General features: G+C 41.0%; 2 protein-coding genes across 6 annotated transcripts; one reads left to right on the forward strand and one right to left on the reverse strand.

Annotated features, from left to right (window-relative positions):
* The first annotated feature begins 2,752 nt into the window (after nt 1–2,752).
* Nucleotides 2,753–74,462, forward strand: PICALM (phosphatidylinositol binding clathrin assembly protein). Of its 5 annotated transcripts, XM_075077310.1 has the most exons (24): nt 2,753–3,073; nt 33,230–33,372; nt 35,637–35,712; nt 36,975–37,077; nt 38,797–38,890; nt 39,399–39,510; nt 40,848–40,954; nt 42,154–42,195; nt 42,893–42,978; nt 44,259–44,382; nt 44,732–44,868; nt 47,243–47,343; nt 52,326–52,475; nt 53,931–54,014; nt 54,351–54,431; nt 57,049–57,156; nt 58,083–58,214; nt 58,304–58,334; nt 59,162–59,261; nt 60,758–60,781; nt 63,417–63,476; nt 65,601–65,705; nt 71,951–72,053; nt 73,024–74,356. In XM_075077310.1, the coding sequence occupies exons 1-23, from the start codon at nt 2,944–2,946 to the stop codon at nt 72,041–72,043; spliced, it is 2,223 nt and encodes a 740-aa protein (XP_074933411.1). In that variant the 5' UTR covers nt 2,753–2,943; the 3' UTR covers nt 72,044–72,053; nt 73,024–74,356. The 5 variants fall into 5 exon arrangements, with proteins under 5 accessions (XP_074933411.1, XP_074933087.1, XP_074933247.1 ...); XM_075076986.1 differs by lacking the exons at nt 52,326–52,475; nt 53,931–54,014; nt 54,351–54,431; XM_075077146.1 differs by lacking the exons at nt 52,326–52,475; nt 53,931–54,014; nt 54,351–54,431; nt 71,951–72,053 and having other exon boundaries at nt 73,024–74,462.
* A 288-nt stretch (nt 74,463–74,750) lies between these two features.
* CCDC83 (coiled-coil domain containing 83) lies at nt 74,751–100,112 on the reverse strand. Its single transcript, XM_075077415.1, has 12 exons — nt 99,999–100,112; nt 96,975–97,059; nt 94,833–95,001; nt 94,032–94,199; nt 89,629–89,720; nt 88,392–88,460; nt 85,805–85,926; nt 84,709–84,794; nt 82,325–82,509; nt 80,299–80,475; nt 79,220–79,335; nt 74,751–74,820 (listed from the first exon to the last, which is right to left on the reverse strand). The coding sequence occupies exons 1-11, from the start codon at nt 100,082–100,084 to the stop codon at nt 79,222–79,224; spliced, it is 1,353 nt and encodes a 450-aa protein (XP_074933516.1). The 5' UTR covers nt 100,085–100,112; the 3' UTR covers nt 74,751–74,820; nt 79,220–79,221.
* Nucleotides 100,113–111,721: the final 11,609 nt, after the last annotated feature.

Raw genomic sequence — 111,721 nt, forward strand, 5'->3', positions numbered from 1 at the left:
GTAGTGTGAAGCGTGGAGGAAGGGCAGGGATGCCAGCAGTACTGTGAACACCAAAGCACCCAGACGGGTTGCAGGCACCACATGGAGTAGAAATTACACTGCTTCAAGGAAGTGATATACATAATAAATTACAGAGGTCATGCTGAGGCAAGGTTTTCAGCACTATACAATACATATGGGGAGAAACAACCCCGTCAGCTTGTCTGTCCTTGCAGGATAGCTGGATGCCAGTGAAACCCCAATGCTTTTGGGAGCTTGTGAACAGCGTTTTCGCAGAAGCTGGATCCAGGCTCTGGAAGAACTTTTCACAAGAGAAAAGAATGTTGTTTAGGTTTGCTGCTTCGCTAAATATAGGACTCCTATCTTTGCATTAGTTTCTCTTCAGATATGTACTCCTTTCTCCTTCCATTCTCAAGCACACCCAGGCACACAAACAAAAACAAAGGAGTTATAAACTAATCAAACTTGTTTTCTTCAGGTTGGAAAAGAGATAATATTTTGATTTCAATTTCCAAATCTTTGGGAGGTGCTCAGATATTATCTGTCACAGTGCTTTAAGCTCCTCACTGTAATGGTATCAAGTGCTTCCCAAGCAATTAAAAAGCAACAATTACAAAAATATGTTTTCCCATCACTTCTCTCTCCCATTTCTGCTTATGAACAAAAATAACAAGCAGAATTTTTAACCAAGTGGGGTAAAACAGTGAGGTTTCTGTGCATATGAAGAGCTGTAAAAAGGCTAAATTTATTTTCGGTTTTGGACCTCTAAGACCAAGGTCACTTTTTGTCCCCTTAGGAATGAGATATTTTGGCCAAATCTGGTCTCAGTAACTCCTAGAGTCACAAGCTTCCTCTGTTTGGATAGTTTCACTGTTCCTGGAGAAAGCGACAGGCATAATCAGAGAAGAACCGATGGAGCCTGAAGTACTTGGGCCAATTCCATGGAACTTCTCCGAAGAGCAAGCAAGAGTTCTTGAAGCGGGGTGTTGAAATCCTGGTCCTACCTGAAGTTAGCATAAAAAATACCAGCAGTGTCAAAATTATTTATGTCCTTGATTTACAGTATAATTTGGAAACAATATAAAAAGATGATGTATCCACAGCGATATGCATTGCTGTATCATTAGGCTATAGCAGCCTCAGTGTTTTCATGGTGCAAAGCTGTATGCTAAAGCTGCCTTATCTCATGAGTCCGCTGCTGTATATGTCAGTGATTTATTTCTCTAGCATGGATATTTGGGACTCCAGAAGCAGTTCAGAAGGAGCCAAGAAATACAAACATGACAGTATCTTCAGAGTGCCTGGCATTATGAAGGAAGCAAGCTCTACATGTGGAAGCGCTCCTGTGGCATTATTTGGGTTCAGCTTTTGCCAGATGTGCTTCCTCCGACACTGACTTCCCTTACACATTATAAACAGATAATCCTACTTATATATCCTGACAAGCAGACAGAGCCGAGCATCATTTGTACGCTGCTTCTGTTTAAGCTGCCTAATAAATACTTCAGTGCCTTCATGGATGAGGGACAGTTCCAAGGCGACTCATCAGGAGGCACTTCTGGCAGAGGAAGAGCATTCGCTGGAATGCTGTGGTTTCGCTGTATTATTCGCTGCCGTGCGTTCAGGGAGGAGGAGAAGGGCCCTGTTGTAACAAGTAAAGCGGTCTGCAGACAGCTGAGAGGCTGTGACTCCTACCCACAGTAGGAGGTAACGATTCCAATGGCTGTGTCTTGCTGTCTACAGCTGTGTCTGGGTCATATAGGTACCAGGCTTAGGGAAGACACCTTAAGGAAGTTAGCTGACTGTTACGAACAGAAACATTGAGTAACTTTGTACAAAATCCCAACAAGCCAAGGACAGGGCCACCGGCTAAGTCCAAGAGCCCTGAGCAGCATTAGCCGAGTAGCAAAACAGTGGGAGGCTGACCATGAAAGACATGAAAACCACTGATTTTTTTACGCTGGCTGTGATGTACATTTGTGAAATTTTTGGCAAGCTTTCAAATAAAAATAACTCTGAGGAGAAGCACGTTCGCGGCAACTACACAGCTCCAAACTCCTCACGGCCTGCAAAGAGATTTGTCCCCTTTATGCTTTCATTGCCTCAGGTGACGCTGAAGGAGTTTCCACAAAACTTTCCAAGCTGAGAAATACAAAGACTTCCTTCAGGGCGGAGACACCCCACTTGCTCCGCCAGATTTTACACGGCGCTTTAAGCCGCCCTTGCTGAACCCGGGCAGGGGCCGAACCCGCGCTCCCGCCCAAGGGGGACGGGGTGCGGCCCCTCGGGCACGGCCCAGCTTTGGGGTGCCTGTGCCTGTCCCTCCCCTTCGCCCCCTCGGGGCTGTGGGGACGGAGCTGCCGCCACACCCCGCCACGCCCACCCCGCCCGCGCGCGGCGACACGTGACACACCCCCGCCTCCCCCACTACCACCTCCACCACCACCACCCTCCTTGTTGCACCCGGGAGCTTCGCGCGCCGGCAGGGAGGGGCGGCGCGTGTCACGCGGGCGGGGCGCCGAAGGGATCACGTGATGCAGGCGGCTCGGAAAGCCCGGAGGAGGAGGAGGAGGGGGAGGAGGAGGGAGGTCCGCCCGCCCGCCGCCGCCATTTTCCTGCGGTGCCCAGTGTGTGTCCCCTGTCCCCGGCCGAGCGGGAGGCGCGCAGGGGGAGGGGACGGCGGCTGGGGGAGGGGGCGGGAGGAGGAGGAGGAGGAGGCGGAGGAGGAGGGGGAGGGGGGAGGGGGGAGGGGGAGGGGGGAGGGGGAGGGGGAGGGGTCCCTGCTCGGGTGACAGGTCCGTCCCTGAGGGCGGAGCGGGGGCCGCCTGCGGCACGGCGGGGTGAGGAGTCGGCGCAGCTCCGTCCCCACGGCTAGTCCTCCCGTCCCGGCCCCTGAGGAGGGAGCGGAGCCGCTCTCCCTTCCAGCGCCGCCACCCACCCGCCATGTCCGGCCAAAGCCTCACCGACCGCATCACGGCGGCGCAGCACAGCGTGACCGGCTCGGCCGTCTCGAAAACCGTCTGCAAGGCCACGACCCACGAGGTCATGGGGCCCAAGAAGAAACACCTGGACTGTGAGTAACCGGGGAGGGATGGCGGCCGGGCTCTGTTCCCCCGCCGGGCTCCCCTCTGCTCTGTCGTCCTGCGGAGCCGGGTCCCCGCCGCGGGGCTGCCGCCTTCCCCGCCGGCCTCGCCGGGACGCGAAGCCTCGTCGGGCGGAGGAGCTCTGGGCATTCCCGTGAGGGGGTTGGATCGGGGACGTGGCGGTGGAGAGCTCGGGGGAGGCTGCTGGGTATGTCTGCTCTCCAGAAGAGGCCTTGTTAGCTCTGCCCTGTGCACAGGGCCCCGGACAATGCGAGCTGCTGAAGGGCAGGAGCTGCCCTGTACCCCTTCCATGGAGAGAGAGAAAGAACCACAGGGGCCAAGCGGAGGAATGGTCTGTAATTTCCTTACTAGTTGATCTTATTTGTGTTCTGCCAGGGCAGCACTCCCCCATTCTGTAGGGGAGGTGCAGGAGTTCCAAGAAGGAATAGCTGATCAGTTACCTTAATTCTTTCCCAGATAGTCTAGTAGGAAAAAAAACCCAAACCTCTATCATTCTTGTAACTCCTCCATGTATAAGATCATGAAATGAGTGCCTGAGGAGCTAATCTCTCTCAGTAAGGGTGTTCTTCTTAGTCTTATCCTTTCTAGTCTGTCTCCTTCACTTGGGAGGATGGGCCTAAGAGGACTTCTTTAGACCTTCAGTATCTGAGCTTAACAACCCGTACAGGGACTGGCCGTTTTTCAGCTTCTATTAAAAATAGATCCAAGGTGGGAAGGCTTAAAAGGTTTTTCTATCATCTCTGTTCCATTCAGGTGATTACAAAGAGAGTGATGAGCACCGAAGTTCATAGTAGTGTGTCTCCCACTACACTGTAAGGTCACAGGAGTGAGGATGTTCTTGGCCTGAATAGCTGATTATCTTGCATCTGTTTATTCCAGGCCTTTTTAAGGACCTTTCTCTACCCGTTTCACCCAATGTGTAATGAAAGATGTGTGGCTATGCCTTCTGTATGCGTGCTTTCTCCTTTCCTCCCACCCACGTCTGTGACAAGAAGGTTGGGTCTTCATGTGTCTTGAATTTGTGCCTCCTGAATCGCTCTGTATCCAAATGAGAAGGCCAGATGATGGCACTAGGATTAATTCTACTGTAGTTATTTCTTCTTTTCACCAAAAGATGTCTGACTTAAAAGTTTAAGAAATTCTTGTTCTACCAGTACCTGAGAGGGATGTGATCAGTTTTTATAGAGTAGCCCCAGAGCAGCTGCCTCAGTTTCTTTCTGGTATTCCCTCTTCCATTTCATGTCTTGCCTGAAAACTGAGTAGTAACTGAGTGGCTTTGTTATTTGTGGTCAGCCTAGGGTGACAGAAGGCTGAGGAAATGTTTGGGCTTTAAGTAACTTAGTCTCAGGTAGAGAAAACACCTTGTCATGTGGCTTATGTATGAAGTTGTGGTGTTACTGGATTTCACACGACAGAAGGGAGGCTTTCTGGAAAAAAAACTTGTCAGGTTTAGCTTGGAATAGTGCGAAAAGTGCAGTTTCAGTAATAGGGCATTTAGCAGCTGAATTATTTCATGGTATAAGCTTTGTGAAAAAGAACATCAAACTGATCAGACAACCGCTTTGCAGACTAGCGTGTGTATGCAAGGGTGGTGTTCTGAATGCAGTTGCTAGGGGACATCCTAACTGAGACCTGTCAGATGCTGCTGTAGAAGGGGGCTTGAACTTCCTTAGAAAGCTATCTGGTAGTTGCTGGATGAGAAGCCCACTTCTGTATTTCCCTTGTTTACGCTAGACTGTCAGAGGTCCCAGTTCCTGCCTCTTTCTCAGAGAATTATTTTGTCAGAGCAAAGCTAACTTGTTTGGTTTTTTTATTAGTTTTACTACTAGCCACTCTTATTAAGTGGTTAAAATAGATCATGGGTAGATAAGTTCTGTATGCTGCCTAATAGGTTTGTTGGGAGTTTCTGTTCCTGGCATCAGGAAATGACACACAGTGTTGTATTTTGAAAATTTTCTTTGTTCATACCGTTTATGGTTGTATGTTTAAAAATGAATGCTTTTTGTACAAGCCATGACTCAAGCCCCACCTCTGAATTATTTGCACATACCTTCCTTTTACAACAGTTTAACTACTAGATAAGTCCTAGGAACTGACATCTCACTGTGAGTGACAATTAATATACCAGTCTTCATAGGTGGCATGCTTCCTAAATATTTTTCTAATTAGTGTTTGTCGTGGTTTAACCCCATGCAGCACTATATCAGCTGCTAAGAGAAAAATTAACTCTATCTCAGCTGAAACCAGGACAGTGTTTATTGTGATAATGACAGTTAAAACTTACTTTGTTAAAGGTTGTGTCCTGGATGAGTTGATAAGCTGATTCTAATACTCTCCTGGAATGAAGTCTTAGTTTTGTAGCATTTTCTGTGACCATGACATACATTCTTGTTAATGGGGTATTTGTATTATTTGTACAGATCTTAAAATCTCTGACTGTCCTGCTTCTGAAATTCTTTCTTTATTAAGCTTGAACCGTCATGAACAGATTTAAGTAGCTCAGCTTCACATTAGCCCATACAAATGGGGGTAAATCGGACATGGGTACCGATGCACATGATTATTCCTGTCCTTATTTATCTTGCTCTTGGCTGTCTGTGGAGTTCCAAAACTGAAGTGCTCCCCATCCTAGGTTTGTATATTCCCTGTATATGTCCCTCAGTGACCGTTACCTTAATCATCAAAGAATGTAAAAGGCATACTTAGCCCATAATGATTAAAATATAATCTACTCCAAAGAATGTTCTTTCTCTCCCGCTACAAAGCTCAGTTGCTTGTTTGGTTTGAGAGAGAAAGAATTACAATTCTAATTTACAAGTGGACATGGCTTACAATAGGTAGCAACGATCATCTTATGGTCATATGCTTGCACTCTGGATATGCTTTTTCTCCTGTTATGGAGGCCCAGTCTTATAGCTGGGATAAGGATTCCCTGTTTTGTAATCTAGGTGCTGCTTCTGTAATGATGGATTACTTGTTTTATGGTAATCAGACAGGTTTAATAGCCTTGAAACCCTCAAAGCATAGTTCATGGAATTTCTTTTACAGAAAACCTAGTTTCACTAGGACTTCGTCCTAGTTTTCACACCTCTGAGCAGTGCTGGCTCAAAACTGGTTTGTGGGTTTGACTTGTACCTGTGATTTATGCAGCCCTTTCTTTTGCGTATTGCTTTTGTTGTTCAGTACTGTATAGTGATGCTAAGAGCAAGTGCTTTAGGTTGTTTGAATGTAAATGGTGCTGGAAAGCTTGTGGGCAGATTTCACTTTTTTGTTTTACATGATTCTCTTGGGGGGTGGTGGTGCTTCCATAGGTATATGTGATGGATAATTCATATTAGGAGAACCAAAAGATAAACAGTTAATGCCAAGTAGGAGGTTTCACTAGGTCAGTTCAGTGAAACCGCTGTAGCAGTGATGTCTCAGCAGCACGAAAGTGTTTGTGTACCTGTACATGTTGTGGACCACAGTTAAAACGGCTTTGGTGTGAACACACATTTAGGGATGGGCTCTTGAATGAGTATGGCATAGTAACCCTATCTGCTCATAGCTAGTGGAGTAGCGCTCTTTAAAGGAGAATGTGGATGGATGACTTGGAAGGAAGTGGCAATGCAGTAATTATCTGTTCTTAACAGGAAATATCTCTCTAGTTATGCAAATGCATAATTTCCTTGACTTCTTATTGCGAAGAAAAAAATCTGTATTTTTAAGGAAGAGGGTAAACCAGAACCCTGCCCTGTGTTGTGAGAAGCTGTGTAAGTGAAAGTAAACTTAATTGAGCTTGCTGGGAACTTATTTCCCAAGTCCCTAATGTCAGCTTTTTTGGTTTTGTCTAGAGGCTACTACTTGTACAAATAAGTCCAGCTAAAGACTTGCTTTATGTCTGTGCTGGGGACAGCTTCCGTTTCCAAATGAGATGGTAGGCAGAGGGTATCTTGCAGAACTGAGGGACAAGGATCATTGCTTTCCCCTATATCTCACAAGAGATTTGTAGTAAAGCTGGGAAAAAAGTCTTTTAAGTGCTTACCTGCCTTCACATACTGAAGTGTAACTGGGTTATTTCAGTGATGTAGTGAGTTAACTCCTGGTGTTTGTGGATACTGCTGTGTTCTCCAGTAGAAATAGATTATCCGCATTCCTTCTACAGTATTGCAGTACTTCACCAAATTCATATTTTCTTTCTGGTTTTGGCAGGATTACCTGAAGTTTCTCATGGCTTTGCTTCTCATTTTATAGTTGACTCAAACTTCTGGAGGCAGTCCATTGTTATTTTTGCTTAGAACTGTTCTGTGTAACTGTAATTATTTCAAATACAGATAATTGCTTTATTGCAGCTTTCTTTTGAAGTATTCATCTTCCTCTCTGAGTTCTTCCATGATTCCTTTATCATTCTTCCTTAGCCAGCTTTTCCTTACTCTTTACTAGAATTCCTTTGGAATATTTGTGTTTGCTTTTAGGAGGGTATGAGAACTATCATACTCCTCTAGACTGCCAGAGGGCCAATTTTCTACCACAGCTGCTCATTTGCAGAAAGAATAGCCATTTAGTTCTGCAGCTGTTGTTTTATTTTACTTAGCCCGAAGCAGTATTCTACTTTGGATGAAGTAAGAGGTAGGAACTATGGAGGAGAAGCTGCAGGACACCTGCAATCAGCTTACTGTGAATCTTTGTACTGTCATTGTTTCCCCATCAGCTGTGGTTATTCAGGTGTCATGTAACTTTGGGCTGTAGCTCTAGTGGTGATTTTCTGATTTTTTTTTTTTACGGTGCAGTCATCTCTTCTAAAAGTGATGCTTGGAAGAGGCATTCTTTTGCAGTTCAGCCTGTGACCTAATGATCTACTTCAGTCTTCAGTTCCTAATCTTAAGATGAGTTTTTGATCTGTAGATGTGAAAGTTTTAAGTTGTTCCTAGTGACTTGGCTCACAAAGTAACACTAGTTTGCATAATAATACAAAAGAGATGACTTATCCAACATGGAATTTAAAGCTTCTCTCTTTCTTGCATTGTGTACGTTGCCTTATGTGAAGTACATGATCCATACGCCACAGTAGCACGTGATGCTGGTAGACTGCTGGGAAAGTTCACTTGTAAAATGTTACTGACATCTTGCTCTCCCTGGAAATTGCAACACGTTTTCTGAAGCAGAGACACCTTTTGTATTTGAAAGCTTATTTTTTTAATAGCCTTCTTAAATTTAAGTTTCTCTATCTTTAAAATCTTTTCACTCATTAATTCTCAAACATTGATTACTTCTTTAAAAATAGCCCAGTTACTACTGGTCAGATATATGCCATCTTATTTTCTGTAAACCATGCAGAAGCTGTTCCTCAAGTACGCTAGAAGAATCAGGTAAGTATTATAAATGACTTGTTTATAAAATCTTGGAGTCCTGTAGTGGGACAGTTATTAAACATTTCCAAATAGTTCATAATACAAGTTTAAAGCAATAATCTCAAGTATGTGTTCTTACATCTGAGTATTTTAGCAAACTCTGCTGCAGCAGCAATGCAAACTTTGCTTTGTGTCTAAGAACTGTTTTCTGAGGCCATCAGTGTGTGAGTTCAACCATTTAGATTTCCTGCCAGGCTGAAGTCTTAAGCTACAAGTAGTTGTAATTTGGAGCTGAATGTTATCTTGCGAAGGCTTAGGTAGCAGAGAGATTTTTATTACTGATTATGCCTGCACCGGATTAGAAGTAAACAAGAAGTAACTGGCCAAAAAGCTGCAGCCAAGTGGAAAGGAAAGAAACTGATGTTGATAGAAAATTGTTTGGTATTTTTCTTGCTCTTCTAGCAGCTTTCTCCATTGTGAAATGGGACTGTGAGCAGGCAGGGTATGAACTGTTATTAACTATGTATCCTTCTAGACTCAAAGGAAGTAGAAATACTGTTGCACTTCGAATTTCATCTCTAGCTTTACGTCAGAGCTTTTTCAATTAGATGGTGGTTCCTAAACCTCAAAATATTGTTAGTAAAATCAGTGCTAACTTGTGGTGCTCTCAGCTCTGCTCAGGGCAAATCCAAGTTATGAGTAATATGTGACCAATCGGGTATTGAGACTTGAGAAATTAGGGAACTAAGCTGTATTTAGCTGTGTGATAATAACTTAATAAAGTTAAGCATTTCATAAAGATTTAACAAATACGCTGGATTTTCCGATTGTGACTAAACATCTCCTATGCTATTTTGCTAAAGGAGCTTTATTAGAGTAATGCTTATCTGGTTCACTTGCAATATTAAACATGAGTAAATTAGGCTTTTATAAGTTTTAGCTCAAAACAGAGGGTGTAAAATAACAAGATCTACACCAAAAGTTAACTTGGTAGTGTCAATTCTGAGTACGAAGCATAAGAAAATTTCCTGGAGTGAACAGCGTTGGCGTAAAGAGAAATCCTGTGGTTTTACCTTAATTCATGTCATGACACATACAGGGTCTACAAAATAAAAAGTACAAAGGTGGAGCTTATACTTGCTCTGAGCTCTCCTCTTTAATTTCCTTCAGACCTGTGTCAGTTTACTGAGAAAGAGCTCTCCACATCAACCCCTTCTTCCTTTTCTCCTGCAAAGACACTGCGGAAATCTTCATTTAATGTCCTTTATTGCTTCCTCCCAGGCAAGCGGTCCTTCAGTCACAACATCAGTACGCTCTCGCAGCGGTGCCGTTCTAGCAGCAGTGATTCTTTTGCTTATGTAGGCAGTGATAAGTTTGCACGGGTTGAAACTGCTCTGGTATTTCACATATTTACTCTAAATATGGTACCTGCAGTAGCATGTAGCTCAGCTCTTCCAGTTACCAAGCGTGTGCTAGGACATCAACAAAGTATCTCTATTGTTTGTAACCTTTACCGATTTTTGTTGAATTTTTGAATTTTTTAACTTAATACAACTTAAAGCACAAATTATGAATCCTTAATAGCATTGTTTCCTAGTCAAATATTTAGTGTATTAAAAAAAGTTTTTTCCACATTAATAGCCTGTAAAAACTGGGGGGTTTTATCCTGTTGAAAAAGGTGGTAATGAAATTAATGTAATTCCTCAATTAGTTTTGTTAAAAACCAAAACGAACCCACTGGTATTCTACTGCACAGCGTAAGTTCCTAGAGTTACAATAGCAAACTGGATTTCAAGACCCAGAATGGATAATGTACCAAGTTTTAAACTAAACTCAGGTTGCAAACAGAAGTAAACGTGTTTTGTTTGGTGTTTTGGGGGTTTTGTGTAGGTGGGTGTTTGAGTTTTGGGGTTTTTTTGTTGTTGTGTTCTTTTTTATTTTTCTTTTTTTTTTTTTTTTTGATGCCTTTAATCTGGCAGTAAATTCACTGAGAGCAGCTCTGGTTGTCTGTGATTTGTTGCTCCGTCTGCCAAAGCAGAAGGTTGAGTGTCTTGGCTATCAGATGGTAGAAGTAGGTTTCTTCGTGTTCTTAGCCATTTTAAAGGGCTGCTCATAACTCGCTTTGCTGTTGGTGATGTTTGGATTCTTCTGGGGTGGAGAATGAGCTGTAGTGTGGTATGGCAATGTTTCTGTACCTGCCTCTTTAGGTGTGTGCTTTTTGTTTTGGGGTTAGTTGTTCATGCGGTGTTGTGTCCTCTTTTTCCCCTTCTCCTCATATGTTCAGAAATCACACCAGCACTTAACTACATGCGTTTGCAGTCACACTTGGCTTGTTTGGCTGATGCCTCTGCTCTTGCTGACGAATGGGTCGATATTTCATGGGAAATTGAGTCACACTTGAATTTTACTTTGATTCATCCCCTTCCCCTCCCTGCTCACCCAGTGTTGGCATAATAGGTGCAGCCATCATTGCAACCTCTTTCAAACTTTATGAATTTTTCTGATCCACAACTCTATTCTTGACCTGACCTTATTTTTATGTGAAATGTTAAAAGTTGTTTAAGCTATTGTGATGCTAAGCCTCCATATTGAGCATGGTAGTGTAATTTGATTTTATTTAATTGTCCCTTTTTCTATTTGCTGGAAACTATTGGTGTTCATAATTCAGCAAATATACTGTTATGAAGAGATTAAAAATAACTTTCATTTTAAAATCAGTCTGTTAGCTGCTCTATGTAATCAAGTAAATATTCCTATGTACAGCTGCAGTTCACAAAGCAATTCTTCATTTCTGTACTGATGTACACCTAGCTTCATTGAGGCTAGCTTACTCGTGAAATACCTTCATCCTTTTCTTCTGTCATACAAGGGGTACTTCAGTTCAGTATTTACTGAATTGATTATGTTAGTTTGTAAGTTTTGGGGGTGAAATTCAAGTGTTTTATTTGCAGTTTCTTTTTAGTCATCATGAGATACAACTAGTACTGTTCAAATCATAATTGCAGCTGAACAGGAAAAAATACCTTTCTGAACAATATCCTTGTGTCCTTTTTTCCTCTTGACAAGCCAAGTTTACTATTTAGATATATGCTGGAATCCTTAGGTAGAATTTAATTTTGAACTAATTCTCAGGATCATGTCACTTTGCTTTCATTGATACAGACATGCTCTAATTCGCTGTGTTTTATTCAAATTACTGAGTTTGGATTTATCCTTTTAATAATTTTTTCTGTAAAATATTAATAACCTCCCTTAAATTCAACAGGAGTTCTTTCTCCCTGGAGTGCTTGCATTTCAGTCATGAGTGTCAGTACAGCATTGCAGAATAAAATTTAAAGTATCAAAAATATACGTGAAGTGGATTTTGATTATAGGAATAAAAGAAAAGTCAACGGATACCAAGTCTGAACACTTTTGCATTCCTGGGCTGTAGTTATTTATAATAAGGATATGAGATACCTAGTAAGCTGCTGCACTTGACTAGCTGTCTGATGGGAAAACTCAGGATGCACAGCTTCTAGCTGTAAAGTGTTTGAAACACAGGGACTAGGGCACCAGCTTGTGCTTTGGGGGAAAACGGTAGTCCAAATACAGACTTTCATCTTTAAGTTTTTGATAGTTAATAGGGAGCTAGCTCAAACTTTCTTCTAGATCTGTTCGGTTGGAATGCTTTGCCACAACAATAGCATCATTAAGCCTATCAAATGTAATTAAAGCTAAAACATAAATGAAGTAAATTTCCTAGCAGATTACTTTGCATTAAAAATACGGAATATGTGAAGTTTGTTTCAGGGCTGAGGTTGATGTGTGAATGATGGAAACCCTGAGAAGCCTTTTTGTTCTCAAACACCAGGGAATGGCATGGTTAGTTCAACCTCTGATGTTTGGAATTGCATTGTTACGAATTTGAAGCTCTTACATTTCCAAGGGCTGACTTTCTGTTTTGTTTTGCTGGTTTTTTGCTTTTTGTTTTACACAGTTACTTTTAGGAGGAGAGTTTCTTTAGATTTAATAATCTGTAAGTAAAATAGAATGCATTGGAAGAGATGTTTTTGTCCTTATTTTAAACTGTTAATGAGGAGCCTTTGTAGACAAGAATGTGGTCAGCCTCCTCGTATGTAGTAGGGCTGATGCAAGATGTTCTAACATCTAGTTTTACTATAGCTCCATATTCCTTTTAACTCTCTGCGATTTTAACCAGTGAACAAATCCTATTTCGAAGCAAATGGAATAACTGTATTTTGCATTGTTAGAGCTTATCTTTATGAAACAATTTCATTTTAGAGATAAAATCTGGCTGAATTCGTCTTTCTTTTACTGAGGACCAAAAGGTAGATGATACTTGCTTCTGCTCTTGGCTTTAGTTTATCTTAGAGGCTGTTTGTGATAGGGATGTGTCTTTGTGCATGGTAAACAGAGAAATTCCTGTCTGAAAGCTGTGGGATACAGAGTTCTTTCTGTGTACAACTTCCCTTACTGGTCCAGTTTCAAACTTAAGGATTTGAAGTTCGATGTTTGTTCTAAAACTTTGTGAAACTTGAAACTTTATAACCACATGGTCACTAATAAAGTGCTCACGAATGATCTCTAAAACTGGGCAATGAGGGGAAGAGCTGATCTGGATTTATGAAACTAGGGCATAACAGCACTGTAAGAGGGTGGGCTTCCCTTTGTAAGGTCACTTTCTTTGTCTACTGAAAATCAGTAAAGCTTAATGTATGGTGCTGGAAAAATACAACATTTTCACTTTCCATGTTCAGTGAAGACTGTTCCTGCTCCAACATGGGCTGTAAGGGATGGTTTTGATCCTTTAGCTCTTGTGCCCCTGTAAAAGGGTGGTATTCAAATGTGCATTGAAGCTGTACTTGGGATGAGCCAGGAGGAGTTTTGTTTGCTCAGAGAGCTCCAAATATCTCATGGGAGACGTTAGTCTAAATTGAAGAAGGAAGTAGAAGCTAAATTAGACAGAAATTTCCAACATTTCTATTAATAGCATGGAGGGTTTTAGCTGTTCCTTTACTTGACTGCCTCTGTGGGAGAGCTGCACATGTACAGTGCATGACTGTCAGCTGAAACAGTTTTGTGAAGATACCTGTGTTTTGATGGGGGGAGATGTGATTTTTTTTTTTTTCCTTTGAGCTCTGGTGCTCTGTTTTATCCAGTTTGCTAACACTTCATGTCAAAATCTGATCCTGTATTGGTCAAAATAAAAGGTATGAAAGTGGTTGTCAGTGACAAATCTCCTTTAAGGAGTTCACCAACTTTAAGTGCACAATGTGAAATAGATCGTATGGAATTGATGGAGCTTGAATTAAAATTGGCTGCAAGAAGTACTCTAGATCCAGGTATCCTGAATTCTAGTTGCTAAAAAAAATTGGTAATTTAGAAAGTAGTGAGACTTCTTTTAACCAAAATTACTAGAATGTTGCATGTCACCAAATATGTTAGCATAGAAGGAGCAGCTTCATGGTTTTTGTTATGCTTCTTTCTCCTGTTCCTGCTGGGCAATAGGAAGATTAGTCCCACTTAGGAGTAGACAGAAGTTATATAGAAATGGCTGGTATGTAGATGGCCTTTCACATGAAGAAATCACTTGTGGGATTCAGGGAACAGAGCAAGGAATAGGAGGAAACCAATACAATTTCACAAGTTCATGTCTGAAATTAATTTCAGACTTCACTATCATCTCGGTCCCCATGCTTTGTTACGAAGCCGACTATTTTTCTTTCAGTTTTTCACCATAGAGAAAGAAAAATCTCAGACACATTCTGCAAAACTTGTGTGTTCAAACTGTTTTGTATAACATCAGGGAGTAAAAACTTAGCCTGTTTGATCTCTGAGATGCTAGCCCAAGTACCCAACTGTGTAAACCTGCATCATCTTGTGTGACTTTCTGCCGGTCACTTTGTAGAAGGCTGGTGTTTGATTTTCATTAAAAGATAAATATTTGAAGTTTGAGGATTTGTTGCTTTGCACATTCAAATCATTTGGCAGGATTATTTTTTAATAAAACACATTGTATGATAAAAAAGGCAAATAATTTAAATTGCTTTCTTCCTTGGTGTATTAACTGAGGTTTGGTAAGGAAAGCTTTGCATCAAGCTTTAAGCAAGTGTTTTTATTGTCCCTGCATTGTCAATGGAGAGGGAACTCTTACGGTAAAATCTTGAGGGTTACTAGTTTGGAGTTGGCCAGCTTCTTCTATAGAAACTACAGCAAAAAAATTTGATTCCTCAGCAAAACTCTCCTGAAGTGTGTTTTCTTCTGTGTTGTTGCTTATTAGCAGTGTGGTATTTTTCTGACTTTGCCTTATTTTCCCCACTTTTCCTCTTTTTCTACTTTTGTTAGGCTACTTATGTCATAGTTCATAAGCTCTTAAATTAGAGCTAGTTTTCATTAAGACCTGTAAAGCTCTGTTTAGTCAGCTAATCCAGCAAGCAATCATCTGACAGGGCACTGTGGAGGCATGCTGTGGGTATTTCCCGAGAGATCAACAGAAAAGTAAGATATACAGATTTTTCCACCCAAAATAGGAAGCATTGTATGTCTGAATTGTAGTGTGATGTGTGTAAAGTTTCTTCACAGTGAGAATCTAGGCTGAAACCTGCTATCTGAGGAGTTTTGTTCCAACAGGTGGTCATCGTGCTATTTATAAGGAAAAGCATGTAGCACTGTCATGTAATAAATAGTACTAATTAAAAAAAATTCTAAGTAGTTTGGACTTGCTTCTGTTTCTTATATGCCAGAAAATACACTGCTTTCAGTAAGTTTAGGTACTGGGCTTTTGGTAATTCCTATATTAAAATGAACCCAAATTAAAGTCACTTTTGCACCTTTATGATGTTGGAAGAGCATGATTTAATAAAATACCATTTTAGGATACGGCTTAAACTTCTCTGGTGGTAGGTGCAAAAGTTTCCCAGATTTCTCCCTTTATCAGGTTAAACTCCCTACTTTGCTACTCTCTGAGAGTATATGAAGAGCGGTTAAATGTGGTGTTTTCTAGCCAGTATACTGCAGGGGCAAAAGGACCTACAAGAGATGCTGTTGGACCATCAGAATCTCTTGGCAATACAACTTATTTTGTACAGCAAACTAGTACGAGCTCTTGACAAAGAAAGGGGTATTTCCACAAAATTATATGCCTGGGTGTTTTTTCTCAGTAATTGACTGGACAGCTCTTTATCTAGGTGAAGCTGTAGAGGAGGGTATCTGTCAAGAAATATCCTACCATGCACTTCAATATTTTTACAATTACATTGGATTTATTGTCCTATATAATTTCTGGTTTGCTGAGGACACCAGTACACTTGGTGTCCTGCAGGCATTGTGCAGTCTGGGAGGCTGCATAGTAGAAGACATGTTTTGTCATGAGGGCTTTCCAGAAACTGGAAAGAGAGAGCCACAGTCTGACCAAAGAACTTTGCTGTGCAGCGTTGGGTGTACACATCTTCACCCGCAGTTTCAGCGCTGATGGAGGGTAGTCAAATACAGAGGTATAACTCCTTTAACTCAAGTACATGTTTCCTGACAGCTCCCAAAGGCATTCAGGAAAGGTGTGCTGCTATTGCTCTGGATTAGATTCTGTTTAGAAGAAAATCTGATTTCCAAAGTAATATTTTAAAATGGGAGAGAATGACACATATTCCAAACAACTTTGCTAGAATGAGTAAGATTTCTGAGCTAGTGAAAAGAAACAAGTATTGACGTAGGAGAACCTCAGATCAGATAGCTTTGTTATTTCTTATTTTTCGTTTTGTCCATTAAACTGTCTAATTAAAGATGTGGCACTGCCATTCAAGGGGGAAAAAATGTGAATTACATGTGTGTGATTAGTACTAAAATAACAAAGATCAGGAGAATTTTTTTGGCTTGAAAATCTGTTCAGTGAGGTGTGGTGGCAGGAGGTCATGCTGGCATTGATGCTCAATGGTGGTTTCAGTTTTGCTATGCTGTAGAGTGAGGGTCCACCACTACTACACAATTACTTTCTGATGCATCTTTTAGAATAATGCGATGTGGAAGTTAAACATGGAAGAAGTGCCTAAATTACACTTGTGTGAATACTTTGCGTGTTTAGAAAATACATATATTCAGATTTAGAAACTGTGCTAGAGGTGTTTACTGACAATGTGCATGGTCAGGCGTGTTTTCTCTTTGTTTTTCTGTAACGCAGGATTAAGGAAGTCACAGAGGTTGGAAGGTGGCATAGGTGCTTTGGCTGCCTTTTGGTATACTTTCTAACAGGTTTGATCTGCGTTCCATATGGACCAGGTGACCTCTGCATCTGGAAGCTTTGAAGAGACTACATTTAGCTTTATTACAAATGGTGACATCAAAAACTATGGGACTTCCTGCCACAAATTGAGATTGGGACTTTGCAGGATTGAGGAGGGTTAGATACTGAAATAAAACCTAGTTATGTTAAAGGCTCACCTTCTTGAAAACAATAAAAGCCATCTTGCTGCAAAACAACTCTAGGGTTGCGTTTATGGAGGTTTTTTGTTCTGTCTGCTGTTGACAAAATGGTTTCCCTGTTGCAGTAGGCTGGGCTACAGTAATGTTACTCTACCACCGCTAGCAAGCTGCCAGGTAAGAGCATATTGTTAGTACTTCGTGTGAGTCTAGGAAGTATTTGAGAGCAGTCTGCAAGGACTGGTTGCTTACTGATGGCAGTGCAACAGCAGCTTGTCCGTGTATTTCACAAGTCTTGTTTTTAACATGTCCGTTAGCACAACTTCTTATCATAAGGAGGCGTAGTATCTATGGAGTAGTTAGAGTAAGTTCCTTTGGAGCAGAAGGAAAGGGCTGTAAGTGCATACTGTAACCAAAAATTTATAGTAAGCAAAGGCAGATGGCTTGGGCACTCTTTTTGTCGAGGAGAGAGATAGAGAGCAGCGTGATAATATATTCAGTGTGTGGTGATGAAGAGACCTGAGGGTTAATGTCTTTGGTGTCACATACTGATCTCCCTCAGCTGTCTGTAAACCATGTGATGTGCCTTCTCTGTGCAACTTAAGGTAAAATCGTAGGATAAACTTGCATGTATGCAGACTGTTTGCTTGAAATAGCTTCATGTTTGGAGTAGGAGAGAAAAGTAGTGTTAAAGCTATACAATTTTCAAAGTAATTAATCTTCATGAAAATAGAAATGTTCCACCTAATGCAATTCGTTGTGCTTCCATCAGTCCACTGTGTATGACTACCCACACCATAAATATTACATTGGATACTTAAATATTTATAATATTTAATATAGTAATTTAATGTTATACTCTAATATATTAAAGTTAAATATTTATTTCAATATTGAATCAGGTGGCTGTCATTCAAAGTCAAAGCCTGCCCAGCCACCTGTCCTAAAGTATTCTCAAACAGCACTGCTCATAGAGAATCTTTAAGGTATGTGCCCACTTTCTAGCTTGTCAGAACGTAAAGTGGATGCATCCTCAAGTGTTTGCAGTTATGTCCTCTGAAAATACTGACTTCATGTTGAACAAGTAGCTATTCATATTTTAATTCCTGAAAGCATTGAAACTTGCATATGATGATATGAAGAAGAATATTTGTTTCTCCCTGACTTAAATAGGCCGAGAGCTTAAATACTCAGATTGAATGTACTGCTTATGCAGGAATCGTCATGTTAGTTGGCTGATACAGGCATTTTCATCTTGTGATCAAGAATCACCTTTAGAATATGATTCATAGGCTCATTATTAAGCAAGTTTGTAAAGATAGGATCAAGGCTCTAAGTTTACAGGTACTTTTCAGTGGCAGTAATGCACTAGTGTGTGTGTGAGAGCTAATACTTTAGGTGAGGTTTCATGATAAAGTGCTTTTAAAAGGTACTGTAGGAATTAAATGTGGAACAAAAGTGTTCAGTAGTTTAGCACGTCTCACGTATTTCTCAGCCTTAGGGTGCTGAAGCAGTAGTTCGAGGAAGAACTTAAGGTCTCTCTGTAAGAGTAGTGCAGCGTTGATAAAACTTGGAACTTTGCAAAGATAATGCTTTAGCAGAAGAAAAATACTTGGATGTCTGAAAAGCTGTCATAAACAGTGTTACCTGTGTAAGTAATCTTATACATCCATCTCTTCTTTATATGAAATACAGGCAATTAGCAGTCCACGAACCTTTTGAAAATTACAATGTGTACATGGTGTGCAGGAAGAAAAATTTGACAACAGTGTCTGGCAGAAAATTTTCTTTGCCCTGGGTCATTCATGCTGATAGGTCCCACCGTAGTTTAAATTTGTATCCGTGTTTCACTTAAATAATAGTGTTGCACTTGGGAGATTGTAGGAGAGCAACATTATCACTTCCAAGTATGAAAGGATTCAAAGTCAGGCTTTCACACCCTCAGCCAAGACAGTTCTAGGGAGCCATGGATTATCTGGTGTAGGTTGAGCTGACAGAAGCCTCCGCTGGTATGAGTTAGTTGGGAATCGGTCTTCACATTTTGTGCCCAGTATCGCTGCGGACTCCTTTTCTTCTGACTTTTCAGCTAATAGGCATTTGAGGATGACTTCACCATATATAAACAACTTCACTGTATATGCTTAAAAACTGTCTCTACGTGTTGGATTTGTGATAAAAACATGTATTTTTATACTGAAAACAGCTTATAACTCACTGTTTAAAATGGTATATGAAGAAAGCTGTGATGAAAAACCAGTATCAGCAAAAATCCCTAGTGGAGAAATAGCTTTTTCTGTCAGAACAGTTCTTTTGCAGAAAAGATGTGGAATCAGTGAAGGTTATTAATCTAAAGAAATTTTTGCCATTGTGCCACATCCACTCCAGAGATCCATAACTTTTATTTTCATAACTGCATCTAAAAATAATTAACTTGAAAACATGCCTGTGTAAAGTGATACTGAGGTGGCTGAAACATTAACAGGCCTTTTTTCTTTGAGCTTCACAGGAGAGATAATTGTCACCAGATATTTAATATAGTTATTCTTTACCAGAGGGAAGGAATGCCACGCTGCTTCCACCCCCTAGAAAGCTATGCAAAGGAATATTTACTTATGTTACTTGAATTCAAATTGGTGGGACCTGGTAAACATCATCTGAAATGAATTTTCTTTTCTAGCTTAAATAATCTTAAGGTATTTTTGGTGACTGTATCTAAGAAAATGTGAATACTGAAGAACAGCAGACAAAAAAAGGAATTGTAGGGAGAGGAGATACTTTTGTATTGATTCATATTTTAAGATTTTAACAAAGACAGTTCTCTCCTGTTACAACAACTGACCTTGATGGGTGTGGGTAACAAGGACATGTTTTGGTGTTTCCTCTGCATAACTCTGAGTGAGTAGTGCACGGGAGAACTGCTTCAGTACAGGCTGCTTACATCACTTTGCCATCAAATTCAGGGATACTTAAAGTGGAGACTATGTCTGTATCTAATTCTAATGATGCTTTTTATTAATAACTACTATGTTACAATACACTGTGTGTTAACAGAGAATAGCATTATGCTGGGAATGTTTGCAGCTGCTCTTCAGACTAAGATTAGAAGACAGTTATGCTGATAAATTGGAGTAGTGCTTGATGAATGCTGGCAAGTCCAAAGTTCTGAATGGGTAAGAAAGGTGTCAAAGTTGAGTATAAAAGGGGTCTGAAAGTGCAGGAGCACTACAAGTGGCTTTTGCTTATTTCTATTTCATTTTCATTATAAACTACCAATGTGAGGCTGCAGGAAAGATGGGCGTCCTTCCCTATGTCTATAGAAGAAGAAATTATGAGACAGAAAGTTGTTTCCATTAAATCTGGTGCTGGGGAGCTTCAGTATCCAGCTTGGAGCACTACATTTTGAAAAATAATAATATTAGTGAAACTGTAGAGAATTCAGAGATCAGCTGAATTAAGAAGACTGGGAAGTTAGGAAACATTGAAAGAAAAACATTTATTAAGAAAGTAGATAAGAGAATAGTGTTTTTCCATTGTGTTGATGGCTTTTATGCAGAGGGTGGATATTCTGTCTCTACTGAGGACAAGAGGAAGTTCCTTTTTTTTAATCTGTACCAGGAGATGGGGCTTTTGGGTTCTGAGATAGATCTAAGGCAACTTGGAATTATGGAAATGTAGAGTAACCCTGAAGGCCAAGGCAGACATCTTTGGAGAGCAGCAGATGGCTGTAGTTGGTCAGTTGAGTCATATAATCACTCATTGCTGCTGAAAGTTGGAGGACTTTCCTTTTCCCTCTTATTCTTCTTCCTTTTGCATGTCATCATCTCTTCTTCTGTAGTGACTTTTGCCAGTTTTGGTCTTTTGAGAGCCATTTTTCATCTTGTAGGACACTGGGAGAACTATGTGGGGTTGCTTCCCTTCATGTGTTGTCCCCCATTATCCCTGCCCCCACCCCCCCTCCCTTAAGTGGTGTTTTTTTTGAGTGGCTGGTTGGTTTTTTTTTCACTTGAGAAATTAATACGGTTTAGAGAGAAGTACATCAGTGCTGGCGTGGCATAAGCAAGGGAAGTGTGTGGCTGTTAGCAGGTAGACACAGGAGTGGGACCACCCTGTTTCTTGTCAGTGAGCTGTCATGAAAACATAACCTATGGTAATTATGTCTAAGATGAAGCAGGGGAATTACATGTTAACTGAGGTCCTTTCTGAACATGATTTCTTTGATTCGATAGCGATTGGGATATGATAGGCTGAGCCTAAGTTACGAGGGGCTTTGAAAATAAAGTAGCTGGTGTTCGAAATAATATAAAGGGTAATTAGTTGAGGGAGTCAGAAGGAAAGCATAATTTGAGGCTCACTTCCCTGTTGATGGTTCTCCTAGACTGTTTGTGTAACCATCTTGGCCTGTTATTATGAATTTGTATTGGTCTAAAAAATTAACTTACCTGATGTGTTAAACTTGCACCAAGACGTAGGTGAATTAAGCTATGGTTTATATCCAACTTGAAGATCAGAAATATTGGGGGAATGAACAAATGAGTTAGCTTGTAGCAGTAGCCACGTAAGCCAGATTCATTAGCTCCAAATCTGCTCAGTTGTGAGCCTGATAGCCTTTTCCTTATATAAAAAGGGAGAGTAAGAGTCATAAAACTAAACAAAAATAGTTGTCGTTTATACTGGTTCCACAACCAGATGTCTTTGAGAACTCATCCCTCAGAGGGATCCAGGCTCCAACAACCTCAAAGTTTAGTCAAGACTCTGCAGTAGCTGAGTGGAGCTTAGCAAACCTAGTTGGTCTAAATGGACCCGTTTCAGTAATGGGATTAGAGTAGATGACCTCCAGAGGTTCTGCTCAACATTAATTATTTTATATCAGTGATCCTAAATATGTATAACTTCATTCTGCTATGATGATCTGGCAATTCAGGTTATTTTCTTAATTTGAGCTTAACAGGATAACAGCAACTTCTCTTGCCTGAAAGTCTAACATGATGATGCTTGCAGGATGAATGGAACAGCTTAAAATTGCCATTTTTTTCCAAGGAGAAATGTATCGGATGAGATGAGCACATAAGAAGGATCTTGGTGTCGGTAGATTCGGTTTCTAAACTGCTCTAACTTGTTTATGTGCTGTTATGGTACACTTACGCTTGTGTAATTGTGCCTGTGACTATTTTTGGATTAATGAGGCAAATGTAGTTGGAATTATAATATTGTATTTACAAGATGTGGCTGGAGCTGTTGAGACAGAATTTAGCAGTATTGTAATGTTAGCCTTTAAGTGTGACGGGGGTACTCATCAAGTTTAAAGGTAAGAAATGATTTCGGAACCAATATTCTCCTATGTAAGGTAGCTTAGCCATCATCTTGGCCATGACGTCACCTTGACATTTCTACAATATCTGTAACTGTGGAGAACTCTGAATAATCGTTATGAGTTGTGGATCAAAATGGTAATTTGGCACCTACCTGTATGTGGGAATTAAGGTGAAAAATTAAAGAAAAAGTCTTGTCAGTGTGACTTATCTATTGCTTTTTGAGTTGTTTCCCTTATTTTTTAACTTCTTTTACTGTTTTATTTGTTAATGCTTTGTTTGCTGATGACATTTGGTAGACAATCCTCATGTTAGTCTTCGTTGAAGCAGTTGGCCAGCAGAACCTGTTTTTACTGTATTTTTCACAGAAAGTGTCTTAATCTTTTTTACTGTTCTCAAACATAAGAAGTAAAGGTTAGTCAAAGAGTTGCCGTAAGAGTAAATCTAGACAGTTAGAGATACCTGAGGCAATAATGCTGAGTTCACAGGGTTACTGGTAGAGGTTTAAAGTAGTTTCTAAGAATTGCAAGTAGAAATTGCAGTTTTAGGTAGGAGAGAGAACATGATGGTCTTATTTGAATTGGAAAAAAAAGACAAGATACAACATGATGAACTAAAAGTATAAATTGTTGGCCGTAGAACAAGTTATTCTACATTATATTAAACCTGCCTTCTGCCTTTTTTATCCTGCTTATCTAATATAAATAAGATTAAATCACATTCCTTTTTAAATATGGAAAGCCCTGAACACAGTGGGTCTTCTCAGATTTCTTTAACTCTTCCATAAACTATTTCCTGAGTCAGTGAATCTAGCTCTCAGAATAACATTATATGCAGAGGAAGAATTTTCTGTAATTTTTATTGTTAATTATAAGAAATGTGTGGCCCAGATTTCCTTGTCCCTGTCTTGAGGTGACTTGGGTGAAGCCACTGCAAAGTCTGCTGTAGAAAATTCTTCTAGTAAAGCAGTTTGATACAAATGGGTTTATTCAGAAGAGAAACAAAGCTAAATTTAGAACATAATCGTTTATGGCAGACTTTGTTTTAAAATGCAAATGTAGGTATTTTCTGATAATTGTGAAAACAGGTAAGTATCACTCAGTTTTCAAATACACGCTGGTTATATAATATTCTTCTGTCAGATTAGATGTCACTTACGCGCTCAGACTCAGGTTGAACATCGCTCTTTCTTTCTAGCTTGATCACTTAAGAATGCCGTTTGGGGTTTCTTTGTTTTGGCACAGGCTTTATATGCAGTTACCAAATGTACCTCTCTGAGGAAGAAATAAATTTTTAAATTGTCAGTTTTGTGTGCTTGAATTAATGTTCAAAACGACTTCGCTTATTGTTTGCTTCACTAATGAAAATCACTTATTTACATCCAGGAACTTTGTAATTCTATTTTCTGCATTTAAATAAGGACATCACCTATGGAAGAGTTGGGAAAGTATTTAGAAATTTACCAAAGGCGTACATTGTTATCTGGATTTTAAATGTCACTGGGAATGTGTAGAATCAGATTTGAATGTGTCCAGTTCACAGTCATCAGAACTGTTAATTTGTAGAAGTAGATTTTAATAATAGATTTTACAGCTAACCTCATTATTTTGTTCTTATTTTAGTACTTCTGGTTTCTTGTGGTTTTTGTAAGTGTCCAAAAATCCTTCCATGGCAAAGCTAAATCCTCTAGTGTTTAAATATTGAAGAAGAGTACTTATTAGACGTTCTGTAAATGTTTTCAAGGGGTTTTGCTAGAGTTCAGAAACTTTTCAAATAAAACTGGTATATATTTGTGTAATAACTTCAAGTTTGGTATTTTTTTGAAATTTTTTTTTTCAAAACTGGATAAAATTTGAGTAAGAAATATCTTAAGTGCTTATTAGCTTCATAATCAGCTTGTTAAGGTGAGTAGAAAAAATATCCATTGTAATCCAAAATACTTGTCATCAGCAGCCAGTTGAAAACTCTTCTCTGATACTTTATATTGGACATTTGAAAATAATCTTTCATGTTAAACTTCACACAAACCACCCAGGCTAAAAAGAAATTTTTAGTTTGGCAAATGACAGAATAAAAACTGACTGTGTGAAACTTTGCTGCTGCTGTAGCGTGTGCCTCAATTCAGTTTCTGCTTCATTTGACATTTGCTGTCAAATGTTCCATTAACATAACTCTTAACTGGAGTGTCTGTTTGTGTTTTTTCTCACTAACAGTTATTTTCCCTAGTGTGTAACGGTTTCCCATGTCCTCCTAGAAAGGAGGGGTGTGGCAGCTGTGTGCCTTGCCAGAACCTGTGACGGAAGTATTTAAAATTAGCATGGGTACATAGGTCACGTTAGCTGTTTTGGAGGGTGCAGGGAAGTGAATTCTGCAACCATAAAATTTCTTAGAAACTCCACCAGTAGTGCTTACTGTAACTGTATTCCTAGCAAAAAAATCAAAGGAGGGAATTTTTTGTCCAATGGCAAACTTATCTGCATAAACCCCATCTCTTCAGATTGTTAACCAATTTGGTGCAAATCTGCTGACTTCTGATCTTTAAAAATTTTCACTGTATTCTTAAAGATGGTTGACAGCGTTAGCTGGTGCTGCACTGTGTCTTCATGTGGGAAACAGTCGTGTGTCTGCTGACATTCTTATCTGCCCCTTGGGTAATGCCTTACCTGTGGAACCGTGTAACAAATGTTGATATTCAGCATTTGTGTTTCAGTTCAAGATTGCTTACCAAGTGAGCGAACACTTCATACTTGTTTCTCTGTTCCAGTGATCAAATATTTGGCTAGAGTGAGAAGTATGAACATAAGAAAATGAGATCCTAACATAATGGAAAGTGGTGTGACTTGGGAGTTAAAAGATATGAATTGAAATCTAGACAACTAGAGAAGGGAATTGAACTTGAGTCTTAGCAGAGCAGACACCTATAGGATTTTTAATTTTTTTGTTGTGTTTGTTTCAGCTGTTGGGTTAAGTAGAGACACAGAAACTTTCCCCATTGCATGTGATTTTCATAACTGCAATAAAATGAAAGTGTTTCAGCTTTGAATGTTCTGTCTTGTGGAGAAACTGTTCCCCTAGAGAAAAAAAAAAAAAACAAATCCTGTATCAATAGCTTTCTAAATTTCAAGTGCTTCACTAAAATCCTGTTGTATGGCCACAGGTAAAAGGGGAAAAGATTGATCATATGCAAATGCACAAGCTCGAGTAGAATTATTTTAAGTATAGACGCTGCCTCATATTCCACCATCAATGATTAGCCACAGTGTTCCCTCATGCAAGTGGAATGTCAGTCATTAGCATGTTATCTCTTCAGTTTGAAAGCTAATCTGTACTCTTAAGTGGATTGTATTCTATTGAACTCTTCTATGTGGACATAATTTCAATAAGAAAAATTACTCAGCTCATTCAAGAATTATTTTATATTCCTTTTATGATTAAAAAAGTAATGGCTTTGCTATGTGTGTTGGCTTCAGTTATAAATTTACCAATTAGGTAAACTTGATGTGATGCATACTTGGCTTACACTTTCGATCCATTAATATGTATTTAAATTCTAGCAATAACCTTTGGCTTTCATCCTATTAAGAAAAGATGAAGCATTAGAGCAAATAAGAGCTTCCTGACAGCTTCAGAGAGTTTGTTGGGTAATTTCACTTTTCCTGGCTTGGTGAACTTCTTGTATTTTGTATGTTAGAATATTTAGATTCTGACTATTCTGGAAGAGTAGGGCATTAAGAATTTTTCATCAAAGCTTTAACTTGTGTGTGATTATATACATATCCCTCTTATCATAGTATTTTTCTTGTCCGGGCATTGAGTTTATCTGTCATAAAGCAGTACGTGCTATCTGAAAAGCATGTAGTCTATTCAGAATGACCTTTAATCTTTGACAGTACCTTGTGGTAGGGCAGGGATACATAACATGCACATCTGCTCAAAGGTAATGGTACAACTATATTTGTTTAATTTAATAGGTTGGTAACTTTAATAATCTTAAAAAAAAAAATCAAAGAACTAGTCATATATATGACCTGTTATTGGGTATAGCTATGTAAACATGTGTTTGTGGAAGACTGCAGAATAAATAGGAGACTGCTGTTGGACTGGGGGCTAAATATGTGCATGTTCTGAATATGAGCTCAGGCTGTTAACATGTTGTTTACTGGATTAATCATCTGTAGTGTTTTTTGCATGTTGATTTTATGTTGGCTTGGGAGAAATCAAATATTTGTGAGGGTATACCTGCCTCATTAGTAGTGCTTTGTACTTAGTGTTTATTAGTTTCTGAATTTAAAATATACATTAAGGCAAATTTTGCCCCTTCTGTTGTTCAGATGGCCATTTCCACATTGAATCTTGCACTAAGCTGCAATGCTGCATTTGTGACACCGATTTCTGTGACCGTGGGTGGATGTCAAACACAGGCCTGGCTCCTGTAAGAAGCTCTTTTGGGGGTACTGAATTTTTATAACAGTATTACCTCTAGCAGGGACAAAAACATGCTGTCCAAGCAAAGCTGCTCACACACTGGACAGCTTCAGTGTGAAAGCTGGATCCTTTAAACAGGAGCAGTAGTAAACTGATTTGCTTGTCTTGTGGAGCTCTTTTTTTTGAGCTCTGTTTTTTAGCATCTTTTTAAAAACAAATAAATTGGAGTAATTCTTACAATACAAATTTCTTGAGTTTCTGGCAGGACCTGTGACTTATTTTATTTTCTAATTGTAGTTAATCTGAATATTGTATGAGCTGCTTCCCAGGATTGCAGTACTTGTTTCTTAATAATTTTCCAGTCGACTTCATAAAATTGCAATATCACAGAAAGGCAGGGTTTGGAAGGGACCTCTAGAAATGATCTTGTTCAACCCCCCTGCTTGAGCAGGCACACCCAGAGCAGGGGGCACAGGAACGCGACCAGGTGGGGTGTGAATGTCTCCAGGGAAGGGACCCCACAGCCTCCCTGGGCAGCCTGTGCCCCTGCTCTGGCACCCGCACAGGAAAGGAGTTTTTCCTCATATTGAGGTGGAACTTCCTGTGTTCCAGCTTGTGCTCATTGCCCCTTGTCTTGTCGTTGGGCACCATTGAAGACAGTCTGGTCCCATCTTCTTTAGATATTTACAGGTATTGATGAAATCCCCCCTCAGTCTTCTCTTTTCCAGGCTGAACAAACCCAGGTCTCTCAGCCTTTCCTCATAAGGGAGATGCTCCAGCCCCCTGATCATCTTGGTAGCTCTCCGCTGGACTTGCTCAAGCAGTTCTGTGTCCTTCTGAAACCTGGGGAGCCCAGAACTGGACACAGCACTCCAAATGTGGTCTCACTAGGGCAGAGTAGAGGGGGAGGATAATCTCAAACATATCTACAAACGTGTGAATGAAGAGCAAAGTGCTCCTATTCTGAAGATTTTTTTTTTTTAGTCCTGTGTTTAGACTAAATTTAGCCAGCTCTAAGACCTGTATATTACCATATTTTCACTTCATTTTTTTTCCTTCAACACTGGGGTAATGAGCTCCTTCATTGCAACTGCTGCTTGGGGATGGTGGTCAATAAATCACTTTTTCTGCTGTAGCTTCCCAAGTTACGAAGGCAATACATAGTCTAGAATAATTTCTATTCCCAAGTTATTTCCACATAAGTGTTTCTTGCAGCAAGGTTTCGTGGGCAAGCTCAGCTGCTCAATCTTGCACCAGAATCATCTCACGTTTCTAGTTGGTTTGGCAAACATGAATTGAGATTTAATTTGATGTAGAAAATGGACAGGTCACCTACTGGGCAAAGCAGTTGAGCATTTTCAAGCTCTTTGGTGTTTGGCCAAAAGTTATTACATGAGGGGTTGAGTTCATCTGAATTTTATCCGTATCTGGGGGAATATGTAAATAAAGAATTAACTAACTGGGATGTCATTTACCTTACTCTCCCTTTATGGTTTTGGTGGTGTGGTGTTTGTTTTTTTTTTTTAAATGAAGAATGTAATATATGTAACCCTTGGCACTCTGCATGCCATTTCAGTGCCTGCTTACTGGATTGGATTCTCTCTCTCGCATTGTTCAAAAAACCCAACCTATCGTCATGTTGGAGAATATAACCAATTATGTGCTCACTCTAGATAACATCTTTGGTGTAATAAATGAAAAAGCAATGGTTAGGAGGATGGGAATCTGCCATAGTTGACCTATTTTGGAGTGACTAGAGGTGTGGGGCACACTTTCTGGCCTGGAAGATCTAGTTCTTGTAAATATTTTCAAGTTGATACTTATGAATAGAAATGTTGTTCAAAGTGAGAGGTATAGCTAAATCATTGGAAACAATCAGTATGAGAAGTCTGTAATTCTGGTTTATGTTCAGTTTACTATTCAACTGACTGCAAATGATATGGTCTGAGTTAGCGAAGCCTATTTTCAAGCCAAATGTTTATAATCTTACTGTAAATTAATATTGGTAGGGTTTTGGAATGAAGTTCAGAAAACCATGTTCAGCTTACCTGATAGTTCTTTTTGTGGGGCAGTGAACTAGTTTTTCACAGCTTTGTCTTAGGCTACTGAGTGCAGAATGAGATTCTGCACAAGGAGTTAGGTCACAGGCCCATGTTGAAAGCACATGTCTTCTCTAGGATAACTTGTGGCAGATGGCTTTGTGTTACTCTCTAGCCTGACTGCCTCTTGTTTGCCACGGGTCAAGAATCATATGATCGCTTACCATGGGTTGGCTAATCCACATCTATGTGCCTAGCGTGGAGTAGATGTTGTACTTCAAATCCACATCTTAGACTTGTAGCAGCTTCTTTGTGTAGAGGAAGTCTTCTTGTTTCTTGGGTATGAATCTTCAGTCTTGCTGTACTTTTACTGTACTTCTCACCTTTTATTCTTCTCTCAGCTAATAACTATCAATTGTGTAAAGCAATGAATCATTTAGTTTTCTCCGGTAATGAAGGTCGAACAGTTGTAAAGATTGTAGATATCTTGGTTGGGAGCGCAAATACATTCTTTTTCTTACCCAGAGTATTATACAGTGTTGTACTGCATGTTTTGTACCAGTTAACTTCGGCAGGATTAGGCAATACAAGGCCTTTGATACAGGTGCAATTGCAAATCTTCAGTGTTACTGAAATGGCTGCAGACCAGACCTTTGCTATGATTCCTTGCAAAATCTTTGCTTTGCTGGGAAAAAAGCCATAAACCCAAACAGAACTGAATTACGTGAAAGCCATTTAGCTGCAAAACTGATCTGTTATAACAAAAATATGCATTAGTTTATTCTACTTAAAAACAAACTAGAACTGTTTTCTAGGGAAAATCTAGTTTTGCCACCTTTACTCAAGTTTGGTGTGTGATTTAGTATAGGTAGGTAGATGGAATTCTTCAAAACGTAAGTCATATCTGTCACTTACATAGGTGTAGGGTTTTGAAATCTTTAGAAATATACTCCTGTTGGGCTACTCTTTTGGACTTTAACTTTGTAAGTCACTTCTCTTTTTGCATGTCTCCATTTTCTCATTCTCTTTCCATAGACAGTGCATAAAACTGTAGATTACTTCAGGCTGGAAGGGAGCTCAGAAGGTCCTCTAACCAATCTCTTGCTTAAACCATGTCAAACTTTAAAAGATCTGGTTGCTTATGGGTTCCAGTGCCAGACCACTTTCAGTGTGAAGACTTTTGATTTCTTCATCTGATAAGAATTTCCCTTGTTGCAGCATGTCGTCTGCCTCTCATCCTTTTCCTGTGAACTTCTAAGAAACATCTGACCATGATGATCACATTTCTATTCCCCCTCCCTGCCTTCAGCCTTCTGTTCTGCAGATGGAATAAGCCCACCTGCTTCAACAGCTTGTGCATCGTGTGGTCTAAGCCCTGGCCATCCTGATGGCCTTTCTCTGGGCAGTCTCCAGCCTCATCTGTGGATATAACTCTGCATTCATTGCTATATGAGGGAAGCTTAGACGAGTCTCCCAGCCAGCTGCAAGCCTGACTTAAAATTCTTGATTCAAACTGCTGCCTTAATTGAAAAAAATGGCCAGTGTTTATTATTTAATATCTGTATGCTGTGTGTATTACAGTATGGAAGTTGTAGCAGCTTTTTGAGTCTGGAAGTTGCTTTGTACTTCCCAGGAGAGCTGCTTTTTCAGCTGTGAGGTGTTGCGGGCATTAATGCAGACGGTCAATACAGTGAGTGACTTTCTGTTCTGTATGTGGTATTGATGGGGATAAGTATTCAAGTCTTCCTCCTTCTCTCCTATGACAAGAAGTTCAACGATGAAACAGCCATCACACTTTCACCAAGGGTTATCCTTTTTTGTTTGCTTGGTATTTTTGTTTGTTTCTTTTTTGTTCTTTTCTAAGGTTAAAGCTATTCCCCTTAGTGCCTTGCCCTTTGGTTATATACCTGCCTGTTATGTTACTCATACCGTACCCAGTAACTAGCAGTCTTGAGATATGTTGCTTTGGGCTTTTAGGTTTCAAAATATGTAGCTAGTATTTTCATAGGTGGGTGTGAGGTGAGTTGTCTAAAGTGTAGGATGTGAAAATAACTATATATTTTTTTTCTCTCCCTTAATGAAGGGTGTCTGGGAATAGGATAAATAAGCAAGAACGCTATATGTGACAGTCTCCCTGAACAGGCATTGCAGCACTGTGGGATGCAGGGTACTGTCTTCTCTTCTCCTGTGTCTGTATTATGCTTCTTATGCTATGGTTAGCATAAAAATTGCTGATCTAATTTGGACTTAACTGTACAAATATTTCTTTGCCTAATTAGCATCACTCATGAATACTTTTAAAGAAAACTTTAGATAGATGTAACTCCTCTGAAATGTATATGACATAGGTGCTTTGGGGTATCAGGACGTACCAGATTATTAAGCATTTGTGTTGTTCAACCTGCGTTTTGTAGAAGAATCATCTTCATGTTTTGCTGAACTTAGTAACTGGTGTGGCAGTGCAAATGCAAACAAGGGAAAGAGTCAGATTTACTTCCATTCAAGGCTAGATTTGCATGTGTACTTCTGTTCTCACCTGTGTTGTCTCCCAGTTCGCCACTAGTTCTCCTTCCTAATGTCCCTGCCCTCTCTACCCCCACCGCCCAAGTTCATTCATATGCTTTTCACACAAGCACTCATCAGTTCTGTGAGGGATGATTTTTCTGCTGAGTTATAGAGCCTGTTTTCTTTTACACACTGCAACAGACACCAAAACATGATTTGAAAGTCCAGTGGTGTTTTAGAAAACATTTCTTCTGGAACAAAATGTCACCTAGAATGGACATTTTCTGTGCCCCCCACCCCCACCCCCCCCCCCCCCCCCCCCCCGTAATTTTAGTTAGTGGATTTTCAAGTGGCACCTCTTTCTTTGTTACTGTTGATTAGTTGGCAAATGTTCCATTTCGGAATAGAAGTTCTCACTTTCTAATATGCATTTGCACCTCTTAGGCCAGAATGTATGACTTGACATCCTGTGATGCGTATACCTTTGCAGGAACGCACATTAAATCCGAGACAGCCTTGCACAAAACTGCTTGTGTTGTTACTTAGGTGGGAAGACCTGAAGATCAAGAAGCTGCAGGGCTTGGTTTTAATGATCCAGTTCAGAGCATGTCTCTTGCTGAGTAATATCCTAGTATTGTCTTAACAGCCCTAAATCACCATCCAATAATAGATAACCGTGACTTCAAAATGAGGTCATGAGTGCCTGTAGTCATCACAGTTTTACTTGTAGATAAAGGAATGGCTAATCTCTCCATCTCATTACATTTTGAATGTGGAAATCATTTCCTGCTTGCTTCCTTTAGTCCTTAAACTTGTAAATAGCAGCCTTTTCAGTTGTGACTGTACTAGTTGTGAGTTTATGGTAGCCATGCTTACCTGCTTCTGTGGCTGACGGAGGGCCCTGTCTTTCAGGAATCCTTCCTGAGGAATGATTGTTCATACCACGATATAAAACTGTCTTCAAAGGTTCAGCGTTGACCGTCAGATGAAATGGATGTTTCCTGGTAGCCTTAGTAGCCCATAGACAGGCAGTCATAGGGCTTACTCAGATCTTGATCCTCATTGAGCTATGGCCTTTGGCAGGGCTGGCAGCTTGAGTGAAAATTACGGTTTTATTTTTGGGGTGGTAATGGTAGTAAAATGTCAGCACTACTACATTGAATTAAGTTTAAGCTTCATATTAAATATTAGCAAGCTGTGTTATATCACACATGGATGTTAATATAGTTGCTGCTGTTGTATTTGTCACTGTAGCGTCATGATCTTAAGTCATCACTTCATTGACGTTTGGAAATAACTTACTGGATTATTACATACTATTATATTGATTGTATTATAATTGTGGTTCCTTGTGGTTATATAGGTGTGACAGTAGAAAAATCTATATTTGAAGAATCACTAGACTTCATCTACTGGAAGTCCAGGTTAAGCAAAAACTATATAGCTTTGTTTTAGCTAGCCATCCTTGGGTTTTGCTGTCTCCTAACCATCTTTTCGGTTAACAACCCACTTTGTTGTAACTAAATTTATCTAACAGCTTCTGGCATTGTAGCTAGAGGCTCATTTTTTCACTTAATATTTCCTCTGCCCTTTTGAAGGTGTTGATTGCATTGTATCAAGACTAAGCAGTATTTGAATCTTTTATTACTCACATTGAACCAATGTCTAGAAGGGCTTACCGGTCCATTAAGAGACCAGAAATATGAGGTTTACAATTAATTCTAGTCATAATCTTCCAGTAAAACTTGATTAAATGGTAGCATGTAGGAATCATTTTGCTATTAATGCCTTAGATGTTTGAAGCTGGGGGCTGTTAATCAGAGCCAGTGTAAGTCATTCTAGTACTTCTGTTCCAGGACATTCGTAGGCAGCTGTAAAAGCGATTGAGGACCAGGGATATTGGCAGTGAGCAGAGTGGAGCTTGTATTACAAGGTTCTAGTAGACCAAGTGCTATGGTGCTTTTCAAGACATTATTTATTTTGCTGGAAAGCCCCTCGGTTTTCATAGAAAATATTACTGTATAAAATGAATGTACAGATTTTTTTGGTGTGTTATTGATCTTCCTTCACAGAACTCATAATAACAAACTTCTGTATTGCAGATTTAATCCAGTGCACAAATGAGATGAATGTGAACATCCCGCAACTGGCAGACAGTTTGTTTGAACGAACAACCAACAGTAGCTGGGTAGTGGTCTTCAAATCTCTCATCACAACCCACCATCTAATGGTGTATGGAAACGAGGTAATATAAAAAATGATGTGTCTGAGAACAGGTACAGCACTTCATTCCTGTAAATGTTGGCTAAATGCTTCCATTAATTATCTTTCTAAGGAAAAAAACCCAACCCTATATTTTTACCTTTTTGTATCAGCTCCATGTGAACACAGGTCTTATATGTTTGTCTACTTAGTTAGTTTCTACTTTAAAGCTTGTAATTCTAGAATCAAAAGTAAGTGCCCTGAATGCTGGGGGTACCTTTTTCTGTGGTGTTATGCTAACAATAAAAAAACCAACCAGACCAACCCAACAGATTACGTTGAATGGGATTCTAAAAGCTGAAAATGGAAGAGTATTTAGGTTCATGCTCTAGCTAATCCAGATGGTCTTTTCTCCTGCATAACTTGATTCTGAATGGATTTCCACCATTACCCCCTAACTTTTTGCAGTGAAGGCAAATGTGTCCCTGCGAGCTGGCTATCTAAATAATACCAAATAGTGTAGGACAATTGAACAAAACCCCAACTTAAACAGAAAGGAAAAAGCTTATTTTGTTCCACAACTTGAATTCCTATGGGGCCTCATTTTTTGAGATGCCAAGCCAAGCATAGCAGCAGCTTGAATTTTCTGCATTTAAAAAAACCTGAAGCTATACTTCAAAGGCATTCTTAGAAAGTGTTTGCAAACTTTCCTTTTTACTACAGACAGTCAGAGTATTATGTAAGTTATATGAACTTTGGAACTGAGAGGGATAGCTTTAGAAAATTACAAATAGGATTTTGTGGAGAAGGCCAAAATTTTTAATTTCAGTTTTCATTCAGAATTCTTACAGGTTGTGTAACTTCTTCCTCTGGCTGACTGACTGTGTTGTGAAGGGTTTTAAGTTGTTGGTTTCTCTGTTGTGTGGGTTGTTATTGGTTTTTTAATATCTACACACACACACACACACACACGCGCGCGCGCGCACACACACACACACACACACAGGCTTCTCTTGCAGGTCAGCTGCAGAGTATTTATGGTCTTGGTAAAAGTCTGTACTTTGAAGCTAAGTAAGCCACAAGAGGGCAAACTTCTCATGTTGACTTTAAGCATTATCACTGGGATAATGGAAACTTTCCAGCAGTCTATACACTTCTGCTGTGCTGCACTTTGAGTCATGTAAATTTTAAACTGATACTAATACACTCCATAGTAATGAAAGGTATTTCACAGGACCGCTGTCTGAACTATTTTCCATTTTAAGAATAAAATTGCCAAATTTTGCTTGCCAGATGTGTTACAGAAGCAATGAAGGTAAGATTGTTGCTCAGGATGAAACTTCTCACACTAGAGAGAGTATTTGAACAACGAACATGGAAATCGAGTGCTTATGAAAATGTCTAGAAGTTTATAGAGAAACTATAAATCCCTTTGTAAAAAACCTGAAAAGCATTTGGTCCTCCAGCTATTGCTTAATTCATTTATAGCTAAGTACTGAGTGGTTTTATCTGTCTCCAGTTCTTTTTCTATGTAACCTATGTAGTTATGCTAATGAAAATAATTCAGTAGTATCTCTTACACTAATCAGAACTACTTTTTTCTCTGTCAAAATGTTATTACAAGTGAATGATAGGTTTATTTTTGTAGCAGCTCTCTATACAGTAGTTCATAAGACAAATCTTTTCCTGCTAAATAAGATGTGGATCTGAAATGTGTCTTTACAAGATGAAAATGGCATCATTCATTTCTGTGAAACATTATTCAGAATTAGATGTAACTACTCAGATGTACTAAGTATGGTACTGTGTTAATGTTTCATATGGTTTCTTAGGTTTATTTAATGTTTAATTTGTAAGCAAACTAATCTTTATATCACCTTATTTTCACATTCAAGTACTATTAAAATCCCAAGCTGAGCAAAGATGCTGTGGCTAACTGGTAAAATGAAATCAACTTGTTATAAAATAAAGTTAGTGAAACAATTGTGAGCACGTAAAATGAGAATGTATTTGGGAGGACTTTTTCAGAAGTTTCTAGTTCTGTATTCCGGCTTAAAATAAAGTCTTTCAGTCAGAGGCCTTTGTGCAATATCTACGTAACTTTGATTTGTTCACAGATTTGTACATAAAAGTAACTAGCTGAATTTGAAAATTAACTGAGTTTTTTGGTAATAGTTTCCAGATATGAAGTCAGTCTTACAGCATAAAAGCTGAATTTCATAAGCTGGATAAAGAGTTTCTAGTACTGTTACCTTAGTTCCAGCTTGATAATATAGTAAAAGCATTCAAATTTTTCCTTTCATCTAGCGTTTTATCCAGTATCTGGCGTCCAGAAACACATTGTTTAATTTGAGCAATTTCCTAGACAAAAGTGGATTGCAAGGTAAGGCGTCTCTTTCACGAAAAGTTAGCAGTGTGCTGTGGGATGTTGAATACAATGTGGTAACTCTAATGGACTGTGTTATTTAAGAAGTAATTTTTCTGTCTGTTTTACCCCAGACTACATTTCTTAATTTAAAATGCTGTTGTGGCATGGCAGAAGCTGCCTGCTGGAGGAATTTGTTGCATCTTTTAGAAAAGTCTTACTTGTAAAGGTTTCTAACTTTCTTAGCTGAACAGATCTGGCTTAGTGCTCCTCCTGTTTCTGAAGAGACCTCTCCATTTGGAGAGGTATATTTTGATTTGTAAGTTAAATTTAAAGAAGTCTCACTGACATGCTCTATCTGATGTACATATGAAGCACAAGAACTGTCTATAAAAAAAAAAAGTAACTTTTTGCTTTTTGGGAGGTTGTTTGAAGTCTCTTCCATCCATCTTTAAGACTAATTCCATAGGCAAATAAGTTTCTAGTTCAGATTTTTCAACTGAAACACCCTTCCAAACTGTTACACTGCAGTTCAGTGCAGTTCTGATCATACGTGTAGCTGTCGTCTTTTTTTCCCTCAGGTGGCTGATTATTTCCAAATTGTTTTTTATAGCGGGTTCAAATTTTTGCCACAAGTGTACTAAAACAGGCACACAGAGTGGTTGCCTGGGGACAGAAACCTGATCAGTGACAACCAAGGGTCTACCAAATTGCCTCATTTTATTGAGTCTTAACTTCCATAGTCTTACTACAGATTATGAACAAATCTTTTTCTTGGTCTGTATCTTTAGACTGGCAATTATCAAAATGTTTCCTATCACTGCTGTCCTAACATAACAGAAATTTTTTATGTCTTAATGTTTCCTTCGATGCCTTTTTTTCTATTGTAAATGAGAGAGTGTTGTGGAGTTGACGCGAACATCTTAATGAATGCATCGTGTAACTTTTTTTGATGGTAGTTTCGATCATAGTGTGAAAGAACTTGCATAAAAGTACTTTGTTTTGCTTTTGGAAGTAATTTCCTTAGGAAGTGAAGTGTAAACTTCTACATAGTTCAGGTCTTCTATTTTCAGTATTGTCTGATGTACATGGTGACTACAATGCTGTTAGTATGAACTGACGACAGTATGAAGTACACAGTTCTTCATAACACAGATTAACTGTACAAAATTGGGCAAAAATATAGTGAAGCTCTCTTGCATTAATATCTTATTTAAAGTAAGTCACTTGATCTTTAATTGACTAGGTGAGTAATAAGCTTCTGAAACTTGTTTTTTTAGGTTATGACATGTCAACGTTTATCAGACGGTATAGTAGGTATCTGAATGAAAAGGCAGTTTCCTATAGACAAGTGGCTTTTGACTTCACAAAAGTAAAAAGAGGGTAAGGACTCTATTTTGGTTTGCTTATCTTCAAGTTTTGTCTTATATCCTGTAATTCGAGTGGGAAATACTAATCCTGGCTCCAGTTTAGTACAGAGGATAATGTCTGCTTTTCCCAGTTGGATATCTCCCATGGCACACAACGGCTGGACTACCCGGTTATGTATATTGCAAGATATTTTACTTCGTTACTTTACTTCTTTAAACAGTAACAGTTTAATATAAAGAAATTAAAATTGGTATCTATCAAAAAAGTAGAAGTTTGGACAAATATTCCACAATAGATCACAAAGTTACTCTGTCTTGCATGTAGTGTAGGGGACTATGCAATTTACTTGTGTTTCGAGCTTCAGAATGTTTAAATGACAGGTGTTTTCATGACACACCTTGCAGTCTTCCCTGGTGTTTCTCTGTTCTTGTCCCAAACTGGATGAAGTTTACTGCCTTTGGAAAGGTAGTGCAATTCATACTTTTAACAGAACATTGTAGTAGATGCTACGCAGAAGGGTGTGTCTGCAGGAATTAAATTTTCCCCCGGAATGCGAGCTCCTTTAAGAGAAATCAGTTGTTTGAGACTAGGTACCTGCTTACATACATGTAAAATAACACAGTGCAGAACACCAGTAGTTGTGTAAATTGCATGTGACAGTGAACGATGGCATTAATATGGAGATCTCCTTCACTGGGAAGGCTGGAGAGGATGTTCTGGTCACGGCTGAAAGTCTTCCCATATTTGTCCGTGATCTTTATATGCAGTGCTTTTTGAAAACATAATTTCAGTTTTACATTTGGGCATCCTTTATCATCCATACGCAGGATAATTTATCTTGATGCTTAAAAGTTAAGAATTGACTTACCCACAAAACTCTCAACCTAAATCTGTTAAATGTTTATTATAAAACTGTTTATTGCAGTTGCTGTTTGTTAGGAGGGAGTATATGGCACAAGTAGAAAGCTGGAAACAGTGTGCTCCCCACTGCCTTCCAGCCTGGAGAACAGCCACGGCCTTTTCTGTGCAGATGCGCTGTGAGATTTGCACTTGCAGGAAACAGTTGGTTTGCTGTGTGCATGCTGGTGCAACTGCAAGGCTCTCTGATTTGTCTTACAGAAAGCAGTTGTTTCCTGTCACTGAGGTGATGAAATGTTGTCCTCAGTGGTTGCTGTTCTTGGATATTTTTGGTATTACTCTATTCAGACTGGACAACTAAAAACCAAATATTCATAGTCATATTCATAAAAGGAAATGTCATGTAGTCTCTATAATCTTTCTGAAAAAGCTTGAAAAACATAGTCACGTTTGTTTATTCTTTCTTACTGCTATTAGTTGAAAAGAAAATCATCCACACTGACACAAAATAATAATCGGGTGGTTGGAAAAAGCATAGGTAAAAATTTCCTTCAGAAATAACTTTCAGAGCATTTTTTTTTGTTTCCTGATGTATCATAGCTCTGCTACATTTCTGAGCACTATCAGTTATGTTTCCTCTGAGCAAAAATTCATCTTGGATTTATATTTTGATCAAATAGAAGTTGTTGGTATTGTGCACTGCCGTTATTACAGTTATATTGGCTAGGCAGCATTCCTAAACCTCAAAATGCCTGTTTTAAAGGCCAATAATTTAAATGTTTTCTCTGACCTATTTTATTTTCTACGTTTGTTTCTCACTAACAAGTGCCTTCAAAATTCAGATGAAGAATTTTCTTTTGTTTTGCACAACAGGGCTGATGGAGTGATGAGAACAATGAGCACAGAAAAACTCTTAAAAACTGTACCAATTATACAAAATCAAATGGATGCACTTCTTGACTTCAATGTAAGTTTAACAGCATGTACATGTTTAACATCCTATTGACTTTGATGTACAAACCTGCACAAGCTTGTAAAATAGGTCAAGATTAAAGGAACTTGGAACTTGGTTCCATGCGATCTGCATGGCTTAAAAAGCACAAATCATTTAGTTCATTGATAAACCCCACCAAGAAACCAGAAAAATATATGATGCTCGCTGGAGAGAATGCTTTGTGCTAAGTTAGTGCTGTTTATTGTGTACATTGTTTAAGAATAGTTTGGTCATTTAAAAGGTGATTATTTCTGCCCTCTTTTAGTTATGTTAGTTAACATTAACACTAGTAAACAGAAATGCCTGCCAACATTATTTAATTCTGTGCTGAGTGATCCTGTGTTGATTTGCTAGGTTGCTACTTTCCATTAATAGCCAGTGAGAGGAAAGCATGCTTTGGGATAGAGTACTGGAGTTCAGCTAGAAGTTTTCCAATAAGGGATCAATTCACTTAAATTAATGTTTTCTCTGATCTTCCTAGGTCAATAGCAATGAACTTACAAACGGTGTAATTAATGCTGCCTTCATGCTCCTCTTCAAGGATGCCATTAGACTGTTCGCGGCATATAATGAAGGGATTATTAACCTCTTGGGTAAATATAAGTGCTTTCTGCAATGTTAAACTTTGGGGAGGGAGCTCAGTAAACAATCAAAAAGAGCTGCTCTTTTCTGAGAAGTTGAAATAGTCTTACTGTAAAACATCAAAATATTACTGTTACTTCCAAGTCAGATGTATTTCCAACGTTTTTCTGTGCAATTTCATTTCCACTGCATACACTGGATGGGTAAACTTCTGAAAGCAAAGCCAATTCAAGATTCTCCTCGCTTAATTTTTCCTTTGCCCTGCTTTGTTTTGGATTTTTGGGTTGTCTTTTGCCTCCTTGAATGGCGTGGCAAACATGAATCATGATATGTTTTGGTTTTTTTTTTTTCTTTAAGAAACAAGACTGTGTTTTGTTTCTTTTTAAATGAAATAAGTTATGGTCAGTTACAAATTTGAAGTCGCAGCATCTGTGATTGCTTGGGTATCAAAACTTTAACATTGGTTGGTTTTAATGATTGGTTGGCTTATAGTTCTAGAGCATATCTTATATTTTAAGGGGAATTACAAATTCAGGCTCCAGGCCCTTTCACTTGCACACACTGGAGATGCAGGGGAGCCTAAATTTGGAAAATAATTAAATTGAAAGTAATCTGTTGATTTGCTTGGTTTCGTTGTATTCTGTGATTGGATCGAGCTACCTGATTGCTGTTATTACCCAATGTTTGCAAAATGGAAAACAAAATTCAGAATTAGTCGGTAAAAGGCAGCCATGCTTCCAGTCTGAAACCCCTGTCTACTTCTTTTCCCTCAGTAAGAAGAATTAGCATGTGGTTGCTTTCACTCATGTTTTGAGCGAAGTGTAATACTGAACCAGGCTTTGAAAGCACTATTTCAAAAAGGACAGTGGGACCCTCTTGCTTTCAGCACCAGTGTTTTGTAATCAGTTGTGCCTCGTAGGCCACATGGTAGCAAGAGGTGTCAGTTTGGCAGAGAATATGTGTCTTGCCTGATACGTGGCCGCTGGAATAGAGTAGATGTTTGACTGCCAGACTGTAAAACTGCTTCCTCACCCCCTACCCCAAGAGGATGAATTTACATTTCTTCAGGTGACCTATTGTAAAACTTGACTGTCCTCTTCAGGGTGGTTATGCTTTTGAGAGATGTAGTACCTGCAAGGCAAGGTGTAATTACATACATGTGATCATTAGCTCATGTTCGGGGCTTTTGTCATTTGGTGCCAGTTAGGCATAGTGACTTCTGCAGTTAACGTAACAAAACAGATCTGCAGGTGTTTTCTGTTTGTCTTTTTTTATATGCTTTTACCTTGCATATCCTTTGCAGAATGCATGATTTCTTATTTAATGCAAGTATTCTTACTGTTCATAGAAAAATACTTTGATATGAAAAAGAACCAGTGCAAAGAAGGCCTTGATATATATAAGAAGTTCCTCACTAGAATGACACGGATCTCAGAGTTCCTTAAAGTTGCAGAGGTAAGCTTTAGTCAGCCAAACTTTGCCCTTTATTTGAAACAGTTTATAAAGTGCTTATTTTCTCAAACAGCAGATACTTCTTCCTTCTAGCCTAATTGCATTTTCATCAAGGGTAATCTCGCCAGTCTCTACACTGGTGATTAGTTCATTTGAAGGCTGTATTGAAAAACCTGACTATAAAATACTTACTGGTTTCTTTTACTTAAGGAACATGTATAAATATGCATAATAATTGTGAGCTTTCTCTGAAGAAGAGCTTTGCTTTAAACAGATAAAGTAACTTCATGGCGATCTGCTGCTTTCTGTAATTCTAGCTGTATTCTAGTTTGAAACCCAGAATTCTGTCATAAGTTCTAGATGAAATACCAGTTTCACAAATAAGAAATTAGGACAAGCAGATGAACATGTGATTATTTTTTTTAAAGATGTCTTGGCTGTAGGTGTGTTTAATGAGGAAAAAGCAGTTACCTTGCAAAGTGTTTTTTTTTTTTTTTTTTTAAAAATGTATTAAGTCTGCATTCTTGTTCCTGTAGCATTGCTGAATTGATGTCCTGGTATTATGGAACTCCTCAGCTGAGATGTGTTCTTGTTTTACTTTCCTTCATTATGCATGTATCTCTTAACAAAAAATTAAGCCATAAAGCTTGGCTTCCTGTCTGTCCTGACAGAATATGTCTATTGAAGATAATACCTTTCAGTTATCTTCAGCTGATAACACTGTCAGCTGAAGTGAAGAGTATTAATATTTCTATTACAACAATATATATCGTGCTGCAGAACATCTTAAGTTTGATCTGCATTTTTAGAAAACAGCTTCTTTACAAAACTTCGAAGGTGCTTTGTTTTAGCAAATATATGCTCTATATCAGTAGGTCTGAGAATTTACCACATAAATTGTGGGATAGGCAAACTTCTCTAGCTTTAAAATTCTGAAACACTTGATTCTTACTTTAACGTTCTTTTATTTCTAAGGCTGCATCTCTTAAAATATCTATGTAACACACCTACTTCAAATGTGTATACATTTAACAGAAGAATTTGTTATAGCCAACCATTATCGAGTTCAGATTATGGAGATTTAAAATGTGTATGGACAGGCTTGTGCTTTTTACATGACTTCATCTTAATGTTTGCTTTTTGACCATCTCTGCCTTTATCAAGAGCAAACGGGTTCTAAAGCTCATTTATTTTTTTTACAGCAAGTTGGAATTGACAGAGGAGACATACCAGATCTCTCACAGGTAGATAAACCTATTATGTGTTTGCCAGTACATGTCTGTTTTGGGGTTGCATAATCAGAAAAACTTGGCATTGTGGCATTCACTTATGCTTTCTTGCATACATTATCACTGAGTTTGTGATTAAATCCAACCTCTGTCAGAGCCTGGCTTTTATATGCAGTGATCCTATTGTAAAATACTATTTCTGTCGTACTCTAATTGAGTTTTAAGGCAACCGTATTTCTGTCATGCTTGAAGACACAATTTGTGAGCTCACATAATGAAATGTCTACACGATAATATGAAGCTGTGTTTTTTTAGCAAGCTTGCTTTTGGCTATATGCCCATTTAAATCATTGTGAAGGCTTGCAGACTGTGCATGTAGAATTGACTTCAGGTACAATTTCCTTCTTAGTGTCTCTCGAAATACTGACTTCTTCCGATTGTCTGCTTGCCGTTTCCTAGCTGTTAATTCTAATGTCGTTTGACATATTTCAGTACTTGCTGGTGAGTCATTACAACAGAGTAATGTAGTGAGGAGAGTACATCACCTGGTATTTTATGTAATTAAATTAAGCACAGGATGCCAAGATACGGTATGAGTGTTCTGAGCTGTTGTACCAGTTGCCCTACAGTTGCATTCTCTGAGTGTCTTTTAACTACTGATTTGCCTTACCTTAGATTTTTCAAATCTGTTCCTGAATGTTTCTTTCTGCAGGCACCAAGTAGCCTTCTTGATGCTTTGGAACAACATTTAGCTTCTCTAGAAGGGAAGAAAATCAAAGATTCCACTGCTGCAAGCAGGTGCTTATGCCCTTCTCCTTTTAAGTAGTTGTTGAATTGATGTTAAATTGAAGTTCAGTGCAGTTCTGATCATACGTGTAGCTGTCATATTTTTTTCCTCAGGTGGCTTCTTATTTCCAAATAATGATAGAACAGCAAGTTACCATATGTTTTGCCAAGTAGTTAAGACAGCTTCTTTCAGGTTGACAGAGTTAGAATCTAAGGAGCTGTAAGCACTTGCTGTGGAATCCCTTGTATAGCAGTTATACTTTTAACATTTAGTCTTGAAATTCTGAAGAGAAACTAAAGTTTTTCATTTACTAATTGCAACCGTTGATTTTATGTTAATAATTAGACTTCTGTAGGGTATATAACATTTATTTAATAATGTCCTTAGGCTCTTATATCTCTAATAGTCCTTTTTGTGTCAAAAGCAAGGCAATGCTTCCAGAAGTCCTTACATTAAGAATGGATTTTTAAAGTAATTGGGGATTAAAGCCATAATGTATATGGTAAAAGGCATTCACTGACTTTTTTTTTTTTTGAGTGCTTGCTAAAACACAAAGTGCAGTCTAGAGAAGACCTCTAGGCAACTAACTTCACTATTTAAATTTATTAAAAGTTAATGGGGGGGGGGAAGACTTTCAAAATTAAATAACATTTCTTTTGCATTTTCAAACAATAAGGCAGTAATATTTTTATATGTTCTTTTTTATGGTAGTGACAATATTAGGGCTTAGCACAGTTTCGTTAGCTACTTTTACAGAAGAAAGCCAATATTCTGAAGATTACTTTCAGTTTGTTTCAAAAGTTCAGTATTTGTTTTAAATCTTTTTGCACGCTCTTAAACATGATGATAAATCTCAAACTTTTCCTCTGGGATGTACTAGTTGCACTGATAGTTTCTTAACTAAACCTGTTAAATTAGCAACAATTTGAATCGGAGCCCAGATTATTGGAGAGTCCCATCTGTACAAATAATGCCATCTTGGGCAAACAGGAAAAGAGCAAAGGCTTCAAACGTGAATTCTGCGGTGCAGTTTGGAGGGGAAATGTTTAAGGGGGAAGAACAAAAATTCAGCGTTTAAGAGTAGATAGCATGATTTCTAGGCATTTTCATTTTGCAGTTCGTATGGTGTATCTTGTTTAAACTTATCAGGCTGTATGGTACAGTATAAGATATAACAAATGTTATAAAGAGTTCAGAAGGAGACTGGGTGGATACGAGCAAAGTGTTCTTTAGATGTTCTATCACGTGTCACCTATTAACAGCCAGCTTTTCTCCTGCCCAATTACTTTAGGGCTACCACCCTTTCCAATGCTGTCTCTTCCCTTGCAAGCACTGGCTTGTCCCTCACAAAAGTTGATGAAAGGGAAAAACAAGCTGCGTTAGAGGAAGAACAGGCTCGCTTAAAAGCTTTAAAGGTAGGCATACAGAATTTTTATTGGAAACACTTTTCCTATGTCCTTGTTGATAGCTTGTTAGGATTCTTAAAGGAGCAAGGGTAGAAAACAGACTTATTAATGCTTAACACGTACTCTTGGCAAAGCGTTGGAAGCAGAATCTTATGTACATATGCCATACAACTTGTGGAGCGTTTGTTAAAATAGTTTCTGAAGGATTTGTGGCACTGCTGACTCTTGTAATTATGAGCAGCTGACACTAGTGTGTGGAACATATAAAAGCATTCTTTAGTTCTGCTTTACTTACCTCCAAAGTCATATACACAAATGTTGTTTCTGGATTTCTTATGCCAGCTCACTTTCCCAACAGGAGCAACGTCTAAAAGAACTTGCAAAGAAACCTCATACCTCTTCAACAACTGCAGCTTCTCCTGTGTCCACTGCAGCGGGAAGCGTAATGACTACACCAGCCATTGATATTTTTTCTACCCCTAGCTCTTCAAACAGGTATGCGTAATGGCGTTGCTTCACTGTGAGATGCACTGGAGCTAGGGTTTCCTCTCGGTTTCTGCTGCAGAGTGTACGTTGCAGAAGGTTGGTTGGGTGTAGAGTACATTAGTGATGTGGTGAGAAATGGTGTTTTGGGGAAAGTTGATGGGAAAAATAACCTATTGTGTAAATAACATAAAACATATGTTTTTATCATCCATTTGCAGAATCATTTCTGATAAGAACTGATTGCTGCCAGCCGTTGTGGCTGTTCTTAGTCAGCGAGCCAGGCAGTTGGAACTGTAAAACACACATGCTTTGTCCGCAAAGAACCTCACAAGTTAATCTGGGAAAAGTCAAATGAAAATTCAGTTTGAGAGGTCATAAAGATAATGCTGAATTTAATGTTGCATTTCCAGATCTTTAAAAATAGAGTGGTAATAAATGTTCTTGGTAGACTTTCAGAAAAAGGAAAGCCTGAAATAGGGTTTGAAAGAAGAGAGGCAGGCTTTGCAGTCTTGAGTTGTATCTGGAACATCTCTGTCTGCAAGGACTTGTAAAGATAGTGCAAGTGTACTCGCTGCATGCTAATCCTGATCTTTGACTAGCAGGAACTGTTGGTATCAGTAAGTGTGTGCCCTTCATTCTGTAAAATACCTGTCAAATCAAGCAGTAGCAGAAGGTACAATGCTTTTGTCAGTATAGAAGGAAATAGCTCTCTGAAGGCATATTTTTGCTTTGGGTGTGATCCTAAACCTAGAGGATTGCTTAGTTGTTCTGTTGGAGCTCACATAAGAATCTACTTGTCTCCTTCAGCTTTTTTGCTGTTCTTTAAAAGTAGTCAGCGCTTTGACAGCCGCCTTTCCCCATTAGGTAGGTATTGTAGGAAATTACTTGACACCAAATGTGTGGAACATAACTGAATTACATACAAGAAGCTAGAGAATCTGTTAGTGTTAGTAACTGTAAGACTTATTTCAAAAAAGATTTTCTTTTAAATTGCTTTTTAGAGGCCAAAGTATTTGAAATGGTTGTATGCTTTGAACTAGTAACTTTGAGTATCTGATCTTGCTTAAGAGGTCTGAAACATAAAAAAACCCAAACACCTGATAAAGCTTCTTCAGACAGCCAGAAACGCTACACAGTGAAGAGAAGAGCATTTTCCTCTGAAAAACCAAATGCCTAGTTTGTCTTCATGTTTAAATTAATTTCCTGGCAGTAAGACTGCTTTGAGAAAAGAACAGATTTTACAACAGGAGCTGCCATGAAGGGGATATGTTGGGTCATAAGTTCAGTTGCTTGCTATTAGACTCAATGCGTCTGATTAATCCCTGTCATGAATTTGAACAAGCTTTACCTTGAAAATGATCTTGGTTCTGCTGCTCGCATTACAGGGCTGTGCCAGACCATGATGCTTTTCAACAGGAGCAGTAGTGGCAAAATATGATTTCACTCACTACTGAAATGAAATAGTAAAACTGAATGATACAAGTGATTGGGTCAGCAAGAGAATATGCAGGGGTTTAGGATGTGGCTACCAGCCTTTAAATTCTTGTGCCAGTCTCATTTCAAAAGATACTTGGATACCAGTGTGACTTAGCTTCTGTCCATAGTAGCAGCTGTACATGCAAATTTCGGTTCTTTTCATGTGCTAAAAAGTTCTGGGTGAACACCAGTACTCCCGTTTTGTTTTTTTTAGGACTAATTTAAAGTATGAAATTAAATCTCTGCAAGAGAATGAATTTTACTGTTCCTATTTGACTCTTGAAATTATTGCGGCAGTTGTATTTAAGAATTTGTTCTTCATTTCCATGTGATATTCTTAGCTCTCAATTTGGTTTTGAATAGTCTACAATGTGCATTTAAATGAGTTTTCATTCACACGACTGCTTGACAAAGTGTTTCAAGGCTTCTTACATTTTGCTTTCCCCAAAGTTCTTTAATAGCTCATAGGCATAAGCAAGTGGTTGATAGTGGAAAGATATGAGTTGTGGAATTTAGATCTAACGTTGGTGCAACCTACTGGAGTTCATTCTGCCGGTCTGCTTTTGTTATACTGTAGGACGTTCATGAGGTTATTTTAAAAGTTGCTGAAGCTGGCTGAATAAAATGCTCTAGCCCTGGTGTTGGACTGTGAGGAAGACAAGACGACTGGTTGTCTTGCTGTCTTAGATAGCTTTGACAAAAGTCATTTGGCATAACATAGAACTTAGCTTGCTAAATTAACACTTTTCTACAGGAGTGAAAATGTGAAGTTCACAGAGTTTCTGATTTTGGCTTAATAACAACGAATTTGTAACAAAGCCTCATTTGCTGTTGACAGTTGTGATTATTCGCCTTGTATTGAAAACTGTGATGTAGTTCAAACAGTTGTACTGATTTGTCTTTGTAGCACTTCAAAGCTGCCAAATGATCTGCTTGATTTGCAGCCAACTTTTCATCCGTCTGTGCATCCTATACCTGCTGCTCCACAAGTAGGAAGTACCTGGGGAGGTAAGAATTCTGAATCGGATTAAGGTTCTGATTGCTATGACACTGTTCCTGTGTTTCCCCTAGTCTGTGGGCTGTTTATTCCTTAAAGACCGAGATCTTGTAAAGACAAGCTACAAGTAGATGAAGGGAGTGGAAAAAGTCATATTTGGGTATGGATTAAAACAATGTAGCAGCATGTGGTGATTACAAAGAATTTTGATGTGAGAGTTCTTAGTAGCAAAATCACTTCAGTTGTTGACCAGCTCTGTCAGCTGCCTCGCTGCTGTCTTCAGCAGTCTCATAGCAAGCTCCAGAAACCTAGCTGTGAGGAGTCAGTTCTGTGACGATGTCTGCCAGATAGCGCGTTGCATACACAGCAACTTGCATACAGAGTTTTTTTTAATACATATTTTCAGTGTTGTCTGATGTTAAATCAAATTTGCAGGTGATGATAGAGCAGAACTTGGATGAGGCCTGAAAGGAGGCAGTTGTGACAGCTATGCGCAGAAGGCAAGAAAAGCCAGAGTTAGTTATTTTGAAAACATAAGGTGCCTCTTTACAAATTCTCTGCTGTATTTAATTTAACTACAAGGGCAAATTAGCAAAAAGCTGTGGTTGGATCTCTTGAAGTGAAGAGACAAAACATATACGGAACTCTTTCTTCTGAAATTTACATCAGAACACCCAAATTACCGTTCTGCTTAGTTGCTAGGATGGATGGTATGAGATGTTAGGTTCTTATTGATACAGGCGAGTCCTTTATCTAAGAAGACAAGCAAGAGCATTCTAGAAAGTCATGAATGTTACTTCAAGATTAGTTTGAGTGTTGGAGCATTTAATAACTTGCTTAAAGCTGTTTTTCTCTTTGCTGCTTTGCAGTGTTCCAGAATACTTGTGATATAGTTAACACATTGCCTGCTTGCACGGTTGGTTATACTGGTGGAGGATTAAAAATCTCTTATAAAGATGTTTTTTTACTTTTCTACATAAATGATACTTAATAAAATAGTAAGTTCCTGAACTATGTAGCTATTTCCAAATAATTTTTTGCTAAATCAGATGCTTACAAAAATGCTTTCATGATGTGAAAAATCGGGAGTTGCCGCTTCAGAAAGTTTTGTAGGCATCGGAATAATCCTGTTCTGAAATTTTACTTCATTATTTCTTTTTATGAGCTAAAGCTTTTCCTAAACATCTTTCCAGTTATCTAATATATCTTCATAACAAGCAGTGTATGTATTCTACTTTCCTGTTTACTTTTTGCTGTGTACTTTGCATTTTGTGGACATTCTCACATTTATTTGTAGGGAAATAACAGACAAATTTGAGTGACGGAGGCAATACTAATATGTGTGGTAGCTTCAAAAAAATAAATAGAGGTAGTTTACTTGTCCTTTAGTTTTGCTGAGCAGAGCATCTTTTGAGAAAGATGCAGTGAGGGGCATATCGAGTTACACATACCAATTTCAATGTTTAATAGGCTTAGAGTTTAGAAATGGAGAAAAATGTCTTGGCTCATCTTGTTTGCTTCCTGGAAAATATCTTCTGTTTCAGCTTGTCCTGTTTGTTTCATGGGTGAGAGGTAAAAGGGGGAATTACCTTCCCCTCGAAGGTCACATCACAATCCAGCATTTCTTTATTAACCTGAAAATCGAGCCTGAAAGTCTGTGTTTGTTCAATGTTGTGTTACTCCTGGTAAGAGTCTTCAGTAATAGTCATTGATATCTCTGCTTAGTGTTGACACATTTCTAAGTATTAAAGATTTAATTAACTGAAGATTTCGGATTGTCTGCTAAGATTTTAGGCTAAAATTCTGGGATCACCATTTTTTGTGTTACCTTTCATCAAAACCAAAACTGATCTCTTCGGCTTTACAGACATGAACACTCACTTCACACAGGTGAGGTAGATAAGAAGTGCTTTCCACATTTTACAGATGGGGAAATCTGAGCAATTAACTGACTTGTCTGAAGTCATACGGCAAGTCAGTGGCAGAGCCAAGAATGGAACCTGAGCTATTTCCAGTCCTGTGCTCTAACCACTGCACGGCATCCCTCCCTTAGGTAATTCTCTGACATGATGATGTTTGTATTTGGTGTATATGGTGACTTTGAGAGGAGTATCAAACCAGCTACAGGTTGCAATGGACTAAAACCAGTTATTGTTAAAAATTTTATGCGGCAGCTCTTTGGTGTGTAATAAAAGGATAAATTGTTACAAAGGCATTATATTTGGGTTGCTGCCTTTTGTCTTGTGCTTCCAAAAATGTTAATGCTAACGAGGTTAAAAACTCCCAGATAACAGGTTCTGTAATTGTATGGTTTTAGTTTACTTTCTCAAGCTCTAAGAAATGCTGCTGAAAAACCTATGTTGCTCTTCTCTCAGGTAAAATACTTCTAGTTGGATAACTTCAAGGTAGAAGGTTGCAAAATTCAAATTAATCTTCTAAATGCACCTGATCGTTCATGTGCCTAATGACAGCCTGAGGGTGCAGAGTGATTCCATTGACACAACCAGATGCCATGTGTATTCAGGGATGAAATTGGGCTTTAGGAACTTTGAGGTGTTGCTGTTGGGAAAGAAAGCAATTTTTAAAATCTGAATATGCAAAGATATAAATTGCCCAAACCCAATTAATTTTAAATTATCTTTGTCACTAGCACTGGCAAGTTTTAAGACTTGGACAAGACTGAACACACTGGCTAGAATTAAAAAGAGGCAGACAAGGAAAGAGTCTAAGAACATTTCTGAGAAAATCTTGATAATCTGAAGTTGTATTGCATTGTCTCACTCACTAAAACACATGAAGCTCCCAATACAACCCTGGGATTTGGGAACAGTATTTAATAATTTTCCTTTTGAGTGCATGTATAAAATAATACCAGTGGTCAATAGTTTCAAACAAATATGGTTTAAAAACTTTTTGGTTTTTTTTATTGTCTTTCATATTGTTTTATCTGAGCTGTTCATTGGGATTGTTTGGAAATCATTCCAGCGGTGTCTGGTGTATTTGCCAGCTATCAATTCGTACCTAAACTTCAGAAGCAAAACAAATGTATCAGTGTGGAAATAATCAGTTGGACTTATCTGCTTGGATTTTTTTCCCAGTTACAAGGAGAACCAATAGAATCAGAAGAATGTGAAGCAGCAACAGAAAAAGCAAGTGGGAGATGATTAAAGGATAATCTGACCTGTTTTATTGTCAGATCTGTTTGTTCTACAGCTTCTAGAATAGCATTCAAAGCAGACAACAGTGTTAAGCAGTACCTGAAAGCAAGGGCTTGGTTTCAGGTGACTGGCTGATTGGCATGTCCGCAATTGCATTAGGTGGTGATATTACTACCTAAAACATAAGACAACACTAAGTATTGTACTGCTGTTATATATTACAAATACTAAATGATCTTATTCTGCATACCCTTTATTCAGTGTTGAACACTGTCATTTTGCTGATGGACTGATTTAGAAAAACGTCTTGTAACATACTTTGCTCATTCTTGCAATGTTGCCGAGCAATTTGGGAGGGGAATCTTCCTCTTACAGAATAAGAGGTCTTGAGCTTGCAGGAAATCAAAGCCTGTGTTAAACCTGCAAAGAATAATGTGGTTATGGTTTTAAAATTTCATTTTTCTGTAGGGCTTGCATGTGACTCAAATCTACATGTTATCAAGCTATGTGGGATTTATAGCTAAGAATCAGGAGGTCAGATTCAGGGAGAGAAAACAACTTGCACTTTGAAGCTGCTGCACGCATCCCGGTAGTATTTACAGGAGTTGTGGATAAATCGGTAACCTAACCAGGATTTTTTTTTTTTTTTAAATGAAGACCAGACACTGAAGTACTTAAGAAATCTTTCCTATAATTATTATTTAGGCATTCCTCTGTAGTGGTTTTGCCTAGAAGAGTAAGTTGCAGTTCTAGCACAGATAAAACAAATAGGGCTAGATGCAACTCTTGCTCATCTCGCTAGTGAGTTCTTGAGTTTTTTATCAAGGATTCATGTGCTTTGAAGCCAAGGAACTGAACCACAGCTCCTTCTGTCAGCAAGTATTGTAGCTGCCTTTCCCATCCTGTTTATCTGTTGGATCCTGGAGTACAGGAGTATTTTAGCTTGGCAGTTGTATCTGTCCCCTGGAAACCTCACAACTCTGTGCCTCGGGAAGTGACTTGCATAGATTCATGTTTCCTTCATTACCCAGTATGGTCCGACAGTTTTTAATAAGGAATATTTTCCTCGTCACTGCTCGCTGGCTGTTGTCCCTCAAAGCAGAGCAGGTTTTTGCTTGCTTGCAGCTAATGGCATATCCACAACAAACCTGTTGCTCCTGATGCCCCAGGTAGTAAGGAAAGTGCTTCTGTCCTGTATGCTACCTTGGTGTATTCATAACTCTTGAAAATTTTATGATGCCCAGTTACAAAAAAAACCAACAACCAACCAACCAAAAAACCCCAAACCAACAACAACAACAACAAAAATCCATGAACACAGTTTGAAGAGGGAAAAATACAGCTCCATTATTTTTGGTTAGTTGGCTTGTTCGGTTTTTAAAGCTACCCTCAGGATGGTGTTGCATCAACTCCTCACTTAGCACCTGGGCTCTGCTATGCTAAGAGGCAGTCTTCCTCCTGAGAATTTGTTGCAGGTGTCAGGACATGACAAGTCAAAGTGAAGCAAAAAGTGATCGTGTTTAAAGAAGGATAACATACTAATTTTCAGTATCAAACACACTGTGGAAGAAGCATGCTTTATAAGACCAAGATGGTATTAATTTAAAAAAAATAAATGTGTGGCTAATATATGTAGTAGTATTCTTGAGCAGAGAATGGATAATTCTGGACAATATAAAAATTAAACAGGTAGCTAGGTCATCCAGAGTTTAGAGATGTCAGGAGAAAACTATACTTCCTGGACTACTCTTAATTCTTACTCTTTACCGAGGAAGCAGCATGTAACTAAATCCATCTCCCTTTTCTTCTTTCTCTTGCTCTCTGGAATTGAACAGATCCTTTTTCTGCTACTGTTGATAGTGTTGATGATGCCATTCCAAACCTAAATCCTTTCCTTACAAAAACTAACGATGCTGCTCATCTGTCTGTGTCTTCTGATGTATCTACTTTCACCAGTAGGACACCCACACATGAAATGTTTGTTGGTAAAGTACCATTTTAAACTAATTTCCTATTTCCTAAAAACTTTAACATTATTTTAGTTTCTAAAGTATATTTGTGGGGCCTTTCAGAAACCTAAAGCTGGTCATTTGGGGCTGATTTTGTGCTACATTAGAACTTGATTTAGTAACTGTGCCATGAAAATGGTGTTAAAATTCTTGCTTGGTTACCTAGATGGTAATTCTACTGGATGTGAAGGAACTTATAGTTAAAGCAGTTGTTTGTGTGTGGTTTTACAGTCTCTTAGGCTTAGGGATTTTTAGGTAAAATACTACATATGCCTGAGACTGGAAAGAAAATGCTACTTCATTCTTCCTCAGGTTGAAACGTTCTCTTTAAACACAGCAGCTTAATCCAACTCCTATGGTAGTGGATGTTTTTCCTCCAAGAGTGTAGGCATTAACAAAACTGATAAAGCCATGCACATTCTGATGCGTGGTCTACTCAAACTGTTTACCTAATAGGCAATAAACTAATGAATCACCTTTTAAAAACTGTTGCAATCCTACTTTGGAGGTGATTCAGCATGGCTGTCATTAGAAATCCTTCTAGCATTTCTGTTGGTGCCGCTACATAGTAACTGGGTTACTTTTCAATATGAAGAACCAAGTTAGCTTTCTTAGACTAAAAATCAATTAATTACATGTCAGTTCTGTTCTTAAGCAAAGCTAGATTTAAAGACAGTTCTGCTGCACCACTGGCTTTGTTTTTGCAGGTTGAACCCCACTAGAACTGAACATAGAAGAATCCAGACTCTTCTAACAAAGAGGTCTTTGATATCTCTGATACTTGTTAACAGAGATAAAGGGATCTCTCTAGAGATAGTCGTACCACCCACACTTTGTCACTGTAGCCAGCTAGTTTCCTAGCTTGTCTTTGGTTAGTGGCAAGAGAAAGCAAGCAAGATCAAGACAAGAACTCGTGCTGTGAACTTTTCTCTACAATTCCCAGGGAAGATTAGTTGGCTGAGGCAGTCGCATACAAATACTTTAAGCTGGTACTACTGCCTAATAAGCTGGCCTGTGCTTCTGCTCGGTCTTTCCCACGCTTCCAAAAAAACTTATATGGTTCATGTGAATGCAGAATGATCATTTGAAATACAGCTTCTTTTTTTATTATTAGTAGGGCTATTATTCACTCAGATAGGTTTCCTCTATGTAATTTGTTCTGTAGTCATACAAAAAGTTGCAGCTGTGAACAAGGAGCCTGGTGGGTGTTTGTGACACTTACTGGTTTGTGTAGTATTCATCACGCTACAGCCCTGCAGTCGCTGGAGATGGATGACATTGATAATGTCTCATTCCCTATAGATATATCTAGAACCAAAGTGTGACCTCCTGACAGACTGATAGGTGAAATATAAATGCAGTTTTAGCTGCAGTACGAAGTGCTACGATACTGTGAATGTGGATTTAAAATAACTCTTTCTGGTTCTTTAGATCATTACAATCCATTTACTGAACTAAATCCCTTTGTGGCAACCAAATATGAATCCAGTATTGAGCTGTGTCCTTATACTTCAGGTATAAGAAAAATGCCTTGAAGCTTTTACACTCACTTCTTTCAAGGGTGTAAAACATGGCATTTGCTTGGAAAAAAAATTAAGGTATATATCCTAATGTAGCTGTAACTCCGAAACCATGCTTTCCCCTTTTGTGTTATAGTTAATGTAAACTTGTTTCTTACTGTGTGTCTGATGTGTATTGATTTCATTCCACTGGTTCTATGCTGTTATAGTACATGTGGATTTATAGACTGACCTGAAATTAAATTTTTGAATAGCAGATATCTTGGTTCTCGTTCTGTAACTCTCCCTCTTCTCCTTTCCTGGCTCTCTCTTGCGTGATACGCCTTATCAGATTCTTTTTGTGGTCCTCAAGCTTACCCTAATGCTTCTCATTTCCGCAATGAGCCGCCTTCTGTAGCTGGTCTATTTGGAGGTAGGTAATGGGATACAGCCTTACCACAAACACAGAAATCTGAATGTTGCGTGCCTAGAACTAGTAGGTGTTTATTGGCTACGGAAGTGCGTTGTTATGGTGGCTCCAACTTTTATTCATGTGCTTTGTGCTAGGTGTGTTGTCACAAATGGTGTATATTTTTTCAGTTTGCGCTAAACTAAGGCATATTTAATCTAAACATGAAATGAGTATCTCCCCATTTCAGGATCTCTTGTGTGGCATGTAGCAACATGGAAACTACAAGACTTGCATGTTTGAAGTATCTTCTCATCTTACTCTACCTCATTGCTTTTAAGATGAAGGGATTGGGATGTTCTTGCTGCTTATGTCACTTGTGGATATATTACTCTTAAACAGTGCGCTAAACTAGTACAAAGCTTTGCAACAGAACATACAAAAGAGGCATCCGCTGCATTAAATTACTGGCTAATCATTTGTGCGGCTGTGTGACGTCTGTGTAGTAACCCAATACTGATGCTGGTTCCGGAATACCATCCTGATGGTTGTTGGAGGGGCTGAGGGCTGTGGCAGATGATCATCTCTCCAAACCAGATTGAACAGGGAATGTTGACATTGTTGCTATGCAAGGTTTAGGGATACCTTCAATAAATGGTTTCTTAAGAGCACCGTAAAGTCACATTTTTTGGGTTTAGTGTCTTTGAATAGAAATTAGCTAGAGTCATCTAACCAAAGGTTAAATACTATGCATGACTCTGTTCCCTCTGTTCCATATCCAAAAAGCAGATGATGAGTTTCTGTCAAGTCTTGTTGGTTTATTCCCTCAAAGAAACTCCATTAAATATACTGACCTTTGCACCTTTCAAAACATCCATGTTAGAGAAAATGCCCTGGGCTGGTGGTTGATACCAGGAGTAGGATTCGATCTTTTTCAGAGGCTGATTCAAAGGAGTTGTATGTGGTTTTTTGACTTCTGGCTCATCTCATCTCGTTAGCTTCACAAAGCTCGAAACTTTCTACAATGCAAGAGCAGGAAACTCGGCTTGTTTCAGTTAAGGCCATTTTCTAAAGGAAAATATGAGCTATTGTAAGGCAAGTTTTCCATTGGTACAGGCACGGTTTTAAGAGTTGCAGCACATCCCATCAAAGGAATTCCTGTCCGCAGCTCAGAGTCTCTGAAATGGCTTGTTACAACTTGACGGTATACTTGTCATAAAGATACTCATTTTGTTTTGTTGATTATTTACTCCTGACCTCTTCCCATTGCTGCTTCCCATGTTTTGCTGTATGCTGTTTTCTTTCACTTGTGTTTAATGTAAAGTACTCTTTTTGAATTCTTTGCGATAGATGCTTTTGAGTTACGAGCTGTATGTTCCTTTAGGACAAATAGGAGGGAACAGGTAATCCAAATTTGTTTTTTTCTGTGAAGTTTTTGTTCAGGGATAGCATCCTATAGTTACTAATTTTTCAGGTGAAGTGTGACTTATTTCAGGAAAACAGTGAGATGGAAATGAGGTGCTGTCCAGCAAGCTAAACGAAATCCAAGAAATACTAATTGTCAGTTATTTCTGCTCACTGGTTTACTGCTGAAGTATTTGTGAGCCTTTAATTTCTCAGTATCATGAAAATTTCTGTTAGAAAACAGAAAAGCTAATTTTCAAGATGCCATTGGATTTTTTTGGTGCTTTTCATATAGAGTAATAATTACTTCTGTAATTGCCTGAATATTGAGATGATGTACATGCATGCTTGTGTGCGTGATCATGGATGACATTAAACCCCACAATTTTAGAAGCAAATCAGCATTTGCTTCCATATTACTGAACTACCAACTCAGTACTGCTGCACGTCATATACAATGCTTGGAACTGCAATAAATTTTCACAGTATTGGAAAAAAAGTGTATTTGGAGAACACTGCTTTATGGATACGTAGAAGGAGATAAATGGAGTAAGTTCAGACAGGAATAAGAGTTGAAAATTGGTTTTAACTCCCTGTATCTTGCCACAAGAACTAGAAACTTACCTGCAAAGCATTGTTACCTGCAAAACCTGTGTGCAAAAATAACTAAGCAAGTGCTATAAAAATTATTAGTACTAAGAGTGTCTAATCATGGGCATTACTAGTCAGGTACCTTGGGATGGTTTGGACCTTACTGCAGTTCTTACTAAGAGAACTGCTCAACTAATATAAAACGTGGAGGGAATAATCTTCTTCAGACAGGTAATCTTGAAACAGATTCTGTACCCAGCCAGCTGCTTTTCCTGGAGAAACATAGTGGTTATTTCCTCAATCATTTTATTGTAAGTATTTGGTAAAAGAATAAGGAAGATGTGAATAGTTAGTCCAGAGATTTAGCAGCTGGGGGAGGAGAGTCTTTTATGGCCTGTCTGTCCAGTTTTTAAGACAAAACCTTTCTTTGGAGGAGTAACCCCAAATAAACTTCAGATAAACTCCTTCCACCCCTTTCTCTTGCATGCATCTCAGCGTCAGGGTGTAATCAGCACTTTTGAGGTATTCCTAGTCTTTCGGCGGTACTTAAGCCAAACAAATATGTAGATTATTTGTCTTGCATAAATAAGGTGGATTCATGGGAAATGCTTATAAAAACGTTCAACTGCTTTTTTTTTCCCCACAGGCTTCACTCCATCTCCTGTTGCTCAGCCACAGCCATCAGCTGGCCTTAATGTTGACTTCGAGTCTGTGTTTGGAAACAAATCTTCTAATGTTGTCCTAGATTCTGGTGGTAAGACACTTACTAAAACAGCTGATGTATATCCTTTAACTTTTTTATTCTTGAGGTATAAGTCTCTTAATCTGTATTTACTCAAACTGCTGTGACAGTGTTCTAGCTGAAGAAAAGAAAGCTGACTCTAAACGGTCAATAGCAGCATTCTTCGTCCAGTTTTTCTTTATTAATCAAATAATTTTTCTTCACACTATTTCTCCTTGCGCCCTGGTGAAATATTTACTGATATATCCTTCACTTAAATGTTCTGCGCGTTAATTTCACACAGTGAACAGCCTTCACTTTTACATGTTGTCAACTGAAATTAAGCCTGTGTGTGTAGAGTGTGGTCAGAAGAGGTAAAGTTGCATCTTAATTTTATTTATCTGTGCAACACATTTTTGTCACCTCTTTGCCTACATGTTACTCTTGTGATGTTAAGATTATTTCAGGAAGTGATAAATTATCAAAACATACATGGTTAATTTGGTTTGCAGCTATAGTCAGTACTCTCTGTTCTTTGGAGCAGCTGGAAAGTGAATACTTTCTGGTCTTTTGATAACGGACCCCTAACATTGGATTCTTTTTGGGCAAACCAGTGATCTGCTAAAAGCAAATACATATGTGTTTTTATAAGACTGAAATACTTTAGATGTTTATTCCTTATTTTGTTTTACATTTTGATTACTTTGCAGTCATTGTGAATCCGCTCCATGTAAAATTGATGTCATGTTGGTTAAACTAGTAGAGTGAAATCTCCTTTCTGTAGTAAATATCTCCTTTATCAAGAGGCATAATAAGTTTTATCCTCCTTGTATAGGGTAGCATCGCTAGGTTAAATTTTGTATTTTAGCCATTGTGTTGAAGCTGCTGTCTCTTTAATTGAATGCCATGCCATTCATGGGCCTGTGATTCGAATCACCTTTTTTGTTTGTCATTCCAAGGCTTTGATGAACTAGGTGGTCTCCTAAAACCAACAGTGGCCTCTCAAAACCAGAGTCTTCCAGTTGCCAAAGTACCACCTAACAAATTAGTGTCAGATGATCTGGATTCATCTTTAGCCAATCTTGTAGGCAGTAAGTATTGAACGACTGGTGTAGAAGTAGTTATTTAATTCTCTTAAATGAATTGAACTTCAATAGTATCTTTCTCTACTTTGTGACAGATCTGGGCATTGGAAATGGAACTACTAAAAAGTGAGTATGCTTAATCAAAAGCTTAGCATTTTGATTTTCCTGGATAATAAATTTTTATGAAAATACAGGTTCAAACTTGTGCGTAACACCATAATGTTAACCTTCAGAGCGCGTTTGGGACTGCACTTTGTTTCTCATGCAAGGTATAATGAATAGTTGAGAGCTGTTGGAAGGTGGCTGTAGACTGAGTGGTAGTGACAGTGACAACAGCAGGCAAGGTGTCCTCCTGTCTCCGATTCCTTTCAGACTTTGTATATATTTAGGGAATGAGTTCCTCAAAATATTTGTAATTGTAGGTAATCTTAGCACACCTTATAAATACTTTGTGTGTTCTGAGCTTGTGTGGAGCTGCATTAAAGATTGTGAAACTACAACCACGGAGTTGCGGATGACCCTTAGACAAGTGAATTTTGAAGCAAGACATATTCTCGAATAGCAAACATCTGCTCTAGCAGCAAAGTTGAGAGTGTGATTAGCAAATTTCAGGCTTATTGGGACTATCTCTGCCAACTCTGAAATCGTTCAGAAATCTAGTTGCTCCTAACTAAACTATCTTGACCCAAGAAAAGTCAGCTAGACTAACTTACCTGTACTGGGAAACTTGACTGAGATTAGGTAAAGCTGAGGTGGCTCATGCTCAATGTCTTACCTTAAACTTTTCCTAGCCAAAACAAGCTGTCACAAGACCTTTATCAACTTCTTTGCTAAATGAGTTTCTTAACTAACAAAAGAAGCCACATTTCCAAGAGGAAACAGAGTTTACCTGAGGGATTTTTTGTAAGAAAATTCAATGTTTTCTAACAATTCTTTAAAAAATTCATTTGAAGTGATGTAAACTGGACTCAGCCAGGTGAAAAGAAACTAACAGGTGGTTCCAACTGGCAACCCAAGATCGCACCAACAACTGCATGGAACGCTCCAACGTTGGTAAGCAAATACTCGTTTTAAAATAGTGAGTTCCCCGCGGCTTACGTATGCAGGCTGATGTATAACAGAGACATTTGGAAGTGATTTATAGTTGCAGTAATAGGGTAGTAGAAAATCGAAGTGGTTGGCTTGATGTGTAGTGCTTGGATCTGTTTGCCTTAGCTGTGCAGTTCTGGTAAATAGTTTGTGATGTGACACGTGCAGGCTTAGCATAAACTCCAGTGGTGGTTGACCAGCCTCTCGCGTGGCAAGAGAGCAGCCTTCGTGCTCCGCTCAACTGACCTAATTCCAGTGGTGCGAGGGGGCCACTTTGCAGTCTAGGAAAAGTATGTTCTTCTAGTATGTACGTGTTACAGCTCAGCCTGCTCTGGGGGTGAGAACAGGCCGATGGATTAATCCTCTTGATACTTGCAGAGGTGTCTGTGCAGCGACGTGGGCTATAGCTTTCTCAACGTACGTAACTACTGCTTTCCTGCCCCAATATGCACGTTTGTTGATCATCAAAACTGACATGCATTCAGAACTTCATAGTGTCTATTGTAGCAGGTAGCACTAGCAAGGATTTGGGGGTAGTGTGTAGAGTGAGGGTTCTTAATTACGTGTAAAAAAAACCAAGAGGTTAAGAGTTCACGTGAGTGGTTTTCACAATGCTAACAGAACATTTTTGCATGTGAATCCCACTCGCCCCTTCACCAATGACCTGGAGGGACCGTGCACGGACAGAACGGGTAACAAACCACCCCTGAGGACTTACTGCATCTGACCCTGTAACTCTCCGGGGGAGGTTGAATCCGCAGTGTGATAATACAGCTTTGTGGATCTGGAAAGAGAGCTTGTCTCCCTGGATCCACCACCTCTTCCCTACTGGGTGTCCCGTATCAGCTCACTGCATTGACGTAGGGAGAAACGTTTGTGGGCCTCACTGAAGGGTGTGTAGGTATCAAAGAAACCGTAACTGCTCCCTTGCTTTAATGACTGGTGGTTTGAGTTTACTTGTGTGCTTGAATCTGTTTAATAACTCATGTCTTGTATATACATCTTCTTGTGATAAGTCATTACACTTAACAGCTTTTATTATTTAGAGATACTGTTGAGATACTTTTCCTGTGAAACTGTTCTATTAACATAAAAATCTTGAAACAGAAATAACCTAGGTGGAAAAAAAAAGTTTGTTTTCCTCTGCTGGTCTATTTATTGTGGAGTTGCTGCTGCTTGCTAAACAAATATGCTTTTGAAAATCAGGCTTCCTCATCTTTGGAAAAAAAGGCATATACCAAATAAATGGACTATGCAAAACAAATTACAAACCTAATAACGATGACAGTATCACAGGTGTATGTTGTCTCAGTAAATGGCTTGAATTACAAGAATCTGTTGGGGTAAACATTTAATGTATTTGTGAACTAAATTGCTATCTGTGTATATTCCGTTGTGTAAGTATTTGCTTCTAATCCAGTGTTATTGCATTATGTAATTGTTCTCCCTGGGAAATACAGAATGGCATGCATTTTCCACAATACGTAAGTGAAACAACCCATAGCCTTTTTGCAATCGACTGGCATGCTGATATTAACCACTGCTGTTGCAGAATCTCATAACCTTCTTGCTATTTACACATTTCTCATTTTAAAATCTTTGGTGTGCCAAAAAATCAAGCTTTTCCTAGCATACACGAACTTCATAGGTGGTCTGCAGGCTCTTGACTTGAATGATGGCATGGGAAATACCGAGATTATTTTTCCTTGCTTTAAACTGTACCATTTGCTGCCAGAGAGCTGGGGTGTGTGTCTGTGCTGCCTTCAGTGCACTAAGTGAATTTTGAATGAAGATAAAATTGTTTGTGTTTGAATAACTGCATGAAACCTCACGGGCTTCTGTTATACTTGGCACTTTATCCACGGTTATGGTAGATCTTGATATTTTTTATTTTTTTTTTTTAGTGGGGAGAGACCAATATGTATTAATTCTCAAATAAAAAAAGAAAATCCATGCTGACAGTTCACAAAGGGCAAGCAATAACCTGTGCTCGCTGTCTGAGGAATGCAGTCTTTCATTTCAAAGGATTTTTTTCTTTATGTCAACAGTGATATTGGTCTTTCCCTGTATTCTGTTTTTATTGCAGGGTAACTCTAACTAAAGGATGGTAGGTCCATACTTGAGCACTCAAAACTAAATTCAGTCAGCATGTTTGTGTGTGTGTAGGTGTGGGTGCACAAGCCAAACAAAACAAAAAAGTAATGTTCAGGCTAGCTTTGCCAGCTCTGTGAAACAGGTGGACAGTACACAGCCTAGATAATTCTTGATTGGGGAAATCTGTTCTGACGGCAACGGAAATGCCAGTGACAATGGCTACTATCTATGAAAATGCAGCTGATACCTTAGCACTGAATTCAGAAACAGCTTTGCTGCTGCCCTATTCGTGATGTTACAATCTCTATGCTTTAATTAATCCAGTATTATTAATATTTTGTCGCTTCCCTCTTTCCTGTGTCAGTAATCTCTGTGTACCGAGAAATGCATATGGTCTTTGTCTTGTCATGAATAGTAACCCTCACAGCCACAGCACGAAGATTAGGCTTTCTTTCTTAAAGGACAGACTAACAGGAGGTGGAGTGGGCAGACAGCAAGTTACCTGAATGTTTATAAGCACCAGGTTTAGTCTGGGGGGAGGGAAAAAAGCTAACCCCACACTCTTTGTCCTTGTAAGAGTTAATACTGATTTAGAAAGCGGATAAAGAAACTCTAGAACAAAGACTATGGTTAGGAAAAGACAGTTCTTCATATAGTATTGTTGTGGTTTAGCCCCAGCGGCAACCAAGCACCACCCAGCCGCTCGCTCGCTCCCCCCGCAGTGGGATTGGGGAGAGAATCAGAAGAGTGAGAGAACTCCTGAGCTGAGATAAAGACAGTTTAATAGGGAGAGGAAAAGCTGCGCATGCAAGCAAAGCAGAACAAGGGATTCATTCACTCCCTCCCACGGGCAGGCAGGTGCTCAGCCATCCCCAGGAGAGCAGGGCTCCATCACACGTAACGGTGACTTGGGGAGACAAACGCCATCACTCCGAACGCCCCCTCTTCCTTCTTCCCCCAGCTTTCTATGCTGAGCATGACGTCATATGGTGTGGGACATCCCTGGGGTCAGTTGGGGTCACTGTCCCGGCTGTGTCCCCTCCCAGCTCCTTGTGCCCCCCCAGCCCCTCGCTGGTGGGGTGGGGTGAGAGGCAGGAAAGGCCTTGGCTCTGTGTAAAGGAGGAAAACGTCCCTGTATTGCCAACACTGTTTCCAGCACAAATCCAAAGCATAGTCCCATATTAGCTACTGTGAAGAAAACTAACTCTGTCCTAGCCAAAACCAACAGAAATATATTTTTCTGTGTAAGAGTTATCAGCTGTTTTTTTATGTATATGTTGCCAAGTTGTTTACAAAATGTAGCTTCACCCCAGGTGTTGTCTGTTGACAGCAACCTTCTGTAACGTCATAGAAGTTGCCTTAGGTTAAGGGTAATATGAATGTATCTGCAAAGTGCTAAGAGGACCTTTAAGCAGTTCAAATTCTCTGTACTAAGTGGGTGAGTGAGAGGGAACGCAAGTTGGACATTTCATGTTAGGGCTGAATTTATTTTGCAGCTCGGTAGGCGAATGCACATAGCGCGTACATCCTGGCCCGAGAGAAGAGAATTCCTGTCGTGTCGGCAGAAGCAATGGCAATTTGGTCTTTCAGTCTTGAAAATTATCTTTTAAGACTCGTGGTGTACCTTTACTTCTGATTTTGAAATTGAAGTATATACTTCATGGGATTAAAAAAAATGCTTCTGCTTCCTGAATTTTCTCTCTCAAACTTGTGGCTCACACTGTTCTTTAAACAGGATGCTGAGGGAACGGTAGCTTGTGGTTTAATTTAGTCAACCAGAATCCTAAGGGGTTAAGAGAAAATACCTAGTGTAGGTTTGCCGAGATCACTTAGAAACTTTAGCTGAGGTAATATATCCCATCTGAAATAATTTGGATACACTCTTGAGACAAGACTGCAAATCCTATTTATCCCTCGCTCTGTTCATAATAAGCCAAGTGCTGCAGTTGACCCTTAGAGAGCAAAGTCTTACCAGTATGCAGCTGATCTCTTCTCCTCTCAGTTCACCCCTGTTTCTCACACCAGGCACCACCTGTGATGGCGTACCCTGCCACAACGCCGACAGGAATGATGGGCTACGGCATGGTGAGTGGAGCTCCTGCAGCCCGACGTCGTCTGGCGCGCATATTGCTCGGTCGCGTATCGTTTGGTTGCAGCCATTTTTCTGAACTGTTTTACTGAAGACTGAATTTCAGCTCCCACTGGTTTATTCTTCACCAAATTGTTAAGTCCTGGTTTTCTGAACTAATTCAGTGACTTTTGTCCGAGATTAGGCCTGCCCTTTCTTACCTCATGTAGTTTTCAAAAAATGTTTTAAAATTAAGACAGCGTCTATTCCTGGTGGGCTTTGTTGGTGTAGAAATCGTGTATTGTGAGCATAGGTGCATTCACAACGGGAATGTTTTATTGGAGAAGTGACATCTTCCTCAAATACTTGCTCCCAGCCTCAGCGAAAGGTGCCTGTAATGATTGATGCCACAAAACTGCGAGTTTGTGACGCTGCTGTGTGCTGCGGTGTCAGCTGAGGACTGGAGCTTTTAGTGACACACCAATACCGGAAGGCTTCTGACATAAACCTGACCTTGCTGCTGCTTGTTCTGAAAAGTTGTTCAAATTCTTGTTATCTCAAATTTTGAAATGATTCTGAAATAACATGCCTTAACTCTTCTTTGTTAGTATGGCTTTGATGTAGCACAACTTTGCTGGGTGAATAAAAGAGGAGAGAGCTTCCTTAGGACAATTATTCTGTTAAATGGGTCACAGATTAGTATAATAAAAATAAGCTTAAGTGTTTCATCATATCGTCAAATTAGATTAATGGTTTATAATTTTCATATGCTCAGTAAGTGAGCTGCAAAAGTGGCCAACTGATGCTCTCCCGAAAGACCCTCAAGAAAACATGTTCCCCGTTACCCACCCGTGAACTGTAGTAAGTTGTGTGCAAAGTCGTGGTTAAACTGCCTTTAGTGTTGACTCACACCCGATCTGCACAACTTTGCACTGACGGTACTGGAAGCGTTTTCTTAGTCATTTTGATTCAGCAGCTGGGGAAGGTAACGTATTCATAGAAAGTCATCTTTGTGTGTTTCATAAAGCAGCTTTCATTGTGGGGTTTGAATGCCAGGGTGAAACGGGAACTGGAAGGAACAGGAGGCACAGCTCTGTTATCCCGAGTTGCTGTAACTTGTTCTAAGGTGTGGGAAGTCGGAGCACATGGGTGAGACGGGCTGTTACGGAATGACCATCAGGCTGTATAACACATCCTGACAACTGTCCTGGCTCATTCAAACTTTTACTCAGGACGTTTACTGCTAGAAACCTCTGAAATGTTGACCCATTTTACGATCCTTGCATTTAATTTTTCCTAAAAGGAGTGGTAGGTACCGTTGTCCTGAGCACGGCTGTTTCCAAGCGGCAGTCTGGCAGCCGGCTGTTCCCTTGGCGAGGGCAAACTGGGAAGGCTGGTTGTGCCAGCCGTTGTTTTTAACTAATTTGTAAGGGGTTTTCATCAGGGTCCGTTTCTTGAACGGGCTCACCATGTGCTTGCCCAAACAGCTGGTTGGCATGATAGGAGAGGAGCACCAGGATTCATCAAGGAAAAGCGGCTTGGAACGGGGATTGCCTCAGCACGACTGCTGCTGGGTATCGACCCGAGCCTGCGGGGAGTGCCGGAAGCAGCACCAGAGATGGCGTGGGCGTGAAACAAATAAAACATGACATCTAAGACCATTAATATATGTTAAACTTTTAATTTGGCTCAGCCAGTGTCAGTAACACTTTAGACTCTAATTGCATAACGATTTAACAGTAATTGTACATACAGTTCTCAGTTCTCAATCTTTCCTGATCCCTGTCAGCTCTGATATCTGTGAAGCTGTTCTTGTGCTTTCGAAGGCAGACGGGGAAGGGCTGTCAGACCTCAGCTTTGGGAGCAAGAGGAGCAGCACAAATGCTCGTGCTTAAACAAGTATTCCAGCGTTCCAGACCCCCGCAGCAAGAGGTTGAATGGGCTCAGTTGTCATGGAGAACTTGAAGGCTCCGATGCTCCTTTCTATAACATTAATTTGCAGAAGAATCTTGTTGCTTAGAAAGATCTTGTATGATTGCATAGATCAAATATGACCAAAACTTGCCATTTTCCTTTCTCTCCTTAAATGCTTGCAGTGTGTTAATGCTATGTGTGATTTGATGTCATCTGCACTTTTTCAGCCGTCGCAGATGGGAGGCATACCAGTAATGACCCAGCCAACCTTAATATACAGCCAGCCAGTCATGAGACCACCAAACCCTTTTGGCCCCGTACCGGGAGCACAGGTGCGTATGTTCAAAACAGAGCTGGGAACAAACTACAGCTGGGTCAGCTTCTCTGAAAGTGTTTTAATATCGTCTTGTGTTGGACAAATGTATTGCACGAGCCGGTAGTTCATGTAAGGATTGCTTCCTAGCTTCTTATATCCAGGTCAGCAGCATCGAGCTGGTCTTACAGAACAAAGAGGACAGCGTTTTTTAAGGCATTGTTTTTCTGGGCAAGGGTAAGAATGTCCGTGCCGTCTGCTGAAGGCGGGCTTCTTCCCCAAAGTTTGCTTCCTCTGCTGCCTTACCTCTAAGGGCGGCTTTGTGAGATTGTGCTATCACAGCTTTTTCCTAAGTATCTGTGGTGCTGTTCTTTCACCTGTTACACTCGGAAGTATTAGATTATGAAGTAACTGAATTTGGCAGTAGCTGTAAACCTCCTTCCCCGCCCGCCCCCAAGTGTAAGCTGCGGGCTTATATGGCAGCACTTTGCAGGGGACAGACAAGGTGTATGTAGCCTTTTAAGTCTACGACTGTTAGAGATGGGTTTGAAACAACCGTGGGATCAAGCTTGGAGAAGCTTCAACCCGCCATCTGGTAGCTGGGACTGACCGTGCTCAGCGGGAGGCACGCGGCGGTTCTAACCGCTGTATTCCTTAAAGGCCTTTGTATTCCTCCGCGTTTCTGCAGAAGGCAGTACCGGCAGCCTAGTGAAGTTGTGCAGTAGCTCTGCAAACCCGCCTGGCCTTTCCCTCTTGCAGAAGGGGTTAGGTTAAGGGGAGCGTTCCTTGAATTGCCTGCTTTTCCTGCTTCTCCTGATATTTGCGTATAGATTCATTACCTGAAGTACTGGAATAAGAGTGCGCCGAAGGGTTACTCTGAACATTGAGAAGAACTGACTTTGTCAATACTGGAGTTAAATACGTACCTTTTATTGTTTGTTTTGCAAACTTCTGTCACTGGGAGGTTTCTGGCTGAACTCGCTTCTCTAACCCGATTGCCATCTGAAGATAGGGTTTCTGCAGTAGGAAAAATATTTAAAAATGAAGGGGGAGAGGGGAAGGACAGCCATGACCACCTTCATCCGGTTTTCAGAAAATATTGAGATCCTTACGACTCTGTGTTCGTGAACTGTAGTTGGGGGCAGAGCTGAGTTTAGCTGCGAGACTGGAACTCTGGTATTAGTGGGTTTTCACTTACTAGTCAGATGTTGTTGTCAAAGTTCATGCTGTACATCATGGCTCTATTACAAAAATGTCATATATTGGGACTGTATTTTGATCTTACTATAGAGAGCTCTGTCTTTATAGGTGACTGTTTAGAAACACGCATGTATCAATTTGCTTAAGTATGTGTTGGTGTAAGCATGGTTTTGGGACTAGAGCGTGGAGGGAGAAGAATTGAGCAGTGGGTCGGAAAGGAAGAGAGCCTCAAACCTTTCTCCAGTGCCTGAAGCTGACCGTTTAACAGGAGAGGCTCTGCGTGCTGCCCGTGGGCAGTCTGTCTGCTGTCTTTGCTGAAGTATTTCCTAAATTATTTTTTTTAAAAGGCTTTATCTGAAAGGGATGCTGTTAGATTTCCTTAGCTAGAAAAGGAGTTTTCAGCTGATGTTCTCTTGGACTTCTGAGAGCTGCTTTACACATTCACTGTCACTTCAGTGATTCGGTATCTTTCTTGTGGCTTTTATACTATTTCAGGGGGAAAAATGTGTTTATGACACTTCTTAAATAGAGAACAAGCTGAAAGATCCTTAAGGATAAGGGGAGGGTGTTTCTGCAAATTCAAAAACTTCAATTTTGAAATGTCCCTTTTTTAAATAAAAAAAAAAAAGCCCAAAACAAAACCAAACCTGCCTAATTCAGTTATAAACAGGTATAATCGCTATAAAGAGGCCTGAAGAGCCAGGTGAGCCTTTCTGCTTCACTTGACCCTGAGGGCTTGGTCTAGGCTGAATCCCAGCCGTCTGTCGTAACGGGAGAAGGAGGAATTAGTCACAAGCGAGGTGTGTAGAGCTGTTCATTGTGCTCATCTGACAACACATTTGGCTCCTGTGAGAATTAATTTGATAGAAAAACACCACCCTTTGAATCAGCATTTGCGGTGTGACCGGGAAGGGTTTTCCCCGAGACGCACAGTCTGTGCCGCTTGCAGGTGTTGTCAGAAATCTGACACCAATAAAGCAATTTAAATGAAACAAAGGCTGCAGGCGAGGACTGTTTCCTCATAGACAGCAGAGATGGCGTTTGCTAACCTGTACCCACAGAGGGGAATTACAAAGTTATTACAGTAAATTTACTGTTTAGTCTTGGGGTTCTTCGAAGCGTATTTGTCTGTTCATGTTTAGTTCATGCTTCTGTTGCGCCAGGAATAGAAATAGGAAAATAAAGAAGTAAGAGCATGTGTTCTTGGGGTAAGTAAACAAATCTTAAAGAATGTGTCACAGTTGTCACAGTTCAAACTGCCTGCGTCCCGCGTGGATCACTCCAGAGGCCATGATTCTAATACAGGTTTTGTCCATGGTGCCGTCGCTGCCAGAAAGGGAGTTGGTTTTAATATTTGCATTCAAAGCACCCGATTATATCACTACCATTAGACAGAGGTCAGCAGATCTCTGCTCTGCTGGTAGATCTCGGTCGCTGTCTGCAGTCAAGAAACTGGAAGGTATTAAAAAGCATAATGACAGATGCGAAGTTGTTGCTGAAAAATTATACTGCCAAGCTGTAGCGTGTTGGGAACTCCTCCCGTGTTGTATATGGAGCGGTAAAATAGGCATCCCACTATTGTCTGGTTTCTTTATAATTCAAACTGGTGCTCCTAACTTGATACTCTTAAGGGTTTGTTTTAATAGATATACTTTTCTACCTCTAGATACACCTATTCTGTCTCTCAAGTGTCCTGTTTATGTGGATGCAACTTTACTTCTAACCATTGCTATGAAGAGCAAGGGTAGTTTGGGCTTTTTTTTTAAGGGCAAAATAGTTTGAAGTGATTGAGAGTGAGACTAGAACAGTTGCTTTGAAAACCCAGGTGCAGAAGGTATTTGTAGTTTTAAAAGAAACTGGTGTGTGCCTATTTTTTAAAATCGCTTATCTTGCGTTCGAGCCAGTATTTCCCACTTGAGAAAGAAAATAAGTTTTCATCGTGGTAGAGCAGTCAGCTTCCCTCACTGCAAGTGTCATATCACGCTGCCCAGAACGGTGAAAGTGGCGGGAGCTGTGCGGTGGCGTCTTACTTAGCTGGTGCAGGGGAAAGCGCGTGCGTGCGAGGGAGGGAGAGGCTGAGGCAATGGTCCGAAGAAGGCGGAAGAGCAGCCGGGGTGATGGCGGATGCGGTACCGTACAGCAAACGCAGAATGCTTCCGATGAGCCAGGCCCAAACGATGTACAGGTAACTGGAATATGAACTACCCGAGTGTCACAACGGAGGGCAGCAGCGCTTGAATGCTCGCCGCCCCCAAAAACACGATCGTGTCGGTTAGTGTGAAATGGTACAGCGCTGTCAAGTCAGCGGTACGCCTTGAAGGGTTACGTATCCCACTCTGATTGCACCCAGAAGGGCTTAGCCTTAAGGAGGGGAAGCAGCTGGGTGGTGAAAACTCTAAGATTTAAAATAGAATAAAGAAATTACTCTGCCTACTGCCAGCACCTGTGTGAATTGTAATGCTGCAGCTGTTAACACCCCTGAATTGTACAGAAAAAGCAGTAGGAGTGATTGCCTGGGACGATGAACAACAGGTAAATGTGCGAATGAGGAAGTTGGTTTGGGGGGGCGGGTTTGGTTTGGGTTTTGGTTTGCGTTTAGTTTTTTTAACTGGAAGAACCGGCTGTATAGTTCAGGACAGACTTGTGCCAGAAAGTAGAGTTTACAGGTGCTCTGTTCGGCACATTAATCTTAAAATACATGCTAAAACAGCTCGACAGACTTGTTTAATGAGAAACCAGTGCCTAGCTAACGATGGGAACCAGCACAGCGCTCGCGTGTGGACGGGTGGTTCTGTGTTACCGTGACCCCGGGGAGGTTGCGCCTTTGCTGGAAGCAGCGAGAAGCGACGCTGCTGTTGGAGGCGAGACCGAGCTGTGGGGCTGAGCCGGCGCAGTGTGCTGCATTGCAGGTCACGCAGGCGCTGGGCAGGAAGGGGGGTAAATCCGCAGTTGTAGACGTGTTAGCGCTGGAGAGACTGATGGACAGCGCTGTTGTTTTAAATGCTTCTCTTTAGAAACTGCTGTAGGAGGTTCTGGTTTTCAGCTATATTTATAAGCAGTATTCTGGATAGATGCAACACAGGAAACAGTCTGACTATGCTTCCCACATTTTTTTCTTTTTAGGCCTCTTTTTTAATAATTAAAGGAATCTCGTTAAAATATGTATTTATTGTAAGATACCGTGTGTTGTCTGAATTTGGCTGTGGCATCTAGGAAATAGCATTGCCCAGTTCTTCCCCAGTGTTTAACCTGAACAGGCTTCCTGAAATCCCACCTCTGTTTCTGGTTGCGTGCTGATGTTGCACGGATGACGGAGCTCTAAACCTGACACTCTTCCACACTGCTTCAAACTGGGACATTATTCTGGACTTGGTATAAACTGGAGATTTGCCAACTCAATTTAACAGGACTTTTAATATGTGGCTTCAAGCCATTTGCCCATGAAGAGGATGAATGCCTCATGAAATCACATCGCAGCGGGCATGCCTTGCTGAAGTTATGGCTCTGTTGGACTTTATCATTAGTCTGGCTCAAATCCTGGAGAGCGGGGGGACGTGTGGGGAGTGTGAGCCTCAGCTTTCCAAAGGGAAGAACTAAGTTTGAAAGGGGAACTTCTGCCATCCTGAAACAGCTTCTCAAGCGCTTCCCATTCTGTCTCATGACTCTTTCATAATCTGTTTATGGATCCTGGATCCAAGTGCCCCATTGGGAGTGGGGCTTCGGGAGGGAGATAAAGATTCCAACCCAGACAGAGAGTGCTGGTCCTGAATAAATGCCTCCTCCCCACCTGGTTTCCGAGATAGACATTAATGTGAAAAATTGAAATTTGCAGTGGCAATATCTACGCTCTGGGCACTCCTGCGAGCAGTTCCCGTGTGCGTGTTCCCTGTCACGCGGGGGTTGGCAGGCATTCAGTATTTCCAAAGGAAATATGTCTGTCTTCATATGATGTTTTTTTGCAATGGGTATGAAGTGCAAGTATGAACTGGCGATTAGTGACGGCATCTGAAATGGAGAAAGCTGACTTTTATTTGTCATTGCAAAATGTGACCTCTATGAGGGAGGAGGGCAAATAAAATTTAATAAAGCATCATCTATAACTGGAAAAGCACTAACAAAGAAGGAAAGGGGCTAAAAAAATAAACCAACAAATAGCAGGTACTCCTGCAATTACAGCCTGCGGAGTATTGGTCCCTTCCAGCAGCAGGAGCTAGAACGCCAGTATGGAGCAACCTGACCTAGCTGAGGGTGTCCCTGCCCACTGTGGGGGGTTGCACTCGATGGCCTCTAAAGGTCCCTTCCAAACCAAACCATTCTGTGATTCTGGTAGTACCTACTTATAAGTTACGTGCTTTATATGGCTGAATTTGTAGTGCGGTGCTTTAAATACATGGCTGTAGGGTGTGGGTTTTGTTAGTATAGACAGTCTAGAATATCAGACTCAGTCTTCAGTTCTTACCTAAAGCAGCAGCAGCTGACAAACTCTCATCTATTTTTTTTTTTTCCTACCCCCAGCATATATCCCGTGTTCTCCTTCCAGGCCCCAAATGGACAACTATCCATTGTCTGCACTCCAGCTTCTTTTTATACACATCCTCTTTTGAGAGGAAAAGATCCGAGAGCTGTTTCTTCTGGAGAAGGCATGTGGAGAGCTGCCGTGCACTGGCCAGGGCCCCGGCCTCCCCTCTCCCTGCCAGCAGGCAGTCCCGCCAGTAAAGCGGGGAGGGTGCTAACCTGTTTCACAGGCGCGTTGGGCTTAATGTTTTGTATCGTCCTTTGAAGAAAACCGCTGTGAAAGCGTGAGGTTATCTGCTTATTTGGCAAATGCCAGTTGGAGTTCCCTTTCTTGGAGGGTCACGTCCAGCTTGTTTCTGCATTACACCAACCATTGAAGAGGCTTTCAGTTTTCCATATGACCAAACACCTTGTTTTAACGGTTGATTTCTGCCAAGTTTGCCTCTTAACCTCCCCTTGTCCTTTCATTACACGTTCAGCTTTCATATTCTGTCATTCTGAGACCTTTTTTTCTTTTTCTTTCCCTTTCTCTGTCGTCTTTTCTACTAGCTGTCTGCAGCATCCAGCCCTTCCAGTCAGAGTCCTCACAGAGCCTCAGGAAAGGATCCCTTTGCAGAGCTCTCTCTCCAGGATTTCTTGTAGAACAACTTAGGTATTGTCCGCTGTTCTGGGGAGATGCTGGTTTTTGTGATATAAAACAAAAATAAAGTTCTAATTCTAGTTTTATTAACATGACTAGAACTGTTTCTGGAGAAAACAAGTCATGTTAGGTTGGAAGCATTGTGGAAGTGACTTGGAAACTCGGTACACTTAACTGCAGCAGTTTAAAGGCCCGATCGAGTCATTTTGCTTCAGTCCATTGGGAATAAAGTTGGATAGTTCCTTTCTGAGCTGCAAGAGCCAGCACACGAGGTACTCTGCTGCAGCTGGGGAGAAGGACCGGTACCACCTGGCATTTCCCGTTTCATCAGGAAAATGTTTAGGGTCTGTGGCTATCAGCAAGTGCCTGGATGCTGCTGGCAGCCTGCTCGTGCACTTCACCAGGTTGCTCGACCAAAGAGCTCGCTTTTTGCAGGAGATACTTGCTTTCATGTGTGCCAGGGTTAAATGTAGGTACAGGTGTGCGCTGGAGTTGTCCTGTTTTTTTCTTTATCAGATGGGCAGGTGGCAATTAAATACTAAAGTGAGTGAAAACATGAAAAATTCAGGAACACGTAGCGTAAAGAGAGAGTAGGCTTGGTGGCATGCAGCATCTGCTTTTCTTTGTGCGCTCCCTCTGGTTCAGCGTGAAAAGCAACCTTGCGTTCTCTTCATAACGCTGTTGATCTGTGTTACGCTGCCGCTGGTGACAACGTTGCACGGATAAGTTTGGGGGTTTTATTGTTGGACAAACCAGCTTAATGCAAAGAGATGTTCCAAAGGCTGGTGTAGTGCGAAGAACGTCCTGATGGCTTTCGGTTGTTTTCTGGCCGTGATTTTGTAAAATTTTTGTTTCTGTTTGAAACTTCAAATCTTGGGGTAGCTGGGGCTTTTGAAGAATGGAAGTTTTGGAAGAAAACACAGGTTTCTAGTGAAGTTCTGCTTCTGTTGGATGTTAACACGAGGGTTTTTAATCTTTCCAGATTCAGTTTATGTAACTGTCTGAGGTGGAAGAGAAAGGAACGTTTTCAAAAAGATGTGTTCACCAGTAAACCCCCACTTCCAGGAAAAAACGAACTTCAGTCTCTCAAACTCTCCTCTTCCGTTAAACGATGCAGTGGAATGATGAAGACCAATGAAGGAACCGGGGACAACTCCGTAAGAAAACAACACAAAGCCAAGAATAGCCATGAATTAAGACTAAGATCTATTTTTTGTCCTGGTGACTTAACACGTCAATACTTTCGGCTTCTAATAATATCCATAATCGGTAACATACGGAGAGAGCCTTTATTCTGGAAATTGGGATTGGTGTTTGGAAGTGCTGTCTGGAACGGAGGTGTGTCCTTTACCGTAACTCGAAACAAGACTCTGGGCGGGGGAGGGTCAAATCCTAACTCTTAATTCTGCAGTTACCTTTTCTTCAGTCCTCACAACCGTAGGCACAGCAGTAATGGAAATTAACTTTTTTAAAAAAATTATATATTCAGTTTGCAGTAGACATTCCTTATGTATTATTGTTTGTATTTATTTATGATTATCAATTTAACATTAATATTGTATCAAAAAACCTCCTTATGAAAATGAGTATGGATGTATACAGTATGTCTGATTTTTATCCACAAAGAATGAATCTGATTCAGAATGCTTTTCAGCTGACATACAGAGCACTAAATATTTTCAAGGTCTGAATCTAATGAATTCTCGGTATATATGGGAATTAGGGAAGAGCTGTAAAATGCATTAATCCTTATAGTCAATTCTGTGCCTAGGATTTTGCAAGGGAACAGTTAACTGACTAGAAGAAGCACTACATTTTTAATTCAGCATTAGTGCATTGGGAAGGAACTTTATTGCTTTGTGCTTGGCATGTCATTATTTTTACATCTGACATTATAAGGCCTTTCCAAAATGAATGTGAGGAATTGCTTTCACTTTAAGACTTTCCTTCTTTTCTGTAAAAATACAAAAAAGAGGTGTTGGGGGGGAAGCCTTTTCATTTGGCTAGTGCCACGTTTATGATCACGTTCCTTTTAAAAGTAAAAAAGGGGAAGCAGCGTCCTTAGGTCGTCTAGTGGGTGTTTAGTTAATGAAGAATTAAAGTAGCACTGTTGATCGGTGCTCCATGTAAATACATCATAGCTACTGGGTGGAGTGGGGCCTTCGGAAGGATAGTCAATGATGTGAAAGCAATTCTGTACATGAATTAAGCATACTTGCTGCATTGTCTCTGCAGATTCTATTTTTGTTTAAAATATTAAAATGTATGTTAGCAAAACTGGGTGGATTTTCAAATAAAACGCAGCTTCCACAGAACTTTTGTTACGGTATGAAAGTCTGAGGTGCTTCTTTTCTTTTTTGCTGCTTAAAATGTGCACTGATAACTGCTTTGTTTACTTAATAAAATACCAAATGTATTTCATATGTGCATATTGTATTACAGGAGGTGCAGCGCTATGAACGATGTGGTCTATGCACCATCTTCCCAGCGGTGCTGCCGTAGGCGGCCTTAGTTCCACGGTAATGAGTTGGCTCATTAAGAGCTGGATTCCTCACCGACTAGGATATTTCACGATCTTCTAGTTTTTCAGAATATTCATGGCAATAAACTTCACCTGTTTATAACTGGCTGAGAAGTATAAATACACCAAACACATTATTGAGGCTTCCAGCAGCAGTTCATGCCGGCGAAGCTTTGCACAGCTCGCTTGGGCCATCGGCTGCATCACAGCGAGTTGGGGTATGAACAGAACTTCCTTCTTCCAAACTTGTCCTGAAGGCTGCAAGTCATAAAATGAACAGGAATGACTGGTAGATTTACAAGTTATTTCTAAAAGCATGACTTCGAAACACCTGAACCTGTTAAGAGTATATAACGCATGTGCCCACATCTGGGGGGTTTCATATATGGTTTATGTAACTCTTTACCTTATCAAATGAGGCTTCCAGGGTGGGGCTGTACCACCAGAGAACAACTTCTTAGGTTTTGTGTGCACTCAGGGCATTGAAAATGCAAAGTGTCTAAATCGGGGGTCAGCTGGGAAAAAAGTACTCGTTTGTGTCCTATCAGCCGGGTACAAATTGTTCTGAAACACAGCCCAGGGCTTGTGTGGAAGATTAAGGTAGGACTTCCTCCTCTTCCTCCTCCTCTGTAGTCCAGTGTGCTGGGCTACGATAAAAACAGACAAACGGACACCGACCGTGGTGCCGCCTTTTTGTGCTCATCCACATCTTGCTGCTGTCAGCGCAGTGGTTTCAATCTCTGGTTTGAGGCTGTTGGCTGAGGCTAAATCTGCTTTCTTACACTTTTTTGATCCCTTAGACCCCCTTTGCAGGGCCGCGGGCCTGCGGTTGCACATCACGCAACCCCCAAACAAACAAAACCACCTCTCCCACAGGGATGATGAGTTCTTCATCTGCTGTCCTTTACTGCTCACTCGTAGTTGCTCTGTGCACTCCAACACCGCTGCTGTGCAGGTTAAGCTTTCTTGGTGGAGGCTTCGCCAATATCCATTGCTTTTGCGTTACTCTTCAGAGACAAACTGGCTTGAGAATTTTCCTGAGGATTATTTTCCCATTTACTTTGTTCCTAATAAGTACGTTTGCTTTTAATATTGCTGGAATAACATTCAGTTGTAGCTTAATATAAGAAACATGCTTATGAGCTATGCTTTTTAAGTGTTCCTGGCCATTTTCAATAATGGGGGGTTGTGAAAACCTGGTTCTCCTCAAAATTGAGTTCAAAGGCTGCTTATTCTAGAAGAGCAAACTCTGTCTAGGAAAGCTGCCTGCTCCCAGCAAGCAGCGGAGGATGTGGTGCTTTGTTAGAGGGCTGCGGTTCCTTTTAGAGCTTTGTGAAGGGAACTAGTGTGGCAGAATCATCGTAATATTTTTAATTTTTTCATAATCAGAACTATATAATTAAAACTGGATTTACTTCGAGACAATTACCCGTACCAGAACAAGAACCTGAACAGCTAGTAACTTCATGTGTTTTTGAAAAGCCCAAATGTAGAATCTTCATCTGAAGACAAATCTAAATTCTGCTGCTGCTTCTGTTGTTTATTTCTAAGTTACAAACTAAACTGACCTGTTACGTGCTGTAAATTGACACTGACGGTACATTGGGAGATGTTTAAAACCTGTTGTTAGGTGACTTTACGTGACATCAGATGGTCCATTCAGCCGGCTACTGGAGAAAGTCAGAGACTCTCCCAGCTGCCAGCAGCCTTTCAGCGAGAAGGGGGGACAGGGTCAAACCCTGCATCTTTTATCGGACGCAAAGTGCCTGTTTTCAGAGCCTGGTACAAACCATAGGGTGACATAAATGAGTTGCAACTTGAAGGCCCTGACATCATTGAGATAAAGACTGTGGCAGGAAAATGAGAATTAGGTGCCAAATACATTGGGAGAGATAGGAAATGCTGATGGGAGCAGAAGATTGATAAGAGTAATGTGAGGGATTGTGAAGAGACGTGCTGAATGCAGAATTAAAACCAACGGTGATGGGAGCATATGTAAACTAAGTACGAGCTCTCTCCTTGGGCTATTGGCAATCTTTTGACTTTGCCTTTGCAGGTCTCTCAGGCTGCAGGGGAGAGAGCTGAAACAGTCTTGACATCTTTTGCTGAATTTGCTCAACAGGGAAAAAAAAAAAAATCTGCGAGTTACGGATGTTTTCCATCTTCAAACTGGAGCATGAAGGGACTTTGCTGATCAGCACACTATGTCCTGGCTCGATCAGGAGAATGAGTGAGGAGGAGAGAGCCCTGAGCAGGTTCCACTGACGGTGTAACATTGCTGCCACTTGCTTGGCACCCTTCTGTATCCAGAGGCCAAGTAAATACCATCTCCCTTTCACTTGCGGGAGATGGCTTGCCCAGGTTAACAAATCAGTCTATGAGTTGAATAAAACGCATTTCTCATTTCTTTTCTTGCCTCTCTGCTGATGAAATTTCCTGAGGCAAAGATCAAAAAGCCTTGGAACAAACAGCCGGCTTCCTTAAAAGTTTCGTTGTGTGAGCTGATAATGGTACGGAAAATGTGTTGGATGCAGGCATATTGCTCTGGATATCCGGCAGCTGCGGTCTCGGGTTTATTTTCATAGCATAGATCTCTGCTTTGTTCACAGCAGTAACTGCTGAACTTCCCCACACCGGCAACAGCAATTGCCCAAGTATCGTTTTTTCTAGAAAAGTATTACTTGATACAATCTTAGCCTCTTGCTGCTCAGTGGGGATGTTCTATGGGCCACATACAGGAACAGTTGTTGGCGCGTTGTTACCATGTCAAGTTGTAAAACAACAGTGTTTGTGGGAGGGTGAAGAACACGCGCTCTGAGGTGTAGCGTTACAGAGAAACATCCTCGCTTCTAACATGGACTCAAAATCCAAGGGAAAGTCTTTTTCAGAGGAACACCCAGCTGCAAAACATCAGTGGCTTAAGACGCTAATACCATTAGAGTCTCTGTTCCTTGCTTGTCACTGCAGTGTAACTTTTCAGTCCATTAGCTTCTGCCTTGACCTTATTCTGGCAAACTCCTTTTAGCCCACAGAAGAAGAGCATTTAGTAACTTCTCTCTCAGAAAGCAGCCAAACAAGAACAAATGCTGCAGAACAAGTCTCCTACTCCCGTTTCCCAAAACATGCAGGTCTGAACCTGTGGAAAGCCTGCCTTGTTATATAACCTAGCAGCATCAGAGGCTGCAAACCCCTCCAAAACCAGTCGAAAAGTTAGGTAACCTACATTCCCCGCAGCTCAGGCTGGGGAGAGATCGTGCTTGCACAGCCAGACTCTGAAGCAATATTATCCAGTTGCTTGACTACAGGGAAATTGCTCAGAGGGGGTTCAAACCAGCAGTGTGCTGAGGTAAGCAGCAGCTCTAGTCACTCGCGTGGATATGGGCTAGCGCTACACCCTGCTCCGTTGTGCTTTTTAGGCGTTTGGCGGATTGATGGGCTTCAGTTCCATTAAAACGGCTTTTATGACCTCACATTACATGCAACTTGGGTGCTGCTCATAGTTCTTCAACTTTGAATTTCCAGTGAACACTTTTTCCTGTTGAAACTGCAAGTGTCTTAGAGTTGTGTGCCAGTTAAATACACAACCTCAGCTCACCGGGGGCTTTGCTTGGATTATAGTTGTGGGGACACACGGACACTTCTCCGCATCTCAGAGCCTAACTAGCGTCCTAGAGTTGTCTTGCACAACATAAACACAGTAAAGAAAAGGTATTTCATAATGCTGGGAATTTAAGGGTGACTCCCATAAGCTTTGTCCTAACTGGAGTAGTGAACCCTGACTCCCATTGTTCAAGCAGGAGTTAGAAGCATTGGCGGTGCTACCAGAAAGCGGGCGATCAGCCCTCTGTTTTACAACATGTTGCTCATTTCTGAGAGATTTTGCCAGTAACAAAATTATCAAATCCAGATGCCTCAGTTGCTGAAGACCTAGCTTCCTCCATAGAAAAGCCTCACGCTGGCTTTAATGCTAATTCTATAGAAATCAAGGGGATTTGGGACACTTCACTAAATATGTTTTGCTACAGGCTGTTGCTCCTGGCTTGTGCCGGCTGCCTGTGGCTCTTACTCTAATTAGCATGGTTCAGATTTCTTTTTAACTCCCTCTCACCCACACAGGTGTTTATGGTAAGAGGTAAACAGTGACTTCAAGAGGCAAAGTTTCTTTTTTCCAAGGCACAAGTTCATGTTGTCCTGCCAGCTGACCCACACATGGCGGTAGGCATTATGGGCACAAGCAAAGAGAAGCCTAGAGATGGGCCCTGCATTTGCACTGCTAGGAAATGTAAATGCACTTTGGGGCGCGGTGGGAAGGAGGAGGCCTTTCTTCAACTGAAAAGCTGTTCAGCATAAGCCATATTCTAATTCCGTGACTAAATGAAAAGCTAACCTAATCACTGAGCAGCACTAATCTCTCTTTCAAGGAAGCCATTTCATGGGGCTTGCACTGCACTCAAAGAAAGCCAGCATAGCCAAGCGGAGGCTTCTGTCGTGCTGAAACATCATCACCTCGCAAGTACGGACCCCCATTCTCTCACCACTCTGGGAGTGCGAGGAGTCACCCCCATCCTTGCAGTAAAGCAGAGACGTGTCCAAACCCATCTGACTATTTACTACATGGCAACGCAAGCGAGATTCATCCTGAGATTGAGGCGCCCACCTTTACATGTCTGCTTGCGAGCCGGGTTTCTGAGGAGCTGTGGGCAGTGGAGCCCAGAGAACAGTTCCACTCGCCTGCAACTCCAGGAGACACCTGCTGGGCAGGAGCGTTTGAGCCTGCTTGAAAAATGAAAGATGTTTGCACTGAAGTGCAGGATAAGATGAGCCACTGCACAGATACTGGTTGTTTAAAATGTTTTAAGTTTTTTAAAAAGCTTTATTCCAAACAGCTGACTAAGCCATCAAGGGTTTAGATCAGATTATTCAATGCTTTCATAAGTTTCTAAATAGGAAAGGCATAGGTCAGAAGCCTGCTTGTGCCTGTGCAGAAGTAACTGCACTGTGTACTCCTGATGGGGTGTCCAGGATGTGCAATGAGAGTGGAAAAGCCCCACTGAATCCCTGCACTAAGATATCTGTTCACAGAGACTATCCACCAACCAAAGCTACGGGGTTACACAACATATTTGGCAACAAAAAAAAAAAAAAGAAAATTAATTAAGACTTTGATGATTTTTATGCTTTATTTTTTCGACTGATTTTTGGTTATTTCAATATATTTAAGTAGGGATTTTATGGAGACAGATAAAATGCATTCAAACATCCGATTTCTAGCAATAGTTGAATTATGCTTGAATAAATTAGATTCTGCTTTAGCAGAGTATTAAGTAAGTATTTTGTAATAGGTCTAATTTTATGGCAGCCTGCATTTACCCATTGTGTGTAAGAGGGAATTCTACATTTGACAAGATGCAAGCGAAGCCCACAAAAACTAATTATTAACTGGGATCCTTTCTTACATATATGTGCAGCTACTTGGACTGAGAAGCCCAAGAAATGCACAGGTGGTAAGGAAAAGCAACCTTACAGTGGTAAGGAAAGCAACCTTTCAATTAGCCATCTGCACACAGTCATACCTCTTGTTAAACTTCTATGTGTAAGTCATGATTCGGGCACTCAGAAACAGTTTCTACAGGGCCCAGTGCCACACACACTCCTTGAAGAACAGAGCAACAATTTAATGAGCTGAGAATGTTACGTTTTTATGTTACCAGCACAGCTTGTCTATTTTTAACCAACCTTTCCTTTAGATAAGGCTTTGATCATCTGAGCTGTGATGTACCCTTCTGATTTACCAGTAATGCCGTCTTCTGTGTGGCTCCCACCTGGCATTTCTTCTGGTTCTTTATGAATAGGCATGGCTCTTCCAACCACACACAGGAGCTCTGTCTCCAGAGGACCCAGTTTTAAGCATTCCTTAAGAAGAAAGAATATTATGCTTCTGCAATTACACAGAAAAGCAGTTGTTCTTCAAAAGGAAAACCAGAAACTTTCCTTTTAAAAGCAACTGTAAAGATGCTGCCCTGGCATTGCTATGTTTGGCAATGTCAGCATTAATGGGCTTGGTTTACAAGCCAGCTCATCCATCTTAGGAAGCCGCAGCCCTGCTGCCCTCTTCTTTTCCTGTGTGTTTTCACCAACAACAATTTCTCCGCAAAACAAGTTCTGTTCCCAAGTCCAGTTCTGTGAGAAAAATCAAACTAATCCAACAGCTCGCTAATGCCGAAAGAGAGAGCTCCAAGTCCAGCCGTGTGCTTCCACCACGTCTGTGCTGGCTCTGGTCTCCTCCAAACCTCTGAGTCAATTCGGTTGACTAACGCAACAGAAAACTAAATAAGGAGGAGAAAAAAAAGGGCAAACTTTCCTGCTGGGTTAGTGAGTGAATTGGCTGCAGAAAAGGCCGATGTGCACTACGGGTTCCCTAAGGGCAGGAGAAGGACCATACAGCCAAGGGAGAGGGAAGGAGGAGCCCTACAGTGCAAGCTCTTGAATCATCTCTATTTAATAAATGCTTTCATAATAGTTGCCAATGCAGCTGCACTGTTTGCAATGATACCCTCGTTGTTTCAAAGTGCAAGGATGTCAGCAGCACCTACATCCCTCAGCAGGGTGGGCTTTGCAGTGCTAACAGCAGGAAGAAAGAACTAAAGCTTAGTATGCCTCTCCCGAGGCAACAACTGCAAGGAAACAAACACCTGGACAGATTTTTTTTGTTAAAAGCTCAGTTTTCCCCTGTAATGACTCTTCAGAACACAGCCACTCCTTAAGTTAGCCTCTGATCAAGGCAACAGGATGATTTGTCTGAACACAAGATGCAGGGTGTTAATCAAAATAATACCAAATTTCTAGGAAATTGTTGGGGGGTTTTTTGGTTTTTTTTGGTTTTTTTTTTCTAAACTCATTATTGATTAAGTTTGAATAGAATTTTCAAGAGTAAAGAAAGATTATAGAGAAGTAGCTTTACACAGCAAGCCCTGCAGTCTGCACTGCATCTATATAATCTTTAATTTGCAGTAGAAATCATTCATGTAGAGTAATATATTTTCTGAAAGTAATTAGTTTATTTAGAAATGTATTCAAGTTTTCATAACTCCAGTGTAGTACCAAAAGCACCCAGGAAACATCTTTCTGCAACCTAGGATTGAAGATCTCCTGAAGCAGGTGCCACCACCTCGTTCGAGAGCCACATGAACTCAGCCTATTTACATATAACCTGTACCTTTTTATGTTCTCAACCCCTGTATTTTGCACCCAGGAACACCTTCATCCTGGCTTTCTGTTGAAGGAATAAATTACTTGTTGATCCTTTAATGCTACTGCGCAGCATAAATGCGAAAGGACCAGCATCCAAGCAAAGGAGTCCGTGCAATATCATAGAAAACTCTGTCACTAGGTGATATTCAGAATTCTTCCTAGGGGGAATCTGACACTCACATATGCCAATTCCTAGGACAGCATTCAGTTGCCAAAACAACATGTGTTGTGCTATCAGAAATGCCCTAAGGCTTCCAAAACATCCACAAAAGGCTGGCCCGTATGACACAGAACCTCTTTTGGCCCAGCATGAGAAGGACAGGGCATGTCCTAACCACCTCAGATAGCACCAGATGCCTATGATTAAGCACCTGAATTGTACCCTAGGTAAAAGCCGTTGGAGTTTTTTCTGCCGTATCACCACAGGGAACGGAATGCTCCTGGCAGTAGCTCATGCTCCACAATGAAATATGCTTGTGTCAGTGGAAGACCCAATTACTTTAACTCATACCTGGAAATCTTTTTCATCTTCATACAACAAGCTGTCACGAGTTGGAGTGAATGACTTTTCCCACAGCTCCTCATCACTGCCTTGAGGCTTCTCATTCTCTGTTTTAGACTGAATCTTTGCACAGGCTTTTTTTTTCTGACAGAGGACTGTGGCACTTCTGAGGCTTTCATCTCCATCTGTCTTTGCTTTTTAAAGAGAACAATGACGTGTATGTAATTGTTAAGCTTTATGAAGATCAGAATTAGTACTTGGTGTGAGCATTGCCTGCAATCTTTAATGTGGCTTGGCCAGTGCGATGTAAAGAACAGCTTGGTCAGATTGTTAATTGGCAATCCAACCCAAATATTGATTTTGCTCACTGATTTTTCTACATGTATTTCTGTTCACAATTTCTGATCCAGATTGGGGACTGAACTTGATTGGAAGTTAGAAGTAATGGGTCTGTGGGACAGAGCAGGGGAAAAAATGAGCTTTTACCAGTTCAACTTAAATCCTATATAGTCCTGAATAGTTAAAAAAACAGGAAAGGCAGCAAAACCAAGTATAAACTTTTTGTATATCCTTATATGTATGTCTATATGTACATATATATACGCACACACACAGAGTTCCTGAAACACAGCTAGTCTACTTATAAATCCCCTGAAGAGCTCACATTTGCAGTTGACCAGTCTCAGGATGCTAAACTGTTCTGAACATGGACTACAAAGTTGTATGTTTGCCTGGGACAGTGACTTGAGCCCAGCTTATTGGAACAAAAACTACTCCTCCCAGTAACTACTGTAAAGGTCTACCAAAGGTAATAGAGCTGAACGGTTCAAAGTAAACATATATCTAATTCAGAAGTCTTAGTCAACGTGTCTGCTGGTGCCTGATGGTTCCAGAAAGGTCCACCTATGGCTGGATTGATCAGAACTTCAAGAGACTTGTTCACATATGGGTACTTGTATGGCTTCAATTTTTGGAATTTACCTCTTTGATTTAATTTTGTCCTTTTTTTTCCTCTTTCTTCTACTCATGCAAAGTGAGTAGACAAAATATGTGATACTAAGGAAACCAAACAAACCACCCTGAATGGATAAGTGCACTCATACAGTCCTTGCCTAATGGTATATCCTTTCCCTGGGCACACCTACCAGAATAGATAGAGATTCAGCCCAACCTTCAGTACTACTTAACGAAGACTTTCAGTTCAGGCTGAATCCATGCAGCTTCATCTGCTCTCACTAGGGAGTTATTTATAATTTAACTCCATTATGTTCTGCTGAGAAGGACCTGGGAGTGCTGGTGGACAACAAGCTGACCATGAGCCAGCACTGGGCCCTTGTGGCCAAGAAGGCCAATGGTGTCCTGGGCTGCATTAAAAGGAGTGTGGCCAGCAGGTCAAGGCACGTTATCCTGCCCCTCTGCTCTGCCCTAGTGAGACCACATTTAGTGCTCTGTGTCCAGTTTTGGGCCCCCCAGTTTCAGAAGGACACAGAACTGCTTGAGCAAGTCCAGCGGAGAGCTACCAAGATGATCAGGGGGCTGGAGCATCTCCCATATGAGGAAAGGCTGAGACATCTGGGTTTGTTCAGCCTGGAGAAGAGAAGACTGAGGGGGGATTTCATCAATACCTATAAATATCTAAAGAAGATGGGACCAGACTCTTTTCAATGGTGCCCAACAACAGGCCAAGGGACAATGGACACAAGCTGGAACACAGGAAGTTCCACCTCAATATGAGAAAAAAACCCTTCCCTGTGCAGGTGCCAGAGCAGTGGCACAGGCTGCCCAGGGAGGCTGTGGAGTCCCTTCCCTGGAGACACTCACACCCCGCCTGGATGCGTTCCTGTGCCCCCTGCTCTGGGTGTGCCTGCTCAAGCAGGGGGTGGGATGGGATGATCTCTGGAGGTCCCTTCCAACCCCTGCCATTCTGGGATTCTGAGATTCTGTATCTCTATGAACTGAAAGACTGTAAAGTACATGTAAACTCGTAAACATGTAAAGTGAAAGTCAGTGTAGAGTTCAAAAGGGTCCTCTCAGGGACAAGACATCATAAAGTTATGATGATATGAATCTATAAAAAACTGATTAAGATATGAATCATATTTTCAGAGAAGGTGGCTGGTCCTATTAACCACATTCGTGGGTAGCTCTATATGAGTAATTACATTCAACAAGCTAAATGCCAATTTCAATTTTAAAACTGCATTACAGATAGATGGTAGGTTTGTCTTCTTAATGCAAACTACAGTCTATCATTGCTGTGGTAGCTGAAATTAAGTGGGAACTTAAGTGTTCACTATGTAAAACAGGCAGGTTGGTAAAGAACTTAAGAAATAAAAAGAATTTAAATGGTCAGTGACCTATCAGTTCTGATAAGCTGCTGGCACGTGCATTACCTGCATACTCTCTATACTCTACTTCTTTCATTTCGTCCTTAGGAAATTCATCTTGCAAGCCATCTGCCTTGGTAAGAAAGGAATGCCTATGAAACAAAAAAAAAAAAAAAGTGAAACTCATGTTAGAGGTCTGAATTTTCTCTCTAAATTGTCGTGTGCAATATTTTGGGGTGCAGGGGGAGGACACCCTTTCTGAAAGCCATTTGCTGCTTAACCACAAATGCAGAACAGCACAATGTTTAAAAATGCAATGGAGGCAGCCAGGCAGCTTAGTGGCTAATACGCTGCTCTTTTTTATTCCTAGTGCCTAAGTTCAACTTTGTCCATGAGACCAAAAGAAAACAAATTTTATAGTCTCCAGTCAGTCCAAGATCCAAACCACAGCTGGCAGCTCTCACTTAAAAGCAGTCCAAAGATTGGAGAAGAGAGAAAAATGGTCAATTCTTAAGACTTGGGACTTTTTTATGCAATATGGCTGAAATCACTGAGCTGGGAGTGGAAAATGAAGATGGATCATTCCCATTGTTACATTGTGCTTTTGACACCATTAGTGTTGACATTTTGCAGCTAAATTTATCTTTCTCTAGGGAACATGTTAAATAATTTATATACAAAAGAAACTAATACTACAGACACCTCTACAGACAGACCTATGCCAAGGCCTCTTCCTTACTCACTACCAGATCATCTGTTTCACTTGAGATTGCAAAGCCCCATATATTTGCGTATTAATCTTCACATCCTTAAACATTTTGCCAACAGTAAAGGAAAAATCTATTACTCAGCACTTGGGTCTGAGACAATTACAACAGAAAGAAACTGTTTCCAAGCCCCAGTGGTATCCCCACTAAAAGAGAGTGAGTGTCTTAATAGAACTCAGTTTCTTCCCTGAATTTTGATATTTAGGAGGTTACAATGTTGTTGGCACCCTTCAGAGGTACAAGTCCCACATATACTCAGTCAAATCCTGCATCCTTTCAACTAGGAAACTACTTTGGTTTCGTTGCGGGAGAGACCAAATAGCTTTAGAGACAGAAGGCAGCATTATCTTTTAAAAATATTAATCACTTTTGAGTCTGTAAAGGCATCATTTTACCTGGGTATTCTCAGATTCTGAAGTCTGCTATCAATCAATTTTGTCACTAAACCGATATTTTCTTCTTCCAGGAGCTGAATAGAGGCTTTCAAATCACTTACTTCCTTTTGGTACATCTTAACCTTTTGACAATTAAAAAAAATAAATTAAAAAAATATAATCTTAGAAAGTTTATTCCCATTTTGGAAAGCATTCATAGCAACCATCTTAACAGCACATACCAAGAAAGAATGCAGCTGTGTCAGCAAGACCGGGCATTTGGTGGAGAAACATAGTGACGCATTTTCAGGCAAAGGGAAGGCCTCTCTGGTTCCCTCACACCTTTATTAGAGCCCTTTAACTGGCACAAGCCTGTCAATCACAGCCACACATTTGGGCTGCGCAACCCTGACCGCAGAACCTTCTCATGTAGCCAAACAGGTCTGGTAGACAGAAGATCTAGATTTTTCTTTTTTGCTTTCACATCAGAACTCCAAGAGAGAAAAACCTTCTTCGTAGAGTTAAAGTCAGGCTCTTTCTCAGCAAGTGGCTGCTTTTCTAATTCCTGCCTATACACAAAACCTTCCTACCCAGAATTAGTGAAGTTTTCAGTCCAAGTTAGCCACAACATTGGCTAAACCCCAGGTTCTACTTTCTTTGGGACTGGTAATTGTCCCTTATTGCCATGAAGTTATATTAACCAAAGAACACCAGTTATTCAGCTTTGCACAATTCCTCTCACTTTTCCTGAAGTACAAGCAAGTTCCTTTCACTGGGAAGTGGAACGTTCTGTGGGACTAATACCTTCCCAGAAATCTTAGCAATACGCACATGTTTAAAAGCAATACCTAGTGACCTGAATGCATCTGTTCTCACCAAAGCCAAATTAACCCTGCTATAATCACCCAAATTTGCAGTTAAAAACTAGTTCCCATTTCTCCCAGGGATTAAAAAAGGTGAAAATAACTGGACATTAACCCGTAACAGGATGTGGCTTGACACAATGAGGTGATGCAGCTTTGCACCATCTTGGTGTGACAGAGTAACCATGGAAAAATGTGACTGAAGTCTCCAGATCTGTTCAGATGTGGAGATAACTAGTTTAGGGCTGGTTTGGCAAGTCATTTTTCAGTTCAGTGGCCAAACTGAAAAAAAATTATAAATGTGAACTGGGACAAATCTGAAATTTTTGGGTTATCTCCCCAAAATAAAAGATTGGAAGAGTCTGTCAGCTACATATAAACATTAGCCTAAAGAAAATATTTCACCTGTATAAGGAAAACAGGGAAAATGAATGTGTGAATCCAGAGGACTGGAGAAGTCAGTAATAATAGTTTTGTTTTCCACAATAATTCAAAGCACTAATTCATAACAGGAAATTAGTAACATAGGAAACTAATTCATAACATAAGAAACTTCTAGTTGAGAGGAAAGAAGCCCAAATGCCTCAACTCCGAGGTGAGGGCCTGTCAGGACATAACAGCACTCCAAAGCGGATCTCCCTTGTTGACACTATCTAATATGTGTAAAAATCATAACTGTGCAGAGAGACAAGGAGATTGGAAGAGAATCCGTACTCATTCAGTGATAGGATGTACAGATTTGAGCTCCTGTTTATACAGATTGAAACATTAATTCTCTCCTATTGACCCCTACCTCGCTGCCTCAGAACCTGTGGTTTGGACACCCTCCTTGGAAAGTTAAAGACGCAGGCTCAGAGCTCATTAAAGGGAGGAAGGAAGGTCATATCTGTACATAGTGGCAAGTGTCTTAAACTAGTAAGTAAAAGGGAGAAAACTCTGCCAGGCTTGCTGATGTGGCACTGAAAAATAAATTCATTTATTAATTTCTGAAAAAGTTTTGCTCAGCTCTAAGCTGTGAGGTTGTAACAGCAGGGAAGGGTATTTCCTCCCTCCAATCTCTTGCTTGATTTGATTTGATCACAACAAGGAACCTGTACTGACTGGAACCAATGCAACCAAACTTTCCTCATGGAAAAACTGGTTTCCTAAATTTGGCTCACAAGAAAGTTTTCATGACAAGAAAAGTTACAGCTATCTAATATATAGCTCTAAACTGCCATTAAAGGAGAGCATAAAAGCTATCAGGTAACCAATTACAACTACATATGATTTTGATTTTCCTCTCTTCAGCATACTAATCTCCAGTGTTTTTTTATTATCTCCCATTTAAACCCGTCTCAAGCCTTTCTCCAAAAATGATTCCAACATCTATATCCATTTTCTTTCAATACAGCAGCACTACAACTTCAATGCAATTCAAAACTACACTCTTCAGATACCCTTTGAGCCCTTACTCTATGTACTATCCCAGTCTCCACAGATATAAATACGTAATTGTATGCAACACTGTAGCCCTTCATGTAACTGCTTGGGCAAGAAGAGGGGTCCTCATTTGTGAAAGTAGATGTTCGCCTTTTACCTTCACACTGTTCGTTGTTCAGGATTACAGATTAATTACAGGAAATTTGCTCTCCTTTTCCTGTGAAATTCTTCAGAGGCCCATCACTGGAAACCATTGTGACTGTAAGGCATTGTATTTCACACCTGAACTGCCATGAAAAACTGTACACAAGCGATCCTCCTACCTCTTCTTTCAGCCATTCATTCTCTTCAATTTCTTTGCGACTCTTTTTGTCTAAGTATCTTACAGCATTCTGAGAAAACAAAATTTAAGATCATTTCTTTTGAAAGCAGGACTTCAACAGTGCTGCACACTATACAGAAGAACCTTCTGCTGTTTAGCAGGAAATAATTAAGAAACATCCACACAACAAACTGTAGCATCCCCTGAGGGATTACAAGGGGATTTAGTCCACAAGGCCGGCTGTTTCTTCTCCCTTGTCCTGCTTAGAGCAGTTTATATGTCAAGCAGTTTACCAATATTTTATAATTTCCTGTATTAAAATAGGACATTTTCTTTTTGCCCAACAAATTCTGTGTTCCCACTACTGCTCAGATCTTCCTGTTTTCAGGAAATCAAACCTTTAGCTATTAAAACACCCAAGCAAAATCACAAATGAGGCAGTATTGACCTACGACAAGTGACTTAAAAATGTAAAGGTCTATGCTAATGAGCCAAGTCTACAATTTAGTTATTGATGTCAGTAAGAGGGAAGGAACAACCCGGAGGGAAGATGCCCCTGTAGATCACCATAAACTCATTCCTTTGGAATACGTTCTCACATGACTGAAAATCCTAGCACTGAAGTCAAGGAATTTAAACACCTAATGGGCCCAACCAGTGGTTTGTACTGAGATAGGCTTTGCATTTTGAGTATAAGAAGTTGTCACCGTAAATAGTTTGTAAATCACGTCTGCAAATCAGAGCTGGCAGATATGACAAAAAAAATCTATACATCAATAAGACTAATTTTTACTGTAGACTGCACTATTTTGACATTTTTAGTGTTGTACTTTACAAGTACAAAACAACTTTTTTTTCCCAAATTGATGTATATTTCCATGCAGACAATATCTTAGTGAGTTATTGTTTTTCAAGTCTATGCAAATGTCTAAATCAAGGTCACAGCAAAAGTGACATGTTTTTAAACAAGTCGTATCAGTGCAGGGTGCCCCAGTTTCCCATACCTTTTTTGTAAAATGCCCTCATATCTAATCATTGTTAGTCTGATGTAAAAAAAAAAAAAAAGTACGAGTGTATAACAATAACAATGCCGTGTTTAAGAAGATTTACAGTTTATTTTACTCTCTACTTATAGAAAAGTTCCAAGTCTTAATTTGAGTTAAAATAATTATTAACGCAGAGTACATGAATCCTAACTACGATGCAGTTAGCACTTTTAAAAAAGGCAGAAGGAATACCTCAGGGGCCTGTTCCTTACTTAACTTCATGTGCCTCTCAACCAGTCTGTCATTTTCTTCTTTCACTGCTTTCAAAGCATTTCTGTAATATTCTTCAAAACAAAAACGAAAATCGGAAACCATTACCTGACATCAATTTCTCCTGAAAACAAAGACATAATTGGCATGTTGTTCCTAAACTGCAACTTATCAGCCAGCATCACATGCATAGATGCTCCACAGAAAAGGATTCAAGCATCCTTCTCCATAGAAATTGTCCTCCTAAACCCAAAGGAGACTAGTATTAATTACAAAACTAGAACTCTGAAGTACACATTTCTGTCAGCAACTACAACAGCTACGAAACTGATCAACTCTCTGCTAAAATATTGGTATCTTAATACTAAATCTGTCTCTATCAGTAGCAGAGCTCCTGGAGACACACGAGAGATTTGCTTAGAAAACATATTTTTTAGGTATAGCAACATATTGGATCATCTTATCACAGAATCCCAGAATGGCAGGGGTTGGAAGGGACCTCTGGAGATCATCCCGTCCAACCCCCCGCTTGAGCAGGCACACCCAGAGCAGGGGGCACAGGAACGCATCCAGGCGGGGTGTGAGTGTCTCCAGGGAAGGGACTCCACAGCCTCCCTGGGCAGCCTGTGCCACTGCTCTGGCACCTGCACAGGGAAGGGTTTTTTTCTCATATTGAGGTGGAACTTCCTGTGTTCCAGCTTGTGTCCATTGTCCCTTGGCCTGTTGTTGGGCACCATTGAAAAGAGTCTGGTCCCATCTTCTTTAGATATTTATAGGTATTGATGAAATCCCCCCTCAGTCTTCTCTCCTCCAGGCTGAACAAACCCAGGTGTCTCAGCCTTTCCTCATAAGGGAGATGCTCCAGCCCCCTGATCATCTTGGTAGCTCTCCGCTGGACTTGCTCAAGCAGTTCTGTGTCCTTCTGAAACTGGGGGGCCCAAAACTGGACACAGAGCACTAAATGTGGTCTCACTAGGGCAGAGCAGAGGGGCAGGATAACGTGCCTTGACCTGCTGGCCACACTCCTTTTAATGCAGCCCAGGACACCATTGGCCTTCTTGGCCACAAGGGCCCAGTGCTGGCCCCAGTGCTGGCTCATGGTCAGCTTGTTGTCCACCAGCACTCCCAGGTCCTTCCCAACAGAGCTGCTTTCCAGTAGTTCAGCCCCCAGCCTGTACTGGTGCGTGGGGTTGTTCCTCCCCAGGGGCAGGACCTTGCACTTGCTCTTGTCGAATTTCATGAGGTTCCCCTCGGCCCAGCTCTCCAGCCTGTCCAGGTCTCGCTGGATGACAGCACAGCCTTCTGGTGTATCAGCCACTCCTCCCAGCTGGGTATCATCAGCGAACTTGCTGAGGTTACACTCTGTCCCTTCATCCAGGTCACTGATGAATATGTTGAACAGGACTGGACCCAGCACAGACCCCTGGGGAGCACCGCTAGTGACAGGCCTCCATCCAGAATCTGCTCCATTGACCATGACCCTCTGAGTTCTGTTGTTGAGCCAGTTCTGTGTCCTCCTCACTGTCCACTCATCCAACCCACACTTCCCTATTTGGCCTGTGAGGATGCTATGGGAGACAGTATTGAATGGCTTACTGAAGTCAAGACAGACAACATCCACTTCTCTCCCTTCGTCGACCCAGACAGTCATACCATCATAGAAGGCTATCAGGTTGTTCAGGCATGATCTTCCTTTGGTGAATCCATGTTGACTGTTTCTGATAACCTTCTTGTCCTTTATATGCCTTGAGATGACCTCCAGGATGAACTGCTCCATCACCTTTCTGGGGATGAAGGTGAGGCTGACTGGCCTATAGTTTCCCAGGTCTTCCTTCTTTCCCTTTTTGAAGATTGGAGTGACGTTTGCTTTCCTCCAGTCCTCAGGCACCTCTCCTGTCCTCCACGACCTTTCAAAGGTGATGTAGAGTAGCTCAGCAAGAATGTCCACCAGCTCCCTCAGCACTTGCAGGTGCATCCCATCGGGGCCTACGGATTTGTGAGGATATGCACGTGGCATTTTTTTCAGACAGTTGCTATTCAGAGCGCCTAATAAATTTCCTGACTCATCTAAGCCTTCCTGGGCGTTCTAGTCTGACAACAGGACAAAAAATGGAGAATGTGGCAATTGCCTCAATGATTTGCTTTCATTGTTACTTGTGGTCGTCATTTAGAAAGTGTGTCTTACGCGTAACTGAACTTCTTTGGCGTCAGGTTCTAGTCACTTGCTATTTAATTATTTCATGCTTCCCTTCAGCTGTTTTTGTGCTATTCTGAATAGCCCACTGCTGCCTGGTATTTTCTCCTTTTGAAGGAATGAATGAGATTGTAATGATTGCCTTTGAGGAAGGCACTTCATACTTGTTCCAGAGGCTTGAAATTCAGCCTAGCTCTGCACTTGTGTTGCAGACAGCTTATTCCTGATCTGGCTGTAAATGAGTACCTGGTCGTGGACCCACTGTGGAGTCAAAGGCAGTCACACATGAAAGGTGCATTAGTTGTGCATAAGTTCTTAATTTAACACTGTGGAAGCTGGCCTGCCTCAACCAAACCACCATATAGACTTGGCAGAATAAAATGGAAGTACATACACACTACAATTAATTCATCTTTTCATTCTTTCAGAAAGCTAAACAACTTGAGCTGTACTGGGAGAATGAAGAAAAGGGGGAACTATTCAGGCATACTTACTGTTTTCTAAGGAGGCTATTTTCCCTAACTCTCACTGCAACACTCTTCCCCAGACCTCACAAAAGCATATCGGTCTCTTTTGCTTCCTCTCCCCTCCAGAAGTTGTGTTTAAAACGTTATCTTCAGACCACACGAACTGTGCCAGCATCAAGCCCTTTGGTGGTATGTACAGAGACAGAAACCTCTTCTCCTGCGCTTACTCCCTAAGCTTGCTACACATTCGAGGAGTGAACAAGCCCAACTTGCTGCCACATCACTCTGGAAGCTTGGTAGTTTTGTTGGGTCTTTTTGTTTTGATCTGTTTCTTGTAGGCTAGAAGACTGTACTCACCAGCCACTTTGTAAGTTCAAGTTTAAGAGGCTGAGTAGAATAGCATGCTAACATCCAGTACTGGCAGCATTGTTTCACAGTATGTTAATTAGGCAACTGCTATATGTACCTCTATAACAGTCCTATAAATACACTTCCGTTTGACCACAGATTTTTGGCTCTGCACCCTGTGACATGCAAGGGGTCAGACTGAACGTTCCTACTGGCTTATTCTGGCATTCTGTATAAAAGCCCATTCTCTTTTTCATTTCATATTTCAGCAGCTGTACAACAAAATTTCAAATTGATTAAGAACACGGAAAATGCATAATGCAAAATATCAACCTCTCCTGAACACAGAGGTGGGTATCTGACAAGCTATCTGCAAATGTAGAAAACACAGTGCAGATCTTAATCATGATAAAATATGTTTCAAGAGACAAGAAGATAGCTAGCTGGCTCTTATCCACAGTAGTTGATGCCTGGTAATGGTTGGCACAGAATATACAGAGACCCTTAGAGCAGTGTCACTGCCTGTTACTACCAGCTGCTTGGCTATGGCCATGCATACTGAGAGGGACATAAAGGAAGAAAACCAGGACATCCGTCTCCCTTTAGAAGCATGGGTTACGTAACAGCAAAATATTTAAATGATTTTAAAATAATGCAGTAGTAAATAAATCTTTGTAAAGCACTCAGCACCAGAATGCATAAGCTCTCAGATTAATTCCACTGTTGTGTCAGTATCAAAACAGTTCCCAGCATTTGTATATGTCTGTACTGGCAATTTTGCAGGGCCTCATACACAAGACTAAGCAACTAGGAGGCAAAGTTCAGACCACCGGCTGAACAGCTCCCTCTAGTTCTGCATCTAAACCAGTATGGTCAACTCAAAAGACTGTTCCAAGAATGCCCTCATACTACTTTCCTGTCAAAGGAGTTTTCAACATGTGAAGTGCTTGTAGCATGATGAGAAGCAGCAAAAGTGGAGTCAATGTTTTCAAGTATGACTGCTAAGGCACACCTGTGTGTAAGTGACCTAAATACTTGTAGATTTATTTTTAGAAAACTGCTGTCCTTCATGGTAACATTTTTAAAATATGCGTTGCCTATATTTCACAAGAAAATCATCAGAAGACAAGGTTATCAGTTTCTTTAAGTGTTCATAATTTCTGCAACTTCCTAAGACTCTTGACTAAAGGGGCTTTCATGGAGATAGAGTTCTTCCATTTTATAGGATTACACAACCTAGTTTAGGTGCACTGCCTTGGAAAAGTTGATATATGTTACTATAACTTGACATCAAAGTAAATTTATAATTTAATTAATTCTCAGAAGTAATACAGAAAGAGCTTGTAAGACTTGCATTACACTAGCTGTAAACTGACCTGTAGCCCTGCGAAGGTCATCTTTGACTTCCCTGATGTCTTTTTCCAGATTCATAATCTTGTTGGCCTGTGTTTTACTTCCTACATTTTGGTACTCCAACCAATAATCCCTCTCCCTCTGCTTTACTAAAAGTCTTTGGCCAGTTTCTTCAATTTGGGAGTGCAGATCTATTAAAATAGGAACATCAGAAGACAAGTACATTACCAATTTCTCAAACTGATAGTTCATAATTCTTATGACTTCATCAACTTCCTTACTAAAGGCTCTTTAACTGGCATTGGAGAAACAAGGGTGATTCTTCTGCACTACACTATGTTGCAACATGACAGCCTCGCACAGTGTCAAGGGCCACCATCATTGCTGAAAACAGCTTGATCTTATTCTGCCAAGGGGAGAGAACAGTTCTTACTGAAATGTGGCCAAAGGCGCGTCTCTCCCGCTGAGAATCTCAGGGATGGCAGCCAGAACTTTCAACAATCAAAACTGGTCATTTTTGCTGCCATCAATATTTTTTTTTAATCTTCCAGTAAAGCCAGTGCATAAGGCTTTAATGAGTTTCAACTTTATACGAAAAATGAAGCCTCTGTACTTGCACAGTAACATACATCACTTGGAATGAACAGAGTTACTTATCAGCCCTCCACCACCTCATACCACATTAAAAGAGCTTAATTTTGGGGACAAAAAGCTTTATGCTTTTTATGCAACAAGAAAGTCAAACCTCTATTTAAAATGTAAAAAGAAGTACTCAGTCCCAACAGCAGAAACTGCAAACCACACTTCTGCAACTCACAACTTGCCTTTCAGAAGTTGTTCTTTGTCCTTAACATACTGCCATTTTGCTTTCAGTGACTTTTCCACATCATCCCTAGTTACAACCTCCTTTTCATCTTGCTCTTTCTCCTCTTCTTCTATTTGTCTTAGTATGCGCCTGATGTGTGCCTGCTGTTCTTCCTTCAGAAGGTCATTCTGTGAAAGAACAACAGAAGAAAAAGCATGTATTAAAACATTTTCTAATTAGTTTTCAAAGTGACAAACTTAAGTAATGAAGAAAGTAAAATGTGACCTAGGGCCAGGATGCACGGCAAAAACACTCAGCTGAACACCTATTCTTCATATTCAAGAAGGACGGAGTGGAAGGGAGAGTTTGCAAGTCTTAGTAGTTTCTCAGTCACTTCAAGACCATTACAACGAAAAGAGGGACAAATGACTGCTGTACTTGGTGCAGCACGTTAGTAGATTAGTAATTAGTACATTAGTAATTAGTAGATTAGATAGTCTGCAATTGCCTGGAAAGTAAGTTCCTTGTGGGTCAATTTAATAACAATATTTATTTGTAGGAGTTATTTACTTCATGTCAAAGTTCTTCATGACAAAGTACTGCCTTCCTGTAGAAATGTCATCAGTCAGGTCTCTTGTGTATAACCACAGGAGAGAGTCTTGTCAGAGCTGGAATTAGTTATACCTACTGATTCCACAACTGTGATTATAACCCCTTGCCATGACCCTCTCAGGTAACACTCAAATTATTTGAAATTACTGGTCAGGTATGTTTGTTCCCAAAGGCTACCATAAAGGAGAAGATAGCTATACTGGCCAAAAGGCAACTGCACCATTGCAGTCAAGAGAGTCTCAAGCATTCCTCACTTCTAGGATTAACTCTAAACCACACAGGAACATTAAGCAGGAAACAAAGAACGGAGCTCAAAGAACTGTCAAAACATAGGCAAATTAAACAAACAGTGCTACAAGTGTGCCTTGAAGTGCCTTGCATGGTCTAAAATATGAAGGAGTCCTTGAGAGACCATGAACTTGCAGCAAACCAAGGGAATACCAGTAACAGACTTCAGATGTCTACAGACGGAAGAGTCAAATGCCACTTCCACTGACAGTTAAGGCCACAAATGAAACACCACCAGGGCTTCAAGACTGAAAGGAACACCAAGGACAGCTAAACAGATGGATACTCAAAAAAGCTGGGCAAGTATCAGGCATGGGCAGGACAGACAGACATTGTTTTAGGAAGTGTGGGCTGCAACATTGTTTGATCACATGATCCAGTTTAAGGATTTAACAGTGATTTGCATTCACTCCATTAGATGACTGTGTATATATATCCCCTTTCCAGGTCACTGCTCTCAGTCATCAGATGCCATATTATGGTTCTTTACATACAGTTCTTTATATACAGTTCATATATACGGTTTGTTAAAGCGTCACTGAGGTGTGATCAGTAGTTACACAACCTTGTTCTAAAAATGACCCGACACAGCTCTTAATCCACAAGAAAGTGAGTCTTCATCAAGCAGTGCTAAAAATTGCACCTGGAGAATTGTGTGGGGCTCTTTCTTCTTTGTTCCATTTTCATTTTAACTAAGTTTGCAAAGTAACTAAACTCTCACAGAAACCTGTGCAATCCCATGACCTCAGAAATGAATCAAAGAAGGTCAGCAAATCTCAGCACTTGGTTAGATCTGCTAATACTACTGACAAAAAAGAAGTTAACGCTGTATATTCTTTATGCACTGAAATACTGAGGAATATTTGCAGGATTGTTTAAAAAGGCACGTCTGAATATACCGCAGTAAAGTTACCTACTGAAAGGGGGCTTGCTGTCCTATGTTTGCTGCCAAGTAAGATTAAATACTGAGGATCCCATGTGCATTGGAAAACATCCTCACTGAACTCACGTTACCTTACTGCTGTGTCCTGTTCTGCAATGTTCTACTCCTGCAGCTCCTTTTTCTCATGGTTATATTTAGGGCATTTATGCTTTATGTCACATTTAATTCAGATAACGCTTTAACTAGTTTCATTGACTGTAAGAAGTCCACTGCAATGACTAGTTTTAGTCAATGTAGTATTAGGATTAAAATAAAATTGAATCTGTGAGTTAAGATACCACATAAAATGTGCTGGGAGAAGGATGCATGGTCGCTTACCCTTTTATGACATTCTTTGTTCTTTTTTTCTACTTGTTTCAGATCAAACAAAACCTGATCAATTGCTGCTTCTTTTGTCTCAATTCTGTGAAAAAGAGCAAAGAAAGAGGCATTCTTACAAGAACAGAAGAGAGGGGAATGTTAAGCCAGATTAGATACCAATACTACTGAAATGTTTATTTTTGTATCATATTGCTTCATTCATTTGGGTAGATACCACTTTCCGCTTACTACACATAACAAAATTATTTCCCGTGTATCCCTGGACCTTCGTGTTAGTTTGGATCTCATAATCCTGCTGAGAAACAGACTCCCTGGTTATACTGGTCCTTTGTAACCACTAGAGAGGACTAAGCTGGTTTATTCTTTCTGGAGGTAGTTTAGCTGACCTATTGCACAGGTCTCCTTGAGGACAAAACTGTTTGTGCTCCAGAAATATTTATTACTCACCACTCACTACAGAGGAAGCCTAGGCAGCTCACTCAGACATAGGTCAGATGAATCCCAAATTGGAGATTCAAACAGGATTAAATTCTTCTGAAAATGTGGCTTGTTGAGCTTCATAAACTGCATTTGTACACCAGGAACCTGTTAGCCTTTAAGAAGCGCTAAGGGAATAGGGACTGCAGCCCGAGTAGTATCCTCTAAGTACATTTACACATTTTTGTGAAAGAACTAGCTTGCTGTTTTCACAATTTTCATAGACTACTTGTCATGCTCTTTGCCACAGCTGTAAAATAAGTATTTTCTTCTGGTGTTCTCTCTTCTAGAATGGAAATGCTTGGTTGTGAACGGCATCTATTTGCAAAATTCTCTGTAATCTTTCCCTCTGTTCCCAGAATTCATTCACCATACAGCACAATAGAAGCAAGTATTACAATTATCACAATACCCTTCACTGTTTCAACAGCTATTGTTCTCTGAGTTTTTGGTTTGGTGGTTTTTGCCCCTCCCTATTGTATTAAGTTGTTTTAAAAGAAGATAATATTTTCCTGGCTAAGTTTGGATCACTCAGTCATGCAAGCTGCAGGTTACTAGATTTGCACCCTCTGGTATCAGCGCGCTCCAAGGTATTCTTCAGGTGTTCCATCAAGTGCACAAGGATATTAGTTAGAAAGACCAGCACTGGGAGGTGGGGGTATGGTGGTGATGGCTACAGCAAAAATATATCACTTATTAGACAGAGGTGACAACTTGGATGCACAGTGTAACCTCCAAATTACCTGCTATTTTAAACCATTTCTGTATTTTGAATACTGATGCTGATCTTAATTTCTGCTACTTTAAGGTTTTCCATGAAGTGGCAGCCTATATCCATCATTTTGTTAACGTCAAAAATTTATGAGTAGAATTTGCTATTTTGTCTGCAGCGTATTGGAACTTTCCTCTTTAGATTATTTTTCTATGGTATTTGTCAGATTAAAGCTACAAAACAGCTAGATTGATGATTCCTCTGACACTATTTTTCTCAACTCTGTATACTAGGTTTCATCTAGATGACTTAATCATCTAGAAACAACACTCCTCTCCAGTACCCTGGCAGTTTCGTTGGTCATCTATAGTATGTTACGAGGGCAAGTAATTCACAGGATTATTGTTCCTAAGCAATTCTGAAACAGAAAACTGTACTGAAAATGCAAAATAACAAACTCACTATGAACAGCAACCGTTATTTAATGCATAGAAGAAAAAGTAGTAATTGAAATTAAATAAATACTACACACTATATAAATCCTAAAGTGGAATGTGACAGATTTTCACTTGCATGATTATGCTGCTTTGTTAAATCAGGTGGTACAGAGGAGTTAGATATTACAGAGGTGAAGACAGAAAGGGAAAGAGAGAGCAAGAGAGAAAGAGAGGGGAGAGGGAGAAAGATAAAGACAAATATTTTTCTTCCCCTTTCCCCCTACTGTTGCTGCAGAAACTACCTATCCTGTGTCAGTACAGCACTCACTTCAGTGGAAGACTCTTCAGACAAATGAGCCATTTGCTTGGATATTTGAAAGTGCATAACAGTAATTTTATCAGAAGGTGGTGTGGTTCTCTTCTCAGCCTAGTAATACAGTCTGCCTTTTTTTTTTTTTAAGCAAAATAGATGGGTTTGTTTGTTGACTTTTTGGATAGTATTTATTTGTGATATGATTCAGCTAAATCTGGTCTATTTCACTGTGGAAACTTGTACTCTGTTCCTTGTGAAAATGAAACAGAAAATCCCACATAAACTCTGCAAACTCCTATAGAAGTCACTAGAACTATATGTGGTTGCTTTTCAATTTGCTTACCCCGCTTTTCATTTCTACACCCAGGCACTACTCATTGCTCCCTGAATGCTGTTCACTGTTGAATATTCGATGCTGCTAAGGTTCTTCCCTTTCCATTTCTGTCTCTCTGATAAAAGTCACAGAGCTTAATTTTCCTCCTTTTAATCATCTACTCAAAACATTGGAGATCAAAAAAATTGAACTATTTTGTAAGTACTTCAGATATTCCCCCCTTCACCCTTATTTTTCCCTGCTTGATTTTAAGAGACCTTTAAGTCATCCCTCCATTATTTTCAAAATAAAACACTTTCCTTTGTACTCTGCTCTCAACTGCACCAAGGGAACAAACTGTAGGTCTCGAGGTTCTGGCTAGTGACTACATGCCTCTGTGAACACTAAGGAATCCTAAAAAATACAATCAAATGTGATCTTGCAGCTTCAGAGTATGCTGATCAAAAGCTTGCTACTAACAGACAAAAATGTGTTGTGGTTTTTTTTTGTTTTTAATAAAAATGTTTTCCCCAAGTTATAACCTAATGGCATAAAATTATTTCTGACCCACTTAAATGCTTTCTTATATAGTTTTAAAAGTGTATAGTTCTGAAATAGCCTTGAAAACCCAAAACAGGAACACTGAAGAACAGTACACAACTGCCACAGTCAGTCAGCTCAGGCTCTGAATTAGATAAGTCATCTTTGTTGTCTGCTTTATCTATTCACATATTCTTTATAAGTGAAAAGTTAAATATATTAAACCTACTGAAATTCTAGTAAGGCTTCTGGAAAAGCTGATTCAGGGTCTGTAAGTTGCTCTTCTGGTTTCTCCTCTTTCTTCTTCTCTTCCATGCTTTTTGCTGTGCTTGGCCTAGAAGTTAGATCTAAAGGAAGGAAAGGGCAAGCAGAAAACAAGAACAAGAAGAAGAGGAAGAACAAGAAGAAAAAAGAGTGATTTACAAAATGTCATATGTTCACCAGCCTTTGTCACTTGTGACAAGTTCTTAACAGTTCTGAAATACACAAAACAAGATGTTTTGCTGACAACAACAATCCTGCCCAGGGCAGCATTTGGGCCCATGTTTTTGGGACATCGTGAAGTCTTGTCCCGAATAAAGATATGTTCGTGAACAGTGGCCTCTATCACTAGTTATTGCATCCCTTGCTGTGGGCTGTGTTTCACATTCTCGCAAATCAAACAAGCAGTTGTTTCTTTTCCAGTCCCTTGTTTCTGTTTCTTTATCAGGCTTGTTTTATCGAGTCCCCTTGTTAATATGCATCTCTTTCCCTCTCCTTCTGTTCTCCTAGCACTATGAATATTTGCCTTTCACTGCGACTCTGATATCAGTTTTCATTGTCAGAGCTAGAACAAAACCACTCTCTGAAGGGATATGCATGTCAGCAGTATTCCCTGGGCATGCTGTCACAACTACCAACCTCAGAATTCAGCTGACAATGAATAGCTCTGTAATGGAACTGGTAGCATATATTACATAAAATAAAAAAGTCACAAGAAAAGGGCACTTATGAAGATTCCTTACTTGTAACGGTCACATAATCAAATGCCAAAACCGGATTAGTTCATATAACATAGGAAGCTCTATTCCTGAATGAGCAGAAACATTGTACATAACCTGTTTCCATATTAAACTGCTTTTCTGAATTCTAACAATTATCACGCTAATGTTAAAATGATACCGACTTGTTCTGTGACTAAATACAACAGGCTGGATACTTTTCCTATTGAAACAAGTACAAGGAAACAGAAGGGAAAAAAAAAAAAAAACCAAACAAAAAAACCCCCACCCAGTGGAAAGCCACATAGCAAGCCTGCCAAATCGATGTAAAATCAAGGGAATGAAGGAAAACCAACTATCAACAGATGCACTCTAATCCATATGCTGGCGCATGCCTTCTCGCTGCTCTCACCATACCCTGAAGCAAGGCGATGTCAGCTTTCTGTGTACCAAATAACTTTCTACCCTAAATGAATAGCTGATGCCTGCCCTTGACAGTGCGCTGGAGATTGCAGGAAGGCGTGTAAAAGGAACGCTCACTGTGTGGCAGCTCTACAAGTGAAAGAAAGGGTAAACATACCTTGGAGTCTATGTCCCCATGCAGCTCCTTAGACCTTGAAACATCTTTTTCATAATGTTTTATCCAGAGGAGTTTTACTCCCACTCTGTTGGAAAACTGCTTGTGCAGATTTTGCCTGTTCTGCTGCTGAAGAAAAGTTCATACTCATGGGAACAATTGTCTAGAGCTGTCAATCATTGTCTTTGCACCACCTGATTATTTATGTCGCAGACACAGCTGATTCCATTCACAGAAACCTGGAAAATTCTGACTCCAGCAATGTCTTGAACTTCTGAAGAGTCCCAGATCAAAGTTTTAATGGTTGCTACACATTAGTAAAATATTTCTACTGTGGAATTCCAGCACAATCACACCTGTGCCACAGTATCATCACATGACTGCAGTAAACCTTACTGACATTTAACCATCCAAGAAAAAAACCTTTTGCACTTGAGCATCCACTTGAGCCTGAAGCCATATTAAGTTCTTAATATTCACACACAACCTTTGCAGATACCAACTCAATTTAAGCTTCAGTTTATTAAATACAATATTTTTCATGAAACTTTTAAAAGTCCTACAAATGACTGTTATAAGACTGAGATTTTTAAAAAAGGCCAAGTGAATTAAGAAAAAAAAAATCTCACTGAGACAGGAAGGTAGATACTTAGCTCCCCTAGGCCTTTTGAAAATTTCCAGCCCAAATGCACAAGTCTAGGATAGGTTTTTTAAGTATAGAAAAGAATCTGTCATTCTTCTTCAGCGCAGAATTAACTGGGGTGGTAATGACTCCACTTACACTTGGGCGTTTATTTTACCAATTTTCCTCAGAAATGGAAGATCACTGCACCGATCCCTCCTTTTTTTTTTTTTTTTATTTCTTTCCCTTCCACTAAATGGATAATCAAATCCCCTGCTTAAAACTGGATACAAAGTGAAACATTTTGGGCAGCTGTACTTTGGAAAGGTTTTGGGTTTTTTTTGGAACTCCAGCCCCAGGTGAGCTCCACTGATATATTTATGAAATTCTTCCTGTGCAGGGAGCAATGAGAAAGCCTCCAAGCTACACAGCAAGGTAAAAAAAATACTATAACGGATTTGCTGGATTTTGCAAACTGTAGAAAATACACATGAGATAGAAAGGAACATATTTAGAATCATTAAGGTTGGAAAAGAACTCTAAGATCATCAAGTCCAGCCGCCAACCCAACACCACCATGCCTCCTAAACCATGTCCCTAAGTGCCATGCCTACATGCTTCCTGAACACAAGGGGGGACTGAGGAATTAACTGCAGATTTTAAACCAGCAGGAAAACATTTACAGAGGGCAAGATTTATTTCTTTGCCCAAACAAATAAATCAAAACTCTTGACAGGCCTCTACTATCGCTACCACTTTCTCAGTCAATAACTACACTGCCATTATACCCTTAGAAGAAGCAAGCAACTCCCAGACACTGCAACCTAACTATTGTGACTTTCCAGGCACTGATCACAGGGACCACCTTTATGGCACCTGTATGGCAGCTCACCACACACACAAGATCAATCACCATCATCGGCGCCAGCCACACCAGCACTGGCACTCACGCTATTCTCCTCTTGTACCTCAAACAGCCACATTACCAGTAGCCTCTGCTCCCTCAGTCCCCATCAATAACTACAGCTCAGCACTCTGCAGCCACACTGTAACCCCTTCCCTATTTCTGAAATAATAATTCCCTAATTATATTCTAATAATTCCCTCTGTCCTCAATCCCTTCCCACACGTCCCTTCCACATATTCCCCACTAGGCCCTTCATCACCAGACGTCCCAGTGGACAAAGCTGGGCCACCCCTCACAGTGCCCAGAGCCTCCCAGTCTGCAGCCACCAGCCCTCACTGTCACTCTGTGCCTAAGCTCCTCCACGCTGTCCCCCACCTGCTCACAGCACCCACCGCCAGTACTCCCCACGGTCCAGCGATGAGGGAACTCCCCTCACCCTGCCGCCACCGTCCACCCCCAAGTCCCCCTCACGGCCCGGGGCACCTGCGCCCCCAAGGGGTAACGGTCACCCCCTGTACCCTGTTGCACCCACACACTGTTCCTCCTCTGCTGCAGCGCCCATAGCCCTTTTCCCTTTTTTCCCCTTTTTTCGCTTTCCCTTCCCTTCGCCCCGCCGCCCTCAGTCAGGGCCTACCGCGCGCCCCGCCAACGGCTGCCGGTCGCCAGGGCAACGAGAGGCCCCGCCCCTCTCCGCCTTCCGAGGGGCGGCGGCGCCCTCTGGCGGCGGCCTCGCGGGACCGGCCGGCGGGGAAAAGCCCGCGAAAGCGCGGGGCCGTCCCTCGGCGGGCGGAGGGGGTGCGTCCCGCACCCGATGCGTGAGGAGCCACCGCTGCGGGGCAAGGCAGAACCCCTCCCAGGCTCTCCTGCAGAAACAGTCGGGTGCAGCGACGGGGTGTTCACTTGGTGATTCTTGCCCTGGCACCTCACCTTAGGAAAGGGGAAAAGCAACCGTTAACAACAGCACAGGGGTCGTTTAAGTCCTGACAGGGATTTCTGTGTGGCAAAGGTCATGGGATGGCCTGAGTTTCACCCAAATGGGTACCTATGGTGGCAGGCTTAAAATCGTGAAGTAAAATTGCAGCTATCTTCAAGAAAAAGAGCATTTCCAGGCCCCGCAGCGGTAGCTGCAGTTGCACACAAAACATGAGCTGGGTCACCCATGACTGCAGAGCTGCTTTCTCAGGAACAAGCTCCCTGAGCTGTCCAAGGCACTGAGATGGAGCAAGCTCCTCAGCCCTAGTAAGAGGCAGCCACGCACTACTGCCTGTAACCCCCTTTGCCCTATACACCAGTGTTGTGCAGAAAGCCACGCCCCAGCACTGGGACAGGGCATAGGAAGATGGGAAGGAGAGCTGGAGGTTGATCCTGAACTCTTTCTGCTTCTCTCTTGCTGGCCAGCAGACCGCCACTGGTTTTGGATGGGATTTGTATGTCATCCTCCTTCACAGGACATCAGTGCCAGAGCCATGTAACCCTGGGAACCACAGTCTACCACAGAAGTAAATTGTTAATCGCTATAATAAATGCCTTTGTCCTCCTCCTTGCACAAAATTCACCTTTGTCTACTTTGTTCAGAGTTTTTGGCTCCTGTGGGAGCTGATGTTATCATATGACAGGTACTGTTTGACACAGTACAGCAGTCTCTGTAATTAAGACATATTCATTTCATTCAAGGATGAAACACTTCTAGTCCTATAGGCAAAGATCGTAATTTGCAATGCATCTATATTGAAGACAGTAGGAAGATGTTGTTTATGTTCATTCAGTGGCTCCACAAAACCCTTCAGATGAGAAAGCAGAAAACCAACCAAACAAAAAACCCCAAATCATAAAACACTAGTGACTTTTAATTTCTTTCTCCTATATTATGGATTGGATGATGGTACTAGGACACAGTAGCCAGCTGACACATAAACCAGACATTGAATAGAAGGCAGGGAAAAAGAAAGAACAGCATCTTAAGTCAGCTAGCAAAGATAAACACAGACTTGACTTGACCTTTGTACTTTGTAGCGCAAGATCTTTAACTTGGAGGTATTTAAATCCCACTATGACAAAAAGTAACAGTGTTTAATCTTGACTGTGGGCAGCCTTTGCCTTTTTTCTGTTTGCATGGGCAGACAATACTTGCATCTTCTATAAAGTCTTAACTGCAGAAGGAGAAAATATTACAAGAAGTTTGAGTCCCTGTTTTGCAGGTTAACAGTGTTGCCAGGATCAGGCAGGGCTTTCAGCTCTTCTTTGACCCTCTGTTAATAAGGTTGAAAACGGGTACCAGGAAGATCTGCTCCATAATCATCCCAGAGCCTGAGATTAGGCTGACTGCTCTGCAGTTCCCTGGATCCTTCTTCTTGCGCTTGAAAAAGGGTGTGCCGTTTGCCCGTTAATGTTAATCAGGAACCAATATATACGATATATGTAATATATATAACATATACATATACAGAAAAATGTATGTATAAAGGAGTTACCTAACAGGAACTAGGAGGAGAAGATGGAGGAGAGAAATAGCATAACACTTCAAAGAAGGAATTTTAAAACACCTCACATATGCCCCTGAATGCAAAACTGGTTCAGAATTGAACGCTGATAAGCTGACTGCTGTTTTAGACAGGCCTGGGTGATAATGCACAATACTCTCACTGGCTGTTACTTTACACAGGGACCTTCCTCTCCCCACCCACCCCGGCTTCTTTGATGCATGTGACAAGATCAAAATGTGTAAATCTAGACTTACATCTTGCCTCAAATGTTCCTTCCCTCAAATGGGGGAGGATGAGTTTTGTGATAAGATTTACCCCTTGCTCTGCCTTGTGGTCAGAAGTGTGGCCAGAAACTGGCTGGACTGTGCAGAAGCAGTGAGAGCTGCTGCTCCTGCTGGCCCTTCAGCAGTGGCTGCGGTGCTGGAGTTCGCCTGCCTTTTTGTGTAAAAATGGCATGTCAGAAGTGCTTTGGAAGGAAGCAGCTTGTCTACGGAAATGTCTGGAGCTGGCAGGTGCTGCTAAAGAGCATGGAAATGCTGTGTGTGTGGATTCCACTGTCGCACCTCTCCCATGAGGTGGGCTGGAGAATTCCTGCTGAGAACCAGCTGAATCCCAGTGGCCTTTCAGCCAGGAGGGTTGTGGGTACAAAAGAAGGGCAATACTCCCTACATTCTTCACAGAATCCCAGAATGGCAGGGGTTGGAAGGGACCTCTGGAGATCATCCTGTCCCACCCCCTGCTTGAGCAGGCACACCCAGAGCAGGGGCACAGGGCCGCGTCCAGGCAGGGTGTGAATGTCTCCAGGGAAGGGACCCCACAGCCTCCCTGGGCAGCCTGTGCTGCTGCTCTGGCACCCGCACAGGAAAGAGGTTTTTCTTCATATTGAGGTGGAACTTCCTGTGTTCCAGGTTGTGCCCATTGTCCCTTGTCCTATCATTGGGCACAAGCAAGCACGAGCAAGCCTTTCTCCTCCAGAGGAATAAGGGAAATAATCCTTTTTGGGAAGAGGCAGCTTGTGTCTGGGGGATGCTGAGTTCAGTGAGGTGCAGCTGGAACAAACTTCTCCCTTCCCCATCTGCTGCTCAAGCAGGCCATCACCAGGGCTATAGTGGCTATGGTGGGCCTCCTTCTTCACAAAGAAGGGTTTCAAGGGCATGTATAAGGCCAGATGTCCCAGGTGACAGAGCAGGGTATGGTTCTTCTGAGGATATGTTAACTTAAAATTGCCTCTCCTCTTTTACATTGTCTCCTTGACTGGGGAAAGGTGTCACTACCTTTTGCTGTCTGGGCAGCAACTGGGCAGACCTGCAAACCTTCAGAGCAAGGAAGGAGTCATCAAAGAGGGCCTCCCACAGGAAAATGAGGAATAGGAAGACCACACAGGCAAGGAAATAGAATCTAGGCCACAAAGAGCTGGCTGGTTATGTTACAACGGAGCCAGTGCAATCAGCAGAGAAGAATAAAGCATTGCACATTGAACAGAACCCAGGCGTGCTTCTTTGGGACCCAGGGTCTCTTGGCAAGACCTTGTCTGGAGAGGCAGCCTTGAGCCACTTCTGGGACTTTTAACTCTGCTTTTTATGTTGCCTAACATGCAGGGGCATTATGGGCCATTTGAGCAGTTGCCTATTTAATAACTAGAGAAACTAAATTAAACCTTTTGCAAACACTGTCTAGGACTGGATGAGAAGCCTTTGCTCTGCTGGGACATTTCTTTCCAGAATTCTAAGCCTTGCACCCTGAAGGAAAGAAACCCAGAAAATGCAGACTGTTCCAAGAAGCGGCAATGCAGAGAATGTCTTCTCCTTCTCAGTGACCCTCTAAGATGGGCTGTGGAAGGTGCTGCCAAAAGTCTTACAGCAAAGTTCACTCCACAGAGCTGGTTCCGATTCTGACCCCATCCCTAATGCTGAGTTTCCCACTGAGTCGTCCCAGTGACTTGACAACTGGAAGAGAAGTTCTCATGTTTCTGTAAACTTTTGTTTATAAAATATCTGAAGAGTGGATCTCAAGGGGATGGGACCAGACTCTTTTCAGTGGTGCCCAATGATAGGACAAGGGGCAACGGGCTCAAGCTGGAACACAGGAAGGCCCACCTCAATATGAAGAAAAACCCCTTTCCTGTGCAGGTGCCAGAGCAGTGGCACAGGCTGCCCAGGGAGGCTGTGGGGTCCCCTCCCTGGAGACATTCAAAATCCGCCTGGACGTGGTCCTGCGCCCCCTGCTCTGGGTGTGCCTGCTCAAGCAGGGCAGTTGGACAGGATGACCTCCAGAGGTCCCTTCCAACCCCTGCCATTCTGGGATTCTGTGACTGTGATTGAGGAAAGCTGCAGCTATTCATAGGCTCCTTTCACCTCCTAGAAATCATCAAACAGCGAATTAGGGCTTCATGTCTTTTCCTCAACTGGGCATTTGAGAGCAATCTCTAGCAATGCTGCATAATATCTCAAATTTAAAGGTGCCCCAGTCAGTGGCAGCAGGACTTAGGCTTGTTGTGTCTTGGAGCAAAAGAGCAGGAAAATGATCAGGCCCTGTTCGTGCACATTTGCTCTTTAAAGCCATCTTGCTCATGATCATTATCAAGCCAATCTCTTTCTTACCACAGAGAGCACCATATACAGCTAAATTACCCACACTGTTTCCTCTCACAGTTTACAGCTTTGGTATATGTTTTCTTGTTAGGTTTTTAAAATTTATTTTAAAACAGCCTTTGAAGACTTACTTTTTAAAGATGTAAAGAAATGCCCTCTGTAGGTAAGAAGGCAGGGGATTTGCTCCTGTCATGTGACATGACCCAGCAAAGAGGTGAGAAGCAGTACCCCTGCACACACACAAGGATGCAGAACAGAAAGCACCTCACACCCCACACCCCACCCCCCAACCCCCCCCAAAAAAAAGGTAGAAATGGAGTTTTATAGAAGACAGGAGAGACAATGCTCAGCAGGTGCAGGGCATGGGCAGGCAAGTGCACTGGCCAGCTCTGTTTACACACCACTGGCCCCTTTTATCCCCTTATCCCTCTGTTTTCCCACGCTTGTTTCTCCCCAAACCTTTATCCCTCCTTTTTCCCCACCTTTGGCTCGTCCCCTGAATGTCCTGTAGTAGGTCTTGTGCAATCTGAAAATCCTCTTCCCTTGCACCCTGCAGCGTGCCACACCCCACAGGCAGTGATCCCTCCAGCCTGTGAGGTGCGGAGGCTCCCCCAGGACAGCCCTGGGAGGCACTGTCTCTGAAAGGTTTTTTTGGGCTCCCCCACCTGCCCTTGTGCCTCTGTGCTCCTTCATGTGTGTGGAGATGGACCTCTGATGGGCTGACAGCTCCTGTGATAGCGTCAGGAGAGCCAGGCAGGGTATTTCTCAGGCTCCTCCACCTGCCGTTGTTCCTCTGCCTTCTTCTGTGTGTGCAGAGAAGAGCCTTTTATCACATAACCTAACGGTGCAGAAGGCTTTAAAGGAAAAAAAAAAGACCTTGGGGCCTGGAATCTGACAGAAGGATGCAAAGCAAGGGGTGATGTGGGCAAAGCCACCAGCCAGGGAAATGTCACTACTGCAATGACATCAGCGGCATCTGAGTTAGCTGTGATTCGCGTTAGTTCACATCAGGGAGCAGCTGAGTGTTCAAAGGAGGCTGAGGTTCTGTCTGGATGAAGCCGGAGAAGGAAAGCACCATCAGCTGGATTTGCCTCACTGGAAGCTACTGTCTCTTCAGCTAATACCTGCTGTTCCATAACCACGCCAAAGCACTCATTTATCTTTCCTTTAACTGGAGAAGATGGGATGATCCATTCTGTTTTGGGCAACGGCCTGGGAGAAAGACATGTTGAATGAGGGGGTGAAGGAAGAAAGGTGATCCGGTTTCTGAATGTGACAGGAATATCACCACACACAGATACCTGCAGGTTTTTTTCTTAAGTGTCATAGAATCATAGAATGCCTTGAGCTGGAAGGGACCCACAAGGATCATTGAGTCCAACTCCTGTCCCTGCACAGGACACCCCAAATGCACACCCTGTCTCTGAGGGCCGTGTCCAAGTGCTTCTTGAATATCACCAGACTTGGTGCCGTGATGCCTCCCTGGGGAGCCTGTTCCAGGGCTCCACCACCCTCTGGGGGAAGAACCTTTTCCTAATACCCAACCTAAAGCCCCCCGGCACATCTCCCTGCCATTCCCTCGGGTCCTGGCGTTGGTCACCAGAGAGAAGAGATCAGCACCTGCCCCTCCTCCTCCCCTTGGGAGGGAGCTGCAGAGCGCCATGAGGGCTGCCCTCAGCCTCCTCTGCTCCAGGCTGAACAAACCAAGGGACTTTGGCTGCTCCTCATATGGTTTCTTCTCTAAACACTTCACCAACTCTGTGGCCTCCTCTGGACACTCTCCAGTAGCTTTATACCCTTAATGTCCTGTGGTGCCCAAACCTGCACCCAGCACTCGAGGTAAGGCTGCCCCAGCGCGGAGCAGAGCGGGACAATCCCCTCCCTCGCCCGGCTGCGATGCAGGGCTCGATGCCCCCCAGGGCACGGCTGGCCCTCTCGGCTGCCAGGGCACACTGTTGGCTCATGTTCCACTTGCCATCGACCAGAGCCCCCAGGTCCCTCTCTGCAGAGCTGCTCTCCAGCCTCTCGTTCCCCAGCCTGTCTGTACATCCAGGATTGCTGTGCCCCAGGTGTAAAATCCAGCACTTGCTCTTGTTAAATTTCATACTGTTGGTCATAACACTTTGTGTTGTACTGCAGTCAAAACCATGCTTATGTCTTTTTATTATTCTGAGGGCTTAACAACTCCATGACTATGTACAGGGAAGGCTAAGGGGAAGGTTGGTAGGTCCCTTCCTTCTGTATCCAGCTTTGGTCCTCTTGATGCCACCAGGAGAGTGCACAGGTTTAATTTATGTGAAAAACAGCCACTCCTTGCTAACACAAAACCCCAGATTTTTAGATATACTACACCAGTGCAGAGCAACTGCGGGGACAGGCTGCGTACTGGTTGCAGACTCTTTCCACCTGAAATTACTGAGGAACCAGTCTGAGGGTCCTCACCCTGCATGTCATTCAGGTGTTTTCAGTATTGTAAACACTCAGGCTATGAACTGGCAACTGGTCTGAGCTGGGACAGCCTGTGCCTACGTAATCCCACAGATTTCACATGAATCCATTTCAAGAACAAATCACTACACAGCCACAGCACACACCCCACACACAGTTTTGCAGCTGTCACTTGTCTCGATGCCTGGGGCCTTTGCCACCTGGAACTTCCTAGCAGCAAGGAGCTGCTTTTCCCTAAGCTCAGGTCCAAAGTCCTTCGCTGAAGGGGGAATCCGTTTGGGCAGCGGCTAAACTCGACCCATCAGTTCCGGCTCCGTCCGGCAGGGGCCAGGCGTACCCGCAGCTGCCAGCTGGCATGGCCTGTCTGGTCTAAGAAGGCTCAGTTTTACCCCTGCCTGCCGCCTTCTCCGGGACTGCTGTGAAAGGGGGAAAAAAGAGATATTTAGCACAATAGAAAAATGCGTTCCGTGTAGCAAGAGTGCCAAAAGGGCTCCAATTTCTAACCAACGTGCCGGACCACGTTTCTTGATCTGCACTGAACAGGAGTTCAGCGTGGGTGTGAACAGGCACAGCTTAGTATGCTGCATTAGGATGAATGCATGGGATATGTGGATGAGAGATGCCTGAATGAAGGAGAAACTAATTTTTAAGCTTTCACAAGGTCTCCAATTCACTTTGATCCTTGTGAACTGAATGGAAGCCTTATTAAAGAGTTATTAAGCCAGAATTTTACTGGATAGTGCATCAAGCATGCTCTAGTCCCTAATTTTGTCATCGGGAAGAGCCATGTATAAAATACATGAAAACAAAAAGACATGTAATTTACCAAGCCTTTACACCAATTCCACGTACACTAAATTTTCTCTAAAAAACATTAAATTGTTTCACCATATCAAAGTTTGAATGGGAGGTGAAACGTAAGAATTTATGGTTAGCCAGTGCTGATGATCTAGGATTTGAGGACTGAAGGGACTCAGGCTGGGAATGCAACAGGGAAGTCATTTAAAGCTGGGCTCCTGCAAGTCAGACGGGAGCAAGCGACTCATGGGCTGCCAGCGAGGCACAGCAGGCCCCGCTCCCAGGCACTCCAGAGACTGAAATCCTCCAGCTGCTCCAAAACAGAACTGAAATATAAAGCAAGCGCCATGAGAAGAACGTAAATAATGTGAGAATACCACCACAGCAGCTCTCCACATGACAGGGTGTTGGTGCTGTCACCCTGGGACACTCCAGCTTCAGAAGTCACCTTGGTGTCTGGGCTGCTGAGAGAGACGCTTCAAGGGGAAGGTCCTGCTGAAACATCCTACGAAATGGTGGCGTGTGTATTTTGTGCCACTAATTAAA

This window comes from Phalacrocorax aristotelis, chromosome 1, assembly GCF_949628215.1.
Source record: "Phalacrocorax aristotelis chromosome 1, bGulAri2.1, whole genome shotgun sequence".
Lineage (NCBI taxonomy): Eukaryota > Metazoa > Chordata > Aves > Suliformes > Phalacrocoracidae > Phalacrocorax > Phalacrocorax aristotelis.

Bases quoted from the DNA above. Each gene is read 5' to 3' on its own strand.
- PICALM (XM_075077310.1), top strand. From the start codon at position 2,944: ATGTCCGGCCAAAGCCTCACCGACCGCATCACGGCGGCGCAGCACAGC. The intron at 39,511-40,847 runs GTAAATATAAGT...TACTGTTCATAG, and splicing joins AGGGATTATTAACCTCTTGG to AAAAATACTTTGATATGAAA. The intron at 54,015-54,350 runs GTATAAGAAAAA...ACGCCTTATCAG, and splicing joins GCTGTGTCCTTATACTTCAG to ATTCTTTTTGTGGTCCTCAA.
- CCDC83 (XM_075077415.1), bottom strand. From the start codon at position 100,084: ATGGAAGAGAAGAAGAAAGAGGAGAAACCAGAAGAGCAACTTACAGAC. The intron at 97,060-99,998 runs GTAGGTTTAATA...TCTTTTTCACAG, and splicing joins GAAGCCTTACTAGAATTTCA to AATTGAGACAAAAGAAGCAG. The intron at 82,510-84,708 runs GTAATGCACGTG...CTCTTTAAAAAG, and splicing joins AGAGTATAGAGAGTATGCAG to CAAAGACAGATGGAGATGAA.